We start from the raw sequence: 122,030 nt of genomic DNA, 5'->3' as shown, positions 1-122,030 counted from the left end.
AATTCAGTCCAAGTGGATAAGTTTTATCTGAAATTGAATACTTTCGGGACTCGTCAGGAACACACCAGAAGATGAAGTCATGTTTAAACCAACTTATTTAGTTCTATACGTACGATAAAAAATAATAAAAAAAACCGATATGATGATCCTAAAGTTTTCACTTATCAAAACGTACCTACACTATTTAGACAGTTAGCTACTGACAAAAATTGTAGCATTTCCCAAAGATTCCCTTATATCCCTGTCCATATCTGTCCATAAGATGCTCATGTATCTTATGATTTTCGTGAGTTACAAGAGTTTATAATATTGACACAAATTAAACTAAAAAAAAAATTGTTATTGTTATGTATATTATTATCGCCAGCAATTTCAAACAATTATTTATCAGTCTTCTTTCTGTAAAATTATTTTCCCTTCGAAGTACCAACACTTTCCTAAGAATAGGTACGTGCTAGTGGGCTAACCATCATGGCATACAAAAGCTTTGTTCTTGAAACTACTATCCTGAAGGCGATTAGTAATGAGTTCGTCAATAAGAACCAGTAAGAGGTCGCTTCACACCGACACTGCGATATCAGTCACCTATTGAACCGCGGCCTATCGGACCGGTAATAACTGGACAGCAGCCGCGGCAGGCGGCTTCTGATAACGCTCCCACATGCACACCAAGCTACGTGAGTCTAATCATTCAGCCCGTTCAAGCCAAAATCACCCTTATTGCGACCAAAACTCTAAATCAAAAAACTTTCAAAAACTCCTAGATTTTCGTCAAAAAGCTGAACACGTCTTCAACTCAGTTTGTGAGGAAAATTCTAATAAAAATGTATGGAGGTATCATGTTCGCGGGGGACTCGTCCCCTTATCAGCGTGTTGTCACTCGTAGACGTTTTATAAGTAGGCGACACGAGCGCCCGCCATCATTGTCCGTAGCGACCGCGCGGTGACCACAACCAGTTTTTATTTGTTAAACATATCTTAGTGAACAAGTGTTACGATGTTAGTGTTTCCGGCTTGGAGGTCGGATTTACCCCGGGATGGGTGCAGGGTGCCCAGGTGGATGCCTGCTGAGAGATTCGCGCCTTATTTTGCGAGGCCTGTAGCTTTACCCCCTCATCCACCACAGGTGCGATATTTTGAAAATAAATAAAAATAAAAACAAACATTGTTTTGACAGCGATAAATAGTAAGTTTCAGTTGAAGGCAATTGTTTTATGTATTTTTTGTTTACAGTTGAAAGATGAGGATTCGTCGGGAGGGTCGTCCCCCGAGAGGAATTCGAGCGAGGTAGATAACGCGGAGGGTGTCTGCCAGTGGCGCGGCTGCGGAGCCCACTTCCCCAGCGTGGCGCGTTTGTCCGCGCACGTCGCCCGCGCACATGCGCTCGCGCACAGAGATGGACTCTTCTATTGCGGGTGGAAGGGGTGCACCAGACCACAAAGAGGATTCAATGCACGGTTAGTACAACATTATTTTACAATTACAAATGATCTATTGAATATGAGAATATTTTTTTTCTTTTGTGTAATTTTTATTTTTATTTTTGTAACTCATTATTTAATGTTTTGTCAACAGATACAAAATGCTGGTGCATGTACGAACACACACCAATGAACGTCCACACACCTGCAATCAATGCAACAAGAGCTTCTCCAGAGCTGAAAACCTGAAAATCCATTTGAGATCACACTCTGGAGAGAAACCCTACGTATGTCCTTATGAGGTAAATATTGATTTGATTGACAATGATAATAGGAAAATAAATCATTTTTTTTTAAATAATTATTTTCAATGCACGTTAGTCATCAAAGGTTCTAATTTTATTTTTATTTTTTTCCCAGGGCTGTGGTAAAGCGTATTCAAATTCAAGTGACCGGTTCAAGCACACAAGAACCCACGCAGTTGAGAAGCCGTACTGTTGCAAGGTCCCCGGCTGCAACAAGCGCTACACAGATCCGTCCAGTTTGAGGAAGCACGTCAAAACCTACAAACATTACACCACAGAGCAGATCGCAAGGCGGGAGTCATCAGACGAAGTGTACAGCCCTGACGCATTCTCACCTCCGAAGGAAAATAGTTCTTCGTACACGGTTATAGAGCCCACATCACCTCTACACGCAAGCAGAGCGTACAACCCGCCTATTAGCTCTCTGTCACCGACGTACGCGCCGATGCTCTCTGAAACCTCCGTCCCTACAACAATGTCCTACGCACCCATGGTTGATCAAGTGACGTATCTGAGGCCACTTGAACCCATGTACCCAGTGAGGATCCCAACAAACGAAATGTCTTATATGGAGTATACGCAAATGTATGAGCATGCGTACAGAAACTATTATTCAAGTACGCTCAGCTACCCAACATTGCGACCAAGTATTAGTGAAAAGGTGTTCACGTACGAGGAACAACCTCGGCTGGAAGAAGTTTCACCCAAACGAGTGGAGAGCACACCTGTGTACAGTTCAATGGACGAAGAGATGCCGCTCAACCTCATTTGCTCAAAGCGACTAGAATGCAAACCTATTGAACAGCTAGTCAGACGCACAGACTTACCTTTAGATTTAAGTACTAAAAGTTAATATTTTTATTAATAAACTATACATTAACACTTTTTGGCATTCATTCATTTCCAAAGATTTCCTTACCAACGAAGATACAAAATGTAAAGCAAATATTAGCATGTGTTTGGTATTGTTCATCATATTCAGCACATCCTTATCAAAGTTCAAACACAGTACGTGACGAGACATACAAGGGGATTATGTCCTTATCTGAAGACAAAATAAAACTCATGTCTTCGAAATACAACACGCTATATATAAAACCTACAGAATCTATCAGTGCAACAAGACGAAAACTGTGGTTTAATTCCGAGAACCGGAAAAATCTAGTAGCATTGGACTGATAAGTGTTAATTAGGTTACAAACCATTAGTAATTAAACACCAAAATAACTTGAATCAACTTTATTAAACACATTGGTTAGACAAGAGGAAAATAATCAATTTTAGAAAAATACAATTGTTTGGAAAGTCAAAAATACATTTTTTATTCCTGGAATAATTTACAAAAAAGTATGTCCTATTAGAAAATGTCTTAGATTCGATAATACAACTTGATGCGACTGTATACTTACGCGTCTACTATCCCTGTAGATAGAGTATTAAGCTCTCACGAGTCGGGACATTCCCTCAGCAATGATGCCAAGTGCGGCGAGGTCCTTACGCGCCGTGTCCAAGAGATGCGCCATGCCTTTCTGTTGCAGCGACAAGAACTGTTTCACGTCTTCTTGTGCACCTATTGACGGAAAGACAAATAGTTTAATTTATCTTTTCTATTACAGATTTTAATAAAGTGCTAGAGTTACCTATAGATATTATGTCAGCAGGTATAATTTATTTGGATTTGGCATATGGAATTTCTGGCATGCATAATTGCAAAAATTAACTGGCCATTTGCAAACTATGAAACTGCATATCTATACATATAATAAATCTGTAAACATTGAATATACAGTAGAATTCATATATAACGACTTCGCTTATAACAACTAATCGGTTTTAGCGACGATAATCTTTACTCAAGTTAGGTTTCGTATATAGGTACTAAGACAATATAACCGTTTAGTGCGACTCCGGTTTAAGCGACCAACTGCTTATAGCGACCAATATTTATTATAATACGTCCGGTTAAAACGACACACGCGCAATGTTTTGTTTACCTACGCACTCGCACCCCCGCCCCGCGTTCGTATCGTTTAAACATTCCCTGGACCTCTACGAACATTTTAAAACCAAAATAAGCCAAATCGGTCCAGCCATTCTCGAGTTTTAGTGAGACTAACGAACATCAATTCATTTTTATATACCTATAAGAAGATAATAATATGTATTCGTAAGTTATGTATGTATGTACAAGTTAAGTTATGTACTTAAGAAATAATCCGTCCGTTTTGTGCGTCGTCCGGTTAGTACGACATAGTATCGTCGGTCCCTTGAAGGTCGTTATATCCGGATTCTACTGTATTAAAAAAATAATAATTGGGTGGGGTTTAGAAACAGTAATGGAGCACAAATCCAAAAAAAAAATTCTGTCTGTATGTCTGTTTGTTTGTACACGCTAATCTTCCAAACTACTGAACGGATTTCAATGATTTTTTCTTTGTTGTATCAGTATTAGGCCTGGTCAACATATAAGCTATAATTTATCTTCGAAACTTGAAGACCTGATGCAGAACTCCAACAGACCAATAAAACTATAAGAGATACAAATATGGTGCCATGGCAAAAATTGTTTCATTTGATGAGCATTTTCATCTGACATAATAAATTTTAAGATCTGGAACACCTGATGTGGAACCCCAAGAGCCCAGCTTCTCTGTACCATATACAGGTATGCCGTTTTAGCAAAAGTTGTTCAATTTGATAAGCACTTTCTATTGACTTATACAAATTGAAGATCTAAAACACCTGATGTGGAACTCCAGGGGCCCAGCTAGACTATAGCATATAGAGGTATGACGTTTTAGCAAAAGTTGTTCAATCTGATAAGCACTCTCTGTTGACTTATAAAAATTGAAGATGTAAAACACCTGATGTGGAACTCCAGGAGCCCTGCTAGACTATATGAAGCATATGAAGATATGACGTTTTAGCAAAAGTGGTTCAATCTGATAAGCACTCTCTATTGACGTATAAACATCGAAGATCTGGATCACCTGATGTGGAACTTCAAGAGCAATACTACACTTGAAATGTATATAAATAAATGTTATGAAATAGGTATGGTGAATCAAAAAAAGTAAGTAGTCCATCTTTTAGATAACCCTAAAATAATGGACACGCATTTTTCTTTTCTCTCTCTCACAAACAAATAATAACGAAGATACAACAACACTTGAATTTCGTGTTAAGTCACTGCTTAGTACAAATTTTACATACCTAGACGTGGCGTCGCGAGCCCCCACTCTCTAACTTTGTTGCGTTACATCTCATTATTATTTTGTATGTCTCTTCCAGACCTCGGGACTACAGAGTTCCGAATTTTTGGGAGGCAAACGTGGGGCCGAAGCCAACACGCTGAAGCCCTTTTGAGACAACTTTAATGAAATGGTGACACAAAACCGACGATTATCCCTTTATACACTATAGAAATGAACCCAAAGACAATCCCCGGTGGACGTCGTTAAAAAAAAGACAATCCCCGGTTCTGTGCTAAACTATTGCTAACTATGGAGGAAAACTACTTGGCTATTGTGATGGGATGTTAGTGGATGACAATGTATTAGGTACATGAAAAACGGCAGGTGGAGACTCGCCACCTCACTTACTGGGTCCCCGGGAACCAGTCACTGAATAGCAACAAGAGGGCAACAGGGACATGAGCGGCTGAAGGGTGAGGATATCTCGGCGGACTTTAAACGCAGATTACGCGCTCCCTGTGCTTACCATGAGGCACCTACCCTTCGAGCAGGGCTACTAATCCTGCTCTAGCGACTCCACTCTGAACGGCCAAGCCAAGCCAGAGGCGTGAGACCTTCCCCCGTCATGGTTCACTCCGACCGGCCGGAGATGGGGGACAGTATACACTCCCTGGAGATATCGTAGTATATATAGCCCCGCGGGGTCGCTACTCCCCGTCATCAGCCTCAGATGTCCTGCGGTGCCTATATCTCATTATTATTGTCGTTATTATCTCAAGAGCCTTTGTCCCAATTATGTTAGGATCGACTTCCAGACACGATGCAACTGAGTACCAGTGTTTTACAAGGAACGACTGCCTATCTGACCTCCACAACCCGGTTACCCGCTCAACCCAACACCCCTTGGTAAGACTTACTGGCTTCTGACACTTACCCATAACGACTGCCAAGAATGTTCAATGACAGTCGGAACCTACAGTTTAACATCCCCTCCAAATAACGGTCATTGGTATCCAAAATATACGTAGAAAGTACATACGAACTTAGAAAAGTTGCATTGGCAGGCACTTGCTAGACCTGGAATCAAAGACGCACGCTCATACTTGAGAGATTGGTTCTCTACCCACTAAACCACCACGAATTCCACTAAGTCACCACGACTTTGTCATCAATTTAATGTTTTTTTACGTTATAATACGTGTAATATTTTTGCCACACACAACTTAAATGCGGACTAATTAGAATCACTACTTTTATCCCTATGGTCACGTCTATTGCGACTATTCAGATCTTTGATTTTGCTGACCCCATAGTCGCTGGCATAAGGGACAGGATCCGCGTACGAAGTCGCGGGCAGAAGCTAGTTCTATAATAATCTCCGTATCTCGATTTATTTATTAATTAAAAAATCATCTGGTAAAAACAAAACCTGGCACTCGAAACGCTTATCTTATAGTTTTCAAAAACAGCTTAAAGACTGTCTTTCAGTGGGCTCATTCTGTTATATCCCAGACCTAATCCGCCAGACAGAATATACAGCATAGCTTAGAAACAACAAAGTACAAATAAATGTGTGAACAATCTTACCAGGATCCAGGTGATAACGTTCATGCGGAGCCCCCGTGCACGCACTGCGCTGTAGTCGCACCGCGCATAGCAACTCGTTCAGACGACCCTAATAAAAATATTAGTTGCTTAGAAATTGTTTAGGGAAATAAAGATAAGTTTGTACGTACAAGTTTAGTAGCAGACAATACCCGATATAAGATGTATGAGAGACAGACTGGAATACAGTACCAAAATGGTTCATGGGCTGGCCAAGAAACGGTCTATGGTTTTTTTTTTTATCATCACCATCAAACCTTATTGCTTCCCTTGGTCTGTGTCTGGCTATATATACTTCCGTATAAGATAGATATGCAATACACGGAAAAACACCCTGGGTACTTTCGAAAAAGTTTCTTACTAGAATAAAATTACAAAACCTCAATTATCTCCCAAAAAGGTATTAGATTTCTTTTTGATACGTATATAATTTCGAAAATATTATAAATATTAGCATATCGTGTGGATATCATAAATTATAAAAAGTGACGTATTTTTTATCTCAGTCAATTGCGTTTCTAACGCAAGATCAGTGCCTAAGCGCCAGTTTGGCTGATAGATCGGCAATATCACAAACTATCTGTCCCACGCACTTTTTGCGATACTACAGGTTGCAAGTGCGTGATAGACAAATGCTATTAGCGTGATACCTCACTACACCCGTACATTAGTACCAAAGATTATCTGATGATAAATTAGCTATAGTTCGGCCATTCAGAGAATGCGTTCCTGACACGTCGCGATTGAACTGACGACGTAACTTTGCAATGGCGTTGCAGTTACGATAAAAATATTTTTGCTGGTTGTTTACCGTTTTAACAATTGAGGAGCATTAAAACAACATTATTATATCAATAATCAATGAATGTTATAATTCAGTCAGTTCAATCGCGACGTGTCAGGAACGCATTCTCTGAATGGCCGAACTATAATTATAAGGCATTGCGGATTACCTACTCAATGAATTAACAAATCTAATAATATTATTATTATTGTGTTAGATAATATGTATGAATCGAATAGATAGAAATCATTGATTAGTCACCTTTTAAATAAAGAAAAAAAAAATTGTTGAATAGTTTTAAGTACATAGTTTACATAAGTACATGTCAGCTTTTTAATCGTAGATTTTTTATCAACTGGAAATTACTTATTGCGTAATATCATATGATTTTTAATTAGGCGAAATTCGATTCGGCAAGGGAAATATCGATTCTTGTTCCACGACATCCCTTATAGCTGAAAAGTTTACTTTATATTTTATGCGAAAATGAAAGCTGCAGTCCAGCACAGTCCAGCTTGAGAAGTCGGTTAAAAATAAGTCTTATTGATGGTAATGTTCTAGATCAGGGCAAAGACCTGTGAGGAATCATTATGCAACACTGACTTTGTTCTCGTTCACAACCAATACGACAAAGTCACTCTTTGAAAACGTGTAAACATTAAACTGTTTCTTTCCTTACAAACAAAATGTAAATATACTAAATGATAAATGAAAATGTATTGTTTTGTCAGCGCCATTTGACAAATATACACAGATTGTAATCATTTCCAAAGCAAACACTAGATTGTTGGAGTCATTTAGTAAAAGAACAATGATTTGTAGTTAAATTCAGAATATCATTCAGGTATGATACAACTAAATAAAACATATTTAACTTTATAAATAAAGGGAAAAGGGGATTTTTTTGCACAGAGTCAATAATAAACTTTCCAAATCATAGTTCAAATAATCATGTTTATATTGACACAATGATTTTAACTATTCGTGTGTAATTATTTATTTATTAACAATTTATGTACACACACATAATAAGAAAGAAGACAGGAAAGAAAGAATTTACAAAGGTAATGCTTATTTCTAAAGAAATCTCTTCCAGCATACCTACGTTATTTAGAGAGTAGTTTCTTATAATGATTATTTGAAAAGCTATAAGAATTACTGATGATAAAATTAAAATGGCAAATGGTTTTTTTTTTATCCCAGGATGGATTCTAGATAAACCTAAACAACAATTTTATTGGGTAGTTTCGTTAGCATATTGACAGAACTCGCATTTTCATATTTATTAGTGTTCACTCATCGTTGTTATGCTAATGAAGAGGATAATAATCCATTAGTATATTTGCAATTTAACAATTACACTGCTGAAATTAATTTAGAAAATACTTTCCAAAACTAGCACATAATCAGATTGCGTTATGCTTACGCAGCATTCAAAAATAAAAATAAATTTGACATCAGATACTTTAACGATAGTCCTATCTCGCTTACACTCCTTTCCTGCATGATAATCAAGCCATTTAGTTTTGATCCAAAGTTACATTCAAAAACCGGTAATATCCGGTAAATATCTGGTATTAAAAGCATTTCATAAGACTTTTATAGATAGTACTAAATGTGTCAAAGATAGTGGAAATAATTACACTATCATTTAATAACGCTTGTATTGTTAGAGTGCTTAGTGCTATTTTCGCTGTAACAAATATCTACTTTTACGTATGATATGACTTAGAAACAAAAACTAATTTGATGGATTACGAAATGGTGTTATATAGGTAACAATACACGCAAGTACACGACTGGGTTGTTGTTGTTCGTTGGTGTTAATTGTTAGTATATCAACAAGAGCGTAACACCGATATAGAGTCATGTTATAACACTGTCTGGTGTCTGGAGATAACGCGATAGTCACTGATAAGCGAGCACGCGTAGGGCGAGTGCTCGAACAATTCGGCAGACAAGGTCGTTCAATACAAAAATTAACGTTGCACTGCTGATAAGCCCGTAATCTGATCCTGTGATAACTAACACATGCTAGTTAAGTACCGCACGTATACATGGGAAATAGATAATGATGATAACCACATGGTCAAACAATGTTGTGCCCGTGTGGTATCACGGGGTCTTTGGATGTTTCAGTATTCTTTGTATGTCAATTATGATCATTATAGTATCTCAAGTGTGTATTAGACAACTAGGAAAATTTGAATGGATTTCCTGAAAAACGTAATTTTAAAAAATCAGACATTTTTAAACAGATCAAATGGGCAGCCGGGACCAACCAATTTATCGTGCTTTATGATCGATAGATCCGCGCGGTTTTGAATTAGCCATAAGCTCTTTAAAGAGAGTAATTTACATTATAAAGCGGCGGCGCGGCGAGTTGTGACGTGAGCTCGTGCAGCCGCGCCCTCGCTGCCTCCTCCTCGGGGCTGAGCGCCGCCCCTACGCGACCCACCACCTCGCGACGAGCCACCACCTGGAACATCAGTAGCGTTATAAGTCTGTTCATACATTTAGTTTGACTCAGTTGACTTTGGCGGGTCGCAAGGCACGATCTACGTACATACAAGGTAAAATTACATAAGAAGGCAGTTTTACATATCATTCATTTCGGCCATCCTTCTGGTGGTGAACACACTACCAAGTGAGGGTCATGTTGGTGTACTGATGTACACCTGCATCCTCGTTGGGCTAGCTGTCGCAACCGCTGCTGCTGTGCATTAGGTCTCGGGTTCCGGGTGCTGGGTTGAGGGGCATCACAGAAAAATAGTGAAATCCTAAGGGCGTCACAGTACAAATAAGTTTGGAAAGCCGAGTTATATAGGAAGACATGATCCCACCTGCAGCAAGGTATGTCGCCTGGCGTGCAGGCGGGCGGCGAGGTGCGCGAGGCGGCGGCGCAGCTCTGCTACATACACAGTGCTAGCACAGCAGTATACCTGCAGCAGGGTGTGTCGGCGGGCGTGGAGCCGGGCGGCGAGGTGCGCGAGGCGGCGGCGCAGCTCTGCTACATACACAGTGCTAGCACAGCAGTATACCTGCAGCAGGGTGTGTCGGCGGGCGTGGAGCCGGGCGGCGAGGTGCGCGAGGCGGCGGCGCAGCTCTGCTACATACACAGTGCTAGCACAGCAGTATACCTGCAGCAGGGTGTGTCGGCGGGCGTGGAGCCGGGCGGCGAGGTGCGCGAGGCGGCGGCGCAGCTCTGCTACATACACAGTGCTAGCACAGCAGTATACCTGCAGCAGGGTGTGTCGGCGGGCGTGGAGCCGGGCGGCGAGGTGCGCGAGGCGGCGGCGCAGCTCTGCTACATACACAGTGCTAGCACAGCAGTATACCTGCAGCAGGGTGTGTCGGCGGGCGTGGAGCCGGGCGGCGAGGTGCGCGAGGCGGCGGCGCAGCTCTGCTACATACACAGTGCTAGCACAGCAGTATACCTGCAGCAGGGTGTGTCGGCGGGCGTGGAGCCGGGCGGCGAGGTGCGCGAGGCGGCGGCGCAGCTCTGCTACATACACAGTGCTAGCACAGCAGTATACCTGCAGCAGGGTGTGTCGGCGGGCGTGGAGCCGGGCGGCGAGGTGCGCGAGGCGGCGGCGCAGCTCTGCTACATACACAGTGCTAGCACAGCAGTATACCTGCAGCAGGGTGTGTCGGCGGGCGTGGAGCCGGGCGGCGAGGTGCGCGAGGCGGCGGCGCAGCTCTGCTACATACACAGTGCTAGCACAGCAGTATACCTGCAGCAGGGTGTGTCGGCGGGCGTGGAGCCGGGCGGCGAGGTGCGCGAGGCGGCGGCGCAGCTCTGCTACATACACAGTGCTAGCACAGCAGTATACCTGCAGCAGGGTGTGTCGGCGGGCGTGGAGCCGGGCGGCGAGGTGCGCGAGGCGGCGGCGCAGCTCTGCTACATACACAGTGCTAGCACAGCAGTATACCTGCAGCAGGGTGTGTCGGCGGGCGTGGAGCCGGGCGGCGAGGTGCGCGAGGCGGCGGCGCAGCTCTGCTACATACACAGTGCTAGCACAGCAGTATACCTGCAGCAGGGTGTGTCGGCGGGCGTGGAGCCGGGCGGCGAGGTGCGCGAGGCGGCGGCGCAGCTCTGCTACATACACAGTGCTAGCACAGCAGTATACCTGCAGCAGGGTGTGTCGGCGGGCGTGGAGCCGGGCGGCGAGGTGCGCGAGGCGGCGGCGCAGCTCTGCTACATACACAGTGCTAGCACAGCAGTATACCTGCAGCAGGGTGTGTCGGCGGGCGTGGAGCCGGGCGGCGAGGTGCGCGAGGCGGCGGCGCAGCTCTGCTACATACACAGTGCTAGCACAGCAGTATACCTGCAGCAGGGTGTGTCGGCGGGCGTGGAGCCGGGCGGCGAGGTGCGCGAGGCGGCGGCGCAGCTCTGCTACATACACAGTGCTAGCACAGCAGTATACCTGCAGCAGGGTGTGTCGGCGGGCGTGGAGCCGGGCGGCGAGGTGCGCGAGGCGGCGGCGCAGCTCTGCTACATACACAGTGCTAGCACAGCAGTATACCTGCAGCAGGGTGTGTCGGCGGGCGTGGAGCCGGGCGGCGAGGTGCGCGAGGCGGCGGCGCAGCTCTGCTACATACACAGTGCTAGCACAGCAGTATACCTGCAGCAGGGTGTGTCGGCGGGCGTGGAGCCGGGCGGCGAGGTGCGCGAGGCGGCGGCGCAGCTCTGCTACATACACAGTGCTAGCACAGCAGTATACCTGCAGCAGGGTGTGTCGGCGGGCGTGGAGCCGGGCGGCGAGGTGCGCGAGGCGGCGGCGCAGCTCTGCTACATACACAGTGCTAGCACAGCAGTATACCTGCAGCAGGGTGTGTCGGCGGGCGTGGAGCCGGGCGGCGAGGTGCGCGAGGCGGCGGCGCAGCTCTGCTACATACACAGTGCTAGCACAGCAGTATACCTGCAGCAGGGTGTGTCGGCGGGCGTGGAGCCGGGCGGCGAGGTGCGCGAGGCGGCGGCGCAGCTCTGCTACATACACAGTGCTAGCACAGCAGTATACCTGCAGCAGGGTGTGTCGGCGGGCGTGGAGCCGGGCGGCGAGGTGCGCGAGGCGGCGGCGCAGCTCTGCTACATACACAGTGCTAGCACAGCAGTATACCTGCAGCAGGGTGTGTCGGCGGGCGTGGAGCCGGGCGGCGAGGTGCGCGAGGCGGCGGCGCAGCTCTGCTACATACACAGTGCTAGCACAGCAGTATACCTGCAGCAGGGTGTGTCGGCGGGCGTGGAGCCGGGCGGCGAGGTGCGCGAGGCGGCGGCGCAGCTCTGCTACATACACAGTGCTAGCACAGCAGTATACCTGCAGCAGGGTGTGTCGGCGGGCGTGGAGCCGGGCGGCGAGGTGCGCGAGGCGGCGGCGCAGCTCTGCTACATACACAGTGCTAGCACAGCAGTATACCTGCAGCAGGGTGTGTCGGCGGGCGTGGAGCCGGGCGGCGAGGTGCGCGAGGCGGCGGCGCAGCTCTGCTACATACACAGTGCTAGCACAGCAGTATACCTGCAGCAGGGTGTGTCGGCGGGCGTGGAGCCGGGCGGCGAGGTGCGCGAGGCGGCGGCGCAGCTCTGCTACATACACAGTGCTAGCACAGCAGTATACCTGCAGCAGGGTGTGTCGGCGGGCGTGGAGCCGGGCGGCGAGGTGCGCGAGGCGGCGGCGCAGCTCTGCTACATACACAGTGCTAGCACAGCAGTATACCTGCAGCAGGGTGTGTCGGCGGGCGTGGAGCCGGGCGGCGAGGTGCGCGAGGCGGCGGCGCAGCTCTGCTACATACACAGTGCTAGCACAGCAGTATACCTGCAGCAGGGTGTGTCGGCGGGCGTGGAGCCGGGCGGCGAGGTGCGCGAGGCGGCGGCGCAGCTCTGCTACATACACAGTGCTAGCACAGCAGTATACCTGCAGCAGGGTGTGTCGGCGGGCGTGGAGCCGGGCGGCGAGGTGCGCGAGGCGGCGGCGCAGCTCTGCTACATACACAGTGCTAGCACAGCAGTATACCTGCAGCAGGGTGTGTCGGCGGGCGTGGAGCCGGGCGGCGAGGTGCGCGAGGCGGCGGCGCAGCTCTGCTACATACACAGTGCTAGCACAGCAGTATACCTGCAGCAGGGTGTGTCGGCGGGCGTGGAGCCGGGCGGCGAGGTGCGCGAGGCGGCGGCGCAGCTCTGCTACATACACAGTGCTAGCACAGCAGTATACCTGCAGCAGGGTGTGTCGGCGGGCGTGGAGCCGGGCGGCGAGGTGCGCGAGGCGGCGGCGCAGCTCTGCTACATACACAGTGCTAGCACAGCAGTATACCTGCAGCAGGGTGTGTCGGCGGGCGTGGAGCCGGGCGGCGAGGTGCGCGAGGCGGGCGGCGGCGGCGGCGCGGCGCGTGCGCAGCTCGGCGAGCTCGCCCGCCGCGCGCTGCAGCCACTGCGCCTGCAGCTTCGCCTGCTCCGACTGGCAGCGGCTGCGGAACTTTATCTGTAAGAAAATTTTCAATTTAAAAAAATTGCCCCAATCTTATTATTATTTAATTGCAAAACTATAAAACAGAACAAAAATAAATTTATTAAAAAAGAAAGTTCAACACGTACGAATGCAAATAGCTCAGTTGTAATAACAGTAAAGAAATCTTAATAATAATAACCATAGGAGTTAACTTACTCTTGATAGACTATACGTAATATATCCAAGAAAGACAGTCTAAATCTAAAATAAGGACCACCCGAAATAGTTTTATTTTAAACCTGTAGCATGTATAAACTATAAAAATAATGTACCTCAGAAAATCCGATAATAGGCACAGGAATGTAGTTTTCGGGATCTGGGTTGTCAGCTTGCGCCTGCTTCCACAACCGCATGTCCATACCTAAAAAAAACAGTTAAAGTCCTTTAGGTTATCTACGATACGCTGACAAACGGAAACGGAACGAAGTAAGAAGTATTGCAACAATAATAATTAATTTAGAATAAGGTAAATATAAGAATTTTCATTTATCTTATTCTAAATTATATCATCATCATCATCATCATCATCAGCCTATAGCAGTCCACTGCTGGACATAGGCCTCTCCAAGTGCACGCCACTGAGATCGATTTTCGGGGTATATAATGCCAGTATATAATTTAGGATCTAAATTATATACTGGCATTAAATGCCCAATGTTGCTGTGCCTTCACAGGGTCCACAATTGTCCTTAGCTGTAAGCCTGTAAAACTTATGGAACGCAAATTAATTATATAAATATGAATGAACTAGCTTCTGCCAGCGGTTTCACCCGCATCCTGTGGGAACTACTTCCCGTACCGGGATAAAAAGTAGCCTATAGCCTTCCTCGATAAATGGGCTATCTAACACTGAAATAAATTTTCAAATCGGACCAGTAGTTCCTTAGATTAGCGCGTTCAAACAAACAAACAAACTCTTCAGCTTTATAATATTAGTATAGACATGGAGTACGGCACATACCAGGCGGCGCGGTCTGCAAGTACTGCGTAAGCATCTGCTGGGAGGGCGCAGTGACGGGTGACACGGAGGCACAGCCAGCTCCGGTCAGCGCGTTACGTGCGTTACCCGCGCTGAGGAACGCGCCCAGCTCCGACGCAGAGACGTGGGACCCGCCCGCGCCTTTGTCCACTACGTATATCACCACCTGAGCACATGGCATGCTTAAATAAGTAACAGCCCTTCCTAATATTGTATCTATTAAGTTACTTGAGAAAGAATTTTGATATTAGCCCCACACAGAAATGTCAAAATCCTATCTCTAGTAAGCAAAACCAGAGATATTGGGAACGGCCGTAAGGTGACATCGCGATAGTAGGATGAAAAGACACGATGAATGGAGAAGATATCAAGTTGGCTTCTAAAGCTTATATCTGATGCTGCATCATCACTTTTCATTCGACAACTCACGTCACTCGAAATGAAATGAGTGAACATAAAATGAAACACGAATGCAGAATGAAATTGGCATATTTAATTTCGATGCAATCAGCTTAATGACTGCGCAACAGTCAAAATGTACAAAATTATGACAACTTTAAGTTTTTTCATTCACACTTCGTAGACGACCCTGTATACCGTATGGTGAGTACAAATTGTTTCAACTTTAAGCGTTATTTAGGTAATAATTTGGCAGTAATTACAAGAACTACAAACAAACCTGACTCTTGCTTTCCGACACAGCTTTAACGCATTCTACGTTGACAGCCAAATTCGGTTTATTTCCCAACAAACTATGTAGAGATGTAGTCAATGCTTGCTGATTATTTCTGTAAAAAGAAATTTAATACTATTTAGGAAGTGTTCAAGATAGAAACTATAAATAAGTAATTTCTTAATATAAAAGTGCATTGATTTGTTTAAATTAATTTCAACTACGAAACCGAACACTTTACACTATGTAGGGAAATAACTGGGGCCCCGTAGATAGTTGCAGTGCATTTTGTTATCCAAGAATACAAATTCTCTCGCAAAACCAGGTACAAAAAGCAGTTTTAGTAAGACAGCTGTCTAGCAATACGTACTTGATTTCCTGTTCAGGTTTATTAAACAACATGGCGACATGTCCATCCTTGTCCTCTCGTCCTCCGAGGCGGGAGTAGCCGACAGCCTTGAACCGGCACAATGGGTTCTGTTCGTTGAGCTCTAAAGGAGGCGCATTCCGGCTGTAATAAGCTTGCCCTGCAAAAATAATATTAATAGATGACGAAAATAGAAAAATAATATATGTGTAAGATGTTGATCAGCAATATCAGGTATGCAAGCTCAAGTTTCTTTGATAACACAAGATTTCTTAATATTGCAACTGCCGACCGCACGTGCATGGATCTACATTAAATTATTTCGGATCGAAGCGGAAGCAGCATGTGCAGTCGCCCTCAGATATCGCCTGATTTCATTCAGTCGCTGCATGGACAGCAGTTGCAGTCGGCAGTTTGCTTCCAAAACGTACCTTTACATTGGTTTATTGCATTCGTTTAAAAAATTAGTTTGCTTGTACTTACACGTCATAGGAAATCGCCAAAATTCTACAACTACATTCTACAGTAATAAATGTTCTTACGTTTTACATAAATGCTTAATATACTACTCACCAGTGCCCCATTGAGCTTGTATGAGGTTCCACTTAGCGAGGACCTGGTCACGCTCGTCTCCGAATACACAGCAGTTGAAGACAGCGGCGACCAGCGCCTCGTGTGCTGACGACGGACCCTGCTGCTGTTGGGGCTGCTGCTGTTGTTGCTGTACACAATGTTTGTTGCTTTACATCCATTAGTTACTACTACTTAGCACATTAAGGTAATTCCTGTGCCTGGCTATGATTGGTTTAAATTACTGTATGATCTATGCTTTCCTAATGTAAGAGTAAAAATATCGACCAGAGTAAAACCAAAGTGGATTAGTCGCGGTTTTAAGATATGTAGCAAAAGAAAAAGAGAACTGTTATGGAAATACCGAAAAACACCTACTAACGAAAATAAAGCTAACTTCAAAAATCTCTCTAACCGTCTTAAGAAAGTAATCGATCTCACGCAAAGAGCTCATAATTGTCGATTTATTAATTCGGCACAAAATCTTTGTAAAGCAACATGGAAAGTTATTAATAGCAGAAAAAACAAAAACAATACACCTAATGAACCTATATTAAAAATTAAATCTAATGAAAAAGTATTGACTAATATCTAATATTAATCTAAGCATTGAACACGGTATTTTTCCAGAAGAATTGAAAATAACCATAATAAAACCCCTATTTAAAAAGGATGACAGAGAAAACATGACTTCCTATAGACCTATAGCTTTAGTACCGATTTTCTCTAAGATATTTGAGAAAGCAATTAACAACCAACTCACTGCATACTTTGAGAACAATAATTTATTTGTTGATAACCAGAAAGGCTTTAGAAAAAACAAGTCAATTGACATGGCCATTTATGATTTCCTGCATACAGTTAGCAGTAGAGTAGATAAGAGATTACCTGCTATTGCACTATACATGGACATGTCAAAGGCTTTTGACCGCGTCGATCACAAAATACTTATAAACAAACTAAATTCTTACGGAATAAGAGGAAATGTATTGAACTTAATTGCATCCTACCTTCGTAACAGACAACAAATAACATTTATTAGTAGAATTTGTAAAAATAACGAAATTACGTATAAGTCTAACCAGAGAACGGTAACTTACGGAGTACCGCAGGGAAGTGTGCTTGGCCCGACTTTGTTTATTATTTACATTAATGATTTCCCAATGTCATCAAAATACCCCATGACAATGTTTGCAGATGACAGTACCCTACTTTTTAATAGTAACGACTTACATTCACTGGAGGCAGATATTAACTCTAATATTGATTCGGTTGTTAATTGGCTAATAAATAATAATCTAGTTATAAATTTAGAAAAAACAGTATTAATGAAATTTCAACAACAACTAAATAATAAATTAAATTTAAATATTAAATACAATGACAAAATTATTAATGAGACTAATGTTACTAAGTTTTTGGGACTAAATATAGAAAATACGCTAAAATGGAATATACATATAGACAAAGTATGCAATAAACTAAACCAATACTCTTATGCTCTGCATATGTTAAATAAAACGGCAAACCGAAAAACAGTATTAATGGCGTATCATGGTTTAGTAGCGTCGACGTTGAGGTACGGAATTATGTTTTGGGGAAACGCAATGGGTAAAGAAATGGTGTTCAAGTGTCAAAAAAGGTGCATTAGAGCTATCTGCAATCTAAAATCTACCGACAGTTGCTACATGCATTTTAAGAATTTAAAAATATTAACAATGCCCTCACTATACATTTACGAAACAAGCATGTTTGTAAAAAATAATTTAAATAAATTTGACCAAGTAACCAGTCAACGTCGTTGTGATCAGTTACATGTAATAAGGTCTAAGACTACATTTTATAAAAACAGTATTTTTGCAATGGCTCCAAAAATTTATAACAAACTTCCAAAAAGTATAAGAACTGAACAGAATATTAGTATTTTTAAACGTAGATTAAGTACATTTCTAATAGATAAGGCATATTATTATTTTTTATTTTATTTAAAGCCTTTTTATTTCCATTTCTTTACAGTATTATGTTAATTATTATTTGTTTTAATTTTTGATTTAAAAAATGGATCCCATATGGGTATAGGCCTCCTCCATCTTCTTCCATTTATCTCTATTGAGGGCGACAGTCTGCCAACTGGGCCCTGCAATCCCAGCTATGTCATCAGCCCAACGCTTTTTAGGTCTTCCAACTCTTCTTTTGCCTTTTGGACCATTCCAGTTTGTAGTGAGGAGGGTCCACCTGTTGTCCTTGATAAGGCATATTACTCAGTTGAAATATTTCTAAATGATAAAATAGAAACACTATGATTTTATATAAACTCAATAGGATTAAAATTATTTGTACACCAATTCCATTTGGTAGAACATAGAGCTCTAACATGTTTAATTTTAAGACCTATCTGTATACCTATGCTCACAAATAAATACATTGAATTGAATTGAATTGAATTGATATCTCTGTGCTTGCGGCCAAATGTCGTCCAAACGGGATATGACAGTAAAGGAATAGAGGGCGCCTATGTCTGCGCAAATGATTGAGCACTATAACATGTCCTGTGCAGCTGGCTGGTCTCCTTATTTGGGCATAGCCGCTGTGGCCGACAATCGGCTAGGACACCATTTATTATTACTTACTACTACTTATTGTACTATTACATTTATCACTTTATTTGAGGCCTTAACTAACTAATTATTTGTAAACATTCAATTTATTTATGAATCCATTATTATAAAGTTCAAGTACCTGTCCAAATTGAGGTGCTGATCCAAGAGTGTTACCAAAACCACCAAATCCAGTATTACCAGGTTTGGCACCGAATGATGAACCAAAGCCACCGCCAGCACCAAATGAAGTATTTCCAAATGTATTAGCACCAAGAGTGTTGGTACCAAATGTTGGTGCTGCACTACCAAATGTTGGGGCAGCACTGCCAAATGATGTGTTTCCGAATGCTGGTGTGGTGCCAAATGTATTAGCCCCAAAAGAGGTGTTTCCAAAACCTGAAGGACAAATAAACATACAAAAAAATGTGTTGCAAAAATCAAAGTCAAATCATTTATTTCATTTAGGCCTTTACAAGAACTTATGAACGTCAAAAATATAACTAAATTTTATTCTTATTATTGTATTACCTCCAATAATTGTGGTAATGGAGGCTCAATTAGTATCATTTATTTGAAACTCCAATTTGATCTATGGCAACAATTAATCATATTTCAAATGTGATTGTGTTGCTATTTGTATATTCTTGTGTTCATGCATAACTTATATTCAAACAATACGCCTAGCTGGGAATATAGTACCTGTTGTAGGTTTAGCAGCAGTTGTCCCAAAGCCTGTGCCGCCAAACAGAGAAGGGGCTGTAGAAGCCGGGGTTGCTCCTAACCCTCCAAATGGTGTGGCTGTGAAATAAAATCAATATTCTTGTTATGATTTGATAAATATTCATAAATATAAAAATCTCTATTTCTTGTAAAATATTCACACAACTGTGCATTAGATTATTTTATTTAAAACATAGTATAGTTAGTAAATAAATATGAATTATGAAAATAACAAGACTTTCTTTTGATGTTTTGCTATTATAAAGTTGTACAGCTTGTTGTCACAAGTTATAGGTACAATAATGCAATTGTTACCGGTACTTGTTGCTGGTGCACCAAATGAGCCAAATCCTGTTGAAGTGGCCGGAGTTCCGAACCCACCAAATGCAGAACTGGTAGTAGTCGTTGCACCACCTCCAAAGGAGAAGGTAGCTGAAATGTATGAATAATTAGGAATCAGGTACTCATTTCCTTGATAAAACTTTCAATATTCAGAATGTACTTACGTTTCGCTGCAGCTCCAAAAGTTGAACTTTGAGTACTAGGAGTTCCAAACGAAAAAGCCATCCTGTGTTTTCAAAATATTTTTCAACACAAAACACTTCAGCTTCTTAACACATAACTTGAGAAAATTATAGTGTTTGATTATATATTGATATTTGCACTTGTGAAATTTAATAAGCAATAAACAAATGAGTCAGAAACAGGATAAAAAGGTCGAGATTAGAAAATATGTGAGGTTATTTCTTTTGCGATACACCAGTAAACTGTCTCCGTTGTAAACATTTATATAAATTGACATTGACATTTAACAACAAACGACGTTATTTTTTTTTAATGTTACCATCACCTTTGCTTTCTTAATATACGTACAAACAAGTATGGAAGTAACCTTAGTTTCTACTGAAGACTCCAAAATTCTTATGTAAATAAAAAAACTGTTCAAAATGTTCAGTGGTTACGGCGCCATAGTCCAGTTGACCGTACACCGAGCGCAGCCCAACAGGCGCCAACCCATTTTAACATAACAAAATCGCAGTAAAAGTAATGCAGCACTTATGAACTAAAATGCAGTTGCAAACTGCCTAAATTACTGTCCATTTAGCAGCCTTTTGTTGCGAGTTATTCTATTCTTCTATTATTTTTTTACAGATGCATTCATTTTCTTCAGATAGACAACTCTTACGTAGCAGCAGCATGAAGTACTCAGGCATTCCCTTTCACACACGGCCCATCAAAAGTCACACCCGGATATAATATAGTTTGTATAAAATCACTAACCGTTTTCCAGCGGTTTCACAAGTGAGAACTATTGCTGGTACCGACTACCGAGGTACTGTTTCTCGGGAAGAGTGTAGCTTTCCAACAGTCAAATAATTTCTCAAATCAATTCAGTAGTTTTGAAACCTTTAGGATACAAACATACAAAAAAAGTTTCCCCTTTTGTATTGCCATAGGTTATTTATTCATGGAGTTGAATAATGAATGCGTACGTAAAACACAGGTGCATTCTCATATGGCAAAATTAACATATACTGGCTCCCCGAGTCCCGGGTTTACTTATATTCGTGTTACACCACCAATTTCACCAACTTCCAGACTCCGGTCTGCTTTGTGTTTCTAGAGCCCCAAAAAGTGAATTACGCCCGTCGTCTGGGAATCGGACCCGTGCATAGAAATACCATACCACATTGGGACTACTGGAATAATGATAACTTTTTGATTAATAAGTTACCTAAAGAATTTATAGATTCAGCTATTTGAAAAAAAAAATCTACCCTACACAGAGGGTACATTCGTTAAACAAAGTATTGAAAAAGTTATTTTATACTGTTTTACAACATGATGTTTTGATATGTTATAGAATATAGAAGGTACCTAAAAGATCTTAGTTTAACTAAAGATGTAAACAATCGTTATCAGCATCGGCAAAGGTTACCTATCACTTGGAATCTGCTACGAAAATATTTCTGGACAATTATACTTATTCAATTTGTGCTTGAGTAAAAAAATTGGGAAAGTGCATCCAGCCGTAGCTATTTTACACAACAATAGATAATAATCTTCCACGCCGATTTCGGCAACGGCGACCACTTCGACCCTAATGGCGTGCGTGTGCTCTCATGTGGCTGGAGTATCCAATTTTGTGCGTGAAAGTCCGCGCACACTGCGGACATGTCAGGGTACCAGCCACAAAGTTGTAGTTGATAGCTACAGGTGGTCGAGCTTTCAACTCATCTCGTTTGGCATCCAACTCAGAAAGCCGGCGTGCTTCAAAGTCAAAGACTTTGGCTTTAACGCGGCTTCTCCAGTCTCTGCGGTTGGATGCCAGATTCTCCCACTGAGACGGGTCAATGGAACAGCTTTTCATGTGGCGCTTCAGCACATCCTTGTATCGCAGCAGCTGACCGCCACGTTTCCGCTTGCCCTCCTGCAACTCGGAGAAGAGGATGCGCTTGGCCACTCTAGTATCCGGCATGCGCAGTACATGCCCGCACCAACGAAGCTGTCTCCTCATGAGGTATGCTTCAATGCCACCTACATTGGCTTCCCTCAACACTTCTGTGTTACGCACACGATCAAATCAACCAACAATAGATAATGTTGCAATTAATGAAACTTATTGCACAACAGCTGCAACACATGTGATTTTGTCCTTTTGTTATTGAATCCGAACTTTCTTTCTATGAAGCTTTAATCAAGGGAAATTGCAATATTCGATATGGTTTATGTTTTCCGTTGACCTTTTGTGCTAAACATATAAGATGTGTTCTAATAAATTATTCTGATAAATGTAAATAATACGAAATTGACTGACTGAAATGACATTAGACATATGAAAATTATAACCTAAAAACTTTTGAACATCGTGTTTGAAGACAAATTAAATAAAAGATAGAACAATCATAAATAGCTATTTTATTGCATATCACATCACCACTTCACCACTATCTCCAATTCAATGTGAACATTTTTTCCTTGGTGGTAACACATCACACATCACAGATGGAACATTCCAGAGGAAAATAAATGCTTACATCATTTTACTTTGTTAGTTAGTTTTGTAAGTATACATTATATAAAGAACACATTCAACAGCAAAAATGAGATAGAATTATAATTATGCAATAAACAAATCGGAGTTAAGTCTTCGCCTCCCAGGGAATCCGTTATTTCTTTCCTCCAGGAGGCTGTAGCGGCTGGCCACGTTCTTTTCCTCGTAGTTTTATTCCAATTGCCCTTTCTATCTTGCCGAGAACTATGTTGTTTGGAATGCCACGACCGGCTTCGTAGTCATTAACAATTTGAGGTTTCTCGCATATTTTAGTTGCCAAATCTTTTTGACTCATGCCTTTAGATTGTCTTCCTTGCATTATAAGCTTTCCCAGGTCAAGGGGTACTTTTTCATGACGTAATTCTTCAGTCTCTCGGTCGAGTTTAGCCGTATTTTTTGTGGTAACGTGTTGTTTATTGGTTCCAGCTCCATACTTTTGTTGAGTTTCAACTGGAAGGCCTTGACGGCGTGCCGCATTTACCGCTTGTTCAGTCTTCAGAGCAGATGCTTTTGGTGGTTTTTTACGGAGTATCGTGACTGTATCCCAGTCAGACATTTTTGCGCAGCTGATATCACTGGTTTCACAATAAATGAATATGTATACGAAAATTTATCTGCTTTGCTTGCTCCGTGCGTGCCTTGCTGTACTTACTAGTGATGTTAAAAGCTAATTCGCTTCTATTATTGTCGATTCTCTTTGTCGATTTCGATATTTTTTTGACAGAATAGTTGATTCGATTAGAATACATAAAATTTTTTCTTATTTATAAACACACATCAGACTGGCAGACCACCTTCTTCTTATGATACAATATTTGCTAGCCGACTTTATTTAATAGTAGTAAAAGCCAGAAAATTAGTTTTACGTGTCTTAATGAATAAGCATGTAAAGTGACAAATTTTACTCAATGTTGCAACTTGAATTGAATTCAATATTATTAAGCATTTCTTTAAATAATTATATTATTATAAGTTAAAGCAGATGATAATCTAATGTCGATAAAAAGCAACACTAGCTTTTCACACCCACTCCACCACTGACACTGACAACCTCCCACCAACCAAAAGAAAAAAACAGCAATATGTCAATGAGTATAGATGTTCTGTGATGTCAATTGTCTATAACCTCAAATTGCGTTGTAATATTTATTTATTTGTATTTTTAATTAATTTATTCGGCTGAGACCTAGACTTGACTAGAAACACAATTGATTGAGTTATAAAAACATGCATGAAGAAGTAACTGACTCGGAAGAAGAGTTTTTGGTTTATGCCGAGCTAGAAGATGCAGTGAATATTGAAAAGTATCGCTCAGTACATGTTCTAGGAGTTAATGGAAAAAATCCAATCATTCAAATGGATGATACGTTTTTTACAGGTACTGCACTCACTCATGTACATTATAATACAAGTAACGACAAAAGAATCACTTACACAAACAGAAGTTCCACTAAATTTTATAAGTTCACAACAATATATTTTATAATCTTGAAACTCCAGTACTTAATATGATATTTGCTTTTAATTAGGAAAGTATGAAAATGCTCTAGGCACCTACATGTTTTTTGAAGAAGATTTAGATGCTAAATCTGAGGATCCTTTATTTGATAAGCTGCCTGAAAAGAATTTGAAGTATGTCTGCAAGACAAGAAAGTTATTGAGCATGGAACATGCATATGTTACTCCAAAAGAAGGTATTATCATCATCATCATTCTGACGTGCCATCCTTATAAACTTGGGGTTGCACAGCATGTTTTTCTCTTTCCTAACTCTTCTATCTGTTGTCATCTCCCAAGTAACATTATTTCAAGCTATATTGACTTTCACACAATCCATCCATCATTCCAGTTTCATGCCCATTACTCACAATGACTTAAAGGAAAAAAACTTACTTTTGCTTTGCATTTTTCCTGTTTGTGAAAAACTATGTATTCTGCCAACCATAATTTCTAACCAAGAAATGACTTATTGAGTTATTTCCTCCACAGGGCATGATCTTCAAAACCCAAAGCAAGAAGTTGATGAGAGCATAGAACCAGTAAATTTTGAGACATTACAAGAGGCCATTGATAATTTCAAGACAAGATTTGAATCCGAGTCAGTCTCTGAAGTAACTGAATCATAGGTAGGTAATTGGATATTTGACCTAAGCTGCACACATCTATACTAATATTATAAAGCTGAAGAGTTTGTTTGTTTGTTTGAACGCGCTAATCTCAGGAACTACTGGTCCAATTTGAAAATTTCTTTCAGTATTAGATAGCCCATTTACCGAGGAAGGCTATAGGCTACTTTTTATCCCGGTACGGCAAGTACTTCCCACGGGATGCGGGTGAAACCGCTGGCAGAAGCTAGTCTGATATATTGGTATGGAAAAGTTTAGTTTCAATCACAAAAAAGCACTGAAGTAGTGTTAATATTTGAAAATATGGATATGTCACAGCCAGTAGGTGGAAATAGCCATTCAATCACACAGCTGGCTGGCTCTTTGACTTAACAATACCATTAATCAAATATTCTAGAGCCTGTAAATATCGACTGTCTCACAACTTACACGTTAGGAGAAAATATCATAAATAATAACAACACTTTATATTTAACGCCATATTGAAAACAAAAAATAGCAATCACTTCTTACATTTATTCTATTTCAAGCACACTGTTCACTGAAAGAAAAACTATTTACAAATACAATCCATAGAGCTAATATGACCACTATGTATGTAGGTATTTCCCCGTAGTTATCATACCTACATATAACACTAACTACCAATGACATCCTTTTTAATAACTTTGTAACACTTTAGCTAGTAGGTAGTCGTAATACGGGGATTTCCCGCAAACAAAAGTCGTGAAGTTGGCACTATCGCGTTTACGAGAGAAGAGGCTCGTAGGTATAATTACTTCAGTGTTGTGTTTATATTACACCCGCGTAGTCGCTATCGTTTATTTCCCGCACAGCAAAATTAGTAATTCTTCATAATATTACGATACTCTTTCATACTAGCTATTTATAACCTTTGCTGAGTCAGTAGTGGATTTATTTTTATCTAGGTTTTCTCAACTGGCTCATTTAGCCTTGTGAATTGTGCCTTTGGTTTGAGTAGGTAAGTGGTCCATATAAAGTATTCAAAAACATAAATGTAATTTTAATCTGTGTGTACCTACCGAGTTATTTGAACTTTCGAAGTGAACAAAACAAATTAATATTAGTTTGAAGTGAAGTGTGTTATTTAGGGTTAAGTCCTTGCTAGCGCAAATGTCGAATGCACTGAGACGCACAAATGAATGCACACAAGTTCTCGCAACTTCTTTTTACTTCAGGGGCCCGATTCTCCTAATTTTACTTAAGCGACCTTCGATTGACGTTCGACTCGATTCGACTGAGATCCAATCCCGACTCGATTACGATTGAAGCGTATGTGGCATTCCGCTATTTTTTCTTTGAAATAAGCCTTTTTATCCTTTTCTGTCATTCAATAATGAATCATTTTGTCTGCAAATGATTTACGATTGCAAAATGATTGTACAGCAAACTACCGTATAGACCAAAATCATCAAAATAGCAGACCAATCGCACACCAATCAAATGTCAATCGAATACGATTGGTCTTTTATTAGTAGCAGAATGCCCGATATGGTTAAAACTGCTATTACGATCATATTGCGATTCGATTTCTATTCGATTTTGACATTATTAACTTAGGAGAATCGGGGCCCAGGGAAGTTAATTTATCCCTCAAGATGTATGTAGGTACCTGTGTACCATAGCACAAGGTGCAACTGAATACCTACTGCCACAAATAAGGCTCTTTGGTATCAATTTGTATACCTAAAATATCTTGTTGTTTTACTGGTTCAATCGCTTTATCTTCCCTATGACATCCTTTGTGTGATAATTTATCAGGAAAAAAACTAATGTTAGTAGACAAAAAAAACCTCATATTTTAGCTTGCATAATTGATTTACTTAGGACCTTGTAAAAATTATTATAAATACATTTCCATTATCATTGCCTAATTCGTCTATGATTAATTTCCCGTTTTAAAAATGCATTGAGTACACAATTTATTTACCTGGAGTATGAATAGAATACCTACCTTACTGAAATAAACGTAACTTAAATGTAAAAAATAAAACTTTATTGAAGTAGTAATCGTACTTTAAAGCTGGGACTATTTTTTGCTGAGAAATCTCTAATTAAACTAGGAAAGACTGACTTCTTACATACTTTTCATAATTTTTTTCAGAAACATGACGAACAGTGAGAGTAGCCGGCGCGGTCAGCGTCACAATCACCGAGTAAAGATGGAGAAAATCTTCCAGCAGGTGACCAGAAGACATGTGCGAATAAAACGGAGAGAAAGAAGGGACAATAACTCTGTTCTTAATAAAGTGCTGCAGGAATTCTTGAATATAATGCGTAAATGTGATAGCTTATTCAGTAGTATGAACCCAAAGTTAGAATATTTAGGAAGCTTCTTTGATGGAATGCGCGTCGGCCAACCAACAGAATACGATATAAATGTTATTCTAACTTTTCACGTTAACTATAGTAAAATTGAATTAGATGCCCGTGACACCCAAAATGGTTACACGAGTATAATAATGCCTGAAGAGTTTCGCAGACTATCAAAAACCCCAGCTACCGCCATTAAAGGCTTCAAAAAGACTGAAATCTGGTGCGACCGATCACATCGTCTTTTGGTAACTGGTTTCAGATCCTGGATGCAAAGCGTAGTAGACGCCGCGCTCGATACATTACCACAAGAAGATGGCAAAAGAATTTTAAAAGTACAAGATAAATACTTCAAGATTCTATACAAGATGTCTGGCCCTGCTAATACTATCAAGATATATGTGGAGGACGATTATGTTATAGATGTCGATTTAGTACCAACCTTAGCCTTTGAACTTCCTAAAAAACCTTTTAATTCCAAAATCGATTTCAACAAAGTCAAGCAGACGAAAAAAGCTCATTATTTTGCAGTACCAAAGCCGAGTGATACTAATTTTAGCTGGAGGTTGGCTTTTCCCTATCAGGAAAGATATTATACTGACAAAACTAACAACCTTAAAGGTACATTGAAACTTTTGAAACTATTTAGAGATGTCCAAGGATTTAATAAGTTAGCTAGTTATTTCATAAAGACATTATTTTTATGGGAAGTTGTAGAAAACGATGATAAATTTTGGTCAAAGAATTCTTTAACATTTTTGGTAATTCACATGTTAAAAAAATTAAGGGACGCCTTGGCATTGGGAATTATTAAGAACTTTTGGTGCTCTGATCACAATCTCCTAGAGAAAATAAAAAAAGAAACATGTCAAAATTGGAGTAATCGAATTTCTAATATAGTTGATGATATAGAAAGAAATGTCGCTGATCCATACATTGTATTGAAGTACTTTGTCGCTTAATATGAACTTACAGATACCGGCACGGATATTGGGCTCTCGGCGGAAGAGTGGGGATCGCTTTGCGCACCCGTACGCATAAGGCAATAAGGCAGTAAATCGCTTCTGCGCAGGTGAAGGTCATGGCTCGATATCCGTGCCGATAACTGTAATAGATACCCACCCAAAACAAAAATGTGAAAGGCTGCCAAGTTCGATAATATGGGAATGCTTCGCCTATAAAAGAAGTGAGATCTGAATAAGTACCAAGTTCCATACATATACCTCAGTTAAAAATAGTTACTTTTTAATGATGTTACTTGGCAAGTTTTAATATAAAATTATATACTTGATTCATTGCGTTTAGTAGGTTTATAACAAGGTGTGTGAAAACTTGCCAAGAACCATCATTAAAAAGTAACTATTTTTAATGATGGTTGTTGAGGGGGTCTCTACAGATACTAGAAATTTGATATGCGTAAATAAAATATATTTTGAGTTATAGGGGGGTAGAATTTGGCCCGAAATGGTTCGTGTAATATAACCCACGGCCGGTGTGTCGCTTTTTTTTGCTCGAACTTGGCGGACACACTGCCGTGTGTCTAGATTAGAAAAATATGACTACCCTCCAGCTTGCGATCTATATAACATTATTATGTTGAATTTAATTAGATAATTAATTTATTAAAATGTACCGCTATGGTATTAGTGTTAGTAAAATAATTAAGATTAATTTAACCAATAGTTACTTTATCTACTGATTTATGTATTTAAGACTAGAATTAGACTAAACTTGTATGAAGCAAATGTCAAAACTCTGTCTCTAGTAAGTACAATCGCTGTAAGATGATAAGTTGTACTATATTATTTATTAGTAAATATACCTATGCTTTTATAAACACAATTTACTTATTTATTTATTTATTTATTGTTATTATTTGGAAAAGTCCGACCTACCCTCTAGATCATAATAGATGTAACACCTTTGTTTGTCAATGTACTTGAAATACTTATAAAGTTGCTATCACCATCATCCCCCGAGCCTATTTTCCCCAACTATGTTGGGGTCGGCTTCCAGTCCAACTGGATGTAGCTGGGTACTAGTGCTTTACAAGGAGCGACTGCCCTATCTGACCCCCTCAACCCAGTTACCCCTTGGTATTGGGTTTCCCGGGTTGGACTGGTATCAGACTTACTGGCTTCTGACTACCCATAACGACTGCCAATGATGTTCTATGACAGCCGGGACCCACAGTTTAACGTGCCATCCGAAACACAGTCATTGGTGTCTAAGGTATACTGAGAAAGTACATACAAACTTAGAAAAATTGCATTGGTACTTGTCTGGAATCGAACCCGCGCCCGGTCGATCACCTAATACAGCAGAAGAACCTGCGCTTAAAGTATTGAGTTTATTTTAAACTCGAGTTCCTGTTTTTTAGTATTTACTATGAACCGCATTGATTTCAGTGGTAAACAGATATTGCCTTACTACAAAAACTTTAACCCCTGTTTTACACTTGTCTAATAAAATTTTGGCTGCAAAATGAACCATATGTCAACGTCATAATTTGACATTTTTTTAGACAAGGCATAAACTGACGTTTAAAACTTTTTGTGGTAAGACGGATATAATCGTAAACTAAACGAACAAGAGAGATATTGATATAGTAACTGATCCCGTGCGAACTATTGCCGTTACCGGGAGAAAATAAAGCCTGTTACCTAAGGGTAAGGGATGATTTATATTAGGCCGGTACGGGGCACGGATGTGAAACGTTACATACATTTTGTATGACGAGCGTCGTTTGTGGCCCGGACGGGCCGTGTCCGGGCTTTTACTTCATCCGTGCCCCGTACGAGCCACGTACACGGCACGCCCCGGACACGGCACGGCACGGCCCGGCCTAATATAAATCAACCCTAAGTACCTATATAGCTTTCTATGAAGGATTTTTTCAAGTCAGTTTAGTAGTTTCGGAGCCTTTACGGTACAAACAAACAAAACAATGTTTCCTCTTTTTTATATAAGTACTAATATTGATTTACTAATTATATTTTTTGTAGAATTGTAAATATGATTTAGGCCAATTTTTATTAGTACAGAGAAATTCGAAAACTAACAGGAATAGAGTCATTACCGTATTCTTACCAAACCTTATGGCAGCACTAGCGACCCGCTCCGGCTTCGAACGGGGTAAGAATATTTCCCCACTATTTATTTTATGGTGTTTTAAATATTATAAACCTTCATCTTTCATCACATTATCTATTTAAAAAACCGCTTGAAAGAGTTTTGAAGATTTAAGCGAGGGGAAAGGGACAACGGGACAGAAAAAGCGGCTTTGTTTTATGTAGTGAAGAACCATTTCAGTTATTATCTGCGAGTGGCAGGGGTGAGCGAAAGGCGGTATCACTAGAACGTGTTTCAAGTGTGTTATGTTATGAGCCGTCATATAGAGTTGGTCGAAAACTAGGATTCTCAATGACTTCAAAAATAACAGCAAGATCAAAAAGGACGAATGTAATTTCATACTTTTAATTTTTATCGAGGCCTAGTTCATAAACAACGTTTTTTGTGCTGGCAATAGTTTCGATCACTTCTATACTCTATTGCTTGCCCCTCCTACCGCACACCCCTCAACCCTTGAAATAGCCGCCATTTTATTTGTATTGTATCGCCATTTCATTTCTTTCGTGAGATGGAGAATTGAGCAAGAAAGTGAGACAGAAATAAAATAATCTGAATCCTGTTGCAATTAATAAGCTTTCCAAATTACTTTAAAGTAATCTTTGAAAGTTATAATCAGGTTAGCATTTGTGAGTTTTGCCTTATCATTTCCTGTTCAATTTTTTTAATTCTAATCGTGACCGCGTCTCACCTCTTGTTCGAGTACAATGGCGTCCGTCGGTCCGTTTACTCGTAGCGCGTATGGATATTCCGTCATCCTTTTCTTGCATATATCGACTATTCAGGAGACACTGCCTTTCTACGAATGATCTTTTTACGAGTAGAGTAGACTGATAAGAAATATTCCCCGTTACCTTCGCACTTTGTGTTTGAGTTTCTCTTTCACATACAATCAACCGCGCTTTTGACAAACGCGTAATGAAGAATTTAAACATAAAATGTATCATTTATGTTCTAACAGATATTTATACGATGTGCAGCTGATTGAAAGTGTGTGATGAAATAATTGGTGTGTCGATATGTTCACTACGAACACAGTACAAACCGGCACAGTGCCGACGCTGCAATATCAAGAGCATCCGACTCAAAAGTCTCAAGGCAAAAACATTGAAAACGTTCAGCAAAAGAATGCTCAACAAACTCAACAACAACAGGTACATAAATATATTTTGTATTTGTATACATAACCTAAACATCTCTCTGTATATAACACACTGAACATCTACCAATTTTCAGAATGTTTTGAAACAATTTTCTGGCACACATTACATTCCAAAAATCGATTGTAAAACATTGCAATTGTGCCATAGTCGTAAATATTATGGCTAGCAAACAAAGACTCTTCATGGCTTTGTTGTTGCTTTTGCATATTATAAAACTCAAAAGCTGATCAATGTAAAATGCTTATAGCTCTTTCACTCAATCATAATTTCTGAGAAGATGCTTTATGATGCTTATGATGTGTTAGGAAGAAAAGCTAAGTTCATTCACCCTTTTGAATGTTTACCCCTATTTCTAATTTATAGTTCAAATAATCTGTTTGAACATGCTTTCTAAATCTTATTTGTTTGCTATTACAGGAATTTCCAACATTTTGTTATACAACTAATGTCAACATGATTGGCAAACTTGGGACAGGCACCACAACCGGTGCTGGTAATGTTACCAGCGGAGTAAACATAACACAGCTTACTACAAGTGATGATAAGACTTGCTACATAGCCCAGCCATTCTCCTACAACTATGCATTAGTGAATCAAATGCAAATCGCTCCAAATGGAATCCAGAATACAATATCCAATATTAGCTTCAAATGCGATGTTTGTGGTCTCATGTTTGGGCACCTCACTCTACTTAATGCTCATAAAAGGATACATGCTCAAGACACAGGTAATTATTCAGAACTCTTTATTTTTATGTAATAACAACTATAATGCTATATAATTTAACAATAAAAATATCAGCAACATGAAATGTTAAGAAATTACATGGTATCTCACTTTGTGTTTTTAATAAGAGACTTCTATGTGATTACAGATAGCAATATCACAGTGGTAGCAACGGGTGTAAGTGCTGGCAATGATGTTGCCATGCCTCCGCACATTCAGATCCTCTCCTCTGATCCTACTGAGCAACAACAACACCACGTACAAATTCAAGACAGTGAGTTGTACTGATTACTCTAGTTTTTTTTATTATAGTGGCTTTAAGGATGCTAAATTGTCAATGGCCAGTCAAGCTACTTTCGGATATTATATTACCAATCACTCGTATCTATGATCCATAAATGATTTTTTTATTGCTATTAACTAAAAAATATGTTGTTTGACTTTTTTTGGCTATATTTAAGGTTGGTGGATATCATTAACAATCTTATTTATGTTGCAGCTAAACCAGTCATAATAGAAAAAATCCAGAAATGTATTACTTGTGGTGGACCCATCGCAAACAATCCCAAAAGAAAAGGACCCAAATTAATACGCTGTGAAAACTGTATTATACAGGATACTGTAGATCAAAGAAATAACCAATGTAAGTATTGATGAAGCTTTCTTTTTATATAATTTAGTTAAATACTTTTGCTTTCACTCAATAGAAATAGCAATTAGCAAAGCTGTATTTTTACTAATGTACACAATTTATTTTGGCAGTGAATGCGACTCAAATATTTGTAGCAGCGGAAGACAATGTTAAGTTTGAAGTGACCGGGGTGAGCACCGTGCAACCAGCTGCGGATCCACTTTCAACCACCCAGACCAATCAACAGACGCAACAACAACAACAGCAACAGAAACCTTGTGAGTACAGTTTAGTAGTATTTATTTATTTATACTTTATGCACAATGTAAAACGGCAGACTTAACGCTTTGGCAGTCTGTGCCGGTCTGACTTAGTAAGCGATGTCCTGCTTAAGTGGTCTTCTAGAATTTTTAACACACTTTTATTAGGTTGACCTGTAATGTAACTACTATGGTAAATCATTTAACCTTCCAAGGATTGTAGCTTCATAAATATTTCCAGCAGTATGTAGTTCTGATGATAATAAACATAACAAATAATAAATAATTGTTGAACTGATCTGATAATGGTGCTGGAATATATGATCTGGAAGCTCATGATTGAACATTGTATCATCACTGTATTTGGACTTGTTAGAAAATTCTTGTAATGACCTTTCAACACTATTAGTGTGCATTTATAATGTTTCCTGTTTCCTAGTGTTTAAAATCTATTTTTTTTATTATGTTTAATAATTAATTTCAGTACCTGGCCACCATCCTGTGAAAAGGAGAAACCTAGCATCAGTAACGAAATGTCAGAACTGCAATGGTTCAGGCATTATTTTTGTAGGTGGGAATAAGAATAAGTTAAATAATGCTAATTTGGACAAGCCATTCCACTGTAATATTTGTGGGGGCTCATTTGCCAGATATTCCTCATTATGGTCACATAAAAAGTTACATTCTGGTGAGAAGAACTTTAAATGTGGCATTTGTGGGATTGCATTTGCTAAGGCTGTTTATCTTAAGAATCATTCAAGAATACACACAGGAGAAAAACCATACAGGTATGAACACTATTATGTGCTATGTTATTGAACTGATGAAAAAATATAGTAACTTATGCCCATACTATCTACTTAAAAAAATGTGTAATTTTCTTTTAGATGTAATACTTGTGGTATGCAGTTCTCACAGTCACCTCACTTGAAGAACCATGAAAGAACTCATTCAGGGGAGAAACCATATGTTTGCGAAGTAAGTTGTTTATATTTTTGGTTTTATTTGAGTTTGTTGCTAAGTTTACCCTTCCATAATTCTTCCCTTTGTCAAACCTTTATATTTAAATTGCTCATTGGTTTAGGAGATTTTTGCATTCAAAAAGCTTTACATGTGGGATACAACTGGGATGTCATAATTGTGACATAAATTACCTGTATACCAACAACTGTAAACATTATCGTACACATTAAAATATTGAGAGTCATTATTCCTAAAATCTCAAACTAAACCACGTGCAAGTGTAAGGTTGATACTACTCTATTAAAAGTTAAATGAAATGTACAATAACGTGTTATATTTACTCAGGTCTGCGACAAGGGATTTGCGCGGCACGCTACATTATGGAATCATCGTCGCATACACACTGGGGAGAAGCCGTACAAGTAAGAACGTCGCGTATTTATGTTAGCTCTTATAAATATCAAGTGCTGTTGAAAAATGTATGTTATTTGCATCGAAATTATGCATCAAGTGCTTGATATTTTAAAAACACTGGTACCTACTCAGCTGCATCCGGTTAAACTGAAACCCGACCTCGAGGTAGATGGGAGAAGGCTCGGAAGATGACGATGTTTGATATTTTAAAGGCATAAATACATATTCATGTGCTTCTATGTTCTTCACACTATCTAGTCTGGCAAAACTATGAATTTGGAAATTGTGACCAATAGTTGCCAGTCTTTTACTTTCTAGTAAATTATTTGATAATATATTCGCACGTGCGATGGACGCGGGTAAAACTTCTCCACCAAAAGTTATCAAAATTGGGAATCTCAATTTTTCGCTTTGATAATATCAGAGTGCCTTGACAATTAAAAATATGAGATCATTGTGTTGTGTTTATATTTATTTATTTTTACCATACCAACGGTGTCCTAAAAGATCCTGTATGTACTAAGTATTTTATATAAAATTGTATTGTTTAAAAATAGATGTGGGACATGCGGATCAGCGTTCAGTCAAGCGGCTCACCTCAAGAACCATGCTAAAGTGCATTCCGGAGAGAAGCCCTTCAAGTGCGACATTTGCACGGCTGCCTTTGCGGATAGGTTTGCGCTCAAAAGGCATCGGGGGATTCACGACAAATATGGTATGTATAAAAATTGAATTCAATATGTTTCTAACAAAACATATCACAGCAAATAAAAATCAAAAATTTCATTCATAGGACAAACTGCGCCTTTGCCTTCACGAATTCAACAAAATCAAGCAGAGCAACAACAACAACAAACTCAAAATAGTGAGCAGCAGAGCACACAACCAGCGGTAGAAGTGGAACACCATGGAGAACAGTCACTTTGAGTCGAGTCACTCTCAGTTTTAAGAGAATCCCACCATGTCAGTTGATTATGTTGTCTCTGGTGACCAAAAGACCATATTGTGATAATGATGCCCAACCTTGATTCAGTGGTGATTGAATATACAGTAGTGTTTCCAATCCATTGTAGGCACTTTTTACTATTGCAATCGCAGCGGCATTAATGACTTACGTATTTGTGTTCATTTAAAGTTGGAGTTCAGTTAATCAATTTTTGACTTCATAAGATTATCATTATCAAAAACAAATTAGCCTATTAAAATTATTGGCTGTGGAATGCAACATAGTATTTCTTTTCAATCTCTCTGTATTTTCTGTAATTTTAATTTACATCATGGTATTGTAAATAAATGAATTCAGGTGCGTCACGAAGCCTATGTGATTTAGTATTTTAGCATATCTAATGAGGAGTATAAGTTTTTTTATTTATAGGAAGTGGATGGGGTGAACTTACTTATATTAGAAGCAATACTTTTTATAGGTAAAAGGTTCTCTGCAATACAATATTCAGTATAGCTGCTAAACAATTATTGTTTATTTTTGTATAGATAACATCGAATAAAATTGTAGTAAGTACAGCTCATCCAGAAGCACCCGCATCATAGTGATGCGTTTTGTAAGTTAAACCTGGAATTTTTTAATTATTGAATATACATAGTAAATTTTTTGTCTAAATCACGTCGTTTTGATTTTATTGCTACTACGTCCTCCACCGCTTTTGTCTTTTTTAAAACCACAAGCTGTTTGCCTGCGTCCCGGAGAAACTGCATGCAGTACCCGGATAAAATATAGCCTATGTTACTCAGGAATAGTGTAGTTTTCCAATAGAGGAAGACATTTTTCAAATCGATTCAGTGTTTTTGGAGTCGACTCCTTTCGTTTGTATGAGTATTTCTTGACGTCCTATACAAATAGATTATCTATACTAATATTATAAAGCTGAAGAGTTTGTTTGTTTGTTTGAACGCGCTAATCTCAGGAACTACTGGTCCGATTTGAAAAATTCTTTCAGTGTTAGATAGCCCATTTATCGAGGAAGGCTATAGGCTACTTTTTATCCGGGTTCGTGCAAAGGTTTCCACGGGATGCGGGTGAAACCGCTGGCAGAAGCTAGTTTAGCTATAAAGATAAATTATATTGCATTAATTGGTTGCAGAATATTTAATAAACTGTTGTGATAAATCCTATCTGGCAGACAGGTCACAAAGACCGCGATGCAATTACGATAATTAGGCATTAATTATTAATTCTTGTCTTGGTATTAATCAATGCGCTTATACACATATCACATAGGTAGTATGTTTTTAGCTTAATTTCTTTAGCCTACTGTGTAGACGTTTTTCGGCCACTCCGCGGGCGGCTGGCTGTTCCCATAGAGACCAGCCAGCGCCGTATGACATTACTTAGTGCACAACCATTTGCGCAGAGATTGGTGTACCTTTTACCTATTCCTTAACTTTTCAACCCTATGGGAAGGAAATCGGACACGACCGAGAGATCAGGCGCCGACATTACGTCCTCCGACGCATGGGTGTATCATTGCCCTACTTCCAGACTCCGGGCAGCTTTGCGAAAGTTTCTAAACGGCACATAGCGAATTTATTGCTGAGTTCAGCCCTATCCGGGAGTCGAACCCGAAACCCTTACCCAACAGGGGCTCATAATAACAATATGGCGTAAATAGCTGTGAGTAGGCTTGTTTAATAGGTACCTATCTATCTAACTAGACATGATGGATCACACGAAAATTTGTCAATTTTAAAACTACCTAGGTACTTGTAAATTGGTTTGGGGAAACCATGTCAAATTGCCAATGCGAGCTTGTACGAGAGAATTACTTAGAACATGTGAAGTATTGTTTTGACGTATGCAAGGACAAGGTAACACATGTGACGTGAGATAAGTATAATCGATTCATTAAAGAATAAACACTCATTAAATTAAGATATTTATTGTTACATATATCACGGATTAACTTAAGAACATTAATTAACCTATTACACGTGGTGAAAGGTTATAACGGAAAGGTTATAATTTACTCGTAGACCCAGTTCTCGGCAGCTGGTGTCCATCCGACGACTTCTTTTTCGCTGAACCACAGAGCGATTTCCTTGTTAGCAGACTCCACACTGTCAGACCCGTGGATGATGTTGCGGCCAACTTGGATGCAGAGGTCACCACGGATTGTGCCGGGTAAAGAGTCGGCTGGGTTTGTAGCACCAAGCATTTGACGACCGGTCTTCACGGCGTTGAGGCCTTCCCAAACCATTGGAACAACCGGTCCGGAGCTCATGTACTTCACTAGACCAGGGAAGAACGGCCTGGACGCCAAGTCACTGTAGTGCTTTTGCAGTAATTCTTCTGAGGGCCAAACAAATTTCAGGCCAACCAATTTGAATCCTTTCTTCTCAAAACGCTCGATGATCTGGCCGACAAGTCCACGTTGGACTCCGTCGGGTTTGATCATGATGAAAGTTCTTTCACGGTTTTCCGCCATTATGACTTTTATTAACGTGTAGCCGGCGCGTCTGAGATGGATTAAAAGGTAGAGCAAAGTGGCAATCATACGAAAAAGAATATCGTTCCGCGTCACAAATTACCCACAGATAGCATATACAATACATACAGTAGCAAAAGCCAAACGGAATCGATCCACTGGGAAAGTTTATTTGTGACTGGCAAGAACGTATTCTCGTTACACTTACCGATAACAAATGATAACTGAAAACTTACATGAATTTAACAAGTTTAGTGTCGATTTTGTTTGTTTAGAGAAAAAAGCGCCCTGCACATAAATAACTTGCATGATGTTGCATCAATTGTGAAATGAACTAAGTCCATTTGTAAACGTTGTAACCTTTTTAATTATAGGTAGTTTGAATTTAATCAGAATGCTTTGTATTATATCTTATGCATGTTATGACATGATCATTTACTAGGCCACACGCTTGCATGAAAGCATAACAAATCTTTGAGCCGACGAATTTAAAACCTTTTCTTTTCAAAGACTTGGATAATGCTATGGACATCGCTGTTTCAGATGGCACATCTTTATAGTGTTTCCAATGATTTACTATAGGCTCTTTGTTTACGAAGCTCCATATAAAATCAGAAAAATTTTCGTTATTATTTTCCATTTGTACATAGCACTTGGCGTTGTTTATTATAGATTCAATTTTTCCTTTATGCCTTATTATGCCAGATTCTTTTAGAAGTTGGTCAACATCCTTTTCCGTTAATTTTGACACTTTGTGAGGCTCGAAGTTAAAGAAACACTTCCGGTAACTTTCTCGTTTTTTTAATATTGTTAACCACGATAAGCCAGCTTGTTGTCCTTCTAAACATAGCATTTCAAACAAGGCAAAGCTGTTATATTGTGGAATACCCCATTCTTCATCATGGTATTTAATGTAGAGTGGATCTTCTGTTAACCATCCGCACCGTAGAACTTTATTTTCTGCCATCTCACACCAACACTGGTTTATTAACAAGCGGTGCTTCTAGTAATTCGTAATACGAAACTATTTCACAATTTCTATACCCAAGTGGTACCTCTTTTTGTATTATTTATTTTATGGCGAGCAACATAACCTAATCTCTAGTTATTCTTCGTAGCTTATCCACAGATTATAAATGTAATAACTACTTCACTCATCGCTATAACTAAATTACTTGTTACCCGGGAGCAAGCATTATTTATTTATTGTTTTTAATGTCTTAACGTGGTATCCTCGTCATCGCCATCCGGGCATAAGTATTTCATATTATAGTGCACAAGCATTTGCACAGACAAAGGTACCTACACCTACTCTCTATTCCCTCATTCTTTTTTAATGGCGCAATTACCACTCAATATTTTTCCTAACATTTAACTCTTAGTTATTTTATATGGATAGCTATAGTTTTGCAATAACTGTAGGTAGGAATAAGTATGGGAGGGATATTAATTAAAATAATTTTGATATCCATAAAAGTATTTTTATTCTATTTGTTTACTAGGAAAGTTATTCACTAACAAAAAAAATGAATCACTTTCGAAGCTGGGAATATTATTATGAGACATGCCTCGATAAATAATTAATTTTTGCCAAACCCAAAAAGACGTGGCAGAGCTACCCTTAAATACAATACTCACAGTTTAACCCAGTTTATTGCATGATAATTTGATATTTAAAGATTCTTCTTTTCTTAGTCGGTATCTAATCGTTCAATTGCTTTTTGTTGGAACAAATCTCAAAGTCAGAACCACTATCTAATACCATCCAAAATTCATGTCTAATAAATAGTAAGTGTGTGGGTACACGTTCACTTCCAAAAAACCTAACTAAGGTTTACGGTCCATTTTTAATAATGAACAACATGAGGCAAGGATTAAAAGTTGATTCTGTCAGACAAATGATAGGATTGTTTTAAGAACATGGTCTGCAATAAACTGAGCTAGTTTAATAAATATGAGGATGAACTTCATGAAACCCAAGAGCTGCGACAATATTTTGTCCGGTGCACGATGCACGACCCATGCCATCGCCTGGCTTATCAATCCAGTTAAACTCTGGCAACAACTAAAGTATTCTTTCTTTCTCTTTATCGAATACTTTAATTATTGTGTGTGCCAATAATTTATTCCCTAGACTAATTTTAAATCTTAATTCGTTTATTTTACGTATTATAATAACCTAAGTTTAATCATAACGGCTGGGCGTATTCAAATTTAAATATCCTGTACAAACTATCCACTTAGGACCTCCGTAAACTTTGGCAAGCTTAGATTGGTGGTTACATCTGTGAGGCTTGATATATCTTCGTGTCTGTGGTCCAGATACCAAGCTATTCACGAGCCTTATATTTTCATCACTAAGTGTTCCATCTGATATTTGTTGCAAAAGAGATGTATACTCTGGTTTAGACAACTCATTTGTAATACGCATCATCTGAAAAAAAATCATACATAATTAGACAGCTATTTTAATTTCAACCCACTTGTGTGTTCACTGAACCTACAGGTAGAGCTACTTACCACTATCTTTAGCTGGGCTTCTGAAAGAGGTGTTGCTATTGGGCCTAGCAACATTACACTACTATTTGACCCGAGACTCTCGGGATCGACTGATATGAGCCCATCATCACTACCATTACTCTTAACTTCGTCATTTATAATTAAGAACATTTGTTCATTAGGCATTGTGCTTTGTGACTGTTTATGTTCCGGCACGTAAGGTTTAGTAACTGTTGCTTGTGGCATTATATCATTTAATAAAGCTTTCAGTTTCAATTTAGTTTTGTCCTTCTTCTGGGTGGGCTTATTTCTTTTACAACAAAGTGTTTTTAATTGAGCTACGAGAACATCAAATAATAGTTCTTTCTTTTCTTCTTCGACGTCATCCTTATCTTCAGGTTCGATTTCTGATGGACGATTATAAAGTAAATTGTTCAGTTTTTGTACAGCTTCATACCGAGGGTCCCCGCCTTTTTTAGCAGGAAAAGGGTCGACTTCTTTATTTTCTAACCGAAAAAATGCCCCTTGTGGTTTATTCCTGTCAGAAATCGTTTGAAACCTCTTATTTTTATTATGATTTTCTAATATCTCATTTATCACAGGCAGAGGTTTGCTTGGTAAGTCAACAACTGTTTTGTAGTTTTGAGCAAACTTCGATTCTGAAGCAATCTTGACTATGTCCTTTAAGTTGTATTCACTCTTATTCGGTTGTTCGCTAAGGAGTTTAATAAGCTCTTCATCAGACAGTTTTGAAAGAAGATACGTAACGTCGCTATCTAAAAATAATAATAGTGCAATTTAATGAGTACCTTCTGTCATATATTCTGCTTAATCTATATCAAATAAACGTGTGAAAAAAGATTAAATAAAAGTTTTAAAAATCTCGTTACTTACCACCACTTCTCAGGATAGACGTTTTTGGTAAATCTTTGTCATTTGGCAAATATCCTTTGGCTAATATGTATTCTGAAACATCCTCCGGCTCACCGGCAATGGTGTACATTTGATTTTTATTTAATAATGCCATTGATATCGCTGTTTGTATCTGCAGAATGTCAAATTAAAAAGGCTACAACAACGACAATGGTTTAAGGTAACTTTTAATTTTCATAGTTTACATGAATGTGCTTAGGTGAAAGCTTAAGTTCTCTATCGATCATACAGATGTGATTTTGTTAATGTACAAAATACTTAAATGATAACATTTTTATATGAAAACTTAAATGTTACTTACCCAACAAGAGAATAATATTATCCTATATTCACAAAGATACGAAAACATGTTCAGGTCTAGGATAGTTATGCGGTCAATGCAAGTTTAATTTCACGGCTGAATGCTCAATAGCTTCTTCCCCATAAAAGGTAGTTTCCTATCTTGTTATGTTTATGAAGTTAACAATGAACAAGCGCTCGTTAAATACTTTACGATCGTGATAAGGAGATTCAGCCGCGTTGAATGTTGTTATGTTTTAGCGTGTCAAGGACGTCCATACAATATTTTGATTTTTTATGCGAGATATCCATTGCAGATGGCTGGATTGATGCGGATTGAAAGTTCTTGGTATTGTAACGGCCACGGGTCGGTCTGTATAAGGTTAAGTGGCACATAGTACAGGCGGGCCGTAGATGCGGGACCATGTCACGAGAGGCAACTTATGTTGAGGAAGTCAGTGCTCTCCATGTATGCAAAATACTAGTAGTCAGGGGCCCGATTCTCCTAATTTTACTTAAGCGACATACGATTCACGTTCGAGTCGGTTCGAATGAGATCCAATCCCGACTTGATTACGATTGAAGCGTATGTGGCATTCCGCTATTTTTTCTTTGAAATAAACGTTTTTATTATTTTCTGTCATTCAATAATGAATGATTTTGTCTGCAAATGATTTACGATTGCAATATGATTGTAGAACAAACTACCGTATAGACCAAAAACACCAAAATAGCAGACCAATCGAAAACAAATCGAATGTCGTTGGAATACGATTGGTCTTATTTTAGTAGCAGAAGGCCGATATGGTTAAAACTGCTATTGCGATCATATTGCGACCCGATTTCTATTCGATTTTGACATTATTAACTTAGGAGAATCGGGCCCCAGGTTATCGGTTTCCACGGTTTCAAAAGGCGATTAGCTGCTTAAAAATTGAGTTTGATCATTGAGTTAAATCATGGTGTAATTTTAATATGCGTATCGCATACATGCCCCTGATTATACAGTCAAAAGTGTAGCTGTTCACAATGTGAATACCCACTGCACCCACCCAAGTCAACAGTACCTACAGCATTAACATGCTATATAGTAAGGAATAAAACCTCTTGGAAATGCATTTTGGGAAAACCGAGCCAAAGTCGAATAAATAAAATGAAACTTATTTAGTAAAACAGCTATTACTGTTTTTCTAGTTAATACAGTTTTATTAGGTATGTATACCTACTTTTACTAGTACTTACTTCACAGTTTGCTAGGATAACCGATAAGCATGTACACGAAGTCAAAAGAAATTAATTGTAGCATGGATAAGACAATGCTATGAATTAGGCATAGTGTAACAGCGGCAGCATATCTAGTATGGTTTTGTGACTTCGCACCTAGCATCTTCTAAAAAGCAATAAATAAATACAACATCTATAATTTGGCGATCAAAGAATGAACCGTTCCAATTTCATCGGAACAACACCGGAAATAAAGTTTGGTTCGTTAAGTTGTCGCACGCGCCGTCAATTTGAAATATCTTTGGATAATGTCAATGTTGTCATTGTCATTTTTGTTTATTTATTCATCCATTAGTTTAGTGTTTACATCTGAGGTATACATGAGTCAAGAGTTATTTAAAAAACAACAATGAATATTCCTTTTCCAGTTTTAACTCCTCGTTTAGTGGACCCATTGTGGTTTAATGCTGATAGTCCTTGTGATGAAGAAACAGAATTATCCGCTTTAGAACAGGCGAATCAGCATTGGGTGCGTAACGGATTAATTCAATTTTAAAATCGTAAATCTTTAATATCTGGGTGTATTATGCTCATTTAGACTTAATACAGTATCTTAGAGTTCATTGCTCCTGCAGTACTACGATTTTCAATGCTGTAGAAATGCAAGTGACCATGTTCATTAGGTAGGTAACACGTTGAGTGCCACGGACTCGCCTGGCGAGCATTGTTTTTACCCGAACTCGCGAGGCGAGTCGTTTCAATTCGTGTTACAGCGCCGGCGACTCGCCTAGCAAGTCCAACGCAAAATGTACGCGGCCTCCCAGTAGACATCGTGAAAATCGTAGCGGCAACGAAAGTGTTAAAGTGAAAACATGAATTTTGTATGTATTCTTTGCAGTTAAACTCAATAGGTCAGCAGTACATGAAGCGTGCTCCACTAGGGAAAGCTGATCCTGAGCCCATGGAAGAAGAAGCGGATACTGATGAGGAAGAAGGTATGAAGACATCTGTTCTCGTGACAGGATTGAGGGTTGTCAATTGACCTTTATATTCTTAACGTTTATGTACCTTGTGGCATTTACTTATATTCAAATGTATATTATACAAAGTGTCTCATAGATATGACACACCCGATATAATGGCTATATACAGGGTTACTGGTAAGTAGACCGCATCCTTTCATGAGGTGATAGTATAGGTCAATACGGATAAATTTGACCATGGGATACACTGGGCAAAAGTTAACCCGTTTGAAGATAATCGAATTTCAAGATCTTTTCTTTACAAGTCGTCTAGGTACACATATAATTTTTTATTATTAGTTAAAAGTCTCGTGTTTGCGGATTTTTGTGTTTTGTGCCTTTTTGGATAGCTAGATAAATGTAGATGTCTTTTAAGTATTCTGCACAAAAAAATGAAGAGTAATATTTTTGAGAAAATAGCTACTAAAAAAGTAATTGCTGTTCGCTATAATTTTCTCTGTGATTTGTAGTTTTATGGTTTGTTATTATGAAGTGATTCATCTTCTATCCAAAAACACACAAAAATCCACAAAAACGAGACTTGACTAATAATGAAAATTTATACGTGTACCTAGACGACTGATCTTGAAATTCGATTATCTTGAAACAGGTTAACTTTTGTCCAGTGTATGCCATGGTCAAATTTGTCCGTATTGACCTATACTATCACCTCCTGAAAGGATGCGGTCTACTTACCAGTAACCCTGTATAAAATATAGCCAGTAAAATCATACATAGTCCCTAAGATAGATGACCCACTAACTAAAGTTTCATCACATAAAAGACCCTCTGACCTCATTGGCACCAGTTTTAAAGCAGCAGCTTTTTTTCAGGTAATGACGAATCAGATGAATCTGAAGAGTCCCATGATGAAGATGAGGAGGAAGATGTTCCAGCATCATACTCCCCCGCTCGCAACAACAATGAGCTGGAGCCTGACAGTTTAGATGACCTCAATGATGGACCTGACCTCAATAGCTCTGATCAGAGCGCTCTTTGGCCCATACAGTAGTTTAACCTTTTGAACGCCAATGTCGGCTATAGCCGACATGAGCAAGCGTGCCCTGTGCGCCAACGACGGCTATACTCGACAAAAAACAGGTCGCAGAAAAATACAAAATAAACCTATTAAATCATTACTTTTATGTATTTTTTAGTAGATATTTAATTAAGATTTTCGGGCTTGGCGTACAGGGCATAGGAATACCGATATGGCGTGGCGGTGAAAAGGTTAAAAGTTGTATAGATCAAGAAATATGCTTAGTTAACTATTGTGACCTAGGCAGAGCAATCACTGCTAAGTAATAGTATAAGGGCCGATTTTGCAATCATCAGTTAACTTCTGAGGAATGTAGTGGTCTAACATATCAATGCAAAAGCATTCAAAACATCAAACATTATCCTTAAGATAAAGTTATCTGATGATTGAAAGATCTGCCCTAATATAAATTAATTTATCTGACTGAAGTTTAGCGAATTAAGAAGTGAGCAGAAAATAAGAATAAATTAATTGAGTCAAACTTTTGATTTTATTTATATGTGGTTAATTTCTCCTTTTTCTCCAATTAGATCAATAAATCGTAGAAATATTAAAGTTATAGTTATCGGCAGGGATATTGAGCCATGACCTTCGCCTGCGCAGAAACGATTTATTGGTTTATTGCCTTACGTGTACAGTGCGCAAAGCGATCCCCACTCTTCCGCCGAGAGCTCAATATCCGAGCCGGTAACTATACTTATTGTAACCTTTTTCCAAGACATGAAATCTGTTGTTGATGTTTTACGGCCAGTTTCTTCATCAAAAGTTAAAGTTAACCCTTAAATGCATGAATTAATGAATTTTATTAAAAAAAATAGGGTTATAATATTTGAAATGAGTGGAAATCGGGAAAAATATTAAAAAAAATTATAAGTCATATTTTACAGGGTTTTTATTGAAAAATATTAATGATGCATTTTTGGGACAGTATGCAAAATAGACATAAAAATTCTTTAGGTATGAAACAGATTGAAGCAATCGTTCCCTTTCTTAGAACATAGAAATACATTGCATTTTGTGCATTTTATAAAACTTTGCAGCTTACATCCAGGCCTCATGCATCTCATGCGACTTTCAGTTTTTACTTGGTTGTGACCAATATTATCACGACGAACGTCAACAGCCGGTAAAACTTGGCATCCTTTTTTTCTTTTTGCTTGAGGTCCTGCGGCAACGATACTACTGTTACTTGGACGTCCTCTAGTGGGTGGACTCACGTCACCATAAGTACATAGTACATCAGCAAGCTCTGTCCTAAACTCTGCCAGATTCATGAGTTTTCCCGGTTCCAATCCTATCGGTATCTAAGGTTTGCATGGGTATAATACAACTATTTGATGGTTGAGCATTGTCTACAATCAAAGGAGGATCGGGAAGAACTTCGTCGTTTTGAGTATTATTATTGCCCGCAGCGCCGTCATCATCACTTTCCAAAACATCTAACAAATCTTGTTGGGTTGGATAAAAATCGAGATCATCGCCATCTGATTCCAAATCATCTTCAGAAATAGCGCCATCTTCCAACTGCCGCAACCAAAATTCAACTTCAGCGTCTCTCCGATTATTTTCAGACATATCTATAACAAAATTATAGACCACATGCATACCACACCAAAACAAAAGCAACAAACCAAAAAAGGAAGCATGGTACTAAATATATGTCGTAATAATACCATTAGTGCATGTTGTCCCATTTTTGCATCAACACGAAATAAGCCCTCCATACACATGATAGTTACGGAATATGGACAAAAGTACTAGCAAATTAATAAATAAGAGCCTTACCTGTAGAAAATATTTTTTATTTAACGAATACACCAAAATATTTCTAAATAATCCACTTCCAAAAGTACGTAAATGAATCCGCTATCAAAAATGCGCGCCAATTGGTAAAACGTCAGAAAGATACAAATATTGAAGTCAAATGTCATTATTTTAGTTTATTTTTGATTAGTCAATGGACGAAGGAATCATTACCATTCAGCCAAATGTATCGATATCAAAACTGTTGTCGGATATCCGCGCAAAAAGTTATTGATTCATTTTTGGGACTCTATGCATTTAAGGGTTAAAGTAATGTCTAAAGTAAAAGTAACGGTCAAATTCGTTTTTTCAAGGCTAAAGTGATAGCAAAACTAATAGAAAAATTGAATTTGACCATTACTTTTACTTTAGACATTACTTTGGCTTTAACTTTTGATGAAGAAACTGGCTGTTAGTCACATATTACTAAGATCCTAATAAACAGAAACACTAAATAGTAAAAAATCTTAATATCTTTAATTAAAACTTATAAATAAATAAAAATCGTAATGAGATAACAAATGAATCATAATCACATACATAAATACTGGTTTAGAAGACACTGGTTACATCAATGACAATATCCACCACTCTAGTTAGTAGTGGTCTTACATTTTCAGGAGGTAAATTCTTCCACCTATTTGCTAGGCATTTCTCAATAAAAGCATGAGTTGACTTCAGTTCTGAAAAACAAAAGTTACGTGTCAGTATATGATAAACAAATACAAATAACGATGTATGTGACATGCTTACAAACTCGCTTCTATCTATAATAAATATATAAAGAGCGTAATAATGGCGTCCACGGCCGATTTCGGCCACGGGGCTGATCTCATTTAAGGAGATTAGTCAGCTGCGTAGGACATATTATAGTGCACGAGCATTTGCGCAGACACAGGTGCACTTCCTATTCCTTCACTCTCGTAACCCGATAGGACGGCAATCCGACACGACCGGAAATAAATCAGGCGCAGGACGGACATTTACGTGCTCAACATGGGCTATGTTTTATCCGGGTACGCGGGTGAAACCGCGTGGAACATCTAGCAATCATGATAATAGGATATTATATTTGTCAATAGACAAGACTAAATAAACTTCGTTTACCTGCCGTATTGGAGCAATTGGCCATATTCAGTGTGAAAAATATAGCACTTCTCTTGACGACCGGATCATACTCATCGCAATAGTAATGGAAGGCCATGGCCAGCTGTGAGGGTACAGAGTCGATCTCTTTGACCAGCATTACGCCAGATCTGTCGACGTCATCACGGTACCTGGTGATCAGTTGGCCGTGATCCTGCATGTCGAGGTCTGCACTCTCAACTACTGTGTGCTGTATTGACGCGATATTGTTACCTGAAATAGTGAGAATTAATTAATAAAGTTTGGCGAATTGGCGCATTCGAATTCTATCATATTTATAATAATTAAGACATTTTCATTACATATTAGACCAGTTACAGCTCACATTCGAAGTGTGCCTACACAGAACTAAGTTTAGCCACATGCAGGCAACTACATCTGGCCTTTGCCGGCTAAAACTAGGTGTACCCGCACTTCGGGTAATAATAATACATATAAATATGTCTATTGAACATGGTTGAAATTATAAATTTTTTGGGTTAAAATTAAGTAATTTCTTACGTAAATATCTTGCAGCAGTAAACGCAACTTCATCAGTGAATTTATCAAATCTAACAGCATTGAAATTGTTGGTTTTACTGTTGTAAACAAACATGAAGGACCCAGTATCCATTCTGGAGAATATTGTTGATATACCTGAAACAACACAAAAACCCTTTAAATGTCAGAACTGTAGAAGTAACACAGTGGTCGATCATGCTTTCAATGCATTTGCAGACATATTTTAGCCATTTCATAAAATAATTATTGAGTGATATATGACTCAGCAACAATATTGAGCCTAGTGGCACAATAGGCATGATGACAGTAATCAAAAATCATTAAAATAATATATTTATTAAATTAAACTTGAAGCTTGGAATATAAAACGCGCATTGTTTTCTTTATTAATAATGTGATTAATATGTATTTTTATAAAATAAAATTACGAAATAAGGCAATCCACCATGATATCTTGAACACCAATCAGAGCTCGTGACGTCATCTCTCGAAACAACTCGCGCGAAAGCGCGCGAACGTCACATTTCGTTATTGTGAACTTCCACTGCGATCTTTGTTTTTAATTAATTAATTGTTTATAACACGAGTTATGGAGCCCGGATTTATCAAGGCAAACAGCGCTAATTTGCCTAGAATTGATATCATAATGGGGAAAGTTTTTGGCATCAAATAAAGATTTATGTTCAGCTGAATTTAGAAATGTTAAAACTTCCATGTAAGTATACTAGTTTAATTAAAAAACAATGAGAGATGAAACCTAACCTTGAAATAGTTATTTACATTATAAACTATGCTAGAATCTAGAGAACTATGTAATAACTTACATCAAAGTGATCTTCACAAAAATAAAGTTGTACCCTGGGCAATATTGCTTTTGAATCTCGCCTTGCAAGTTTAAGCCACTTGTTTCGTATTTTTTTATTGTGAGGAACGTACATAAATAACTTATCAGGAGTTGTTTTGGATGTGTTCTTACACTGGGGGACCCCACAACACCTATGCCCTTTCGAATTCATATTTAATAACACAAAAAACTTAATTATTTGCACGAGCGTTGTTTACTTGCGCCTTGTAATTTCAGTCGTGACGTCACAAGTGACGACATGACACTGACAAGCGTTTTCGCGCCGGATTCAAAATGGACAGAGAAAAATGCAATTATTTGATAAAAAAACTCCGCATTTTCTTAAAATTAATAATTTTTCATATAAAGTAGACGTATACCTACATCATACAAAGGAATTTAAAAATTTGTCATCATGCCTATTGCCTAGATGAGGAAAAAGGAGATGGCCAAAAAAAAAACCAGAGTCGACAGTGGTAAATATTAACTACCTCGTGTTTGGGCTTATATTATTCGCATTGACGAGAACTTTTCACTAATGTGAATAGTGATTAAAAGATAAAAAAAAAACTTTTTTTTTTTACTTTTAAGTTTTTTTTTTTATTAACCTTTGCCAGTTCAGAAGTTTACACATAACAGGGAAACCTCTTCAAGTAGGTAAGGTCGGTACTTAGTCGTAGGTATCTGGAGTGGTTCATGTCAATAGTGCAATGGGTGGGGGTCAAAACTCAAACTCAAGACCTTTTGATTACCAGGCAAACTCTGTAACTATGGTGATGTTACTCTTCGCATGTATAACGTTAGTATACCATGTTTTTTATGGTCCTTTATGCAAATAATCTTTAAAATCAACATATATTCAACATAACCTATTTTTGTGAAAATATGATATAGCTCCTATACCCCATGGATTACAGACTGGATTTTTTGGCACCTTCAAAGGTCTATCATAATGAACCCATTGGTGCCCATTTCGTTGCTGCCGATTCTGGGTTTTTTTACTATGAAAATTTGGCCATCTCCTTTCATAGTGATTGAGGATACAAAGTTAATAATGTGTTTGTCAGGAGGGACCCATATTTGACATCGAAACGTTATAGAGTTGTTAACTAACTAACTGCTGAGCCGTTTACTAAGTATCTATTTGACTTCCTCAACTCAGTAGTTTCTGAGATTCCCATGTTCAAATAAACAAACTCTGCAGCTTTATTTAGGAAGTAGTTATTATATAAATTAACAAACAAAAAACATAAATAATTAAAGTATAAAAAAATAAACTTACCCGTTTTTAGCTTGAGAATAGAATTATCATCAATATTATATTTTTCCTGAAGGTTCTTCATATTGTTTTCAAATATAATTTTATCATGATTGACTGTTTGTGTTGATTTATCTTGACTGCTGTTTGTTATATTTGGAAGCATTTTGTGAATCATTACTGCTATAAAACCTAATATTAATGCGATCAATATATTCCGCAATGTGTTCCCAGACTGTGTTTGAGCTGTATCTTCTGATGAAATTGATAATTTTCGCAATGTTTGGCGTTCTGAACTATGATCGCTTCTATTTAGTCTATGCTGAAAACTTTCATCCTCTATTCTTGACTTAGATAGCGACTTGACCAAGTAGTTTTGTTCAACATCAGAATCATCACTGTAAGGCAAATGTGACGGGAGAGTTGCAGGTAAAGATTTCGAAAGCACATTGCTGTAATGAAACACATAGGACTTCACTAAAGCTTAGTCACAAAACATTACACAAAATGATGGATGATTGTGAAAAGCTTGTGATTTTCATGCGTTGCAGCAATGTGGCTTCGAAATTATTTGAGCGTTTATAAGCAGTACTCAATAGCTTACCCTTGCACTCAGACACATCTAATGATTACTAAAGTCACTCCTTAGTGATGGGTCATCAAAGAAATTCTTCACTAAGGGTAACCATTAAATGTCTCCGAGTGCAGTTAGACTAGTGAGTATTACACTATACAAGTAGGGTTGACGCTATGTAGGATAAGATAGAGTAGCCAACAATTTAAGGCTTAAAATATTTAATTTACAAGCATATGTATGTATGGCAATTAAATGTTACGAAATAATGATATTGTGTTCAAGTTTCAATCTGAGCAGACTTTCCAAAACAAGATTGAAACCACTAAGAATTTTTATACATGAAATGTATATCTATATATACATATAAAAGAAAGTCGTGTTAGTTACACCACTTATAACTCAAGAACGGCTGAACCGATTTAGCTGAAAACTGGCAGGGAGGTAATTTAGAGCCAGGAGAAGGACATAGGATAGTTTCTATTACAAAAAATAGAAATAAAAAATACAATTTATTCATACAGACATACAGCGCCATCTATTGTTCAAACCAAAAATCTGCTGGATGCCACTATTCCACGCGAACGAAGTCGCAGGCAAAAGCTAGTTTCAATATAAAGCATGCATGAGATAACATTTGCGTTGAAGTGGGACAATTACTTACGTGCTGTCCTCATCAGTGTTTTCCTCATCGTGTGGATAAGAATTAGTTCGAGGTATTTTTTTCTTTCGTATTGTTAGTGGACTGGTTTGACGGGCCATTTTGCTGCAAAACAAGTTTGAGTTGGAATTATCTTATGAGTTTGCTTGTTTTATTCAATAGATGGATAAAATAAATTAAAATGACATCATCACTCTTATGCAGTTTTTATAAGCGTGACACTATTTAAGCAAAAGTTCAACAACTACGTAAACATCAGCTTTCGTATAACAATGTTTACTATGAATTTTAATGTTAAATTTGAAAAGGTTGTTTATTAGGTAGAGAAAAGACTGATGTTTTATTTATTTATTTAGTACACTATGGAGAACTTACAACTAAACAAAAACTAAACAATAGAAGGAGACATTTTGTCGGTTAACCTGGGCCTTATGCATTACTATGGGTTACTAACAAAATGGACACCATGGTGTGAAATAAAGTAATTATTTATTTATATTTATTAAGATAACAGCAGACTGTTTCCAAACCTCATCACATTGTCGACCACATCCACTCCTGGGTCCACGACATCTCTCTCAGCCTGGTGGCTAGGATTGCCGATGCCATATCTTCCCATTATTTCGATTGCTTGATCACTAATTGTGTACTCATGAATGCTCTTCCTACCCCTTATTGTAGAACCCCCCTGGAAAATAAAAAAAATCATAAGATGGTCTAAATCTAAATCATAAGATGTCAGCTGATAGGGTCAGCAGGCAGTTTAGGTATTTCCTTGTTTATATTCAACATTAAACAGTAGGACAATCACAAACTAATAATAATCAAATTGAGACTGACCTAGTATATTGTTTAGTTGTCCATACAAAAACCGAGTTAAAATTACAGTAATGTACTGTTTAGTGCTTAAATAATTGCATGTCAAACTATTTGAGTAAATAACAAATGTTTGACTAAGTTTGTCTTGATGATTATAGTAAAAAAAAAGAAAATTATCTTACCCCCTCTGGACTGTCTCTGTTCATTTGATATATCTTTTTTGTTTAACACATCAGGTTATCTTTTAACTTCTGAAACTAATATAAAATGCAAATTATTAAGTTAAAAGCCTTATTGAATGTCAGGAATACTATGACCATGTAATTTTTAGCTTACAATAACAAAAGACATTATCATTACACACGATTATTCACGAATGCAAGTAAAAAAATGCGACTGATTGAGAAATTCTGTCAACTGTCAAGTCAAGACTTACACTGACAGCTTGTCTGTAAGGGGCAGCCTAGACGAATAATTAAATTTCGAATTCTCCCTCGAATTCTCCAGGTCATTAGATCTTTACTACTTGCCAGTCAACCATATTTTTATTTGACCATAGTTTGGAAATATTAACTTATTTAAAGAAAAATCTAATCTTAACATGAAGTCACACAATGCATTTCTGGTGGCATACCATGGCTACCCCGTTGTTTATAGAATGTCGTTGCAGTCAGCACTCAAACCTGATGTAGTTCTCGTGAAGCAATCCAAACCGCGGGAACAGCAAAGGCTTGAAAAAACTTAAAAGTATAACACAGTGCAAATACAAGTCATCAGCTGCCTAGCTTTTTCTCAACTGTTGGGACCTACCCCAACTTCTGTTCTAACTAGATACCGAGTCGCTTCGTGAAGCGACTTCCTGAAATTCTAAACTCAGTATCCGGGTAACCACTACCCCTTGGTAAGTATGATTACTACATAGACTCTTGGTAGTCATAGATGTAGGATAGTAGTGAAATCGTAGATACCCAATCCACCCACCGACTGCGCCAAGTGCCAGTGCGGCTGTTACAGCCTCGAGCAGCTCCTCTTAAGTGAAAGAGCAGACACAAATGCTTAGGAAATGAATAAAATTAATGAACTTGAATTTTTTTATTAGAATTTCACAAACAATTTACATGACTAAATAAATGACAAAGATGTCAATACAATGCCAAGATACATACACATCCTGTGAAAATATATGTTGGAGTTGCCATCAGTCGTAATCCTGAGCTAGTCATTTTATGAAGTTCCCGATCTGATCTTGCGGCTGGGTGGGAAGGATAAGCTGCCAGTGCTGGTTGCTCTTGCTCTTCATTCTTTTTTATTTTTTCATCCAGCCATGCCTTGAACGTATATGTTGGTAGAATATCTACCATCTTTTTGTTTACAGCGTACGTGGCAGACATCTCTTTGGAACATTCTTCTGTTCCTTTTATGATAATGCCCATGAGCTCTTTATCAAATAAAACAGGGCCTCCAGTGTCTTTGAAACAAGTTGGTACCTTCGTTTCAACGCAATCAAAATATGCTCTTAAAACATCAGTAATTTCCTCCGGAGACCGATTTTCCATCCCGACGTACTGAAGGTCTTTTGTTTGCCCAACATCAGCATTCAATCCAAACCCTAATCCTTCTAAATCGAGAACGTTACGAGGGTTTGTGTAATTGCTGAGAGTTACCTTTGTAGCAATGCTACTGTTGTGTTTCTCCGTATAAACAATACCAACGTCTTTTAAAGACTCTGTTCCAGTAAAAGTAGGGAATCTTTCAGTTTTTATAACATGAAGTGAAACAGTTGTTTCGTCTTTCTTATCCGTGGTAGTGTTCAAAAGAATGTAACTTAAAGGTTGTTGAGTACAGTGGGCTGTTGTTAATATCAATCCATTAGAGACAACTACACCAGAACACAAATATTCATTTTGTTGAGACATTATAGCGGCCATGAATGGAAATTGTCGGTGAGCAGCATTCTGTATTTCATGCATTTGACTATTTTGTCTTCTCGTACAGGTAATGTTGTTGGGTTCATTTTCAACGGGGATGTCCAAGGATTCATCTTTGGACTCATCGTTTGTTTCGCCGTTGTCGTCTCTATTTTCATCCACACTTTTTTTCACATTTTCACCAGCACACGTCGTTATAAAGCCAAATACAAATACAACAGGAACTAGAAAATGCAGAAAAATGAATTCAGTCTTCATCATCAAAATTTGCTAATTCTTCCTAGAGGAACATTCTAGTTCTTTTTTCGTAACTATCAAAATAATTTTGTTTCCTTTTAAAAAGATTTTTGTTTAAACTGCCAGAAACTTTGCTTGTCATAGTTTGGTAATGAAATTATGATGGTAGGTCGAGCAAAGAGTTTAATTCAGGAAGTATCATGATAATGCGTTACAAAATCGGCTGACTGGCTCCTCCTTTTTCAAGTTAGTTCGGTTGGTTGGTTCTTACATTTTATTGCACAATATTTTGGATGTAATATTGTTCATTATGTATCAACGTCTAGGTGGTCCCTAACCACTATCTATCTACAAAACTTCGGCTAACTTCGTGTGCAGTGTGGAGCGGCGTTAAAGTTTGATGTTGACACTTTGACAGTACAACAGTGGAGTACTCAGTCAGTGTCAGTCTGTCAAGTTCAGCCAGGCAGTTTACAGTTGATCACCTGTGAATTGCATTATATTTTAGTGAGTTGGCTATTTTACTGTAATTTTACACTAAACACATATCTCTATTAAGTAAAAAAATGTCGAAAAAGAAGGGATCCAAGAAGACCCAAGACTTCGATGACGACTTTGAGGAGAAAAAGACTTTATCCAACGATTCTCATGAGGTAACCTCTAAAAGTAAGGGAAAAGGGAAGAAGAAGGGTAAAAGCAATGCAGGTGATTGGAGCGACAGTGAAGAAGGAGATCATCAGAAGAAGGTTTTAGCATCCGATGACGAAGACGTTCCGAAACCAGCAGCAAAGAAATCACAAAAGAAAGGTGCACATATGCTTAGACTTCTGCAATGCATAGCTTTATTAAATCCTATGCTATTTGATTGCTGTACCTGAGTAGTTTTATTATTAAAATCCGACTATCTTTTAGCTTTTATTGTATTTTTTCTCAAATACGTGTAATTTCAGCTAAAAATAAAAAGAAGGGCCATGATTCTGATGAAGAGCTAGATGACAGTAAATCAGTAGCCAGCAATGCCACCAGCACTGCTCCTAAACCTGCAGCCAAGGCTAGCAAAAAGAAGAAAGGTACACCTAACATATGTATTTTAACTTTGTAACTAACCATTTTTGTTTTAATGTGTGTTAAATTTTGTTACTAAGCAGAAGAAATTTTGAAGCACAAAAACATTGGCTTAATGTTTAAGTTACAGAAAAGATTACAACTTACCATACTTATAAATATTCTTTGGGAATTAGAAACTGGGGGGAAAAAATATATTTAAAGAATTTAATAATAATAATTCAAATGTCAGTTGTTTACATCTTTTAAATAACACTCGTATAGTATGCAGTTTTCATTGTGTGGCAACAATACACATAATTGGCAATGTTTCAACATTTCACCTCTGCCAATTAAGTTTATCATTATTATATTTCAGGCAAAGGTAAGAAGGATGAGGACTGGTCTTCAGAAGGTAGCGATGTTGAACTGAAAGAAGTTTCAGAAGAGGAAACTGTGAAGCCTGTATCTAAAAAGAAAAGTAAGTAATGACTATATTATATATATATAAAATATCTCAAATTGTCACATATGTGAAAAAGTTAGGAGCGCATTCTTGTCATGTAAAAGTAATTTCATCATATTACATAACAAGCTGAATTCTTGTGTAACGCTTAGAACTTGTTTTGTGTATGTATATTATGGATAAAGCCTAAAGTGTAGCTACACTTTGGGTTAATCAGGTTTAGCTAGGATAATGTAGAACAGAACAGTGATATCTTTCAGACGGGTTGCAGTAGTTTGGAACCTTTAGGGTACAGACCTACAAATTTTTCCTTTTTTAATATTAGTGTAGGTAGATAAAAGTACAAGAAACAAACTAGACAGAGAGTACAGTACTTATTTTGTATCATTTTTGCAGCTAAAAATAAAAAGAAGAATATAGAAGCTGAATCTTCAGAGGATGAGGATCATGATGACTCCAAATCAGTAGTAAGCAATGTTTCAAGCAACCAAGCCAAGCCTGCTGCTAAGTCAAAGAAACAAAAAGGTAATTTTACTATTAACTAAAAATTACATTTAGAAATTCTTTACAACATTTGCTAAAAAGTTTTTCAATAATATTGTAACTGTATATATAGTACACGGCGCATTAAAAATGCGTTGGTAAGGCGCATTATTTCAGCTAAGACAAGCTTTATTAATTTGTTTAAACATTCTCTGCTGATATATATAGAGATTAAAGATGTGAATACACAGTCACATTAGCCTTGTGTTGTTTGTTAAAACATTTGCACCTATAAACTATTTCAGGTAAAGGAAAGAAAGAAGACTGGCCCGATGAGGAAAGTGATAAGGAATTAAAAATGGAACCATCTGAAGATGAAGAAGAAATTGTAATTCCTGTAGTTAAGAAAGGTATGTATTAGCGGCCATTGTGCCATATTTTAAATTACATTACCACCGAAAGTCCTAAGTCGTGAATTGTTATTGTATGTCACAGGTAAAAATAAAAAGAAGAACAACATTGATGATATTGAGGCAGAATTAAAGAAGTTTGAAATGAAGGATCCTGAACCAGAACCTGAACCACCGGCTAAAACAAAGGTATGCTCAAGTTAGATTAGGGTGGTAAATGAAATTACAAAGAAGGAGGTTTTATATTTAGCGCAACATGACTTAAATCTAAGGTTATCATTATCATCGTCAAAATCTCATCCAGAAATTATATATTCTTTTGCTATTTAATTTAGATAATAGTTTTAGTGTATAATTATGTATATAACTATGCATATAATTACTATAGAAGTTATGAACATAACCCTTCCCCATGGAATTCCAAAAAGACCGGTTATTATAGGTTATGGTCCAAGATTCCTGAGCATGTAATTTTCATCTCTTCTTGAATCCAAAATCTCTTTAACCAGGAATCAAAGAAGAAATCCAAACCAGTAGAAATTGTAGAACCTGAAGGTTCTGGTGATGAAGTATCCATGGAGACTGATGACAAGGTTGCAGACCTTCCCGAAAAAGAGAAAGAGGAGCCAGCGGAGAAGAAAATGAGTCACAAAGAGAAGAAGAAGTTGAAGAAACAACAGGAGTATGAGAAGCAGATGGAACTGCTTACCAAGAAGGGTGGTCAGGGTCACAGTGATCTGGATGCTAACTTCACTGTTAGTCAGGCACAGAAAACTGCTGGTATGTATCTTTTTTCTAATTAACATAAGGCCATCAATGTTGAGGCTCATTAACTATGACCTTTGAAGGAAATTTGATAATTTTATCTATAGATTTAGCCACGTGAAAATAAGCCTTGGCGTTTAAATCTTTAACTGTGTATTACTTAACACTTGATTTCTTTTAATTCACGCTTAACTACACTATAAATGTTATACAGCAGTATCTGTCACCAATAAAAAAACAAGTCAACATTATTACACTACTTATATAATTCTGAATCACCCTTACAGGTCAAATGGCAGCCCTAGAAAATGCAGTAGACATCAAAGTAGAGAACTTCTCAATAGCCGCGAAAGGCAAAGACTTATTCGTGAATGCTAACCTCCTTATTGCCAACGGTCGGAGGTACGGTCTTGTAGGCCCTAACGGTCACGGCAAGACGACCTTACTGAGGCACTTGGCACAACGTGCGTTTCCTTTGCCACCGCATATAGATATACTGCTTTGTGAACAAGAAGTGACAGCTAGTGATATGAGTGCCGTCGATACTCTGTTGGAAGCTGATGTGAAGAGGACTGGTAAGAACTTTTTGGTACATAGGCTGTCTACGTCCGACTTTTTGTTGGATAGATAATCGGACCGATTTTTATTACGACGTTCTGACTATGATTTTCTGACCGACTGTTTGTAAGACGTGTGTGTTGCACTATTGCTATCAGTGTGTTCTATTTTTCTCGTACAAAATATCGGTCACCGATTATCGGATGTGGGAAGCCTTAACAGTATTGCCAGTTACTAAAATGATTGTTGCGTTTAGTTTGATGTTCATGTACTTTTCTGTCTGTTTTAGAATTGCTCAAGGAATGCAAAGAATTGGAAGCTTTAACAGAAAAGGGAGATCTCAGTAAACAGGATAGGTTGAATGAGGTAAAAGACTTCTTCTCATTACAAATGATTTATCTAACAAAAGCAGATGAGAAATACTTATATGCACATTGTCTTTGTATGCCTAAATTCAGGTGCGCTCTGTAGTGGCCTAGTCGCTGAGTGAAACAGAGACATTTACACCACATTTAGATGGTTCACACGCTTTCGTTAGATAAATCACATCTATACCAGAGCAAAGTACTGTTTATTTAAAAAGTTCTGTAAAAAATAAATCTCAACTAAAAAGTTTCAGTATAAGGAGGTTTTATCATAAAATGTTTGTTCTAAAACACATGTTATGCTACGTCCCAGGTATATGCAGAACTGAAAGCGATAGGCGCGGACTCTGCGGAGCCCCGTGCGCGGCGTATCCTGGCCGGGTTAGGGTTCAGTCGGGAGATGCAGGATCGTGCCACTAAGAACTTCTCTGGAGGCTGGCGAATGAGAGTGTCGCTTGCTAGGTATAGTACACATTTTAGAACATTGCGCTTTTTTTTTTGAAATTGCCCTTTTGGAACATAGCTTTGCTGTGCTCAACAGGGCCTGTAATAATAGTTTATATTTTCAAACTTATCAATAGTTAAATTTATACATTATGGAACATGATAAAACAATGGTTTTAACTGACTTCACGTTCCCGTAAAAGAGAACGTAGTCAATTTGAATGTTGATAATTTTTTGAATTAAATAACTCAATGTTAATAAAATGACGAATTTTACAAACCTATATAAAAATATAAAAGTATTGTATTTCCTAAGTTGTGTGTAATATTGATACATTGTTTGTAATTTCAGAGCTCTGTACGTGGAGCCGACGCTACTAATGCTTGACGAGCCTACGAACCATTTAGATCTGAACGCTGTCATTTGGTTAGACAAGTAAGTATCGCAATTATATTATTACAAAAACATATTTACGTAAAAAAGGTCTTCAAATTTCACATGTTCAGTAGCCTACGTTCGCCTTTTAACGAATAGACCCTCGTACTCATAATATTGATTTATTTAACAGTTTATGTACACACAGAATATAGACAATAAGAAAAATAGAACAGATAGTACAAAGGCACAGCTTATTTACTTTCTGAGGTTTCATAGAAGTATCTTTCACTGGTCTGTCGTATTTTGTTATCTGAACTACTCAGAACTACTAAACCATTTCAAATTGTTGTGAAGCTACATCATCCCCGGGTGACATAGACTACATTTCGTCCGGGTACGGAGATAAGTATCCCAGGACCCGGGTGAAACCGCAAGAAACAGCCAGTTACTAAAAAAATCTCAACTAAACTCTCCTTTGCAGCTACCTCCAAGGTTGGAAGAAGACCCTTCTCGTAGTATCTCACGACCAGTCGTTCTTAGATAACGTGTGTAACGAGATCATTCACTTGGACACGCAGAAGTTGTACTATTACAAGGGCAATTACTCCATGTTCAAGAAAATGTACGCTCAGAAGAGAAAGGAGATGATTAAGGAGTATGAGAAGCAAGAGAAGAGATTGAAGGACTTGAAGGCGCATGGACAATCTAAGAAACAAGCTGTGAGTACTGTTCACATATATTTATTTATATCTGGGTAATACAGTTACTTGTCTATCATAGTTGACGTTCTTGTTCAACACTAAAATAAAGGTTACAGATTTATGTAACGAAATCGAAAAACTGACTACCAAAACTCGTTTTGGGACAATACTGCTTAAAACTTCCAAAATCCATAAGGTCAATGGCGGAAACAATTGTATTTTTTAAATTATACTTTAATAACCAGAAACCCAAATACATACACGCAAGCTTTATCTAATCTGTGCTATTTACAGATCTCATTTAGTAGCTTTAGAAGTCCGAAGTTAGCCGACTTCCATCTGAAATCTTCATGATGGCCAAAATGTGTGAACAAAATTCTGATAAATTGAGAACCCTACTTCTTTTTGGGACGTCGATTAAAACTTTTTTGTTTCCATAATAAACAGGAAAAGAAACAAAAGGACGCTCTAACCCGCAAACAAGAGAAGAACCGCAGCAAGGCTCAGCGTGAAGACGAGGACAGTGCAGCCCCCACCGCGCTGCTGCAGCGGCCCAAGGAGTACATCGTCAAGTTCTCGTTCCCCGACCCACCGCCACTGCAGCCTCCTATACTTGGCTTGCTTAGTAAGTACAAACTATATTATTGATAGAAGAACCACAGCAAGGCTCAGCGTGAAGACGAGGACAGTGCAGCCCCCAGCGCGCTGCTGCAGCGGCCCAAGGAGTATATCGTCAAGTTCTCGTTCCCCGACCCACCGCCACTGCAGCCTCCTATACTCGGCTTGCTTAGTAAGTACAAACTATATTATTGATAGAAGAACCGCAGCAAGGCTCAGCATGAAGACGAGGACAGTGCAGCCCCCACCGCGCTGCTGCAGCGGCCCAAGGAGTACATCGTCAAGTTCTCGTTCCCCGACCCACCGCCACTGCAGCCTCCTATACTTGGCTTGCTTAGTAAGTACAAACTATATTATTGATAGAAGAACCACAGCAAGGCTCAGCGTGAAGACGAGGACAGTGCAGCCCCCAGCGCGCTGCTGCAGCGGCCCAAGGAGTATATCGTCAAGTTCTCGTTCCCCGACCCACCGCCACTGCAGCCTCCTATACTCGGCTTGCTTAGTAAGTACAAACTATATTATTGATAGAAGAACCGCAGCAAGGCTCAGCGTGAAGACGAGGACAGTGCAGCCCCCAGCGCGCTGCTGCAGCGGCCCAAGGAGTATATCGTCAAGTTCTCGTTCCCCGACCCACCGCCACTGCAGCCGCCTATACTTGGCTTGCTTAGTATGTACATATATATTTTTTTTGATTAATTATATGTGTTCCATGTCAGAACACGCCGAAATTATAGCTTTGTAACATATCCTAAAATCATAATAAATTAATGATCTCTATTGGAAATTGAAAGTTACAAAAAGATACACATGGTATAGTGATGATTCAAAGTTTACGCTATATGTAGATCTTAATGAATATTTACCGCTTTATAATAAAATGCGCTCTTAAAAAAATACTCGCTTTAGAACTAGACTTAAACCATCGCCCTGAACAAAGTTAATGGTCTCAACCGGTACTTTTTAAAGGCCACGTTTATATAAGGATTTTTATCCAACTAATGACGATGGCGATAACAGTTTCTTTAAAAAATTATTCTTTTGTTACATACTCTTAATTTCTATTTATCTACACAGATGTGGACTTCAACTTCCCGAGTCAGAAGCCGCTGTTCAAGGGCGTAGACTTCGGCATAGACTTGAACTCGCGTATCGCCATCGTTGGGCCCAACGGTGTAGGCAAGTCTACCTTCCTCAAACTGCTGGTGGGAGAACTGTCGCCCGTGAAAGGAGAACTTATTAGGAACCATAGACTGGTTAGTAAGCTTTTGTTTTGTAAAGAGGTTTGAAATAAGAATGGACCATAAAGAGCTTTCAAAAAGATGTTTTAGTTGTTCTTAATTTGATTTGTTTATTGATAGATTGTTTTACATATTCAAGAGATAATGATTTAAACTTTACCTTACTTGGGAATTGAGTACAGATTTCGTCAAAACACTTATTGTAAACTATCTGAACACAAAAAAATATATACATACTACAAAAAACCCAGACAGATAATATCTATGTATATTCTATTTTCTGAAATGCAAGCAACATACTTTTTCACAAAGAAACCATTTACCTACCTAATAAAGCACTTTTACACTGAAACTAAACCCTACTACCCTTCCACAGAGGATAGGTCGCTTCGACCAGCATTCGGGCGAACATTTGACCGCCGAAGAAACGCCCGCCGAGTACCTACAGAGGTTATTCGGCTTACAATACGAGAAGGCGAGGAAAGCCCTCGGTACCTTCGGCTTGGCCAGTCATGCGCATACTATTAAAATGATGGACCTCAGTGGAGGTCAGAAGGCCAGGGTGGCGCTCGCTGAGTTGACCCTTATGGCACCTGATGTTGTTATTTTGGTAAGATATTGATTTATTTATCACTTTATGTAGATTCCTTTTGACTTGTTAATAATGCTGCTAAATGGTCAGACGAAACACAATTTGAAAATTGGGTAAGGCGATTGGAGGTGCCCCATCAACTCTTTGGGAACAAGTTTTGTCTTTAGAAATTATGTTTTTAGTAATTGTTCCATTTGCGTTTTGGGGAGAACAACTTACCGCAATGGTTGTAAAAAGTAGCCTATGTCTTATCTCACTAGACTGTGTACCAAGTTTCAGTAGTTTTGGCTTGACTACTAGACAGACAGAGTTATAGTTATCGGCACGGATATTGAGCTCTGACCTTCACCGGCGCAGAAGCGATTATTGGTTTATTGCCTTATGTGTACAGTGCGCAAAGCGATCCCCCACTCTTCCGTCGAGAGCTCAATATCCGTGCCGATAACTATACTTTCGCATTGCGTATATTTAGTAAGAATTAATAAAGGGGCGTAGTATCGATGATATAAAATAAGTTAAAGGCATATAAACACAACATCTAACTTTTCCATAATAACCCAAAAACACTATACTCAATAATAAAAAAATATCTTAATATAGGATGAACCTACAAACAACTTGGACATCGAGAGTATAGACGCGTTAGCCGACGCGATCAACGATTACAAGGGCGGCGTCGTCATCGTGTCTCACGACGAACGACTCATCAGGGAGACTGACTGTGCGCTCTACGTTATTGAAGACCAGACTATTAATGAGGTAATGTTACTTTATTGGTTATTTTTTATTATAAAAAAATAGGCCCCGTTACTGGTTTCACTTGCTTCCTATTAGAAGTGCTTGCCGGATAAAAAGTTGCTTATAAATGCCTTCCTCGATAAGTGGGCTATTTAAAAGTGAAACTTTTTTTTTATTGGACCAAATTTTATTTGATTCCATATAAAAGTGATGTAGATTAAAATGTAATTGCGAATCTTACATGGATTTTCATATTAAAATTCGCTAAATAAATTCAATTTTAGTCTTTTCGTTAACTTGAACACGACACCAGTTCGCAATAAGCAATAGCAAAGTTAAAATATCAAGGAGATGTAATAAAACAAAATGCAATCAATAAATTAAATATGTCCTTTTATAACTTAAAGCAACACTTTTTTAGTAATTCTTTACTTTACCTAATTTTCCTTGCCCCTATAATTATTTTTCTCCTCTATATAGGTTGACGGAGACTTCGATGACTACCGTAAGGAGTTGCTGGAGAGCCTCGGAGAGACCATCAACTCGCCTTCGATCATCGCCAACGCTGCGGTCCAACAATAAGAGAAAGGGACCCGTTGTACCATTTGTTGAAATTATTTGCACCTGTACTTATGTTTTATATACATGTACTCCCACATTTTTACTTACGGCTAGTTGCACCATTTAACTATCATCAATCATCATCATCATCATCATGTCAGCCAATTGCCGTCCACTGCTGAACGTGGGTCTCCCCCAACGAACGCCAACCTAACCATTTTCAGATGTCAAATTGCCGATTTGACCAATGGCCGGCGAGTACACGGCTGGTTATTGTCATAGTTAAATGGTGCAATTCACACATAATCTGTTGGCACAATTTTTTCAAATTTAAAATCGAGAACTTTTTAAAAAGAAGAAATTAGAAAAAGAAGATTGCTTATATGTAATGACTAAAGCTAAGCGTCCACTTGTCGGTATCGTACGCAACGGACGCAACGGACGCAACGCACGCAACGGATCGTAGTATTATTTATATAGAAACTCAAACAAGATGTACGATGCGTACGATGCGGACAGGTGGACGCACTTGTTTGAGTTTCTATATAAATAATACTACGATCCGTTGCGTGCGATACGTCCGTTGACAAACATTTTAGCTTGTTGTGATTGGTTTAGTTTAAAGAATTTTAGTGCAACAAAATTAGCGTTATGAGGGTTGTATAATGGCGGTATATAAATTCAATGTACAGTGTTATAGGGTAGTCATCAAACGCATCGTTTTGAATGTAAATATCGGTCATCGGTCTGTTGCAATATGAATATATATGATGTGACGCTGTTTTATTATGAGTTAGTTATAGAATTGACTACTACGTCAAGTTATTTTATCTTCTTTAAATAACTGAGACCGATGAAAAAAGTTTGTAATATTAATTAAAAACATGCAATGTGTTTGGAGAAATATAGTTCACACTACTCATTTCATTATCATTTTGCATAGTTCATCCATAAGTGCCATTAGTAATTTTGACAAATAGTACAGCTTCATTAGAATTGTTGAATTTTTATAAATTATCTCCAATATGCAGTCTTTTTATGGCGTCACAAGCGACCGCGGAGTACGAGATTATTTTCATGCAATTTCACACAAGTGCCTAGTCCACAGCGCACTTATTAAAAAATACTGTCCATTTAAAAAACAATAAAAATGCGTAATTATAAAAAAAAAGTATTATTTACACTGCGCCCGTAACTATTTACCATTGATCTGTGACATAGGAATAATAGAAGCATAGAGGTTACATGATGAATGTCTTCCAACGTTTTCAGTTACGACCATAGACAATAGTGTATGTACTGCCTATTTAATTTACTCAAGTTGTAAAAAAAGTATACAATTTAACATAGAAAATGTAGGAATCATCATGAATCTAGCATGTTATTTATTATACCAATTGAATTAGAACAAATGAAAGAAAATACAGTTTTATCGCTTAATTTCAAAAATAAAATAATACTACGCAATTGTTGCTATCGAATACTGTGCAGAGTAACGTTTCTGCACGAATTGGATTTAAATGTATTATAATATTCAAAATGTTTATATACTTCTATATTAATAAATTTTGTTACAAAATGAAAGCTTTTTTCATTCTCCTATTCCTCTGATTATTGTTTTCCGTTGCTGGGAGGAAATTAAAAAGATTAAAGAATTTGTTATTTGCTACGATTGCGTAGGCTGCTCATGTAAAGTGCTACGGCGTAGCACCAAAAATGGTAACGGGTAACGTTCGTGTGCCCATAATCTTAGCTTCGAAAGTTTTTGAGAATCGGACGTAAGATACTTGACTATTCAGTAGCGCCCGGTAGACCAAAGGCTTACTTAAACTAAACTGGATTCACAAAATCCAGTTTAAGTTACACATCCAAATATTAAAGCCTCACCAAGTTATTCTAGAACACTGAGCTGGAAACCAATATAAATACTAGTTAAATTGTACGCGGTCCATTAAGCCATCATAAACTAAACGTTTTAAAACAATGGGAGGGAAATATATACTCGTAGTCTAATTGGTAGGCGAACATTTGAAGAGCGATCGGTATGCCTACGCTAAACAGAGCGAGCCTGTTCGTTAAAACTTCTGCATACTAACGTTGATATTTTATGCAACTTTTGTTAAGAACAAAAGACAATCTATTAAAGGTACCTCAATTCTTTTGTTTTGTTATGTCTTTTGGAATCTACATTCTACTATAACGGGTATTTTGGTATTGGAGTGGATCCGTGACATAGATGTCTCGGTTAGAATTAGAATAAACTTAATACAAAAAGTGCTTTTTAGATGAAATACAAAGAAGTCACAGAGGAGACGTTACAATTAACTTACATTGACGACTGATACTTATGTGATGCTTGCGTAGATTTTACATGTGTATTGGGTGGGTACACGCAGTAGAATTGTGTCCAGAATGAACACATACTGAAATGAAGTCCGAATCTCTGTTTGCCTCAATTTTACCTACTCAAAGAAAAATTATAATACCCATTAATTAATTCTTCTATCTCTCACAATCTCGGTTCAGTTCCGACCGTAAGTTTTTTCCTCAATTTGCCAGCAGCCTTTCGCCCCTCCATTACAAACTTCTCAGCTTCATTAGAGGATTTAAAACGCAAATTTCCTTTTCGATTGTAACTTTTTTCCACTTCTTGAAAGGAACCTTCTTTTAAAGTTGAAAGAAAATTAGTATCCTCCCCTTTGAGGGGCGCGCGCGTCTTTTAAGAGATTCATTTGGATACTCGACTTAATCTGTTAGAATAATAATGTTTCCGTCGCTGAATACTTGGCCAATTAGATCATATAATATTATGTCTTACGATATTATCTAATTTCTGAAAGGGTAGGGGAGATGTTCCTAAAACGGGTACCCCTCCTAAAACGGGTAGGCCTTGCCATTCGAATATTATAGATCTTAGTGGGAACCTGTGAGTGTAGAGTGGCACACTACCCCCCTGCCGATCACGGTCAGTCGGCTCGCGCACCTGGAGCGAGCGTGTTCGAGGTAAGACGTAAAAAAAGTTTTCTGCTGAACTTATTAAAAAAAATCGAATTATGCTAGTGCTAACTACTCAAATATGGTGTAAGATATGGTTTTCGTAGTTTTGTATTATCATTTTGCATGTTATATGCTTATTCATTGTGAATAATTAGTGGTCTCCTTGTTTACTATTTTATGGTTAAGGTAGTTGAAATTTAAAACGTGCTTTTGGGCAAAACGGGTAGGGGCATAACGGGTGACTATCCGATTTGCCCTGGAATAATTTATGATATGTATTAAGCTGACCAGTGCCATTATTTATCTGACTCAAATGTAAAAAATACCTAATTTGTTTTTTTAATTGGGTGAATATAAAAGAAAAACTTTAAATGCTTCGTGGGATGTGGAAGTTATGAAACTGGACCGCAACCTCTTGACGAAGCTATAAGTCCACCTCATACTCCAACACCAGTAGGCCAGTATATTGAAGAACTTTCAACACCATGCAAGACTATAACGGCAGAAACACAAATTCTTAAGGATTTTATAACACCATGCAAGACTCCATCACAAACTACAATCCTTCTTCAACCTGAGGATCATCATGTAACACCAATAAAATAAGGGGCACTTCCTCAATTGATCCCACAGAAAGCTAATCGAAGACAAAGAAAGCCACAGAGAGCTGAAGAAGAACAGGAACAGCGTGAAAAAGAAATTTAAATATTTTTTCTTTGATTTTTAACAAAATTATCTGTTGGTAGCATTATAATTTCAAATGTAACATTTAATGACGTAAAAGAGTAATCTAGACTGATCAAAATAAGAGAACTGTTTAACATATTTAAGGAGACTAATTAACAATAAAGATTTCCTGGATAATAGGAGGCTAAGATATTTTTTTAAATGTTTTTAAATTCATTTATCACATATATTCATTCATTACCTGCTTTGCCCAAAGGCGTTACCCGTTTTAGGACCCCCACTAGGGCAAAGCGGGTATTTCGAAGGGGTTTAGTTTTTTTGATTTTTTTCAGAATATTGAAGAAGATTACTAAGACTGTCTTATGTTTTCCAAAGTTTATTATATAAACAACCTTATGAGTACAAATACAAGTCGCATGTAATGTTCTTGGTTATTTTATTTAACATCTTTCGTTAGCTTACCCGTTTTGGGAACATCTCCCCTAGATTGAGATTGTTGCTAAGTATAGTTTGCTTATAGAAAATCACAGTGACATTAATGATTAGAAAACTTAATTCCCAAAACCATGACAATAGCATTATCTTAACCACACAGACCCATCTTACTAAAACAAACAGCGCACGCAGATTTCCTTTCTACGCACGCTAAACACATTACTGCGAATTATCCACTAACAAGCTAACAATGAGAGGCTTATCATCACCGCAAGAGCCTATTACTGTCTAGAGAGCATTCCCGCCCCTTCTTACGACGTCACTGGCGCCTGTTACCTTGTCACACTAACCATCCACACATACAGCTAATATTACGAGGGGTTGCTACTACCATCGCACTGCGACAAGGTTGTAAAACTTCTCAACAGAATAATTTCATACAATGTGTACACAATAGAAGCGATTATACTCTCCCCCGCGACATGATATCTTTATCTTTGTTTTACACTTAATTTGTGAGGGGAGTGTTGTATTGTATCGTAGGGGTGGGGCACCGTTATTGCTACATTCGAATAGCCCTCTGTGTATTTCGACGGCGATTTGAATTTAAGTAGATACATGGATCAGATAGTCACCCTATTACAGTGTTATCTAGCTTTTGATCACTTTTAAACTAAAGATTAGTGTGTTAACAACTGGCATGGAAGTTTCGAATATCATGGATAATGTGTTGTAAATAAAATATGAATGTTTCGTGCTTCATAACACCGTTGTTTTTTAATATTTAATAAACGTGAGTAAAGTGCTGAGCCACTGCCGCTCAACGTTTAGATGGAGTGGGTACTACCCAGCACCCACTACTGGTCTAAGTGGGGATATTTCGCAGACGCAGACTCCATTAGTGGTGTTCGCCGGACTGTCACAATCATTTTTCTTTCCCGCCGCCGCTAATTCTCAGCCGCGCTTCGCTGGGCATGTACGCTGACCAATATTTTTGGTCCTTTCACTATTTTCGACTGCTACTTTGATAAATAGGATGTTCTGGTCATTTGGCCATCTACTTATCCCTAAGCAGTAAATTATAAAATAAATGATCTTTATCTTATTCATTTCCTGAAATAAGAGCTTTTAAGTGCAATTAACACCTTCCTACACACCCTTTTTGCCTACTGACCTATCTATTCGATAGCTAAGAATCGGCTTCAAGAAACTGTCCCTGTCTATTTAGCATGTTTGAGCGACTTCACTGCCTTTTAATTAAAATCTCAAAAACAAAAACATATTGTCACGTTCCACCCTCTACTACAAACTTGCACGAGCTCATTAGTTGAAAGCATATCTAAAAACGTAAAGTATCAAGACCAGTCGTCCAGTGGTGCTCTAGGGAGGCTGATATCGACTTTTATTACTCCAGAGGGGTTGGTCATTAGCAGGATAAAGCGGCCGCCACCTGATAAAGTGCGTTTTGTTGCTCACTTGCTTATTTCTCTGTTCTATAATGCTGAATGTATTTTTTAGGGTTGAATTTTTTACCCTTGAGTCAGGTCAGCACGTTATTTATTGAAAACGGTTAGAGCAGATATTGTTAATAAATAAATGTGGACAGAGTTTGGCATTTCTTTTATACCCAAAAAATAAATACTACGATTGAAGTTAATTGACTGTTGGCAAAATTAAACATGTTGAAATGGACTTCTCAACACATTATTTTTCTTTTTAAATAGGTACCTATTAACTATTCCTCTAATCTCCATAAACCCCAATCTACCACAAACCACTAATGAAGTTCACCACGTTACTGATACCTCCATACATGAATTTAGTTAGAAATGAACAATAGTGGCAGTAGCGATTATTAACACTTTACCCGTTCCTCCCCGCTCGTAGTGAAATGATTGATGACACTAGCGGCTCCTATGAGTAATAGTGTCGCACATATGATGGCTCTGCTGTGAACTAGCGTCGCCCATAAACAATGTTATTATTTCCATGGATAAGTGTCATAGGTTGCTCTAATTGAGGGAGTGATATTAATAGATGTTGTTATTAGGTTTGTAATGTTTTCATTTAGGTACGTGTTTAGTTTACATTTTGTTTCTTCTCCAGATAGGGATTTCCTTATGAAGACTATAATATAAAGGCTCGCTCATCTTACAAAATACACAGATAATATCATATGTCTACAATTGGTTTGTTATTTAACATCTCATTCTCTCATAGAGCTTCATCAGACCCAGTTTTGTCAGTGATCTGGATTAACTAGGTACATAATTTACCAAACTTATGTTCTTAGGTAATAATATACATATAGGTATGTATATGTAAGAAGCACCTACTTACTCGTAGTAAGCTGCATTTTGGGACGAAAATAGTGGTTTGAAAGATTTTTGGAAACATTTGGCAATTTAGGGCTTGGTCCATCTAGAGTTCAGAAGTCTTGGTCTATCTAAGTAGGTAAATAGCTTCATAGGAAAAATTTAGACTCATTGTTGACTTTCTTCAAAATTAGGAGTTGTTTTGTCTACTTACGAGGCACTTTTACTGTGAGTGCCATGTATAAGTTTCAATTTGCCTATCAAAAACTTTAACCTCCGTATTTTTTCGTAGTTTGATGTACCTACCTTCTTGTTTCTTTCTTACTGAATTTATTTTCAGAGTTTTCTTGAGATCCTTTTATTTGTTTTTATAGAGCAAGAAGTTGTTTTGGTACAACATGAGCTTATTACGTAGTCGGTCTCACCCCCGTGTGCTGCCGGGCGCAAAATCCCGGGTCGGGCAATAAACGCGATTAGACAAACATTTCCTGACGCGCGCCACTTTTTCTAAAACTTAGCGAATAAATCAGATCGGTGGTGCGTCGCAGTTTTCTCGTCGTCTTGCCAAATTTATGTACCGATCGGCCCTTTCGTATGGAGATGTGGCTCGCTATTTACATATAAATACCTCGATTATTTGAATTATTCAATCGAGAGGGGGCGGCGCTGACAAATCACTTCCTAAGAGATGGCACAAGTCGGTGGGCTCGAGATCAGTTTGACGCGTGTAGGATACATCCCCGAGCCTGCGACTCTATAAGTTTTTATGATGCCTACTTAACATTCCTGGATTTAGTTAGTATGACTTAACTGTGTTGTTCAATCCGATTTATCGACTTCAATGTCGTTGGTATCTGTAGAATGTTTTTCTTGATGTTATTGTAACATTCGATGTGTTTACGTCAAGAAACTTAGTAGAGATAGATTCCTGTTGTAAATTATTGCGACAAAATCTTTTCATGTTCTTACGTTTTTACGAGTTAAAATTTTACGGCAGTCTTGTTCCAACAAAGTTTTCTTGGCTCTGACTGTGGTATGACAGACGGAAATATTTTTCTGCCATCCAACGCATGAGCTGCCAATGTTTTAATAGCAGCGTTTTACCTGAAATAAAACGCATATTAAATACTTACCTTATTTGAAGCTTACTAGTTTGAGATAGGCACCTACGTGTTTTCCGCTTTTATCTCCGTCCTTTTCTACCCCATATCTTGCATCTCTCTCGCACACCGACCAGTTTCACTCCCCACCAGGCAGGAGGCGACGAGTGTTCTCGGCGGCCACAGTTCGTCATTGAGTCGAAAACACCAGGCAGAAATTAAAATGTAAGCTTCAAATAAGGTAAGTATTTAATATGCGTTTTATTTCAGGTAAAACGCTGCTATTAAATTCTTGACCGTTATTTGAAGCTTACTAGTTTGAGACGTGTTTGTTATCGCCTGGTGGAAGTGGACGCCAATGTGAGCAAAAGCACAATGAAATTGTGTATGTAAATAGGTACTTAGGTACACGAGTAATCACATGTAAGTATGTGTATTGCGTCCTGGAATACTAATGTAATCAAAGTTAACTGGTACTGGTACTCAGCTACATCCTGTTAGACTGGAAGCCGACCCCAACATAGTTGGGAAATGGGCTCGAAGGATGAGTAATAAAAATTAAAAGAGAGATGCAAGAACAAAAGCAAAATTGATTTCATTTTCTAATAGTAATTAACAAAAACATTGCGATACTTCTTAATAACAATAGTAACAAAAATATAGACATTAATCAGCTGGATTAATTAAATAATCGAGATAACTTGCTACTTCTATTTAGTGGGTATCTTTCCCTTCTGTAAAAATGGGCAAATGTATTGCCTGATCGCCAATTACCCTTTGCTAATATATCGTCCAAAAGTATATTGTCAACACAGATTTTGACGCTACCGCCGAGTGGAAGCTTCCTGGGGTTGTAGTTATTCCTGCCTCTTTTAACAATGTCTTAATCCACCCGCATCATCGTTCGGGTGCCTGCCTTTGGTTGGCCTCTAACGGATATAAATAAATTTAAGGAATTAGCCGATGTCCGTCTATCTTCTAACAAGGCTTTAGTCTTTCTGACCCAATACACTGGACTTAGATTTATATTTTCCTGATTATCCATCAAACAACAACCCGACTGCCTATGACTAGAACTGTCGGTCTTAGAGCCAAAGACTGGCCATAAGATTAAATTATCTTTGTTGTTTTTGAAATGTTCTGGGTCTATTGCAAGCAAGGAAAGATCATGGACTCGCCTTTCCGAAACAAGCTAGCAAAAGAAAGAGCAGCAGTGTGCCTGGAAGTTGCAAATGGATTATTCTCGTCTACGTTTACTGCACTTAAGTAGGTTACCAATTGGTCATTATTCCAGATGGACGGCTTCCCGGGGAACAGGTTTGCTCAGCGCTATTGATTTTAAATTGTGTCCGACTAGAACGTGTGAACCTAGCTCTCCAGTGGTTTCTGCATTGCATAGTGTAGCTATAACTGACTTGTGTAATAAAATAGTATTGTATGTTAGTTTATTTACTATGTGTAAGTCTGCTAAAAATTGGGTAAGTATAGGTCCAAATAGGGATTCAAGGATTCATAGGATCCAATTTCATACTTTTCGCCCCAATTTAACCATCGACTCCAAGCTGATTGATAAGTGTTGCGTGTGGATTGAAGAAGACTTCAGTCGGAGAGACTCCTTGTCCCTCCCCCCCCCCATTTCCCTGACCTTGGCAGGGGGTATCCCCGTTGCTGTGTCTATCGGTTTCTGCTCGAGGTTCATCAGTGTGTAGGGTACTGCTAATGATCGGGACTTCAAATCTGCTCGCCAAAATACCTGGTACCACCGAAGGAACTACTATGAGATTAACTCCCGTTCCTGAATTGAGATGACTGAGGACCTACGGTATAAGGTAAGGTGGCGGTAATACCCATGCTAGCGGGTAAGTCAAAACTTGAGAAAAAGGCATCGTGGAACCCCGCTTTCGGGTCCTTCAGATCTAGGGGCACGTAGTACACAACTATGTGTCCCTGGGCTCGCTTCGAGGCAAGTAGGTCCACTGCTGATACAAGATGCCACTCCGGTGGAGGTTTGTGTCGGGAGAGATGGTCTGCCTGACTGTTGAATAGGGCTGGTATATGATTCACGACGTGATAGATTTGATACAGCTCAAGATAACTGAATACTCTGTACGTCAAGTTCGGTAGGCTCCTTGATCGGGTGCCACCTTGATTTCTTAGATATGACACCACAGTCCCATTTTTGCATTGAAAAATGGCTGTTGATCTCTTTAGCAACTTGCCGTGATTTTCCAGTTAATACTGCAAGCATCTCTTTCAGATCGCAGTGAAAGCCTTTTTCTCTCTCGTTCCATGAACCCATTACGGGAGTTCCGTTCAGTTGTGCCCCCATCCTACATCGGAGGCGTCCGTGGTTATAAGGTGACAGGGAAGTGGCGAATGAATATCCAAGGTTTGGTGGCAGCTGACCAGCCACCACTTTAGATCTGCTAAGGCATCTGCTGGTAGGTTCAACATTGCTATACTCCATTCACCGAGCCGTGAGCCCACAATGTAACCAAAGAATGACACTTTTTCAAAATGGTGGGTATAACCCGACCGATGACAAAAACGTCACATTTTTATGTAAAATGTTCTTAGTATCGTGGTCTTCAATTAAGTAGGGTTCTATGTATGACAGTCAAGACTTCTAGGTTCATTTTACATGTAAACGATTTACTACATATTTCATTAAAATTAAGAAAATAATTTACGGCCTTTATTATACATATTTGATTTCAAATAAGTTTGAAAAGATTGCATAAGTTCCACAGACATCGTTCTAAAATATCATTTCTAATGTTGTCAGTATATTACTTTCGTAGTTATTTTTATAAAATATGATCATTACTTCAATCGTGACTTATAAGAACCCTTTTTATGGTTTGTTCACCGTTTGGCTCACGGTTCCATGAATAGGGTAGGTATAGATTGCTGTTCAACACTGCATTGAGGAAAGTGAGGAGAGCCCGGTAATGCAGTCTGCCGTATGGAACAACGAAAACTTGCGAAGTTTAAAAGTCCTATCAAGCTATGCAGGTCTTCTAAGTTTGTCGTGCTGTTTGTCACGTAGTGCGTTTTGTCATTATCTTGTTGATAATGCTTGCGATTTATTCACTTGCCATCCAAAACGTGGTGCAAATGATCCCAAAGTAGGCAAATATATCTTGGTGAGCCACCAGAAAATCGAGATACACAATTATAAGTAACCCTTGAGTTTTCAAAGTTTGAGCCACCCAAATTGGTCACTGTGGCGAAGGTCTTGGGTGCCGTGCTTAAGCCAAATGGTAGGCACGTAATCTGAAGCAGTCTTCTTCTGTATACTAGTCGAAGAACATGTCTGTGACCTCCGGCTACCGGAAGGTAGAAGTAAGCCTGGGCGAGATCCACTTGCACAGCCATTCGTCTTTCTGAAGAAACTCTAGCACCCGAAAAACATTTATTAAACTGAAGGGTTCCGTAATTATGAACTTGTTGAGAACCTTGAGATTGAGTATTGGACGGTTCTTTCCGTCGCCTTTTGGGCACAAGAAACATATTGGAAAGAAAGCTGGCAGAATTTGCAGCTATCAATAGAACTTTTTGTTTTATCATTTGGGATATGACGACATCCATCTCTTTGGACTCTCTGGTCAAATCTGGCATTATCTATCAAAGGTGGCTCTTGGCCAATGGTATGCGATACCCACTTATTATTTTTGACAAGAAAGGCGGAGCTCCCATTTCTTTCCATTGGTCTTGATATAATGTTAGGCAACCCGCCTGGAAAGTCATAACTTACGTGCCTTGTTGGACGCATCAAAGTCCGCCTGCGGTCCTGGACGCTTTCTGTTTCCTCTGTTGGACATGGTTCCTATTGTAATTTACTCGTGATATCCCAAGGGAGCTTTTAGAGTTTTGCGTCACACGCCATTCAGCGTGAGTGTGATTACCATTTCCCTTCGAGGGAAGGTTATAATGGCGACTCTTCGAAAGTCGATCCAAAAAGCCACCCTGCGAGGGTAGATTGCAATGATGGTACGACCCGCAACATGCATGATTGGTACCCTGCGAGGGTCCGTGATAATGAGCCGACCCCTGCGGGGGGTGGCTAGTATACTTACTGGTCCCTGCTTTGTAATGATGCTGCGACTCGCAAAATGCAAGATTGGTACCCTGCGCGGGTCCGTGATAATGAAACGACCCCTGTGGGGGGTGGCTAGTATACTTACTGGTCCCCACTTTGTAATGATGCTGCGTCTCGCAACATGCAAGATTGGTACCCTGCGCGGGTCCGTGAAAATGAGCCAACCCCTGTGGGGGGTGGCTAACATACTTACTGGCAGTCCTAGGCGGAGCGTACCAAGTCTTTCAAGGCCGAAAAGCATCACACGCCGAGATAATGAGCCGACCCCTACGGGGGGTGGCTAACAGACTTACTGGCAGTCCGAGGGGAGCGTACCAAGTCTTTCAAGGCCGAAAAGCATCACACGCCGAGATAATGAGCCGACCCCTACGGGGGGTGGCTAACAGACTTACTGGCAGTCCGAGGGGAGCGTACCAAGTCTTTCAAGGCCGAAAACCATCACACGCCGTGATAATGAGCCGACCCCCATGGGAGGTGGCTAACAGACTTACTGGTAGTCCGAGGGGAGCGTACCAAGTCTTTCAAGGCCGAAAAGCTTTCTTGACACCATCAGCCCTCTTCAAGTGCGGTAGTGATCAGTCCGAACTAAGGAGATGCTGGTTGGACCGCACCTCACACCATTCTTTTTTGTCAAACCGTTGAACGCCTTGCAGGATTGAACTAGGGCCACAGGTGCCTTAGGAACTTCGGGCTTGCTTTCTTTTCCATAGTCACGTGCACGGGCTGTGGTAGCTTTATTATTTACCGCATCTGTATTTGCTTTATAAGTCACTCATTCTGAAAACAAATTACTGAAAAAAAAGTACACGGAAGAAACTCGTGACAAAAAAGGGGTAGATGTACAAAATATTAACACTTGATTTCGCAAAATCGAATATCGAACGGTAAAACCGTTAACAAATTGTATAAAATATTATAAACTCACCTGTGTTCTGCGAGAGCACTGAGTTTATTTTTCAACGAAATACTACAGCGGTTGGTTAGACAACCTTCTCGGGCGGAAAACAAGACGCCAATGACGAACTGTGGCCGCCGAGAACACTCGTCGCCTCCTGCCTGGTGGGGAGTGAAACTGGTCGGTGTGCGAGAGAGATGCAAGATATGGGGTAGAAAAGGACGGAGATAAAAGCGGAAAACACGTAGGTGCCTATCTCAAACTAGTAAGCTTCAAATAACGGTCAAGAATTTAATAGTTTGAATTTTGCAGTTACAAGACTGGCATGGGTTACGCAGCAGTCGATGCTTGATTATAAATCACATTGCAGCTATACAAATTAATCCCCCTGCAAAGGGTAAAGAATAAATAAAAAAGTATAGCTAACTATTCGGTAGCTGGGTGTAGTTTTCCCGCAGTTTTATGTCCTCTCACGTGCCATTTAGCCGGGGAAATAGAAGTTTTTGTATGGAAATCGGACGCACTAAACCTCCGGGGCTTGGGTGCGCTCCGCCTATTGTTGCTATGTAACAACCTCATAAAAGTTTATCATTCGCGTGTAAAACAAATTTGGGTGTTATTTTTTTTGCAAACCCGTGTTCCGAATGCGAGAAGTTGATTTTCCTCGCGAAAAACAACGAATATAGATTCATCCTATTGTCAGAATGGTAACCTACCCTGAAAATACGCCAGGAACTTTAGTATTTATGTGGTGATGATGTAAATCTATGTTGCCTTTTCATGTCAGTTACCTGCAAATAATGTACTGCAGCAATATTAACTCCAACGCTGCAAAACAATGAGCAGCGTTATTCAAAAAGAACAAACAATTGTAAAAATCATATCTCAAAAGCATACTTTACCCTTGTAAACGCGACGCCTGATAAGGATCAAGGTATCCTGCTAAAATCCCTTGTTATGCTCTTGTTACTGTATTTATATCGCTAATCGTGTTATTGTCTCGTAGGAACATTAGTTGGGTGCAGTGGGCGAGCGCAGCGCGGGCAGCCGTTACATCAGATAAGACCATTTGATATGCTAATAGTGGTAGCAAATGTTCGCGTAATGAGCGTGCGACGGTTTAGCGCCTGCGATACACCCTTTCTGGCCACGGAGGCTTTGTAAAGGAGCTCTGACTTCTATGTAATTTTCTGTTGTTAGCGGAATTTGTGTGCGCCCTGATTATTTATGTCTGGTTGGTAAAGCGCATGTTTGTTTTTGTTTGTGGTCAAATGAAAATAAGTAACTGAACAAAATATGACAGATAAGATTCCTAAATGCCTTAAATGTTAAGTTACCAGCCCAACAAGTTCAATGTGAGCAAATAAAAAAATAAAAAGGCTTACAGAGAATTTGTACAATTCTCATATGTACATTTGCAAGACTTGCAATAAACAAAAGAAATCCAAATGATAGTGCAGAGATGATTTATTCTACGCAGAGCAATGCATCATATTTCAATTTACATCTAATCCATTGAAAGCTTTAAATATAGTAAATACTCTTCACACATGTGTACAATGAGCCGTTAGTGCAGGACTAATATCTGCGGATTAAGATGGTATCGCGGGAATTTGACGCACGTAACCGCCGCGCGCACTTCCAGCGGCTGATCAGCGGTTACTTATCATCTAATGCGGTGTAATGCGCTCTTTGTTCGAGGCAGCGTATTATTTGCAGCATTTACCAGGTTTTACATTGTTTAGTTCCTATATTGGTCAATACAGCTTCAGTATTTATCTAAAATACTAGATGGGTATCCTTTCTTCCCTATCCTGTCTGATCATCCAAACAGTTTTATATCTGCTAAGTTACCTACTGTGTTTAGATATGGGCAGATAATAAATCTCAAAAAGTTAATCGTAAATAAATAATGAGAAGTTACTTCAGACAAATAGGTATTTGAGATCACTTCCGATCGCTTTGGCTACTGATCGCGATCAAATCTCTCCGGCTACTTTTCCACCCTCTCTACAAAGTAAATCGCATTTACAACGTTTCAACCTCGCTAACATGTTAAAACAGAACTAATGGACATTCGCTCCAGTCTCAGGCCGCAGGAGACGAATAATACAAGTAAAATGGTCCCATCTCCACGCTTCATTAATTTTATTGCCCCGAGGCGCTCCCGGCTCAAGTCGGAACGCTGAGCGCCGCTGGCGAAAACACGCCATTATTCTATGTTGCCAGTGACTTAAATTAAATAAACACAAACCATTATGCGTATATCGAAATGCACTCACTTTTCTTTTGTCTATGCGACAACTGTCAACATTTTGGCGCGTAATCTTTTCATGTAGATGTAGTGTGGCTAACAATGAGGTCCTACACTAATGTAATGGAGATATTAGCGCGAAACCGTAACAGAATAATTCAGACATGGTTTTTTTGTGTGCGCGCGACACAATAGGATTATTCTCCATTGATCATTGCTTATTATAAGTAGTTGTGGAGGGTGCGTAACATGAAAACTAAATTTGGTTTATCGGCTATTATGGAAAGTAGGTGTTAATGTTGAAAGAAATTTATGATACGATCGTGACTTCTACTGTTTGCACTATACTTACTTCATGGTTATAAGCTTAAGCACAGCCGATTGTTAATTGAATAAAACATGAGTACCTATGTTTATAGCACTCGGCTTGCTTTTAAATTTCTATTTTCTAAGTAGGTATTCCAAGTACCTACCTACTTCCGTCATGTTATGATTCAAGCCTGTAAGTTTCCTATGGAAGTAAAATCTAATATTTAATGTACATAGAGGTGGTATGTATTTTTAAATAAAACAAACAATTCTTACGAAACAAAAGGTAATGAGGGGTATGTGGGAGTTATCTGGCCGTAAACTGTGAGGCCTGGAGTCGGCAGAGCGCGGCGGAGGCTCGAAGGAGGTTCGGAGGCGGAGGAAACCTCTCACAATATCCTCAACTACTAATGTTTACTCAACTCCGAGTGCGACAAAGGGCCGGAACTATTGTTTGTTGGAAAAGCTTTATTTCGCTACCCTCGACGCTTGCCGCGACAATAGGTTACCCAACTTAAAAATATATTATCTTAGTAGACGTTAGAAACGTATGAACATGACTAATGGAAATAATACATAATGTATTTAATATATTTTTATATAAAATAAAGTGCAACATAAAGTGCTATTAAAATGAAAGACGAAATTATTAAATGAGAATAGATAAAAAGCATTTTATTATTATCTATTAATTGATTTTCCTACCTTGGGTTGAAAGAGTAGGTATGCCTACCTGCAAATGAAAGGATACAGATGTCGAGATTATTATGAACCATATACCTAAATATTTTCTTCGGTGTCGTATCCCTACTAATTCCACATCCGGCCGAAACGAGGGCGCTGGAGAGTTGAAAATTATCCTTTTCACGAACGACCTTAAGCATAATAGAGAAAGCACTTAAGCCATTTTCTCCGCCTTTGAGTGGCGTAAGCGCGACCGTTTGCTGGGGATACATCTCGTGAGCTAGAAAATCAGCCATTATAGTCGAATATATAGGAGTTTCATGAGTTTACCGTCCGAGCCGAGACGGGGGCGGGCTGGTCGAGCAACGTTTTAACCTAATGCGGCTATTGGGCGGCGCTAACGGCAATTAGGCTACATGCGAGCAAATGGATTGTGCATTACCGAGGACATGGATTGATTTATTGGCTAATAGAATAGAAACTCGATATTCAAGGGCTGCGACCGTTTATAAAATCAAAACCATTCCAAGTTACATTAAAGTAGAGTAGAAACCTTTGACCAGCTGGGACGATACAGTCATTACAGCATGACTATCAGTCAATCGAATCAAGTATTAAACGCGATCAGTAGCGTGACCTGAAGTCGATTGCTTGCCAATAAACTACGAGCCACATTCCTACAATATTAATAGCTTTTCAGAAACAATACCGAGTCAAATTTTCAATAACTGAAATGAATTTCCCGCAACGGGAAAATTCTTGTGTCACGCGATTGAATAGCTTATTTGTGAATGTATTCGGACTTTCTTTTATACCATCCGAATATCCCCATAAATTGGATTCACATGATCTTATATTAAATTCATGTCCCTTAGAATCACTGCTCTTTATACCGACGTCATGTTTTTTGATATTCCTTCACGTAAAAGATCACATCTGTTAGTGGCCGGGCATCTAGGTACCGACCTATGAATAATAAATGTGTCGAGCTGGCCGATTGGGGAAATTGAATTTTATAGTTCGTAACACATTCGAGGACAGATGTCACAAAATGGCTGCCCGCCGGCGGCTACGTGCGGCGTAATCGAAATGTCAAATAGAAATCAAAATTAGGTCGATTGTAGTGTTAATAATTAAATAATGATGGGCTAGGTGGCGGTCGCCGGCATTTGTACGCATTAACGAGGGAGCTTACTTCATTTATAATGCGTAGGGAAGGTGCGAGCTTCATTTTGATTAACAGAGTTACTTCTGTTTGGATGGACAATTATCGGTCCATTACGCTGAGTACACAATGACCGGCTTTCCATTAAATTATTGAGCGCTATTCAAATGTCGCTTACGTACAGTTTGATACTTATATATGGCTCGTTTACACATATAAAGGCACCTAACATATAAAGGCGCGATAATTTTAGGATGCTGCTACCTATAATTTATATAAAAGTAACGACTTGAATAGTTAACCTTGATATAAGTTTGGGTTCCTAGGTATGCCCATTGATATAATGATACCTAATATGTTGCCCAGGTAGGCTATCTGCCTTAAGTACATGACAGGAAGGCACTATCATTTTTTAACAGCCGCAACTCTAGAAAACAATGCATGCATCACACCAAAGCTCTACCTTATCCGTGCACTTATAGGAGATCTCCGAGGAATAATCTCGCATTCACAGGTAATAACAGCTTTAGCATGTGCATAAAATTGTATAACAAATTACCAAATACCATTAAAACATTACCATTTTCTAGATTTAAACATAATTTGACAAGGTTTTTAATTGAAAAATGCTTTTATAGTGTACATGAGTTTTTAGAGTATAAATTGTAGGTTTTGGAGAATTACATGTTTATCTTAATTTATTTTGTTATGATTATGACGTTTACCTTTTTTCTTTTGGTTTTTTTTTTTTTTTTTACATTATATTGACATTATGGATGTTTAATGATTGAATGAAATTAAATGAAAATTAATAAAATATGTAGGTAACTAATATTTGCACGCCGAAATTACAGGCAGAATAAGAGAACCATTGTCAACAATTTACCAACCTTCTGTACCTTATTTGAGCAAATAAATGATTTTGATTTGATTTTTGATTTTTTTTTAAAATTATAAATTAGCGATATAAATAAAGAAAGCCTATTACAAACTCCAACAGTATCGTATAACAATACCGAATTCAATTTGCTTTACAGCTGATATATTGTCGTTAATTGATTTCCCCTCAGTGCCCCGCTCCCTACGAGTTCTGAGTTAGATAAATTCGTGCTATCCGTTTACATCATTAAATTTTATTAGTGGCAACACAATGGTGGGGCCATTCGCGCATCTACGGAGAGGGACTTTTCCGCCGGCGATGGCGTCCCCGGCCAATTCGTATTTCCTTTTGGCGCGAATTAAGCAGGCTATTAAGTCGGCTTTGAGACGTATGACGAATCATAAAGCCGAACGGACAATAGAGACGCATTCACATGAAGATTTCGACGATTTGCAGTAAAGTAAGCAACTTTTTAGTGCCACAGTGGGGAGTCATTTACGTTATTTAGACATTTGCACGATTTTTCTCAATAGCCATCTATTTCCGGCGGAAATTTGGGCAGTCAGTTTATACTGCCCATAAGTTAGATACCTTATAGGATATTTCCTCCAGGTTTAACCTGATAACTATATTAAATGGTGTGTACTGATAAAATTTCGATAGCCATGGTGTTACAGCTTATCAATGAATAGGTCAATTAATCGCTTCACGGAGTTAGTTGAATTACTCCGTAATCTTCAATCTGTCCATCGCAATCATTATTCGATTAATGGAATTCAATCTTAACGCTGTCATGTTATAGTTGCGTCACCTAATAGATAGATGGCGTGTGCAGCAGTTATTAGTGTTGCCAGAGTCATAATCTGTCATAAATGTCAAGCAAGCGAGGCGATGCGACGAGGCTATTATTTCGAATATTATCGTCATTTCAATTCGTAGGCTAAACAAGTGGCCCTCTATCACCCATTGTTACGGAAAGTGTCACGCAATCAAAATTCTTATTCAGAGAATTTGAGGGACTTTGAGGAATATCAGAAAATTACGACAGAAATAGTTTTGTCATTGACTTATTCCGGATAAAAGTTAATTGGGCAATTACTTCGGTTGAATATAAATACGATAAAATTATTAAAATAATTTATTGTAACGCTTTGATATGTAATATTAATAAGTATCTACTTATTAACTTATATTTTTTAAGGTGCGCTACAATGTAAGTTAATATTAGGTAGCTAAAGCTTTAAAAGTAGATAATAAGTAAAAAGTGGGTATATGTTTCATAGTTACGTAAGCTATTCCCTTATGATAGGTATGCCATCCAGCTTAATTATTTGCGGGAGTCGAGTCGAAGCCTGGTTTCGCCAAGTTTCCACGTCTGGTTGGCTGTCGACTATCGGGTTCCCGATAAACACCAAATCTCTTAATGATGGACATTCCTGTTAAAAGACAAGAAATATTAAACTTTAGGTGTCTTGGAAACAAAAATGACTGGAGTTGTTTGGAAGGAGAATCAGCGAAAATAAATGAATGAGGCATTTCAAAGGGAAGATTTTATAATGTTTGAGATATAGTTCGTAAGCATCCAAACCTGCAATCTATTGAACTCCACCCATTCCTTAATAAGATTGTTAGACATGTACAGAACTTTCAGATTTTTGAGCGTTCCGACGCCTTTCAACTTGTCTATGGGATTGTAGCTTATCCACAATTCTTCCAATGTGTCTGCCACCGTTTCCTAAATAAAAAGAAATGCCATTCGTCTCAAAGCCGTACTTGGTTCTATAAACGTGACCAATGATTAAATTATTGTTATCAATTCAAGAGTACTCTTTAGAAAAAGTGGGACAAAAGACGATTAGAGTTTTAAGTACGACATCAGACAACTTACGATTCCTGCTAAAGATTTAATATAATTTCGCCCAACAGATAATATCTTGAGACTTCTCATTCCAGCAATGCCGGCTATCTTGTCAATCATGTTTGAAGATAGGCTTAACTTCCTGAAAAAATAAGTTCAATAAAATAACATAAATTCGAAAACTGTAAACAATATCTTACAGCAATAAATAGGTATTTACAAGACATCATAATTTTAGGTCTTTTGTCCTGCAAAGTTATTACTAGGTTTTGATCATTACAGTAGGTTAGTAGCTATAATTTAGGTGCCTGCTTAGTAGCAGGCACTTAAATTATATTTATAGTACCTTCTCAACCACATTGGTAACATCAATTAGAAAATGAATCGCAATACGAATTTCAAATTGCAGGCCTTCAGAAAATTTGCACTTACTCGCAGCTCACTAGTGTGGACAGAGCACCATCCATCTTCTCAATAGGCGGCCACTGGAACTGCAGCTCTATGACCGTGGCTTCAGTTGAATTCTCTCCCTTAATCTTCTCCCATCGAGCTATAGCTTCCTTGCAAGTCGTCGGTTTTAATGCCATTCTTTTTTATGTCTGTTTCAGTCTATTTTATAGGAAAGATTAATTTTGAGTCGCTACGAATAGCTAGATATTTCAAACGGTTTAACCCGCACCTGAGGGAACTACTTTCCGCAACTACCTACCTCCCATTACAAAAAAATAGGTAGCTCACAAATGCCACAAGCTCACAAACTATGATACTCATGAGTGTAGGTACCTATGTCTGAGTAGGACAGGCGCTCCCATGAAATAAGTAAAAAGCAATGTTGGATAAAACATTACCTAAGAAGAAATCTGGATCACAAGATCGCAACCTAATTGTTATATTAAATTTCACTATCGTACCTTTATGTGATTGGGGGAGACTAGTCCTATTTTTTATTTATTAAACAATTTTTAATAAATGTTTGTCTTGACAATAAATTGTAAAGTCAGACTGACTTATGTCAAGAAATGGGCACGGTTGTTTTTCAATGAAATGCAATGCGAGCGAGACTTCACGGAGGGACGCCGTCGTGAGACACTTTTCCAGACCCCCACAATGCAAAGTAGGTAAGTTTTTGAAATGAAGGATAATTAGGTATTGAAGTAATTTTATGCCTGCGGTTGGGAACGCACTTTCAGCAGGTAAATAAGAAGAACTAATAATGTTTATTTCATAGGCACTAATTGCACTGAAACTGTGTGTTGTTTAAAAATAAACATACATTCCAATAACACAAATAAACAGCTTACTGACTTCAAAAGTCCCTTATTGGTAGGTACATAAAAATCATGAGCGTGTTTGCTTTAAATAAGAGAAGGGTGTTAGGACCGTGGGCACGCGGGGTCGTCCCGGTTGAGCGCCGTAATCACGACGCGCCCTCACGCCTCCGTCCTTCCCTTCTGCCATTTTCCCTGTGTGCCCAAACTGTGCGTTTGCTGAATTTCAAGTGTGCAGATTTCGCGGTAGGTACTGCCTTTCAGTGGAGTTTATGCAAACATACGTATTGTTTGTGTAGGTATGTACCATGTAGGTAGGTAGGTACAGTGATTTTTTTATTTCGTTTGGTTCATATGAATGTTTTTTTTTATTTTTTTTATAGAGATATGAAGGTAGTACCTACATACATAGGAAGGGTTCATTTACATAAATATGTTTCGGTGTTAGGAAGTTCCTGAATCCTCTCAATTCTCTTATTAACTCCATCTTTATAACTGTTTATAATCTTGTGTAGCGGAAAAACAGGAAAAACTGATCTCTTAAATTAACACTTTTCAGTTGAGGTATCCTCATCAGTTGGTAAAAAATGTTAACAGTGCATCTAATTAAACCTAATTAAACTTCTTAAAAATCGCTTCTCATAATCCATAAGTATTGAAAACCATTATAAAATGCCTCGCTTTCTAACATGGGGTTTAAAATTCAAATATTTGTTCCACCCCATAGTCTATACAAAGAGATATTTTAGCGCCACGCGTCGCCACGTGGTGTATTCATAATTCGCATCATCATTGAGTTTTCGGCACGTGTCCATAAGTATACTGCTTACAAAATACTTTTACACTTTAGACTGGGAATATCCACTTATACGTGGTAATTTTACAGTAGGGCAGAAGAAAAAAAACTATTGCACTGTGTAGAAATTAGAAGTGCAGTTAGCTATAACATCTATAGACTTATGTGAGAAAATGTGTAGGTATCTTATTCGTGAGTACCTAGTACGTACCTACTAGGTTTTTAATGCAGATGCGTAATTTGTGGAATAAAAATCCTCCGACGTCAAATGGATACTAAAAGTCTTAAAGTCTTCAAGAGAGTCCAATTATATATTTAATTTATAAATTCACACATAACAAGCTTTTTACAACAACAACTGACATTTTTTTTTTTTTAACACACTTCTATCAATTTTTCGGCTATGTACATACCTAACCAAAGAGGTTGTACATACAATAATACTTTCCCTAATTGATGAGAAGTATTCGGATGCCTAATGCATCCCAATCCTTTCTCGCAAATCCACGAGCCGAGGTCTGGGAACTGCCTTGGTAAACACATCAGCCAGCTGATCTGTTGAAGTTGTCTTCACAACAGTTAGAGTTCCTTCTTGCACCATTTCTCTCACAAAGAAGTGTCTAGTACGGATGTGTTTTGTCCTCTTATGGAATTCTGGGTTGTGAGCTAATCTTATAGCGGCCTCATTATCCACTTTAAGGACAGGTATCTCTTCTAGATCTGTCATATCTGCAAAAATTCTTTGCAGCCATACTAGTTCTCTAGCAGCTTCACTAGCAGCCACTATCTCCGCTTCTGTTGTGGATATAGCAACTGTGGCTTGTCGTTGACTAAGCCAAGACACAGCAGCACCAGCGTACAAACATACTACGCCAGTAGTTGATCTTCCAGTTGTAGAGTCTCCTCCGTGATCAGCATCACTGTAGCCTATTAGCTGTTTAGGCTCACTTCCATATGTCAATCCGAGAGAGATTGTCCCCTTCAGGTACCGGAATATTCTTTTAACTGTGTTCCAGTCTTCCTTTGTAGGATTTTCTAGCTTACGAGAGGCTACTCCCACCGCATAAGCGATATCGGGACGAGTGCCTACCATCAAATAAGCGAGGGCGCCGACTGCTTCTCTATAGGGAAACTTCTTTTGTTCTTCTGCAGGGACCACTTTCCCTGACTGAATACCTTCTTTCTCTATAGGAGTAGAGACTGGATTGCAGTCAACCATCCCAAAACGCTCTAATATCTTCTTTAAATATGCTTCTTGATTGATGGTTATAGAACCGTCACTTGCGGTCTTAATTTGAAGGCCTAAATAATATGAAGCTGGTTTGACTGTGATCTTTAATTTCCTTTTCAGATCTTCTAGAAAGCCATTCGCCAACTCTGCGTCTGTAGCAGCGACTAAACCGTCATCAACATACAGAGTGATCAGAATTTTCTTCTGTCCAATTTTCTTAGTGAAGAGACAACAATCACCATCACTCTGTTTGAAGCCCATCTCTAGTACTATGTCCTCAAAACAGCTGTTCCAGCACCTTGGTGCTTGTTTTAAGCCATACAGACTGCGATTTAGACGACACACTTTCTTGGAACCATCACCATAACCATCTGGTTGCTTCATAAAAATGTCCTCCGTCAATCGTCCATTTAGGAACGCAGTGGCTACATCAAACTGAACAATATGTAGTTTTTCTTGAGCACTAACACTCAAAAGTGCTCGAATTGTAGCATGTCTAGCAACGGGGCTAAAAGTTTGGTCATAGTCCAAACCTTTCTTCTGTTTAAAGCCTTTTACAACTAACCGCGCCTTATATTTTTCAATAGAACCATCTGGATTTCTTTTTATTCTGAATATCCATTTACATGGTAGTGCTTTTCTGTTGGGCGGTAGTTCACATAGACTCCATACATTGTTTTCCAATAGCGATCTCATTTCTGTGTTTAATGCCTTCAGCCACTCATCTCTGTCTTCTCTTCCCAAGGCTTCTTCGTAAGACTCAGGAAAATGATCAGAGTCAATGAGGCAGATATAATCCTTCATCCGCTGTGGAGGTCTAAGGGTTGACCTGTCTCTCAAATTATACCTGTGAACTTCAGGTTCCCTTATCTCCTCTTGAGCATCAATGAACTCTTCTGCTTGATCTGCTTCTGAAGCATCATGAACATGATCTCCTGATACAGCCTCGTCATTGGTAGCTGTATCATACTCTCCCTCTAGAGCATGTTCATTAGACTCATTATCACAAGTTTCTGGTTCTCTTATTGGTGAACTTATCTGGGTTGGAACATGTTCCGATAAGATCACTCCCTCTGTGTCTATCAGATCGAAATCTCCCTCTGTCTCACTGCTACTTGGTTCATTAATTGGTGGTAAATTCATTTCTTCTTGAAGACTTGGCAATGCAGTTGGGATTTTCAATTCGATGCTTGGACTAAATATGACATCTCTAGATCTTTCGGTCTTTTTTCCATTCCAGATGCGATACCCATCGTCGTTATCGTATCCAATAAGTCTGCCCTTAATAGCTTTCTTCTGTAGCTTCTTCCTTTTCTGCTTAGGAATGTGGAAGTAACATTCACTACCAATTACACGCAAGTGAGAGATCTTAGGCTTCTTGTTATGCCAAAGCTCATACGGTACTTTCCCTGCTTCCCTAGTGGGTCCAGTGCGATTGAGAACGTAAGCAGCTGTATTAATAAGCTCTGCCCACAAGGCTTGTGGAAACTCCTGTCCCGAGTGCATGTATGATCGAGCGGTTTCTACTAAAGTCCTGTTCTCTCGTTCTGCGCACCCATTTTGCTCAGGGGTGTATGGCATCGTGAGTCGCTGGATTATTCCCTGCTTGTTAAGAATATCTCGAACAGCTTTATTGTCGAACTCGCCACCATTATCGCTCAATAATGTTCTAACTGTATGTCCAGCGTTTTTAGCTTCTTTTAAGAATTGACTAAGCTTGTCCTTTACTTCACATTTGTTGCGAATGAAGAAAACGTGACGAAACGCGGAGTAATCATCTTTAAAAAGAACAAAATAGAGATGTTTGCCATAGCTCTCCGGGAATGGTCCGCATACATCAGCGTGTACCAGCTCTCCAGGCATATTAGCTCTTTCTCTCTTGCCAAACTTCAGTCGCTGTGCTTTACCATAGATGCATCCTTCGCACTGTATATCACTCTCTAGATTTAGATTAATCCCCAGTTCCCTCTTAACAAGATCTTTAATGTACTTCTTGTTCTGGTGACCAAACCTCTCATGATATAGCTGGAGTAAGCATGATGGATCAACAGCATTAATTTGTACAGGTTTACTTGGTAGAACTGTCTTCATCTGTAACTTATACAGTCCACCATTATGTTCCCTGTTACCTACTGCAATAACCTGACCATTTAATTCCAATCTGCACTCTTTAGTTGTGGAAATAAATGTACTGTTTCGCAGTTTGTCCTGTGCAGCTAGCATAGATAGCAGATTTTTCGTTAGTTTAGGCACGTACCAGACATCACTTAGGGTAAGCTTCATAATTTTGCCGTTAACATTTGTTTCAACCACCACAGAACCTTTCCCTTTTGCAGGAACTACGGTGCCGTCTGCCGTCGTTACGGTGTGGTTCGACCCAAAGTCCTCATAATTTATGAATATATCTTCCCTATTGGTTACGTGAGTTGTGGCACCATTGTCCACATACCAATGTTCTGCATCTTTATCCTCTGAGCAAGTATATATCATCAGCGTAATATTCTGCACTTGCTGCTTCGTCGACGTAGACTGTGAAGGTGGTTTCTTCGGTCTGCCATCTTGGATCCACTGCTTGCAGTTCTTGATGCGGTGTCCCTTTTGTGAACAGTACCTACACCTCAAATTCTCGTCTCTGGATTTTATTTTTAGCTGCGGCTTAGAGGTAGAGGCGAGCACTTCTTCAGTCTCTTCATTATGATTACTAAGTGCCCTCTCGTACCCACAGAGTTGTGCTGTTAGTGTGTCTATGGTCCTCTCCTGTTTGTTCAACAGCATCCAGCTGGATTTGAAGTTGAAAAATTTTTCATCGAGGGAATCCAAAATTTTACAAATCAAAAACATATCTGGTAACTTCATATTAGGATCAGTCTTCAAAATTTCGGCATTCAAATTGTTCCAGATGTTCTTCAGTTTTGACATCATTGTCGACACATCCTCTGAACTATTTTTATAGCTGAAAAACTGCATGCATAACGTGTATGCGCGATCTTCGGACTGTCCATCAAATAATCTATGAAGTTCCTCCCAGACTTCATGTGCTGTCTCGAACCTCATGACTTTCATCAGCGTCTCTTCGGTCATGTTACTGGTCATTATGAGCAGGGCGTTGCTGTCTGCCTTCCTATACTTCAATAACTCTGAGTTATAGGCCATCACTGCACCATCGCCTGTTCCTAAAATCGGCTTCCGAAGCTTTCCTTCTGCTGCCTCCATGGCGCCTTCTGTGCCACGCAACATTACGGAAACTTTATACTTCCATGTAGCCCAATTTTCACTGCCTTTGAGCTGACCGATTTGAATTTTAGTTGTAAAATTTTCCATATTGACGGGAAAGATTTTCCGCTGGCCCGTAACCTAATGCAGATGCGTAATTTGTGGAATAAAAATCCTCCGACGTCAAATGGATACTAAAAGTCTTAAAGTCTTCAAGAGAGTCCAATTATATATTTAATTTATAAATTCACACATAACAAGCTTTTTACAACAACAACTGACATTTTTTTTTTTTTAACACACTTCTATCAATTTTTCGGCTATGTACATACCTAACCAAAGAGGTTGTACATACAATAATAGTTTTATGTAGGGAGTACCAACAGTTCTTATGGCTGACTTGTTAGGGATAAAGTTATTTGACGAAATGTATAATATTCATAAAGATGAACTTGTCTGAATATAAAAAATATGTCAGCAAGTAAAGCTGTGAAATGAATTTTAATAATTTTGATGCAATTTTAACGGACAAAACGAATTTAATAAACGGAGTTACACACGCACGACACAGATTACTCAATATTAACCATGAACATATGAAATCTACACATGAAATCACCCGATGTTTTTTAAATCAATTTTTCATATATTTCCGAACTTTTCCTTTTCGCAGGTCAAATCTTTACGTTTCTAAACGATCATTGAAAGTGTCAACCAACCATAACACAACAAACGTCAAAACGTGCGTATAACCTCAATTCGTGTGTTGAAGAAACGTAAATATTTTAAGTATTTGTGAAATATGGATGATTTACAGTTAAATATATCGGTACCTAAAAAGGTAAGTACTTAAAATGATAATTCAATTTTAGTATTCTTTATAGTTTCTGTGTTAACTAGTTTGTTTTGTTAGGATAAGAAGAAACCTAGTGCTCCTCAGAAGAATGCGGGGGAATACAAGTTTGTATCTAACCCAAAGTTCACTGGTAAAACTATAGCAAGGAAAAGGCCACAAAACTTGGCTCAAGTCAACCGTGCAGTCTTAAAAAATGCAGAAGGGCCTCCAAAAAAGGTTGCAAAAGTTCAAGCTCCGGCTGAAGACAAATCTGATGATTTAGGTGCTAAATTAAGAGATTTAAGTGAAAATAAGGGTAAGTTTCAAGGGAAAAACTATCAAGACCTCAGTGACACTATACAGTTGAAACAAAACAAGCCTAGGAGTGGTGGTTGGATATCTTCTCTTTTCAAAAATAATCCGCAAGTGCCTCGTATTGGTCAGCGGGCTATCAAGCCTATTGTGGAGCAGGTGTTTGCTGGCAAGACATTCTCAGACTTGGATATACACCCACATAGTGTTGCCAACCTGCAGCAGAACATGGGTTTGAAGGAACTTATGACAGTACAACAGAATGCAATACCGGTTATATTGCAGGGGCGAGATGTTCTCATTAGGTGAGTTCATATTTTTCATCCTACTAAATTATAAGTCTTGGAAAGCAGAATGCGGGATAAACATTATAATTGCACAATAATTTTTGTAGTTATTTTTTATTATGCAACTGAAATATTATGAAATACTTAAGTAATAAATTGTTTATAGTTACTGCATGCAATAAAACCTTATAATTTATCAATAATTTGATTATATGAAAATGCATATTTTTATCATTTTAAAAACCAGGTCACAGACTGGGTCAGGCAAGACGTTGGCATATGCTCTGCCAATCATAGAGGGGCTACAGGCCATCAGACCAAAGATAAACAGGAATGATGGTATCAGGGTCATAGTGGTGATACCAACCAGAGAGCTTGCTGTTCAGACATATGAACTTTTTATAAAGTTAGTTAAGGTGATACACAATTTTTTTTTTTTCTATAAAATTGTTTGAATTTTAGGAGTCAAAAATATACTTTAGTTTTTTACATTTTATAATTGTAAGAAAGAAAAATTGTAAGGCTTTTAATAAAATTGAAAATAATTTTAATACTTTTTAGCCATTTCATTGGATTGTTCCTGGCTTACTAAGTGGAGGTCAAAAAAGGAAAGCAGAGAAAGCTAGATTAAGGAAAGGAATTAATATATTGGTTGGCACCCCTGGACGCATCAATGACCACTTAAGACATACAGCGTCTTTTAATTTTGCAAAAACAGGGTAAGTTTTCTAGTATTTATATTTATGATTTGTGTATTGAAATCACATGTAGGCCCCTGCAGGCTACAGGTACTTCCTTATGTACTCATCGCTACTTCGCTACTAATATTCTAAATGCGGAAGTAACTCTGTCTGTCTGTCTATCTGTTACACTTTCACATCTAAACCACTGAACTGATTTTAGTAAAATTTGGTACATAGATAGAGTTGACCTTGAGAAAGAACAAAGGATAGTTTTTATCCCGGAATTTTGAAGAGTTCTCCTGGAAACGCGATATTACCGAAATTGACGCGGGCGAAGCCGCGGGCGGAAGCTGGTCCTATATAAAGTTGTATGTGTTATATAAAGTCCATATAAAAATAATGTAATAATTTTCTCAGTTGTTTAGTTTTGGATGAAGCTGATCGCCTACTAGATATGGGTTATGAAAAAGACGTAGCAGCTATCGTAAAAGCTATTGAAGATCACAAGAAAGCAGCAACGTACGATCCTATAGCTCTTATGAAACAAAACGTTGTAAAGAAAATACCTGATGAAGAAGAAAAAGAAGAACCTAGTCTTAATGAAAGCAGTGAAGATAAAACTGATATAAAACATCATCTGACTGATGTGTTTTTGTCTAAGGAAAAACAAACTATTTTATTGTCTGCTACACTTACAAAGGTATTTAAAAATAAAACTGGATATAATAATTTTCAACAAATAATACTATCACAATAGTTTACTAAAGTTAATATTTTTTTCTAGGCTGTTGAAAATTTAGCAGGAATTACTCTAGTAAATCCAGTCTTTGTTGATACATCTGAAGGTAAAGCTGTTATAGCGGATTCACTTAAGACTAATGAAACCACTCAAAGTAAAAATGCTAGTCCAGTAAAGAGTAACCCTGAAGCAAAAACTGAGCCAGAAAAACTAAAACCTGAAAAATCTAAACCTGAAAAGAAAATACAGGAAGATTCTGAGGAAGAAGTATTGTCTCAACCAGAAGTAAAGAATACAGAAGCTAGAAGAGGTAAGTTTCTTTATAAAATCGTCAAAAATAATGCTATCAATCGCACACGTCAGCACATTTCATTGGTTGTTATTATTTTAGGGTTGAAAGCATTCACAGGCTTAAACCATCAAGACTTGTTCAAAGCTGAGAGTGCTTCACAAAATAACGCAACAAAAGCCAGCGATGTTCCAAAAGACAGTGACGACAGCAATGACGATGATAGTGACAGTGACTCTGACTACGAATACTTCAAAGCACAAAGACAACACGAACTTAAACACCCTAAAGTAGTGAAGGAGGAAAAAAGCGAAGATGGTAGTGACGATGACGAAAGTGACGCAGAACAGTCACCGGCTGTAAATACCTTTGCCGCAGCTGTCAAATCTGCCGTTGGTGAAGATGAACTAGTACTACCAGCGACAGTCAATCAGACCTTCCTTGTAGTCCCCATGAAATTAAGGCTTGTCACACTTTGTGGCCTTATCGTCGAACACTGCGTAATGAACAAGAAAGGCGGCAAAATGATCGTATTCGTGGCTACATTGGAAATGGTCGATTATCTTTCTGATTTAATAGAAACAGCCCTAACTGGTAAAGAGGCTAAAGTTAAAAAGAAAAACCAAGATAAGAGTAAAAATTCTAAAGCAAAGAAAAGAAAAGCTGGTGATGATGATGATGAAGACGATGATGTAAGTTTAAGAAAAACAATGTTTAATGCAAACTACATTACTTCTGTAACTGAACATTCTTAAAATATTTTTTAGGGTAATAATTCATCGTCTGATGATTCAGATGATTTCAAAGTGGAATACGAGGAGCCTACCGAAGGAGGTCTGGTGCCAATCGACCTGGATATGTTTAGCTTACACGGGTCTATGCCACATGAACAGAGGATGGAAGTTTTCAAACAGTTCCGTGCCGCTAGGAATGGCGTTCTTATTTGCACGGTAAGTTCCCTTGACCATGTTTTTCTTTATATTTCTTCTTATATTTTGTTCCTTCCATGCCTTTTACTTCATCATTTTTGATTATTTCATCATCGTCTTTTGTTACATCTCCACAGTTAATTTCGACTCGAATAATCACGCATGTCTTGAGTATTTTTTAATCGTGTTTACGCGTACAATAGAATTTCAATTTATTATCATCGGAAACGTGCTACCAGATTAATCATCACATTCTTAGTTCAATAATGGCGTCGGTATTCCCGCCACTCACCTTTGTCGCTGGCTATTGTGGCTCGGCGGCTATTAGCTGGTCATTCATCTAGCGCTGTGTGCTCCCACACCGCGCCACAATACGCCTCGATTATGTACAATTATATGTGTTTATTACATCTATCATCGCCGACATCGGTACCTTACTGTTACGGTAGGGATTCTAATTACAATTTTATTGTGTAAAATTGTTCATTTAATGCCGCATCTCGCACTAGGGCAAGGTTGATGCGAGTTTCAGTGGTTTTACATCGCATAGGAAAGACGGTGCTGTTGTTACGTGGATTTAATGGACCTAAGATGTTTTTATATAGGATTTAGTTTTTACTTATCTCTACCCTTTTCAAGTTCTTTTAGCTATGAGATGAATATTAATGAATGAGCCACAAGAACTAATACTCTATTAATGATGCAGTAAAAACTAAACGTCTTGATATTGCAACTATTCCAGGCTCTATAATTAGTAATTGACTATATGTTTGAAAGGGTTTTATTGCAGTTTCTCGAGGAGGCATTTGATCATTTGTAAATTTTCCACGGTTGGTCAGTGTTGGAGGTGAAGCGTAAAATAATTTTCTAATCGTGTAATTAGCCACGACGAATACGCTGTACGTGGTAGTGTGTTTTTAATTGCATTAATACAGCAATAGCGGCGGTGTAATGTCCTCTATAGTGTAGATAATGACGGCGCAAGGCGAGATGGTATCGGGTTTAATCTTGGTCGCAGCGGGCGGTAGCTACCGCGGCGGCGCTCACTCGCTTACGCGCCGCGACGCTTCTGTTTTGGGAGGCGCACTAAGTTTTGCATGCTTTTTAATGAATCCTACTTTCTGTAATTGAGGCTATTAACATCAAGAGCTTCCTTCGTTCTGAAAGATTGACCTACTAACCAAGCTGAAAAACGTTAAAAATTTTATTAACGTTTTTAATTTTTACAATTTATCAGGACGTAGCTGCAAGGGGTATAGACGTGCCTCGAGTAGACCTCGTACTGCAGTTCTGCGTTCCAGCCTCAGCTACCGACTATGTGCACAGGTTTGTAACTACGATCACCTACATATTTATGCTTTCGTCTGCAATAGAGTAAAATGCTACTTGGTTTGTACCCTATGTGGATTTACATAGGTTAAGGTAATTTGATACAAACTCACACTCATAGTTTGTGTGTGACAAACGTGAGAAATATGTATCAAATGTTCGATTGAGATTTGTAAGTTGACTTTGATTAAAAGGGGCGAGAATGCCTATTATAGGTAGGTATGTCGGTATAGCAAAAATGGTCCCCTTAAACGGTGGTTTATACAAGTAATCATGTGACTTACAATACAAATATTGTCCAGGGTGGGACGCACAGGGCGCGCGGCTCAAGTGGGCGCCGCTGTAATGTTCCTGCTGCCCAGCGAGGCTCGCTACATCAGACATTTGGAAGAGAAGAGGATAAGGTGAGTCAAATACTTCTTTAGGCTTTATTTCAGTAATATTTTTCAAGTTCATCTTAAAGCACGGTGGAGAAAATAATTATTTAAGGAATTGATAAGTTAGAAAATCGCTATTTTGATCTTCGTCAGAAGTCTTTTCCCATATAAGGGCTGAAGAATAAGATTTATCATATAAGAAATAGTTATCATAAACAATGTAAACAAATTATCTTTCTTCACTGATGGTTTGAAAATCAAATTCAATTGAAAATTAGGGTTTATTCTACAACATGACACATGTTCCTCATATTAATTAACACGCCAATTTTAGTTTCATTTGTTCCTAACTAGGTGTGTTAATTTGACCCACTTCCCGGTCTCCGATTGGGATGAAATTTTGCACACGTTCTGAGTTCTGATGGCAATACATGACTGGCGTGTTTTTTAGTTTTTAAAACTTTTGTTTTTCCTACAAACTGGTATTGTAAGCTTACATTCATATCGTTAGACTGCGGCAAGGCGACGAGTCTCGCGCGCTAGAGGCGCTGCGCAGCGTGGTGCCGGCGGCGGCGACTGCGCAGCGCGCGGCCGTGGCCGTGCAGGCTCGGCTCGAGCACACCGCGCACACCAACAGGGACTGGCTGCTGAGGGCCAGCAGAGGTTAGAAATACCACGAAATATAAATAGTAAAATGTCCTACTTATACCAAGAGTAGTCAATCCCTTGACCCCTTGATATTTTTTGGTAGATCCCCGATCTTGGGTCTACCTAACAAAAATATTATCTGACAAAATCATTTTCGAATTTTGTTCTTTTAGCTTAGCCTAGGGTTACTGGGTTGAGGAGGCCTTATGGAGGTAGAAAACTGGTAGGTACTCAGCTTCATCTCGTTCGTCATGAGCCTGTAAGCCGATCCCAACATACGACAAGGCTAAGCGGACGAGATGATCTTTTAAACATGTTTACCGATTTCAGGCTTTGCTTTGTGTATTATTTCTTCCCTTACAGGCTTCCTATTTAAACCCCAAAAAACATCAAAGTTTAAAAAAAAATTAAACGAAATCTTTTACCCTCTAGCTTACACATCATGGGTGCGTTTCTACGCGGGTTACCCCCGCGACGTCCGCGAATATCTGGACTCTAAACAACTGCACTTGGGTCACGCGGCCAAAGCGTTTGCTCTGCGCGACGCGCCCGCGACGCTCGCCCGGCGCGTGAAGTCCAACCCAGCGAATAAGGAACGACCGACCAATAGGTTGACTATACATGCAGATGAAGAGAGGAAGAGGCCAGGGTGAGTCATTTTAATAAGTACAACTAGTAATGGGAGGGGAAAAGTTGATGACTGATAATTTAAACTCATTTTTGCTTTTGTTTCATTTGGGATGCTATCGTTCAATATTGAACAGTACTTGAACTGGAACATATGTGAATAGCGGCTCAATATCGATGAAGAACAGTTGTCAACATCGAGCAATATTCTTAAATCAAAATGTAAATCGTCCACAGGTTCCCAAAAGCAAAGTTCAATTCATTCGGCAGTCGCGTAACGAAACAGAGCTCCATGCATACGGCGAGCGAATTCGATAGCGGCCTGCCCCCAGTCGACCAATCGCAACCCAAGAACAAGAAAAAGAAGAACAAATGACATTTAAATAACATAAGTCATGCGATTTAATATTAAAAAGGACCTTTGTAAATAAAAACCATTAACGACGCCGGTACTTATGTAGTTTCATTCGAACACCGTAATTGATCAACATTTTTGTTTTATTTATTCCCAAGAAGGTAACAAATGAAAGATGGAGCTCGTCCAAAATTCTAATCGCGAGTCGGCTAGAGTTAATGGAAGCGCGCCCGATGGCTACCGTTTTCATATTTCTGACTCACGAGTGACTCGAATGAAAAATGATTTTAAACCATTACCGTGCCCCGTCCGGCCTTTTGATATTTAATTTTTTTTCAAGCGGCCGTCATTATCGCAGAATGATTTGCGAATTTCGCCCCAGCTCGCGGTTTTTGTTTGTCTCTGAACGAGTTTTTTGTCGCTCTCATTTACCATGTTTTTATTGCTGCATAATGACAAATTAAAAGAGTATTGTGAGGCTCTTTCATGCCGCATTCTCTGGCCTTTTCAAGGTTGAAAGGCTTTTCATTTGTAAGGCGGGCCGAATGACTCAATCGTGACATATTTAATCTTAAGGATAAAGTCGTATTAGTGATGCCATAAAACATTCAGTTAAACTCTATGAAGAGGCACCGTAACACGGACAATGTGCTTTTACTATGGCAAGGGTTCTGTTAATCTGTATATATAAAAGAAAGTCGTGTTAGTTACTCCACTTATAACTCAAGAACGGCTGAACCGATTTCGCTGAAAATTGGCAGGGAGGTAGTTTAGAGCCAGGAGAAGGATATAGGATAGTTTTTTGTCACCATCCGGCTGCGGAAACAGTTTCCCCGGGATGGGAGTGATCAGACAAAAACCAACTTACGGAATGCCGCAGAACCACAAAAGTAAAGTACTAGGACAGCATAATTCACCGGAACTAACGAAATTTCGATGCAACTGCTCACCATGTACCAGGGCGGCAAAAAATACATCGGGGCGCGGATAAAGCCGCGGGGAACCGCTAGTAAGTTATATTTTCTGTTTACTATGATTTTCCGTGTTTCTCACCATAAATAACGATTATCATTACAGTTAGTATCAAGGCATTATTCATAAGTCAGTATGTTCCAACTTTGATGGCATGAACGTAAAATTTAGTACTTTTAGCGAAGTTTATAAATTGTAAAACGAGTTTTCGCAATAAACTGTGTGTAATGCAACGTTTTGTGTCTGTAAAGCTAGTATAGTTGTGTGGCGTGGCTTCGCGCGTCATTAAACAGCACATTTGCATGTCGGCCGGCGCCAAAGCTCGTGAAAATGCCTTTTCATTAGCATCAGCTCTACTGAAAAATTGTTCTGGCAGCCAGTGGTTGCTATGTGAATCCGTAATGCCAAATGAATTATACTAATTATTAATTGGTATTAGTCTGCTGTTTGAGCAGGCTGTAATTAGCTCATTTAGTGTTCGAAGAATATGTTCGCAAATTGCAGGCTGTTTGCGGATGTAACCTTTTGTACTACAGCTGTAAATAGGCATTTAACTATTTTAAACTGACAGTCAATTTACCATTCATTGAGATATCTACCATACGTTTTTGCAATAACCGAATAGCATAAACAGTAAAAATCATATCTTCAAAGCCAAGTGTGAAGTGCGTGTTTGATTGATGTTCGGGGAAATGTATCAGATTAAATAGATTTATGCCGACATAGTGGCTGCTTTCACGGCGAAGAATTCTATTGAAAGAGTCGGCGAGTCAATTCGGTAGGACAATGAAACGAGCGTGGTGGCCCGGCCCGGAGCGCCCGCCCGTGGTAAACTAGGCTGTCGTTCTTGCCTTCATTTGAAGAGACTCACAGAGGTTTAAACGTTTATTATCAAAGGGAAGGTTATCATCACGCTATCTTAAGAGAGAGTTATTGCAAAGTGTTAGGTAATAGGTAGGGTAGGTAAACCATATTTTAGGGCAAAATGAATAGATAGGTAGGTACTGAATCCGCCTGTAGAGGCTGGCCGGAAACTGATTATGATTATTCGTAAGGACTAATATAATGGGCAAACTTAGATGGTATATGTAGATTTATAATTTGAATGTTCGGCTACTAGGTTAGTGTTAGACAATTGACTCTAGTAAATTTTATTTTGTTACTTTACATAACACCCAGCTTTTTATTTTAAGGAAAAACATGGGTAATTATCGTATTACCAAGTCTCCTCTCAGCCGAAGCAGTTGGTCTATGAGTCGGGCGGGAGAGTCAAACGCGCCGCGTCACGACCCACCGAATTATGGCCACAAAGCGCCGTTGATACCGAATATTCCATATAAATATTGAGCTAATCGCCCTTTCAATGAAGCGGCCCGCTTTTTATTAATAATTGATCGCGGAGCTGCGAGTCATGCGCCTGTATTGTATAGACGAACATATTTTTTGCTGTAACTCATTAATGATCGGCGCTCTAACACATGACGCGAGGGCGTGCTCCCGACAGATCGCGCAACTAATTTCCGATGAGCCCAGGATGCGTTAAATAATGTGGAACCAATCTTTGTTTGTTCTACTGATCGGTGGTCAACAGTTTTTCTGAGAGCTTATGACATGCAATAATAGCAATACGCTATTTCTGATCTCACCATCTGCTAGAGTATCACTTTGTAAGTCTTCTGTAAAATCGTATTCTTAAACAAATTAAGTTAAGCCACCTAAATAAGTAAAACAAAGAAAGCTAGGAAGCTACATTTGTAATTGGCATCGTTGTACCGTAAATTAAATTCGAATGGTTTTTTAAGTAACTTGTGTGTAGTTACATATTGCCTAATAATCAGCTTGAGAACTTAGAGGATTAGTATAATCTCATTAGACGTTGTTTTTACAATGTTTACCAGTGTGTCGTCACTTTCATTAGCTCTAATAAGTGCTTAGTTCCGTTTATCCCACTTATTTAATTAAACATTCTCACACGTTTCATAAATACAATAACTTTTAATTTTTAAGTATTATGAGTGCACCGCTTACAGGCAGTTAGGTTAACAGTAACAGCGGCGTGGGAACTCGGCTAAAAGCTCACAGTCGCCACACATTCAGGGTTACCTAGGATTGTTTCATATTGCAATAAACATAATATTCAGATTAGCTATGCATTGACGTTCGAAGCACCTGTTGATTTTCTCGTAACCAAAGCTTGAGCTTACCTAAATTAGGTCTAAGGTTTTTCTACAGAAAAACGTAGCTTAAAATTAATAGCATAAATCAAATTGCACTTGAAGACTAAAGACTGAAGGCTGAGATTGTACAATCTTACTAATTTTACCATTGCGATTGCGAATACAATAATGTGTTTTCTGTGAATGATGTTCAGATTGAGTTTTAACAAATGAATCATCTGCCATGTGAGACCAGACATATGCGACTGGTATACCCATCACCACTGATGAGGGATAGCTGACCAACAAGTTTTTGTCTCATGACAAATTCACGGAACAGTAACAAGCTCCTCTTTTTTCGTCTTATTAAATATGCTAAAACACAACAGTACGTATCTACACCATAACTCATAGAATTTCATATTTGCATGTTACAATGAACCGGTCAGATAGCGTTCTAGCGTAGCTCGTAGATACAAATAGAGTGGCACGTAGGCCTATCGCTGGCCGGCGATTAATCGATTGCCTACCGATTTGTTGGCGTCAAATGCCGACTACAACCTTCTTGGTAGAAGCGATAATATTACTTATAAGGTTATAAAATAAATGTTGCCTATTGCCTTACCATGACGCATTGTCAAGATTTATGGGGGCACTTTCGCAGCTATTTTACCGACCCAACGCACCGCACTAGTCCTCATTTATTTTCTAGTCTTACAAAGTAAGAAGTGTTTATTGAATTGCTAATTATAAACGCATTGGATATTCAAATGGGCGCGTAATGCGCGTATGGAGGAAAACTATAAGCGTTTTATGGTATCCCGTGGTAATGTTGCGTCGTCTCACTTCCTCTGATTGACGGCTTGAGTAGGCACACTTACTTATGGACTATTTATTACTGATAATTGCAGATTTCTAACACTATGAATGAAATATCGTTGTTGCCTCAATTTTAAGCAAAAATGTAGCTGCACCTCGATGGCTTCTTGTTTCCTTAAATATTGTTGTGCTATCAAAACGATTAGGAAAAGTTTCGACATCTCATTGAGATTAGAACAATTAATTTCAAGTGGTTTGAGTAAGTTTGTACTTTTCATAGTAATTGAATCCTAGTTTTTCAAACATTTTTCATATATTCATGGTCACCGCAGCAAGCGCGCAGTGTCATTGTTCGCGAGATGTTGCCATCTGATTATCGTTATTGTTTCAAACCGGGAAACAGCTAACATTCACTCCATTTAATATAATTGAGCGAATGAGAAACGTTATCAATTATAATTGTTACGACGCATACTTTTAGTAGAAACTCTATTATAAGCGTTTTCCATAGAAACCCTGACGGCGTCGTGTAGACGCGCCATCGCTGGAAAAACTTGTTAAGACATTCTTTAATAATGTTAAACGCTTCAGAATAATGTCAGACAATTGCATCCAATTGCTGCCTATCAGTAATAAGGCTGCGCAAGTTTACAGGATTTACGAGCTTATGCATAGAATTACTCTAAAATCGATTAATTTTCCATGTTGATGCGCTTTTACGTGAGTAAAAACGGCGGATGATAGCAACCAGATCGTGCAAAATAGTTTTTAATGTACGTTTAAACAATGAATAATAAAATAGCAATTGCATCGCGAACCAATATCGCTATACATGCGTAGTAGCTAATGATGTGGAAACAGTCGGACAGCCACGAAACGAAAAAACAATAGGCTGCAGCAGTCACTTTGTATAACACTGAATAATAGCAAGAAACAACCGTTTTACTAGAAATAATCACAGTGTAGGTGGCAAAAACAGGCTATTAATGGTTCGAGTCGGACCCCACTTGTTACTATTCATGAGCAAATTAACGGCAGAGCTCTCACACAAGCGCAGCCGTACGCTAAACACATTACGAGGGGAAAACGTGTCGTAAAAACTGATAATAATGTGATTGCTGTTAATGTTAAATCGCATTACTTTCGTGGAGAAACATTTTTAGATTAAGTAGTGCAAGTAAACCATTTGCATATCGAGCGGCTAGTTAAAGCTTTCAAATGTTTCTTTTTCGTTTCATATACGAAGGACTTAATTATCAGACGCGCTAACCGTCTTTTATAACTTTCTTAGAAGTAGGAATGCTTGCCCTATTACATAAGATGTTCTTTAGTGTAACAGAGAGTGTTTAGAGAAAACCTGTCATTTACCAAGTTATTAAAAATCTTCGAAGCACTAGAATCCTATAAAGTGTCGCAGAAGCCAAAAGGGCCTTTTATGAAACGATTTCACTTGGGTGTAACCTGAGAGCGCTGTATCAGTTGAACGGAGCCTGCGGTCGCACGACGATACAAAACACTGCGAAATTGCGCGTGCGCATAACCCGTAACACACACATAGTTGCACGGAACGTAAGCTGTCATATGTGTCAGTGTGGGTACGTAATGTGATTGTACGTGTGCCTCTGGGAGATGTAATTAGGTAAGTTGGTACTTAAGGTAACATTTGGTTAAGCTGATAGCTACAGGAAAGCTGGATTTCCAACATCTTTGTTATTTGCTGTTTGGGTCAAATAATGCTCGAAATTATGTTTCTACGAAATTCTTCAATTGAGCTTCTACTGTCACTTTTGGTCACAGGTCACAGTGACAGTATTAAATAAAGAGCCAGATTTAAAGGCACTTTCAGAGAGTAATGAATTTTAAACATTATCGTTTGCGCAATCTTCATCCCTGGTAACGTCAAACCAAATCATAAAATACTTAGAATAATACCCAAAAGCCTTTACTCTCCTAAGTACATATAACTATACTTTCTCCTAAAGTACCAATCAAAAAGCCAAGAAGCAAGACATCGATCTTTAATTAGCGCAGTAACCAAGCAAGAAGCTCAACATTTTTAAATATTGACATTATAACTGTCATTCACATACCTCCTGTGCAAAGACTACGGAGTTCTGATGTGTGCGGCTAGGTATATAGCCACACCGTGTATCAATTTACCTGTCACTGATACATTAACCAATAGTTTAACTTGATCATATCGATTTACTATTGGATATGTAGCTTCACCGTCCACTTTGAAAGGAATATGTATTTCTAATGCAGGTAATTATGGAGTGAGCAGCTAAGGCCACTCAGGTTTGCATTAATAGTAAGATTATGGTAAGTGATGCATAAACTGAGAGGCTAGATTAGATGTGTGTTTTTTCTTTGATGGGAAATGATCTTGGTGTTGGTTTTAGTGACAATGCGTTGATACATACATTTCGAATTAAAGTTTCAAATAAATTGTACCTCCATATTATGTCTGAATAATTGTCGTTACCGTTATGCAAAAAATGGTTTATTCATTCTACTCTCCTCTCCTTGAGTTAGTGTTTGAAAAGCACCAAAACACAAAAGCTAAATGTATAGATTTCAATCCTGTAAGTTAAAGACCACCTACTTGTGTCTGAAGACGGTTAACCACCCATGTGCAGTACTTATGTCATGCACAACATGGAGGAGATTTGGGAATAGTGGCGCCGATATGATGCCTATGCATTGTAACAACCCTTAATGACCTTCGAACACATTTTTCTCCAAAATCGAACTCAGAACTACCTCTGCATCCTTTCAACCACCCAACTCTTGTGCGTATTAGCAGTTGATCAGTGTTTAGTCGAGATTACGTCCGTTTACCAAGCGATCCGCGGCGACCGCAAGCAACCGAGCACACGCACTCACACATGCAAATGTCACTTGTCATATGTGCACACACGACTGCGCATGTGTTAGTGCTGCAGGCAAATTGTGAAATTAAACATGTAAGGAAATTGTATTAGATTTTCTGTACGCGTGATTGGTTTTGTAGTTGATACTGCCACGAAAGGCTATGTTAGGATTTAATACCGATTTGGTACAGTACAGTTGATATGTGCGTAACTGTAGCGTTTGCACGTAGATACGATTTCCCAATCTATTTATTTGTAGGTCGATGTGGAGTTTTCCTCAAGTTATTGATATAATTTTTATCTATGCCTATAGATGCCAAACACCATTTCTTAGCTAGATTCACGTTGAAAAGGCCAGTAACTTAGACATTAGCAAGAAGGTCGCAATCAATGATGATGTAAAGGAGGATACAGCTTGTAAATACCGATAAACTTCAAAACATTAACTACAGTGTCCACAACTTTAAATTTTCCATTCAAATTCGTTGCTCACTGAACGGCCCACAAATCTAATCCAAACAAAGTGTGGTGAACACCCGGTGCGATGGTTATCATGTTTAATAGAGTATGTGAACATGATATCCAGCCAGTATTAGCCACTGGGCTCTCAACTCACTGGCTCGACGTGAACGCAGCTTCGAACGACCTGACAGGAAGGTACGTTGCGGTTACAACCACTTGCGTTCAAATGATTTTGTTTTAATTCAACGTTGATTTATTTTAACAGACAAAAGCTTCTTGTGTAAGTGAACAAATTAGAATGTTGTTAAACAGTTTTTGCTGCTTCTGATTATTGTGAAAAGCTTTTTTTGGTTTTTGATGTGAACTGTATTTGACATGTTTACGGACATGCGTATCGGGGTTTTTTGTGCTGCTAAATCTTATATCAAAACATTAGGTAGTACGTATCTACTTATCTCCATATAAAAAATATTGTAAGAAATTGAGACAAAATACTTTAAAATAAAACTACTTAATTGTAGTTCTAAATGGCAAAGTGCTATCTAACGCTGATGACTTAACAGCTTAGTGATTTTTTTTCGGACGATTACCGAGTATCTTGAGACAAAGATGCCACGATGAAATAGGACCATCAAAGACCGGAAAATATTCGATTAAAAAATAGTTTTAATTTTAATCGAATATTTTCCGGTCTTACTCCAATCAAACAAAAAAAAAACACTATTTCGTTACTTATGTGTTTTATTAATGATCTTCATGAAACATCGGCGTGATTCGATGAAGCAGTCCATTAACACTGTATTTAATGAGTGTAATGGTAGATTTATTCAAATTACTACAGTAATCGGATACAAAGAGTGCATTGATATCGTCACATATACCCATGGGGCGTGACGTATGTTTCTCGCACCACTGCGCCCCGATGAGTTTAAACGAACGAAAAATCTGACATTCTGTAATGAACACCCACAAAGGATACTCGATACCTACCAGATATGGTTCCACTATAATTATTGGTACCTACCGATTATTATATTGTTGAAAACAATTCGAGTTACAGTGCAGATATTTGCACAGGTACTTTGTGATCTATCGATAGACAAATTTAAATCGTGTAATTCCTGAAGTCTTAGTGACCAGTTACGTAAAACGTTAAAAAAAGTTGCTTTCTACGTGTGTGTTCTCATCTGTGCTTATACATAATTAAATGATTAGTTATATGGGTTTTGACGAAATTTCAGCAGTGTGAAATTTTGTGGAAAACTAAGCATAGGTACCTAAGTATCTATTGAAAAAAAGTAAACTATGTTATGGAACGATTATCAAGACAGTTTGCAACAGTTCTTTAATGACTACCACTACTTTATTCTCGAAGATTCCATCAAGAATGTTACCGCGTCAATCCATTAATGATTTCTCATTATTTCCGCGAAAATTAAGTTATAAATCAGAGCAATCAACACATTTCAATGAACACTTAATTGTATCGAGACTGGGATAACAAATACTTGGCTATAATTAGCGACAGTTTTCTCACAACACGTCGATTCTCGATTCTCGAAGGATTGGCATTGCACGAGCGAGTAACTCGATCAGCTGAGATCGGCGCGCGCGCATCGGACCGAGCGACACCGTCTTCCTATTCCTACTTCTCACTTTACACCCGGTAAACGGAGTTTGACCAAAACATAATCTGTGTTATCTAATAGCTTGTATCGTGAGACCGATACTTTATGAGAAGCAAGTACTGTGGAAGCAAACCTTCAGAATACTAGAGCTAGTCCTACTAATGTTGTACACGCGAAAGTTTGTGAGAGATATATGTTAGTTACTCAGATAAATCTATCTACATACTGGCGTTTATCAGAATTACATAAAGGCTACTTTTTACCTATGTAGTTACGGGAATTAGTTCCCTAAGGATGAGCATAAAACCGTGGGCAACAGTTAGTTCAAAATAATTCAACGTTTATCGTGAAACAAATCATGAAAGTGTGTATGAAAATTGTTTATGCATATTTCAGCGAGTTTTACATCAAAATCGCCGTGTACTGAATGGTTGTCGGGCTAAAGTCAATAAAATGAATGCTTTCATTTACAAGATTTGTAAACATAAAAGGGTAAATTTACATTTTGATATTCGCAAGTGCTTCAGGGACTAAAGTGGCGTTCTCTCCCTAAAATTTTAAAACATCCATTTGCATATGCTTTGAGTACATAAACGACACTTTCTGGAGCACTTTCAACTGTCGGTGCGGGGGAGGAGCCCAGGGGGAGGGGCAGGGAGGCATATTAACGTTTTAATGCGTACAAACTGACTGCTGAAAAGAATATCAGTATTTTGGCGTCGATAGTTCGCTCGGAGTTTAATCCAATTTACTTAATAGGTAGGTATACTTAGCAGCTTTTTTGTGTCTTTATTAGTAGAGAGCTATATAGTAATTGATTTATTATTTATAAAGATATAAAAATACAAAGATCACAAAAAAATCTCAATAAATAGGATTGAGAACCCCTTGACCCTACTCCGGAGGGGTCCCCTCCACCTCCGTGCCTGTACCTAAATAGGTTTATAAAAAATCTACAAATAAGAAGTTCTACTAAACTACTTTCGTAGGTAGATAATAGCGTTTCTTTCAGCAGTGTTGACTAAAGCGTTAATTTGCATGTGTTTAGCTTTCTGAAATCGGCACGAATGAGGAGTGCGGGGTGAAGCGTGACGGAACAGCCGGGTGGAGGGGGGAGGGGTAATCAGCGTAATGCCAATCATGCAAATGCCGAGATCCGACTGAAAGCCTCAACCGGCTTGTTTCAGGAGTTAAAATGGAGATCCACTTAGCGGGCTACACAACTCACATACGCAATTGATGGCGGCGCCAAAGATTATAAACGTAGACAGGATACATAGCAAACTGTTTTAAAGAATTGTATGAATTAATGAGCTAGTTTGTACTTATACCTTTGGATAGTGGTGTTTATTTCTTATAATAAGTTTCCCAATATTTATAGTAAGTAACCAGTATATTGCTAAATGTATAAAGCACGAACAAAATTACCTATTCTTATGAAAGTTATGAAAACCCTTTCATGACAACAACACAAAGCTTTTTTTATTACATTGACGTAGAAAACCTACAAAAATATAATCTTACTGTTCATACTTTTCAAAAACCTTATGACCTGGTGTTTATTGTTCACAATTCTATTGTCAGTCGAACTACTATGTATCTTCTTCACTGGAAAGAGAGCTCTTGACTACTTGGCATATCTATGCACATTAGTCTATGAGAAACCCGCGAACGAAAACAACGTAGCCCATTCCTAACGAATTTAAACGCCGGCTTAAACTGAGCTATGCGCGCTAATTGAGGATTTGTAACACGAACTCGCCTGTTTTGCTTTGACGAAATTTACTACTCAACACTTCTTTTAAACATTTTCTTAGAGAATTATTGGTAAATTGAAATGTGAGGATTTGTTAGGGGATAAAGCGTACATTGTGACCTTTGTGACAACAATTTAAGATCTCTCTAAGACATAATATTTTGTAAAATTCTCATTAGACCTAAGTTAGGAATTTAGTTATCGACTTCAGTGACACTTTCACACAAATGATTTCTGAAGTTTTGCGTTCAGTTTAGGAACCCACTCATCACAATCGACAAACATGATTGAAAATGAAGCGTCTACTTACCATTTTAATTGAAATGGCAACTTTGTAAAATAAAAGTGCCTATTGATCGCAAAGATGGAACATTTTCAAAAAGGAAAGTAATCCAGTCGAAACAAAATGTAAAGCAGCACTTGTCAAATATAAAAACATCGCGTCTCTTTAATATTAAACACAATCGTCATCGTGTAAAGCATCTACAAACAGTTGCTAAAATATCAATTCACTTTCATTTACACTTTAATAAGGGAGCTTCGTTTTATTCTCAAATATTTTCCATTAAAGGGTGCTAAAAGCAACATGGCCGCCTTTTCGCGCGCTTCCCGTTTACATTTCGTATTCAGAACGTGGAATCAGAGAAGAGTGCGCGAATGTTGCCACTTTTAAATATTAAAATTAGATTATTGTATCGTGACAGAAGTTATGCAAATTGATTTGAACCTCTTTATCATCGTATCGATGAGCCACGTCTGGTTGTAACGGTTTTGATACGTTAATAATTACTTGTAATGAATTGGTAGCTCTTGACTTGCTCATTATAGTTCGGCCATTCAGAGAATGCGTTCCTGACACGTCGCGATTGAACTGACGACGTAACTTTGCAATGGCGTTGCAGTTACGATAAAAATATTTTTGCTGGTTGTTTACCGTTTTAACAATTGAGGAGCATTAAAACAACATTATTATATCAATAATCAATGAATGTTATTACGTCGTTATGGATAATATGGGCAGATATAAACAAACATTACAGATTTAAATACATCTCCATTTATTTATTCCATTTCTATTAATAGCAGTAGCAAATTGTGTTATATAGATATTCACACGAAGAACGTATCGCAACAGCTTGTAAAAGCAGTGAAAAGCTACGAATTATATAAATTAACATATCAAACGCGCCTTCGTTATTCGCTACACCACCCTACTGTACCGCGACCATGGTAACTTGATACTTAAGAGGACCGAAGTGAGTTTCGATCACGTCGACGTCACCAGGCTGTTAAAGGACATCACGAGTATGAGGTCCAGCCTGGTCGAGCTGCAATTGAAGCTGGAGGCATCACAATCCACCATCTGTGATCTACGTAGCGAGGTAGCAGAATTGCGAAACTCTGTATGTAGGTCACACGCGCATGCCAACAGCGACAACACACGCCACGGACAGGTCAACGCATCGCCGCAGTGCGCCGAGTCAGCAAAATTGCACTCGTCGCCTGCCGTCGCCACTACTAGCGATGCGTCACCGTGCCCCGCCCTCCCCGCGTCCCCTGCCTTCGGGACGCCGACGAATGTAAGCACGTCTAGGCTTGGACGTGTTTACTCGGATGCCGTAAAGCGAGATCCCGTCCAACGGCCACCTAAAGCTACTGTGGCGATACAAAATCAGCCCGAAGGAACCCGAGGTGCGGTACAATCTGTACCATGTAAAGGGAAAGCTGATGCAGATGGTTTCGTCAAGGTGGAAAGAAGGAAGAAGAAGCCATCTAGCCGAAATCAATGCGGAACTGCGTTGACTGGTCCGAACATGCTGCTGCGCCCCGCAATACCGACGACGCAGCTGTATGTTTCGCGTTTACATCACTCCACGAAGGTCGAGGAGATCGTGGAGCATATACGAGTCAAGACGAACTGGACCTTAAGAGTCGAGAGGTTGGAGCCCAGACACAACACAAATTTCAAATCGTTTGTGGTACGTGTGCCGACTCAGCATCTCGACATGTTCCAAGAAGCGTTTTGGCCGAAAGGTGTCGTTTTCCGGCGGTTCCGCGGGAGGCTACGCGACACCACGCAGTGCAACACGACACCGCCTATTCGTGTTAACAAATAGAAATTGTTTTGCTGATTATTGTTATTTTATATGTATTAGTTTATAAGTATTGCAATATTAAATTATGTATGTATTGTACTTTCTATGGGCCCTAGTTGCCTGAGGTAAACAAATAAATAAATAAATAAATAAATAAAATAAAAATAACGGCCTGTGTTTCTGTGGTTGTTTTAAGGGAAAAGAGGTTTACTTTTGAACCAGACATAAACATAATGGGCCTTACTACAAAAACTTTAAACCCTGTTTTACACTTGTCTAATAAAATTTTGGCTGCAAAATGAACCATATGTCAACGTCATAATTTGACATTTTTTTAGACAAGGCATAAACTGACGTTTAAAAGTTTTTGTGGTAAGACGGAATATGTCTACACATATAATAAGAATTACATAAGGGATTATCAGTTATGTATTGGAAACACTGTTTATTTACTCAGACGTTAGATATGTGGCTTTTAATAATACACTGTGTTTATTTAAACAAATTGTTCCCAACCATTAACATTAACTATGTTAGACGTCAAAGACTTCGTTTTACAAACAATTTAAACTTTACTATGCGAAAAGCAACAAACCATTGTTTCTAGAGCTACAATGCAGATAGAGGGATCTCACGATTAAAAATATAATTGGGTCTGTTAACCTAGATCGTGGCGTTTAGAAAACAAGCTTTATATTATTAAGACAAGGCTACACTAGTGTCTGTCCTTGTCAACACGTTTTAACTTCCGCACAGACATTATAATTCATTAAACGAAAATGACGTAGGGATTGATTCGACACGCTAGTAAGTTTGGATGGATTAAGAAATAATCTAATGGGTCGGATGGTTGCTATCCCCATCGTCCTTTGTTGTGTGTATATTATTGTACAATTTAAAAGTGTATTTTACGTAGTTTCAGTACTAGGTAGAAACATAATGTTCAATTTCTCTAGTATCAAGATTGATCATGCTCGCAAGTAGTAGCGAAGTTGCATTCGCAGAAATAAATGACATTTTAAATTGGAACGAGTGTAAGTGCAACCCTCGCTCAGTGCCAACTAGTGCCTGAATTATTTACAACTACGTGCTATAGGTGTGAAGAAGGGCTGTTGGTTTATAGCAGACTACTGTAACGAAGTAGTCTCTTCCTTTATTTATTAGGAATACTGTGAAGAACTTGGTAGATTTTGATGTCGATGTTATTCTTTGTATTGAAACTCTGAAACTAATTAATATTCGACGACCTCGATGGCGCAATGGTCACCATGCCGGACTGCCGAACCTGAGGTCCCGGGTTCGATTCCCGGTTCGGTCGACATGTGTGTGATGAGCATGTTTGTTGGCCGTGGTCTGGGTGTTACAATATGTATTTATCAATATGTATATATGTAGCTATATGTAGTTTATCAGTTGTGTTAGCACCCATAACACAAGTTAATTAATAACTTACCATGGGGCTAACCGACCGTGTGTGAAAATGTGTCCAGACATATATATATATAATTAGGTACCTACTATGACGACTGTGTGTGTCTATTTACACCACATCGGTAGTAACAACTCATTAGTCAAAATTTTTAAAATTGTCATTTCACATTGTCATTTGACTTATTGAGACGTTTCTGTTTTTGTTCACGAGTTTTAATAAAGTCTCAAAAACTTGCCTGCTCCGTGTGCACATACTAAGAATGAGTTCCTCAGTACATAGCATTACCTAATATGAAATATGGATGAGCCGAGAGTTCGACCCCGTGGGTGTGTCCCGCACCCACCTCGAGGCTTTCGTTAAACGCTGCTAAACGTTTGGGCGGCCCGCCCTACGCACTTCGATACGACAAAGTCGCTTTCCACACCCTTCAAAATCAAATTCAAATCTGTCGTTCTTAACTTAAGGTTCATTTTTGTTTTACGATCATATTCGTGGAACTTTTTCAAAGTAAAGTGCACTAATGTCTCTACGTATAGTTTAAACGGTTTGTTCTACCTATTATTAGGTAGGGCGTTCCTGTTTTCCCTTTTATGTACTCGTTTGAAGTGCATGTACTTTCCCGAGTTGTGTTCGTTAAGAAATAGCGAGGGAGACATTTATTTTTCCGACAAGGATTTATACAACTTTTGAATAGCCTATTAGCCGTATATCTTATAAGATTTTGTACACTATCTTCTAATAGATGCCAGTTTAATAAATAGCGTAAAAAGACAAAACCTTTTAATTATCTGTGTGTGCAATAGTCGTACTAGTCATTTTAAGAACTTCACTCTCTATCTTTTCAATTTACCAAGCATGGAAAAATAGATCTTGAAATATGTATTATTTATGTACTAGCATTTTTCATTTTATTTCAACATACACAAATAACCTCCAGCGTTCGTTCTTCGCTATCGATCGCTAGCTTTAGATAGTGCCCGATGTATCTGCAAAGCGCTTATTGAGTGGCCAGCGGTCGAGCGCCGGCTAAATGTCCTCCCCTCTCCTCTCGCGATTAATAGCCTCTCGGAAAAAGTACGCGGCTACGTGCAGTCGGCAGGGACGGATTGGGATGCTGTGACAACGAATATGGAAGCTTTTCTTTATTTAAAACTTTCAATCATAGTTCATTTACGTGGTTTTCGTTTTTTCTTTTAACGATAGAAAGGTTTGGATTACGTTCCGCGAGTACCTTAATGTAATTTGTAAAAATGAAAGCATAAAACATTAAATAAAGATATCTGTGATAAATAGGAAAAAAAAAACGATTATTTTATGTGGTTTACTACGTCCCAAGTTTACCGACAGCATAAACATTTGTTTTCTTAAAACTGGATAGCCAAAGCTTGATGAAAAGTTAATCAATCCATACAGATTTATTGTTCTAGAATAACCTATTTGTCAACAAACAAAATGTCAGTGTCGGTCAGGGCAATGTTAGGTCGAATGAAGTAATATTGTCTAACTCTGGCTTTGGGCCAGAAAAAGTGCCAAATAGTAGGTAGGATGGTACGGATAAAATCACAAAACACTGGAAAAAATCCTTCTCTTTTAAGTTTTCCACTAACAATATGATCGATAATTTCTAGTTCTTTTTAGTAAACTAGTCAGTAATTGGAGACTTTGTAAGTCCAACTGATATTTAAATTTAAGCTTTTGGTATATGTATCTGAATTTCAGTTGTCCAGAAATTTGGTTAGTATAATTATCAAATAACATATCCTAGTTAATAATATATCCTACAGGAGCCATTAATATAAGTCATGGATGTTTTTTGAGAAGATCATTTATTGTATTTTTGTACGAACTGAAGACTGACAACATATTAAAATGTGTGAAAGTTAAGAATATCTTAAATCTTATTAGAATTTTCCAAAAATTTCATTGTTTGGCAACTTATAGGCAGATTGATATTATACTTATTAGTCTGCTTACAATATGCAGTGTGTTCATAAAATAATGAAAGCTCGTAGTTGCGACTCCGTGCCTGTTATTTTCCGCCCCGTAATACTCTGCCCTGACTAGATACGACTTTTTGCATTAGTCAGAGGAGCTGAACATTTTTGTCTAGTGACTAGTTGGCTGCAACACTTTTATCATAAGTATCAGATAAGTGGCTGTTCTTAATTTGGAGATAAATATAGGTGAACAACGTTTGTTGAAACTACTTAGGTGCACCTAAAACACCTGTAAACCTGTATTAATTTGAGAAAAATATAGGTATAAGGTAGTATTTTTTTATGGGACTAAAGTTCGCGTTTGGTTCACATAAATATATTAGCATAATTGTATATCTTGCTAAATAGAACTAAACCAGTTCCTATTATTATACAAATAGGCACCTAACGTAACTAATTTATAATACATCCTCACCAATAAGATTAAAATTGCGATTTAACATCTGCGATCAACATTCATTTGTGATCAAAGGTTGAGCGCTGCTGTGGCGTCGATTTTTTGCACGCCTAGTTAATAAGCGTCTACTGGGTCGTGAAATATTACAAATTGCGTCCCCACCACCCCCTCTCACCCCTCTACTTTCACACTGCCTTTTTCACGCTATACGTTAGGGGTACTCGATCATCAAGTGTTTAATGAAATCATATTTGAATCACATTCGATTATTTTGAGGCGTGTGTTGAGTTAGGATCTTTTAATGTGTACACACCATTTTATTGGTACATATCTACATTCGTTTTTTTTTTTAAGCAAAGCTTGGTGTTTTTAATTAGGTAGCTTTTATTGTACCTACTTCAGTAAGTCAGTAGGTATAGTCTTACTAATTTGTAAAACTTTTAATCTGAGTTGTTTTACATAAAACCGACTTCTAGTCGCAACAATTTTGAGAGATTCTAACGAGAGTGAACGACTTATTGTCTCTTTATCGGTTGAGCATAAAAACTGAAAAGCCGTAAGTAATAAAGGCTCAAATACCCATACAATAATATTGTGGAAAAGTACTTAAACAAACATAGGTAAAAGGAGATAGTAAGCAGTAATTACGTTACTATATAATGTAATATAATAGTGAGAGTAACATTGCCGTTTCCTACATTATAATAATAATCCCTTTCCTTTATCTCGCTTTACGTTCACGCGGAAATATTGCCATTCATACTTGCTCTTCTAATAGGTTTTATGTTGCATCAAGATAGTCTAAACTAAAATTATCATAGCTGCTAATGAGTAGGTTTATAGCTATAATATTTATTTGAGAATTCTAAAGAAATAAGCAGTGCCCTCGTACTTGATGGTTCTATTTTATTATTGTTTCATCAGTTGTGTATATGGCCAGTTAAATAAATTACCATTGTGTTTTAGATTCAGTTTTGATATTTAAAAGACGTTAAAGATTCATTAACTTAGTATGAGACATTCTTGTGCTAGCCATAGGTACTAACCTACATCAATGTAAATATGTATCAACTTATACCTACTAAAACAATATCAGATCTACCCATCCTAATAACATAATGCAATTTATAAAATCGGCTTTGATTAATCTCACTTATTATTTACGCTTCCTCGATCGCTAGGCATTCTAGTAATTGAATTGATTCATTACAAAATCACTTATGTCGCGATAGAACCAATCAATTTTCTTAAAGGATAACTTTATAAAAGCGACCGGGGACCCAGGAATTGGGAAAGTGAATTAAGCGCCCCACAAACTGGTTATATCAATCATAAACTTATTCGATTAATTACGTTTTGCGGAGTTAATAGCGACATCTAATATCGGGCGTAGAGATGTGCCAGGTACATGTCGATAATATACTTCGATATTTTCGGAATCCTTTAATTGTTGTAAGCCGCAGTAAGTCATAGGTACTTACTGTTTTATTAAATTGATTGTTAAGTAGCAGTACCTACTTGATTAATTTTATGAATACTGGGTTAATCGAATTGTCAAATACTAAATTAGGTTTATTAGGAACCTTAGAAACGGAAGGATAACAATAAAGCTGTAACTTTTCAAATAAGAGTTATTACTGTAGTGATGGAGCAACGTAGTAAGCGAGACGGCTTATGAAGCAAATGAAACTATCATAAGTGACAAGAGGTAGGCTCGTAAACTAAAGAAAAATACTACTACAAATTCAAGATCATTTCTGCTAACCCTTTCAGCGTACTATCGACAACGCAGCCCCATCACTATCAGGCCCATTTCGGCGGTGTCATTAGGCAGGCTGTGTTAATGATTAATGCGGCGCCGGGCTCACACGGTCCCCTCTCCCCGCGCGAATAAAACTCAAACCGACACTTAATCGAGCTACCCCTTTCGGCGGGATCGCTGTCCTCGGCCTTATTTTTATTTGCCAATGTATCGGCGATCGTTCGTGACCAGCCCCGCCACTAGTGGAGGCATTGGATTGCTTACGAATTGGTCGAGCACGATTTTTGTATTGCATTAAGCGGTGCGCTGATGTATGAGAGATCGTGGATAGGTAATGGCGTGTAGGTAATACCGATATTTACTTGTGATATTGTTTGACAACAATAAATATCTTAAACAATTGACACCGAAAATAAACTTGCTTTAAACAAGTTTATGTAAAATGTTGTACACAGTAAATAACATGGTTACTTAACAATAACTTACAGCTTGCGCTTTTTGTTCTTACATTTTAATTTTGCAATTAAGTGGACGTCGGTATCTCGCAAGCAATTATTTGTAACAGCTCGCTCCGACGTCGTATAGGTGTTCGGAGGACGAATTAAAAGGATAAGAGAGCCGAAGCAAGGTAGCAGGCAATTAGTCGCAGCGGATGATGGATGACGCCCTTCGCCGATACCCCGTGATGGACACAAAACGAGCAAGAGCACATAACTCATTATACGGCCATGATAACGCGCGGTATAAAGTTGTAGTTAGATACGGAATATTCGATGATTACCGCGCGCTTGACGCAGATTACATTTTTAAAAGGAAGCCAGTCCGGACTTTTTGTTTGTTGACTCCTTTGTGGACTTGTTGTCGTGTAATGCTCTTTTAATTTGGTTACTGTAATAAATAGTTCTCTTCGGGCATGGGCTGGCTTTTTTATTGGTCACACGTTTTTCTGGCTCCTATGTTTTAGTCATGTTTTTATTTTCTTTTCAACTGGTGAGTATAAACCGTTATTGGTACATCCTTACATGTATATTTTCATTCATTAAAAGACTAGTTATTCAAAGTAGATAGTAAAGTCAAGACCCAGCTCTCAGTTTCACAACACTAAATTGAGGACTCACAAGTTCACAACATTATAATTACAAACTTCAGCGTTATTTGACTTCTATAGCTGTGCCTAGCTAAATTAACTTCTATAATGTGATAAGTAAAACTGTCTACCTTGTAATCTCCACCCGTTGGGAGAAAATACACTCCTTAAGAAAGATACAATGAAAACTTTACAACTTTTAAACCAAACCATAACACTACTAGTAGAAGTCTTGTAGTATAGTAAGTAAGTACAAACAAATGACGAGCTGATGATAGTAAGGTCGCCTAAGTGCCGCTAGGGCGAGGCGGAATGGCGCATCCGACATGGTGACGCGTAAGACAGAGTCTGCCGCTCAACACATTACGACGCATTAGAGCACCCGCAGGTGTCAGCGAGTTAGACACGCTTCTGTCACACCGCGCCACTTACTACGAATGATCAAAAAGAAATTGACTAGTCTGCATATTAGTGTGTACTTGGAGTGCCTGGTCAAAAGAGTTTTCCAGTTACGATCGTTTCCAATTTCAATTATCTATCCGTGGATTTGCTTACCCTATAGTAGATAGTAATTTGACATTACCTGTATGGGGCTTATGTCAAAATTCTATCTCTAGTACGCAAATCAACTCATAGATAGAGTATTGGGATCGGCCGTTAGATGTCGTGTCATCTGAGGTATACTCTGTCGCTGGGTTTGCCAGTCAGAAGTTTGGATGTTTTCTCTAGGGTTTGGAGTTAATCATGAACTGGGTAGCTTTAACTTGATCATGTTTTCTTGGTGAGACAGTGTCAATTTTTAAGATTACTTTTATAGACATATTAACAGTATTGTAAATCATTTACACGTAGAGGTACTACGATAGTGCAAGTCATAATCACTAGAAAGGCCAGACATCCGATGTTGACTGGTTTGACGTGCGATTTGTGAAAAAGAAAACTTAAAATTATCGATTTGCATACAGAGATATCTCTGCACGTGTAATTCTATTTGTAAATTGTAAGGTGCTGGGAAGGAATTCACCTATTTATTATCCATGATTTATTCGTTTATCGGACTGGTTCTCTGTGTTTAGGCTTCGTCCATACAAACTCGGAAATTATCCACGGTGGGTGAGATTAACCAGTTGCAGAGGTTTTTGTTGCACCCTGAAGGCTTGAAGACTTGGTCCTACGACTTTGTTGGTTTAAAATTAAACTCACAAGATGTGTTAATCCAGTTGGATTTAATAGGCTTTCTCTTCAAGCTTCCTTTGCCGGGATGACTTCGGGTCAAGACTTCTATTTTTCTCAAGGCTTAAGTAAATAACGAATGAATTGTTTATACCTTAATCGCAAAGAAAATCTCAAAAAATATTCCCTAAAAATCAAAAAGTACCACGTAATCATTTACCACGCCTATTATTTCACGCGTAACGGGTGACAAGCGTCGCAGCTACCGACAGTTACCTCGGCGAGTAACTTGGACAGTCGAATCAAACATTTCTTGGATGGCAATGACGCGTGCATAACTGATGCGTTACGACTCGCCCACCGGTTACGCGCCCTGTAGTCACTACGCGAAATGACCTAGCCTAGTAGGCCTGTAGGGCTGTGACGATTGAACTTACATGGGAGAAAATTAAGTTGTGCAGGGGTTAAATAAATATTAAGTCTGCAGTATTTATTTCAGGCGGATTTCAGGATTTTCACACATATGTAGGTATGTTGAAGAAATAGTGTCTACTCAAGTATTTGATATATCGACATTTTGATATCTGACTAGTCTCATGAATCTGAATGAAAATATTAAAAGTATAAATGCCGTTTTTCTTGCCTTACAACAATGTAACAAAAGTATTAAGTATTAAACTGCATATTATTAATGTATACTCTGCAAATATCTCTTTATAAATCTATCATGCATGTTGACAACCCTATCTTAATTTATGAAAACTACAATTCTTCACGGTATAATGTATTTAAATGTTTTCCCATAAAAATATGGTAAGCCATGGAAATATACGCATTCGTTTCTAATGAAGCAATTATCTTTTGTTGGTTTAATTACTTTTATTTAGAGTTCTTCTTTAAAATCGTTGGAATTTCATGGTAATTTGATGGTGTCAGCTGCTACTTTATTACTCATTATAATTAATTTAAAATTTTTGTAAGAAAAGTGGGTTTGAACTTTGCAGCTTTCATATCACAATGGCTTAGTTGTCTTCCTATCAAAGTCATATTCAAATCTAGGTAAGTATTATACCTTGCCAATTACAATGACTGTTACTAACATTATTACGCTGGAATGTGAAACTAGGACCTACTATAGCTGAACTTAATTGATTAGAAAAAAAATAATATGGGTACTTAAAGGCATTTACAACGCATAAGTTCAAAAAGACATCTTTATTGTAAAGCTTAGCGACTGTAAGGACGAACATTTTCAAACCTTTCAATCCAATCCCTCTTATCCGATAAAAACAAGAAAACACCAACGCTTAAAAAATAAATCAGTACGAGCAATAAAGCACGTTTCCTCTACTAAATGTCTGTTTAATCAGTCGAAGTCTGTTTAAATTAATAGTAAATAGTTCAATAAGTTGTGTCGATAAAACGAACAACGCTCCGTTATCGACTGCCATAAAACCTGACCACGGCACTATTTATCACACGTTTACACATTTAATTGTCTGTAAGTTCAACCTTATTCGTCAATAATGATAGTGGCCAGGAATATTTATTGGCCCTCCTATAAAAAGGTTGTATGATATCCCGTTGAGGTAATGTATACGACTTGAAATATTACTACACGGCACATAATAATGTTTTTTCATTAAAGTGCAATGCATCATATTAATTTGTTCGTTAAAAACAGTTTTACAGTTTATTTGTTTATAATGAAATGCCGGAGGATTTTGTAGTTTTCATGTTTCAGTAAATTCTATTTTCAGTGCCTGTTAGTTTTAAACCCAAGCACCTAATACTTTTGAAAAACTTTTAAAAACGTTAACGAGCCCTGCATTACCATAACCGTGCAAGGAAATAAACACGTAAGACGTTACACGTGTATAGAAATTAGCTAGAATTTTCTACAAACCTAATTATATCCAGCTAGTTAAAAAGTTGTAGTAAGGCGAAGGTCGCCAGATAATGCCTAAGTATGTTTGATTTCATTATTGTTGATGACGAGTTGACAGAGTGACGGTAATGCCAGCCAGCACGAACCTCCACCACGCCACTAACATGCGAATTACTGCGTTCTCCATTTGATTTGGTCTCATTACGACTCCTGCGCAAGATTCGGTCATTTGTCATCTGTACGAATATTAACGTCACACTTTCACCCAATTTGCTGTTGGTTTCGTAACTCGACGTTTTGATTGCCCTGTCGCTGAAATTACTGTAATTCTTTTATTTACAAGTATTAATATTGTTGTTGTAATGACAGAAAATTCGCTATTAAATGTAATTTGATTACGACAGGCACACGTTTAATGTATGAAAAATGTTGTTTTGTTATATGCGATGTGAGCAGCTGGGTTTCTGTATTCTTGACACATTGACTCTAACCCTCCTTTGTCTACAAGTAACGTAATGGTTATCTGTAAAAGCTATAAAACAATTATAATAATTGCCATGCACTCTTCATTCAACGTACAACTTAAACACGCCTCAATACTGGCTCGCAAGCCGTACATTTACTGGTACAATTTCAAAGTTAGCAAGCGCGATTGCAAAGGTGAAATTATTGTTTAAATTTGATCAGAGCCAAACGTTGTACTTAGTGAAGTAGTAAATTGATAAAAGAGAGAAAAACTGTCTAGATTTAACATAATTCACACGTTGTTATCTGGTGTAGCGCTGAGTGCACGAGGCGGCCGGGCGGGCGATACCTCGCTCACTACGTAGGCACGCATAGTCGCCGGCTACACTACCAGGGTAGATTGTGTTCTGCGGTAAAGCGATAATTCAGCTCAATCTATGTCGTGAGCGCTCGCGCTTTGTTTTATCCGCTAGCTTCTGTGCGCCTTTATTTAGAAAATTGATGAGAAATGGTTTCCATTACGATCTACCGCCTTATAAAAGATATTGCTACGCCGGATTCGCTCTACGTTTGTTCCGAGGGAACGGAAATGAACGCAAATTTGTTTTCGTGATTGCTAGCTTCGGAACGAATATCGAATTGATATCGATATCATTTTCTTGCGCAATCGTATTTCTCATTAGATATTTATGTGTGACCCCGTGAGAGCCCTTCTCTTCCTTCACGATCGCCTTCGGTTATACAATAATGGATACAGTAATGTGAGCATTGTGCCTATTGATCATACAATTGAGGAAATACTTTAGCATTATTTGCCTGTTAAATAGGTTGAGTAGGTATAGGTACCTACTTAACTGGAAATTTTATCTTTTTATATCTTTATACTGGCTAAAACTGACCATTGGTTCATAGCATAGTCTGAAACATTACTGTTTGGCAATGACTGCGTACATAAACATAACTAAATAATAGTGGCATTCCGCGGTAACTGGCCGGCACTAACTATGATGTGAGCTCTAAACAGCTCCGTTTGAACGTGCAGCCGCTTCCAATTTGCGTGTGTTCGCATCTCACCACGGACAATCGCTCGCAAATTGCCCGGCCACTGATTGCCCGCCGACGTTTATCAATATTGCAGCTACCATTGCCGGTGCGCCGTCCCCGCTATCATGTCATAGATTGAGTAATTGTATAGGGAAACACGCGACAGATGAAATATTAGGCGCACGTAACAGCTCTCTTGTCGCTTTTGTTATTGATAATTAAACTAATCATAATCCCACAAAGAAGTTCGTATCATTAATTAAGCCGGTCTGTTTTACAAACGTTACTCACCAATAACCGTGACCTGTTATAATCAATAATTACAAATAACAT

At 38.4% G+C, this 122,030-nt stretch overlaps 14 protein-coding genes across 21 annotated transcripts; 6 read left to right on the top strand and 8 right to left on the bottom strand.

The window, feature by feature from the left end:
* The first annotated feature begins 907 nt into the window (after window positions 1–907).
* LOC124638397 (zinc finger protein GLIS2-like) lies at window positions 908–2,611 on the top strand. Its single transcript, XM_047175353.1, has 4 exons — window positions 908–1,126; window positions 1,234–1,457; window positions 1,576–1,723; window positions 1,842–2,611. The coding sequence occupies exons 1-4, from the start codon at window positions 998–1,000 to the stop codon at window positions 2,577–2,579; spliced, it is 1,239 nt and encodes a 412-aa protein (XP_047031309.1). The 5' UTR covers window positions 908–997; the 3' UTR covers window positions 2,580–2,611.
* A 339-nt stretch (window positions 2,612–2,950) lies between these two features.
* On the bottom strand, window positions 2,951–20,535 carry LOC124638387 (probable nucleoporin Nup54). Its single transcript, XM_047175341.1, has 13 exons — window positions 20,228–20,535; window positions 20,037–20,153; window positions 19,701–19,799; window positions 19,141–19,397; window positions 16,405–16,552; window positions 15,835–15,991; window positions 15,471–15,579; window positions 14,774–14,957; window positions 14,085–14,173; window positions 13,618–13,785; window positions 9,669–9,788; window positions 6,508–6,595; window positions 2,951–3,296 (listed from the first exon to the last, which is right to left on the bottom strand). Exons 1-13 carry the CDS (start codon window positions 20,286–20,288, stop codon window positions 3,163–3,165), a joined length of 1,731 nt encoding a protein of 576 aa, XP_047031297.1. The 5' UTR covers window positions 20,289–20,535; the 3' UTR covers window positions 2,951–3,162.
* A 2,088-nt stretch (window positions 20,536–22,623) lies between these two features.
* Window positions 22,624–23,456, bottom strand: LOC124638896 (endothelial differentiation-related factor 1 homolog). The gene has a single exon (XM_047176041.1). It carries the CDS (start codon window positions 23,330–23,332, stop codon window positions 22,892–22,894), a length of 441 nt encoding a protein of 146 aa, XP_047031997.1. The 5' UTR covers window positions 23,333–23,456; the 3' UTR covers window positions 22,624–22,891.
* A 394-nt stretch (window positions 23,457–23,850) lies between these two features.
* LOC124638876 (cyclic GMP-AMP synthase-like receptor) lies at window positions 23,851–28,335 on the top strand. Of its 3 annotated transcripts, XM_047176030.1 has the most exons (4): window positions 23,851–24,154; window positions 24,306–24,470; window positions 24,766–24,902; window positions 27,028–27,210. In XM_047176030.1, the coding sequence occupies exons 1-3, from the start codon at window positions 24,004–24,006 to the stop codon at window positions 24,900–24,902; spliced, it is 453 nt and encodes a 150-aa protein (XP_047031986.1). In that variant the 5' UTR covers window positions 23,851–24,003; the 3' UTR covers window positions 27,028–27,210. The 3 variants fall into 3 exon arrangements, with proteins under 3 accessions (XP_047031986.1, XP_047031969.1, XP_047031978.1); XM_047176013.1 differs by lacking the exons at window positions 23,851–24,154; window positions 24,306–24,470 and having other exon boundaries at window positions 24,764–24,902; window positions 27,028–28,335; XM_047176022.1 differs by lacking the exons at window positions 23,851–24,154; window positions 24,306–24,470; window positions 24,766–24,902 and adding an exon at window positions 25,678–25,884 and having other exon boundaries at window positions 27,028–28,335.
* Window positions 28,336–30,826: 2,491 nt separating this feature from the next.
* On the top strand, window positions 30,827–36,140 carry LOC124641532 (zinc finger protein 160-like). 3 transcript variants are annotated; one of them, XM_047179632.1, is made up of 11 exons: window positions 30,827–30,984; window positions 31,327–31,519; window positions 31,946–32,255; window positions 32,403–32,528; window positions 32,754–32,897; window positions 33,017–33,163; window positions 33,630–33,933; window positions 34,033–34,123; window positions 34,454–34,530; window positions 35,080–35,237; window positions 35,316–36,140. In XM_047179632.1, exons 2-11 carry the CDS (start codon window positions 31,385–31,387, stop codon window positions 35,447–35,449), a joined length of 1,626 nt encoding a protein of 541 aa, XP_047035588.1. In that variant the 5' UTR covers window positions 30,827–30,984; window positions 31,327–31,384; the 3' UTR covers window positions 35,450–36,140. The 3 variants fall into 3 exon arrangements, with proteins under 3 accessions (XP_047035588.1, XP_047035604.1, XP_047035597.1); XM_047179648.1 differs by having other exon boundaries at window positions 30,854–30,994; XM_047179641.1 differs by lacking the exon at window positions 30,827–30,984 and having other exon boundaries at window positions 31,070–31,519.
* Window positions 36,141–37,400: 1,260 nt separating this feature from the next.
* Window positions 37,401–38,065, bottom strand: LOC124638064 (nucleoside diphosphate kinase). The gene has a single exon (XM_047174879.1). The coding sequence runs from the start codon at window positions 38,029–38,031 to the stop codon at window positions 37,501–37,503; it is 531 nt and encodes a 176-aa protein (XP_047030835.1). The 5' UTR covers window positions 38,032–38,065; the 3' UTR covers window positions 37,401–37,500.
* Window positions 38,066–38,199: 134 nt separating this feature from the next.
* Window positions 38,200–39,096, bottom strand: LOC124638059 (DNA-3-methyladenine glycosylase 1-like). Its single transcript, XM_047174868.1, has one exon. It carries the CDS (start codon window positions 38,927–38,929, stop codon window positions 38,348–38,350), a length of 582 nt encoding a protein of 193 aa, XP_047030824.1. The 5' UTR covers window positions 38,930–39,096; the 3' UTR covers window positions 38,200–38,347.
* On the top strand, window positions 38,728–45,439 carry LOC124638071 (anaphase-promoting complex subunit 15B-like). Of its 2 annotated transcripts, none has more exons than XM_047174904.1 (4): window positions 38,728–38,746; window positions 43,796–43,892; window positions 44,753–44,932; window positions 45,151–45,439. In XM_047174904.1, the coding sequence occupies exons 2-3, from the start codon at window positions 43,820–43,822 to the stop codon at window positions 44,929–44,931; spliced, it is 252 nt and encodes an 83-aa protein (XP_047030860.1). In that variant the 5' UTR covers window positions 38,728–38,746; window positions 43,796–43,819; the 3' UTR covers window position 44,932; window positions 45,151–45,439. The 2 variants fall into 2 exon arrangements, with proteins under 2 accessions (XP_047030860.1, XP_047030850.1); XM_047174894.1 differs by lacking the exon at window positions 38,728–38,746 and adding an exon at window positions 43,238–43,426.
* LOC124638054 lies at window positions 40,099–42,191 on the bottom strand. Its single transcript, XM_047174856.1, has 4 exons — window positions 41,696–42,191; window positions 41,356–41,506; window positions 40,483–41,237; window positions 40,099–40,396 (listed from the first exon to the last, which is right to left on the bottom strand). Exons 1-4 carry the CDS (start codon window positions 41,741–41,743, stop codon window positions 40,148–40,150), a joined length of 1,203 nt encoding a protein of 400 aa, XP_047030812.1. The 5' UTR covers window positions 41,744–42,191; the 3' UTR covers window positions 40,099–40,147.
* A 1,777-nt stretch (window positions 45,440–47,216) lies between the features above and the next one.
* LOC124642693 lies at window positions 47,217–53,017 on the bottom strand. Of its 2 annotated transcripts, none has more exons than XM_047181297.1 (8): window positions 52,901–53,017; window positions 52,747–52,821; window positions 52,276–52,433; window positions 51,749–51,850; window positions 50,535–50,962; window positions 48,409–48,543; window positions 47,869–48,120; window positions 47,217–47,444 (listed from the first exon to the last, which is right to left on the bottom strand). In XM_047181297.1, the coding sequence occupies exons 2-8, from the start codon at window positions 52,768–52,770 to the stop codon at window positions 47,314–47,316; spliced, it is 1,230 nt and encodes a 409-aa protein (XP_047037253.1). In that variant the 5' UTR covers window positions 52,771–52,821; window positions 52,901–53,017; the 3' UTR covers window positions 47,217–47,313. The 2 variants fall into 2 exon arrangements, with proteins under 2 accessions (XP_047037253.1, XP_047037260.1); XM_047181304.1 differs by having other exon boundaries at window positions 50,535–50,908.
* Window positions 53,018–53,641: 624 nt separating this feature from the next.
* On the bottom strand, window positions 53,642–54,753 carry LOC124641744 (kallikrein-7-like). The gene has a single exon (XM_047179911.1). It carries the CDS (start codon window positions 54,751–54,753, stop codon window positions 53,707–53,709), a length of 1,047 nt encoding a protein of 348 aa, XP_047035867.1. The 3' UTR covers window positions 53,642–53,706.
* Window positions 54,754–55,152: 399 nt separating this feature from the next.
* LOC124639665 (ATP-binding cassette sub-family F member 1) lies at window positions 55,153–64,388 on the top strand. The gene is made up of 17 exons (XM_047177109.1): window positions 55,153–55,536; window positions 55,680–55,799; window positions 56,153–56,254; window positions 56,636–56,764; window positions 57,028–57,132; window positions 57,218–57,321; window positions 57,642–57,912; window positions 58,185–58,472; window positions 58,745–58,821; window positions 59,134–59,282; window positions 59,617–59,700; window positions 60,125–60,362; window positions 60,792–60,969; window positions 62,037–62,215; window positions 62,577–62,810; window positions 63,393–63,551; window positions 64,011–64,388. The coding sequence occupies exons 1-17, from the start codon at window positions 55,296–55,298 to the stop codon at window positions 64,110–64,112; spliced, it is 2,760 nt and encodes a 919-aa protein (XP_047033065.1). The 5' UTR covers window positions 55,153–55,295; the 3' UTR covers window positions 64,113–64,388.
* Window positions 64,389–83,121: 18,733 nt separating this feature from the next.
* Window positions 83,122–84,761, bottom strand: LOC124641767 (dynein axonemal light chain 1-like). 2 transcript variants are annotated; one of them, XM_047179974.1, is made up of 5 exons: window positions 84,684–84,761; window positions 84,205–84,381; window positions 83,803–83,914; window positions 83,503–83,649; window positions 83,122–83,350 (listed from the first exon to the last, which is right to left on the bottom strand). In XM_047179974.1, the coding sequence occupies exons 2-5, from the start codon at window positions 84,357–84,359 to the stop codon at window positions 83,207–83,209; spliced, it is 558 nt and encodes a 185-aa protein (XP_047035930.1). In that variant the 5' UTR covers window positions 84,360–84,381; window positions 84,684–84,761; the 3' UTR covers window positions 83,122–83,206. The 2 variants fall into 2 exon arrangements, with proteins under 2 accessions (XP_047035930.1, XP_047035921.1); XM_047179965.1 differs by lacking the exon at window positions 84,684–84,761 and having other exon boundaries at window positions 84,205–84,672.
* A 6,217-nt stretch (window positions 84,762–90,978) lies between these two features.
* LOC124641786 (probable ATP-dependent RNA helicase DDX31) lies at window positions 90,979–97,787 on the top strand. Its single transcript, XM_047180010.1, has 13 exons — window positions 90,979–91,121; window positions 91,194–91,732; window positions 91,962–92,130; window positions 92,276–92,433; window positions 92,815–93,097; window positions 93,182–93,446; window positions 93,528–94,117; window positions 94,193–94,375; window positions 95,592–95,680; window positions 95,986–96,087; window positions 96,572–96,723; window positions 97,141–97,357; window positions 97,573–97,787. Exons 1-13 carry the CDS (start codon window positions 91,083–91,085, stop codon window positions 97,709–97,711), a joined length of 2,925 nt encoding a protein of 974 aa, XP_047035966.1. The 5' UTR covers window positions 90,979–91,082; the 3' UTR covers window positions 97,712–97,787.
* Window positions 97,788–122,030: the final 24,243 nt, after the last annotated feature.

This window comes from Helicoverpa zea, chromosome 2, assembly GCF_022581195.2.
Source record: "Helicoverpa zea isolate HzStark_Cry1AcR chromosome 2, ilHelZeax1.1, whole genome shotgun sequence".
In the NCBI taxonomy this organism is placed as follows: Eukaryota; Metazoa; Arthropoda; class Insecta; order Lepidoptera; family Noctuidae; genus Helicoverpa; species Helicoverpa zea.
This window is presented reverse-complemented; position numbering and strand designations above follow the sequence as displayed.

Excerpts from the sequence above, each read along its gene's own strand:
- LOC124638059 (XM_047174868.1), bottom strand. The coding sequence starts at position 38,929 with ATGGCAGAAAATAAAGTTCTACGGTGCGGATGGTTAACAGAAGATCCA.
- LOC124638896 (XM_047176041.1), bottom strand. The coding sequence starts at position 23,332 with ATGTCTGACTGGGATACAGTCACGATACTCCGTAAAAAACCACCAAAA.
- LOC124638876 (XM_047176013.1), top strand. The coding sequence starts at position 27,032 with ATGACGAACAGTGAGAGTAGCCGGCGCGGTCAGCGTCACAATCACCGA.
- LOC124639665 (XM_047177109.1), top strand. The coding sequence starts at position 55,296 with ATGTCGAAAAAGAAGGGATCCAAGAAGACCCAAGACTTCGATGACGAC. Across the intron at positions 55,537-55,679 it reads AAAGAAATCACAAAAGAAAG|CTAAAAATAAAAAGAAGGGC; the intron begins GTGCACATATGC and ends GTGTAATTTCAG. Across the intron at positions 57,322-57,641 it reads AACCACCGGCTAAAACAAAG|GAATCAAAGAAGAAATCCAA; the intron begins GTATGCTCAAGT and ends CTCTTTAACCAG.
- LOC124638071 (XM_047174894.1), top strand. The coding sequence starts at position 43,307 with ATGAATATTCCTTTTCCAGTTTTAACTCCTCGTTTAGTGGACCCATTG. Across the intron at positions 43,427-43,795 it reads AACAGGCGAATCAGCATTGG|TTAAACTCAATAGGTCAGCA; the intron begins GTGCGTAACGGA and ends TATTCTTTGCAG. Across the intron at positions 43,893-44,752 it reads GGATACTGATGAGGAAGAAG|GTAATGACGAATCAGATGAA; the intron begins GTATGAAGACAT and ends GCTTTTTTTCAG.
- LOC124638397 (XM_047175353.1), top strand. The coding sequence starts at position 998 with ATGTTAGTGTTTCCGGCTTGGAGGTCGGATTTACCCCGGGATGGGTGC. Across the intron at positions 1,458-1,575 it reads CAAAGAGGATTCAATGCACG|ATACAAAATGCTGGTGCATG; the intron begins GTTAGTACAACA and ends TTTTGTCAACAG. Across the intron at positions 1,724-1,841 it reads CCTACGTATGTCCTTATGAG|GGCTGTGGTAAAGCGTATTC; the intron begins GTAAATATTGAT and ends TTTTTTTCCCAG.
- LOC124638054 (XM_047174856.1), bottom strand. The coding sequence starts at position 41,743 with ATGTTTTCGTATCTTTGTGAATATAGGATAATATTATTCTCTTGTTGG. Across the intron at positions 41,507-41,695 it reads TAATATTATTCTCTTGTTGG|ATACAAACAGCGATATCAAT; the intron begins GTAAGTAACATT and ends GACATTCTGCAG. Across the intron at positions 41,238-41,355 it reads GTCTATCCTGAGAAGTGGTG|ATAGCGACGTTACGTATCTT; the intron begins GTAAGTAACGAG and ends TATTATTTTTAG.
- LOC124641744 (XM_047179911.1), bottom strand. The coding sequence starts at position 54,753 with ATGATGAAGACTGAATTCATTTTTCTGCATTTTCTAGTTCCTGTTGTA.
- LOC124642693 (XM_047181297.1), bottom strand. The coding sequence starts at position 52,770 with ATGAACAGAGACAGTCCAGAGGGG. Across the intron at positions 50,963-51,748 it reads AACACTGATGAGGACAGCAC|CAATGTGCTTTCGAAATCTT; the intron begins GTAAGTAATTGT and ends GTTTCATTACAG. Across the intron at positions 48,121-48,408 it reads TACTGCTGCAAGATATTTAC|GTAACAATATCGCGTCAATA; the intron begins GTAAGAAATTAC and ends TCACTATTTCAG.
- LOC124638064 (XM_047174879.1), bottom strand. The coding sequence starts at position 38,031 with ATGATTGCCACTTTGCTCTACCTTTTAATCCATCTCAGACGCGCCGGC.
- LOC124641767 (XM_047179974.1), bottom strand. The coding sequence starts at position 84,359 with ATGGCATTAAAACCGACGACTTGCAAGGAAGCTATAGCTCGATGGGAG. Across the intron at positions 83,915-84,204 it reads TCCACACTAGTGAGCTGCGA|GAAGTTAAGCCTATCTTCAA; the intron begins GTAAGTGCAAAT and ends TTATTTTTTCAG. Across the intron at positions 83,351-83,502 it reads TGGAGTTCAATAGATTGCAG|GAATGTCCATCATTAAGAGA; the intron begins GTTTGGATGCTT and ends GTCTTTTAACAG.
- LOC124641786 (XM_047180010.1), top strand. The coding sequence starts at position 91,083 with ATGGATGATTTACAGTTAAATATATCGGTACCTAAAAAG. Across the intron at positions 91,733-91,961 it reads GGGCGAGATGTTCTCATTAG|GTCACAGACTGGGTCAGGCA; the intron begins GTGAGTTCATAT and ends TTTAAAAACCAG. Across the intron at positions 94,376-95,591 it reads ATGGCGTTCTTATTTGCACG|GACGTAGCTGCAAGGGGTAT; the intron begins GTAAGTTCCCTT and ends ACAATTTATCAG.
- LOC124638387 (XM_047175341.1), bottom strand. The coding sequence starts at position 20,288 with ATGGCTTTTTCGTTTGGAACTCCTAGTACTCAAAGTTCAACTTTTGGA. Across the intron at positions 15,992-16,404 it reads ACAAGCTCAATGGGGCACTG|GGCAAGCTTATTACAGCCGG; the intron begins GTGAGTAGTATA and ends TTATTTTTGCAG. Across the intron at positions 3,297-6,507 it reads ACGTTATCACCTGGATCCTG|GTGCACAAGAAGACGTGAAA; the intron begins GTAAGATTGTTC and ends TTCCGTCAATAG.
- LOC124641532 (XM_047179632.1), top strand. The coding sequence starts at position 31,385 with ATGTTCACTACGAACACAGTACAAACCGGCACAGTGCCGACGCTGCAA. Across the intron at positions 31,520-31,945 it reads AACAAACTCAACAACAACAG|GAATTTCCAACATTTTGTTA; the intron begins GTACATAAATAT and ends TTGCTATTACAG. Across the intron at positions 33,934-34,032 it reads ACAGGAGAAAAACCATACAG|ATGTAATACTTGTGGTATGC; the intron begins GTATGAACACTA and ends ATTTTCTTTTAG.